General features: G+C 43.3%; 2 protein-coding genes across 4 annotated transcripts; both read left to right on the top strand.

Moving 5' to 3' along the window:
- The first annotated feature begins 1,681 nt into the window (after nucleotides 1–1,681).
- On the top strand, nucleotides 1,682–19,001 carry LOC139541952 (peptide Y-like). The gene is made up of 4 exons (XM_071346883.1): nucleotides 1,682–1,756; nucleotides 7,730–7,917; nucleotides 17,183–17,263; nucleotides 18,752–19,001. The coding sequence occupies exons 2-4, from the start codon at nucleotides 7,730–7,732 to the stop codon at nucleotides 18,774–18,776; spliced, it is 294 nt and encodes a 97-aa protein (XP_071202984.1). The 5' UTR covers nucleotides 1,682–1,756; the 3' UTR covers nucleotides 18,777–19,001.
- Nucleotides 19,002–19,563: 562 nt separating this feature from the next.
- LOC139541953 (MAGUK p55 subfamily member 2-like) lies at nucleotides 19,564–108,116 on the top strand. Of its 3 annotated transcripts, XM_071346886.1 has the most exons (13): nucleotides 19,564–19,679; nucleotides 41,178–41,259; nucleotides 73,824–73,924; nucleotides 79,477–79,653; nucleotides 80,008–80,163; nucleotides 80,395–80,622; nucleotides 88,214–88,345; nucleotides 88,478–88,580; nucleotides 91,956–92,024; nucleotides 92,246–92,407; nucleotides 92,660–92,862; nucleotides 93,277–93,405; nucleotides 101,483–108,116. In XM_071346886.1, exons 2-13 carry the CDS (start codon nucleotides 41,229–41,231, stop codon nucleotides 101,657–101,659), a joined length of 1,668 nt encoding a protein of 555 aa, XP_071202987.1. In that variant the 5' UTR covers nucleotides 19,564–19,679; nucleotides 41,178–41,228; the 3' UTR covers nucleotides 101,660–108,116. The 3 variants fall into 3 exon arrangements, with proteins under 3 accessions (XP_071202987.1, XP_071202985.1, XP_071202986.1); XM_071346884.1 differs by lacking the exons at nucleotides 19,564–19,679; nucleotides 41,178–41,259 and adding an exon at nucleotides 57,496–57,727; XM_071346885.1 differs by lacking the exons at nucleotides 19,564–19,679; nucleotides 41,178–41,259 and adding an exon at nucleotides 57,496–57,727 and having other exon boundaries at nucleotides 79,501–79,653.
- Nucleotides 108,117–144,179: the final 36,063 nt, after the last annotated feature.

Genomic DNA, 144,179 nt, shown 5'->3' on the forward strand with positions numbered 1-144,179 from the left:
AAGAACAGCCCTTAGCCGTGGTATATTGGCCATATACCACACCTCCTCGGGCCTTTTTGCTTAATTAGAACCCAGATCAAGAAGCCTTCTGAGCGTTGATCAATGCTTGGAACGCAATAATAAGTGCGTAAACAATAATTAACTACATAAAAACGTGAGTAAACGTTATTTCACAAATAAAAAGGTGCGTACGTGTGTTTACCCTCCACCACATCCCTGGTTGGGTATGGCAAAACCCATTCATAAACATCAATATCCTGCCAGGCAGGTTTGAATCTACATTTGCTTGGCATTTTAGCTATCGATGTGACGTTTGGCGGGGCCTAGTCAGTCAGTTCTCTACCTGCCTGACTGAGTGGCAGTGTGAGTAGATGTGCGAGCTCGCCTGGCAACCAGTGCGCGCAACCCATGAGGAAATAAAACTCGGGTAGTCTGCATGGAAATGAATTCGCAAGACCAGTACATTTTTCTAATACTTTTCATATTAACATATTTGCGCATTTTCTGTTCTCCTATGATTTTAATTCAAGTACTTTCCAAGTAGCAACTTGAGAAAATGTATGATTTTCAAGGTATACTAATAGTTGAATTTCAGCGTGCCGAATTCAAGTACTTTAAGCAACTCAAGCACCTTGTGCGAACCCTGCGCAAATTCAGCACCGTGGACAGCGATCGGTAGACTGTACTTTCTTTCATAATTGTATTTTTTTGTAGTCTGTTCTTTGAGTGGTTGTCTGGCGGACAGATTAGATGTTTATTTTATGGAGGGAGGGTTGAACGACCTTGGGGGAGTCCAGAGAAACTGCTTTAAACCAGTGGTTCTAAAGTTCTCAAACCAGAGGCCATGACTCACGACTCCCCTCGAGTTATAGGCCTATAATAATAGTTGCCTATAAGAAAAAAGGCCAGCAGCATAGAATTAAAAATGTGTCTTAATAACTGCTGTCAGACATATAGGCCTAATTTATATTGGTTTGTTACTCTTAGAGCTTTATAGCTACTTTGCAATTGGGGAATTAAGTCTTTTTATTTTCGTGCAGTTTTTAGTAATGGTATAAAGTGTGTTGCATTTCAGGAGTTGTGTTGCATTACAGGAGTTGTGTACAGAAGTGGAAAATATATCTACATATTTTGTGAAAGATTAAATATTATCTCACAAACGCAACGATTCACAAATATATGGAAAACACACTAGTATTCAGTACACAATGAGAATGAACGCGATGTGTGCGCTCCTCTCAAGAGACCAACTTGGCCTTAAATGGGTAGCATGAGTAGTGGTGACCCAATAGTATTATAATAAAGGGTCGAAATATATGGTGAAATAATCTTTGAGAACTGGCAGTTTGTCCCACATTTGCAGTTGTGGTCCAAGCAGAACAGACTACTTTTCCAACTGTCCTCTAAGTGATGAGACCCAGCACACACGATGTGTCATGCACTTAGACCGAAGTAGGCCTTTATGTACGATTGTATTACTTCTTTATTGGTTATTATATGCATGTATTTACCCTTATAGCGCGTTATTGATACAGTCAATTTGTCTTAAACATTTGTTACACAACACTGTGATCACCAGCTGGCCAATGATTATTGTTAAAAAGAATAGGGGTGTGGTTTTCATTGGATGCTCCTACTGTATCTCATGGCGCGCGCATCACATAGCATTGCCTATATAAACCTTCGGGATTTGGGAATAACAACAAGACGCACAACAAGAACCAAGTGAAAACCCTTGAAGCAAGCCTGCCGCGAGGTGAGTAAAAGTGACTTTTTGCTTTCTGAGACTATCAATGTAAGGTTGAGTTTGGGAGGTTTTGACTGTTGTGGTAGTTTTAGCAATTGGGTCGTTCTTGAATTGCGGTAGCATTTGGGCAAAGCATTTTAGAAGAAAAAAATCGTATATATTATTTTAATTATTCAAATGTAGGCTATGTAAGTATCTTCCCATTCTAAATCAATTAATATAGCAGCTTGATGATATTTTACCATTATGATAACATTGTGCCACCAGTAAAGTGAAGTCAGAATTAGTGAGACATCAGAGTGGTATACTACAAAGCAGGATCAATGAATTTGCCAGCTAATTTTGATAAACAACCAGAAATAACTTGATTTTCAGGTTCATTAAGGAAACTAAACTTAGAGTTTGGGGTTTTTGAGTCAGTTAGACCATGCCCATTTCAAGCTTACCTTTAAAAAAAATAAAAGTTATTTCAGAACAATTAGACAAGTTATCAACTCTTTGATCCTGCTTTGTAGTATATCCCACAGGCATAGTGGGGCATTCTGTTTGAATGTCCTGCACTATGATCATTTTGCAACCCAATCACAACACATGCTATTGGGTTTCTGCTAAATGTGTACTGTGCACAAAATATCTGTTACTCAATATAAAGGCAATTTCCTTCTTTAGATATTCAAAAATACATTAAATGTCCAATGCAGCCGTTTTTGTCTCAATGTCATATCATTTCTAACAATGAAGTACCTTACTGTGATTGTTTTCAATTCAAATTGTCAAAAATAAACTTAAAATAGCTTAGCAAAGGGCAATTTCTCAAGCAAGAATATTGCTAAGACCGTGTGGGAGTGGTCTAAGTGGGGAGGGGAAAAACTGAAAATGAGCTGTTATTGGCAGAAAGGTTTGGAACTCTCTTTCTGATATTTTGCTATCAATAAAACATCACAATAGCGTTTGATTCGGCTGCTGGGGGGCAAGGAGACCCCAGCTCCGCTAAAACTACAAATCCGTGCCGTTTTCAAGGGATGGCTAAATAAACATTATAACTACTTGGTTTTAATATCATCACCTCTTGAAGAGCATAGTCAGAACTAGGCATTTCCGATGATTCCACATGTAGCTCTGTCATCAGAGTTTTACAGCAATCAGCAAACATCATTTGATAATGTATTTTCAGTTAATTCAGGCTAGCCAGATCCATTTGGCATGTGGCTAGATAGCTAGCTAAAGCAAACAATGTGTCTCTTAGCTTGCTTCATCAGAGATTAGGCTTTTGGAAAGTGCTTGACATCGTCCTGGTAAAGGTGTCAGTCGGACTACTGTCATCACCACTGTAGATAATTAAACAAATAACATTTGGAGTAAGTTAAGGGGTATGAATACTTTCTGAAGTCATTGTAACAGTACCGTTACGTCGGCAAATGCGCCCTACTGCTGCTTGACAGGCAGACCCCACAAAGGATGGGAAATGAATCTAAACCACGCATACTGGTCAGGTATAGTTCACTTTTATATCACTCAAATATGCAATTAATAGTGGCCAATATTGACATATATGGTGAGGTTACCCTCACATATCTGAAATTACATGATCATGATTACATGATGTTTACTGATCATGAAAAACATGCAGTTACTTGCTGTAGGCCTATAACTCTGATGATAGAGCTAAATGTGTGCAATTGTTTTGCATGGAATAATCTACACGTTTTAGTTTTGACTGTGCTCTGCAAGAGGTGATGGTATTACAACCAAATAGTTATCACGTATTTAAAAATCCCTTGATAACGGCACGCAGTTGTCAATGGTTTTACCCGAGCTGCGAGTCTCCTTGCCCCCCTGCAGGCAAATCGAACGCTCTGCACCTTATTGTGACGTTTTATTGATGACGACCTATTAGTCTATTAACTAATTTATTGCATGGTGATGTCACCACGGAAGGCTAAAACTCCATCCCACTAAAACAGGCAGAAATTTCAGGCGGCCTTTTCATACAGCTCTAACACTAAAAGGGCGTCGTCTTAATTTTCACAACATTATTCCAACCCCATAGCGTGGAGATAGACACTGAGTATACCAAACATTAGGAACACCTTCCTAATATGGAGTTGCTCCTCCCCCTTTATCCCTCAGAACAGCCTCAATTCGTCGGGGCATGAACTCTACAAGCTGTCGAAAGCGTTCCACATGGATGTGGCCCATGTTGACTCAAATGCTTCCCACAGTTGTGTCAAGTTGTCTGGATGTCCATTGGGTGGTGGACCATTCTTGATACACACGGGAAATTGTTGAGCGTGAAAAACTCAGCAGCGTTACATTTCTTGACACAAACCGGTGCGCCTGGCACCTACTACCATACCCGTTCAAAGGCACTTACGTCTTGTGTCTTGCCCATTCACCCTCTGAATAGCATACATACACAATCTCAATTGTCTCAAGACTTAAAAATAACTCTTTAACCTGTCTCCTCCCCTTTATTAACACTGATTCAAGTGGATTGAACAAGTGACATCAATAAGTCATCATAGCTTTCAGCTGGATTCACCTGGTCAGTCTATGTCATGGAAAGAGCAAGTGTTCTTAATGTTTTGTACACTCACTGTACATAAAACACAGAAAAAACAGTTTTTCACTGCACTAGGCCGTTTATAACATCTCAAAATGTATTCTAGACACTATATAGCACATAAACAGCATACTATAACAATAATATAACATTGGAAAGAATGCGAGAAAAATAACAATGGTAGGGAAGAAAGGAAACAAAGGACAATGGCATGTAAGAAAGTAAGGATAGAAAAGAGGTTACATTTATGAAAGGGGACAACCTTTGGGGGATAATAGAGTTGTTTCAGGATCAAGTAAAAGCTGTGCGGACTCCAGAGTCCTTTAGTTAGATTTTCAAGAAGAGCTTGGAATGTCCCCAAATCAATTTTGCAAGGGCATGGAGAGTGTGTTCTCCTTCATCTACTAAAGTGGGGCCGCAGGTAGCCTAGTGGTTAGAGCGTTGGGCCAGTAATCTGAAAGGTTGCTTGATCGAATCCCCGAGCTGACAAGGTACAAATCTGTCATTCTGCCCCTGAACAAGGCAGTTAACCCACTGTTCCTAGGCTGTTATTGTAAATAAGAATTTGTTCTTAACTGACTTGCCTAGTTAAATAATAAATCTACTAAAGTGTCCGACTACAACTGAAAGACACACTTCAGCAAAAGTATGGGTCTGATGTTGTTTCAGGGATGGTAGCATCCACCAAATAATAAACGATCAACTTGTTTCATCATAAACATGTACAGTGGGGAGAACAAGTATTTGATACACTGCCGATTTTGCAGGTTTTCCTACTTACAAAGCATGTAGAGGTCTGTCATTTTTATCATAGGTACACTTCAACTGTGAGAGACGGAATCTAAAACAAAAATCCAGAAAATCACATTGTATGATTTTTAAGTAATTAATTTGCATTTTATTGCATGACATAAGTATTTGATCACCTACCAACCAGTAAGAATTCCGGCTCTCACAGACCTGTTAGTTTTTCTTTAAGAAGCCCTCCTGTTCTCCACTCATTACCTGTATTAACTGCACCTGTTTGAACTCGTTACCTGTATAAAAGACACCTGTCCACACACTCAATCAAACAGACTCCAACCTCTCCACAATGGCCAAGACCAGAGAGCTGTGTAAGGACATCAGGGATAAATTGTAGACCTGTACAAGGCTGGGATGGGCTACAGGACAATAGCCAAGCAGCTTGGTGAGAAGGCAACAACTGTTGGCACAATTATTAGAAAATGGAAGAAGTTCAAGATGACGGTCAATCACCCTCGGTCTGGGGCTCCATGCAAGATCTCACCTCGTGGGGCATCAATGATCATGAGGAATGTGAGGGATCAGCCCAGAACTACACGGCAGGACCTGGTCAATGACCTGAAGAGAGCTGGGACCACAGTCTCAAAGAAAACCATTAGTAACACACTACGCCGTCATGGATTAAAATCCTGCAGCGCACGCAAGGTCCCCCTGCTCAAGCCAGCGCATGTCCAGGCCCGTCTGAAGTTTGCCAATGACCATCTGGATGATCCAGAGGAGGAATGGGAGAAGGTCATGTGGTCTGATGAGACAAAAATAGAGCTTTTTGCTCTAAACTCCACTCGCCGTGTTTGGAGGAATAGAAGGATGAGTACAACCCCAAGAACACCATCCCAACCGTGAAGCATGGAGGTGGAAACATCATTCTTTGGGGATGCTTTTCTGCAAAGGGGACAGGACGACTGCACCGTATTGAAGGGAGGATGGATGGGGCCATGTATCGCGAGATCTTGACCAACAACCTCCTTCCCTCAGTAAGAGCATTGAAGATGGGTCGTGGCTGGGTCTTCCAGCATGACAACGACCCGAAACACACAGCCAGGGCAACTAAGGAGTGGCTCCGTAAGAAGCATCTCAAGGTCCTGGAGTGGCCTAGCCAGTCTCCAGACCTGAACCCAATAGAAAATCTTTGGAGGGAGCCGAAAGTCCGTATTGCCCAGCGACAGCCCCGAAACCTGAAGGATCTGGAGAAGGTCTGTATGGAGGAGTGGGCCAAAATCCCTGCTGCAGTGTGTGCAAACCTGGTCAAGAACTACAGGAAACGTATGATCTCTGTAATTGCAAACTAAGGTTTCTGTACCAAATATTCAGTTCTGCTTTTCTGATGTATCAAATACTTATGTCATGCAATAAAATGCAAATTAATTAATTAAAAATCATACAATGTGATTTTCTGGATTTTTGTTTTAGATTCCTTCTCTCACAGTTGAAGTGTACCTATGATAAAAATTACAGACCTCTACATGCTTTGTAAGTAGGAAAACCTGCACAATTGTCAGTGTATGAAATACTTGTTCTCCCCACTGTAGATACAACCTTCATTTAAATAAACATTAGTTGAGTAGGGTTGGCTGATTTTGATTGTATACATAGTGATTCACCAAAAAGTATCCCACTAATGCTGACTTCACCCTAGGAGTAGTAACACCAATGACGATAACACCTATGACACATTTTTGATAATTGAGGATTTTCTTAAATGGAGGCAACAAATGCCCAAATTTAAGGTAAATTAATTAACCCTTTAACCCTTAGTAACATTTAGACACACCACATGATCAAGGGAATCCTACAATTTATGACATACTAAAAGGGTGTGATTAGTTAATCATTTTCATTAATAAAGACCACTCCCCAAAAATGATTTGCCACTGGAGGGAATGCTCAAGGTCCTTGTATATCCTTTGTAATGAGTGATTTTCAAAGTGTTAACACCAATTACATAACACTTAGGTACACATTATATATATATATATATATATATATATATATAAAATAATAGCCTTTTTTATTGATTCATGCAATATATTAAAAATACTTGTATTTACATTCTAGCATTCAATATAATAGATAGATATCTTTAAATCCCCAAAACATAAAATTATACTGGGTCTCTATTGGGACAAGCTAATTTGCTTGCCCACAGTACTTTAAACAATGTATAAACATAACGTTTTGTGGCATTGTTTTATCATTGATAAACACTTCAATATAAACAAAAAACATGCATGTGTAACTGTTTGTCATTTGAAAGTGTTTTTCATGGTTGCAAAGGCAAGGGACGCAACTGCCACCGCAATTCAAGAACGACCGATTGGCGTAGCAAGTCCGAATGTTAGAGTAAAAAGCGATTCTTCATTATCATTACTTAACACTTCCAGAATGTTCCCTAGCACTGTAACATCAATAGGTTGAAGACCAATGTATTTATTTCGTAAACAACTTTGGCACACATTTCGGCACCATAGACAGAGCACCTGCTAACGCGTCTCTAATGAATCCTACATTCAAAAATACACAATCTTACTCATCTTACTCATCAAAAAGCTTCACCTAAAACAAAACTATGTCCAGCAGTTTTCAGGGAAATGTTTGACGACATTCTTTATTTACAGATGGCCAACATACTGAGACCCTGGTTGATCCTCGTAGCCCTCCTCGTGTGCGTGCTGGTTAGTCTGGGCACCTTCGCAGATGCCTATCCGCCCAAGCCTGTGAGCCCCGACAACAACGCGCCTCCGGAGGAATGGGCCAGATACAACACGGCGCTGCGGCACTACATAAACCTCATCACTAGACAGAGGTGAGTGAGTCAGCACTCTAACAAAGCAAACATTTCAGCCTATCGGGGTTTGAGGAAGCGTAAGCTCCTACTAACAACCAATAGATTGATTACATGTTCCTTCATTCAATTTGAATACGATTTTTTTTTTAAATGCCCCTCCCTAAATTCCAATCAAATGCTGCTGATAATCTTAAGAGGTCAAATGACCACTATAGGTCACAGGAGAAGTTATGGGGGATATGTTAACTAATAATGAACAGGAAGGCCCACACACTGTTGATGCTCCCAATTGGCCACTTTATTGACACCGTTTGGACTGAAATGGATCTTCCTCAGGTCCAACAGGCTGAGTGCTCACATCCCAAAATATATCATTCACTTTTGTGCATAGTCAATCATAATTAATCGCAGAGGTACATATGGTCAAAGGATTATATACAAATTGGTCCAATTTAAAACCTAGGCAACAGTCAAATAAAGATGACTTTGGAAACTGCTGGAATACACGCCCATGTGATCATTCGTAGAGCGCCGAGACATGATTGTGTCGAGGCACAGATCTGGGGAGAGGTACCAAAACAATTCTGCAGTATTGAAGGTCCCTAAGTCCCTAAGAACACATCATTCTTAAATGGAAGAAGTTTGGAACCACCAAGACTCTTCCTAGAGCTGGCCGCAAGGCCAAACTGAGCCTTGCGGCCAGGTGTGGTAGTGTCACTCTGACAGAGCTCCAGAGTTCCTCTGTGGAGATGGGAGAACCTTCCAGAAGGACAACCATCTCTCCAGCACTCCACTAATCAGGCCTTTATGGTAGAGTGGCCAGACGGAAGCCCCTCCTCAGTAAAAGGCACATGACAGCCCGCTTGGAGTTTGCCAAAAGTCACCTAAAGATTCTCAGACCATGAGAAACCAGATTTTGTGGTCTGATGAAACCAAGATTGAACTCTTTAGCCTGAATGCCGAGTGTCACTTCTGGAGGAAACCTGGCACCATCCCCATGGTGAAGCGTGGTGGTAGCAGCATCATGCTGTGGGGATGTTTTTCAGCAGCAGGGACTGGGAGACTAGTCAGGATCAAGACAAAGATGAACAAAGCGAAGTACAGAGAGATCCTTGGTGAAAACCTGCTCCAAAGTGCTCAAATCAAATCAAATCAAATTGTATTTGTCACATACACGTGTTTAGCAGATGTTATTGTGGGTGTATCAAAATGCTTGTGTTTCTAGCTCTAACAGTGCAGTAATATCTAACAAGTAATATCTAACAATTTCACAACAAAACACACAAATCTAAAGTAAAGGAATTGATTTAAGAATATATCAATATTTGGGAGAGCAATGTCAGAGTGGCATAGACTAAGATACAATAGAATAGGATAGAATACAGTACATACATATGAGATGCAAAATATATAAACATTATTAAAGTGACTAGTGTTCCATTTTTAAAGTGGCCAGTGATTTCAAGTCTCTAATGTGCTAGTGATGGCTATTTAACAGTCCGATGGCCTTTAGATAGAAGGTGTTTTTCAGTCTCTCGGTCTCAGCTTTGATGCACATGTACTGACCTTGCCTTCTGGATGGTAATGGGGTGAACAGGCAGTGGCTCGGGTGGTTGTTGTCCTTGATGATATTTTTGGCCTTCCTGTGACATCGTGTGCTGTAGGTGTCCTGGAGGACAGGTAGTTTGCACCCGGTGATGCGTTGGGCTCTGGAGTGACCTGCGGTTGCGGGCGGTGCAGTTGCCGTACCAGGCGGTGATACAGCCCGACAGGATGCTCTCAATTGGGCATCTGTAAAAGTTTGTGAGAGTTTTAGGTGCCAATCCAAAAGTCTTCAGCCTCCTGAGGTTGAAGAGGCACTGTTGCGCCTTCTTCACCACACTCTCTCTGTGGGTGGACCATTTCAGTTTGTCAGTGATGTGTACGCCGAGGAACTTGAAGCTTTCCACCTTCTCCACTGCGGTCCCGTCTATGTGCTTCCTCAGCTGTTTCCTGAAGTCCACGATCAGCTCCTTTGTTTTGTTTACGCTGGGTGAGAGGTTATTTTCCTGGCACCACACTCCCAGGGCCCTCACCTCCTCCCTGTAGGCTGTCTCGTCGGTAATCAGGCCTACTACTGTTTTGTCGTCTGCAAACTTGATGATTGAGTTGGAGGCGTGCATGGCCACGCAGTCAATCAATCAATCAATCAAGTTTATTTTATATAGCCCTTCGTACATCAGCTAATATCTCGAAGTGCTGTACAGAAACCCAGCCTAAAACCCCAAACAGCAAGCAATGCAGGTGTAGAAGCACGGTGGCTAGGAAAAACTCCCTAGAAAGGCCAAAACCTAGGAAGAAACCTAGAGAGGAACCAGGCTATGAGGGGTGGCCAGTCCTCTTCTGGCTGTGCCGGGTCGAGATTATAACAGAACATGTTCAAAATGTTAATAAATGACAATCATGGTCAAATAATAATCAGGAATAAATGTCAGTTGGCTTTTCATAGCCGATAATTAAGAGTTGAAAACAGCAGGTCTGGGACAGGTAGGGGTTCCATAACCGCAGGCAGAACAGTTGAAACTGGGACAGCAGCAAGGCCAGGTGGACTGGGGACAGCAAGGAGTCATCATGCCCGGTAGTCATGACGTATGGTCCTAGGGCTCAGGTCCTCCGAGAGAGAGAAAGAAAGAGAGAATTAGAGAGAGCATACTTAAATTCACACAGGACACTGGATAAGACAGGAGAGGTACTCCAGATATAACCAACTGGCCCTAGCCCCCCGACACAAACTACTGCAGCATAAATACTGGAGGCTGAGACAGGAGGGGTCAGGAGACACTGTGGCCCCATCCGATGATACCCCCGGACAGGGCCAAACAGGAAGGATATAACCCCACCCACTTTGCCAAAGCACAGCCCCCGCACCACAGTCATGGGTGAACAGGGAGTACAGGAGGGAGCTGAGCACGCATCCTTGTGGGGCCCCAGTGTTGAGGATCAACGAAGTGGAGGTGTTTTTTCCTACCTTCACCACCAGGGATGCGGCCCGCCAGGAAGTCCAGGACCCAGTTGCACAGGGCGGGGTTCAGACCCAGGGCCTCAAGCTTAATGATGCACTTGTAGGGTACTATGTGTTGAATGCTGAGCTATAGTCAATTAACAGCATTCTTACATAGGTATTCCTCTTGTCCAGATGGGATAGGGCAGTGTGCAGTGCGATGGTGAAAGCATCGTCTGTGGATCTATTGGGGCGGTAAGCAAATTGAAGTGGGTCCAGGGTGTTAGGTAAGGTAGAGGTGATATGATCCTTAACTAGTCTCTCAAGCACTTCATGATGACAGAAGTGAGTGCTACGGGGCGATAGTCATTTAGTTCAGTCCCCTTTGCTTGTTTGGGTACAGGAACAATTGTGGACATCTTGAAGCATGTGGGGACAGCAGATTGGGATAGGGAGAGATTGAATATGTCCGTAAACACTCCAACCACACTCCATCCAGCTCAGACTGGGGCGAAGGTTCACCTTCCAACAGGACAACGACCCTAAGCACACAGCCAAGACAACGCAGGAGTTGTCTTGATTGTCTCTGAAGTCTCTGAATGTCCTTGAGTGGCCCAGCCAGAGCCCAACGTTAAACCTGATCGAACATCTCTGGAGAAACCTGAAGGGAAAAAAAGCAACACTCCCCATCCAACCTGACAGAGCTTGAGAGGATCTGCAGAGAAGAATGGGAGAAACTCCCCAAATACAGGTGTGCCAAGCTTGTAGTGTCACACCCAAGAAGACTCAAGGCTGTAATTGCTGCCAAAGGTGCTTCAACAAAGTACTGTACTTATGTAAATGTAATATTTCTTTTATTTTTGTAATCTAACAAAATGTGAAAAAAAGTTAATGGGGTCTGAATACTTTCTGAAGGCACTTTATAATCCTTTATGAACAGAAAGGTGTAGTGGGTTCGCACTCAAAAAGATGTTGCATAAAGCTTACTTAAATTATTTTAATTGCATCAGGGATAGTTTACACAGACGTTTCGGCATTACAGCCTTCTTCAGTGTGTAGGTACAATTTTATTTAAATTCAAAACAGCATTTGTAGAGAACAACCGATGAGCAGTAGGTGCTTCTAATCAGGGTTGCCAGTCATCTGCCAATCAGGGATGTGGCTTGTCTGCTCTACCTGTATACAAATGAGTCACAAAGAAATACAAAATGATAGGGTATGGGAGCGGGCACGAAGGGCAAGTCACGAATCAACTGCCCTAGGTGTCCTCTCACCTGAATACATCATATCAGTTCATGAGACAGCCCACTACAAAGGACACCAGGCACAGCTGTTCATAAATATGTGGTGCCAACTCATAAACAATATGCATAATCTGATATGGAACTTTTTGTTAATCTGAATTTTTGTGTTTTACTCTTTTGATTATAATCGTTCATGACCATATGTACCTCTGTGATTCATTATGATTCTTTACAAATATGATTTATTAGCCCAGCACCTAAGTTTTTAAAGATGTGCGTATGATAACAACATTTTCCATAGAGGATATTTGAACCAAGCCTGAGGATAATGATGTTCTCTTGGCTCTCTGACCAGCCTGTTGTTCTGAACACTGTGATAACATAACTTAATTCCAGGTTTGGAAAGCCACATATGCAGCAGAGAGATTAGTATGTGGAGATCGCAGAGTGTAGTTATTAAAAATAATGACGGTATGGAAAGGAAAGGAGCCCTGGTTTTTCTCCATCACTGACCTACCTTGCGTAGAGGTATAGAGTTCAGCGATAGAGACCTATAATGGCTCCACTGAGACCTTGGTCTGTGTAATGGAGATGTGCTATTACCGGCAAATATACCTGACCTGACCTGACCTGTCTGGTCTGGTCTGGCTTCATTATACTGATCTATAATGAGTTGCTATCATTATTCCCTCAACCTGGGTTGTAAGGACAAGACTGCTGTAGGCAATGATGCGCTGCTTGCTGTACAGTGCATGTGTGATCTCCAATGACTGGTGTGCTGGATAGAAAAAAAGTAGGCATTAACTGAAGTGCATGTCCTGTCTCTGTGTCTTGGGGCAAGAGGAAAGCTCAACAGGAATTGCCCCTGTCTCTCAGTACAGCTGTAAAAACTATTGGTCACTAAATCCGGGAAAAATTACCGACCATGTAAAAACTGTTAGTCAATAAATCCATCTAGAAGTACCACGTAAAAACGATTGGCTGGTATGCCCTCACCCGTCTGAGTGGTCAATGTGAATGCCCTCACCCGCTATATACTTATAGCTGATTGGTGTGGTTCTGCCCAGTATAGTGCTGTACTCTTGATAGTCACCACCACACACACACAAACAGCTGTTTACATTTGAGGATATTTATATGATTTTAGTAATCCGAATGACTTGGAATCTTATTGTTGTGGTTCTATAAGACAAAGATATAACACAGAGTTATAACTATCGGCATCAATATAAACATAAACATTCACCTCTTGGAGAGAGAGAGAGAAACCAATTACGTGGATTGACAAAGGGTCAAGATTTATGGCAGCCTCTCTCTCCAGCCTTGTGTGAGAATCTGCCAGGCTGAGGCCTTATCAGAGCTGCCCTGGTACCACAGGGTTGTAATTTACTCTGCGCATGAGCAAGCTCCAAGAGCTGTCTGGGATGTCTCTAGAAGCTCGCCAATGGCAATAAAACACCTTAATAAAAGTCACTATGGAAAACGCTGTGGTAGCGTGTGCATGCAAAAGACTATGTTTAACAATACAACAAATAAACCACTTCTGCAACCAATGCAATAACACTTATGGCAGTAGGGAGTAATACTGCATACAATCAGTTGCGATTTTAGCATGTAAATCTTGGTGGGGCAAATACAAATTTCTTTTTTTGGGGGGGGGGGGGGGGGGGGGTGCATGCCAGCAAAGCTACAACACAACACAACACAACACTAAACAATACATTAATTGCACTATAATGGTGACAAACGGTGCCCACAAACTGTTAGGGCCTACATAAAGCTGTCCCAACAGCAGTCCCAACACCTTACCACTGCTACACCTGGCTATCAGCAGAGCCTTGTCTGGCAGCGAAACAGTTCATTCATCCTCATTTACTACCTTTAAAAAAACATAGCTGATATGGCTGACTTGCTTAAACTAATGTGGTTTCTACTGACAATTGAGATGTAGGAACTGTAGCATAAGGGGACGACTGTAACGCTCGTTGATGGAAGGATCGGACCAAGGTGCAGCGTGGTAGGCGTATATCTTTCTTTTATTGATGACACCGAAATAACAACAAATACAAAACGAAACGCACAGTTCTGTAGGGCTGGAAAGCAACAGTACAAAAACAAGATCCCACAAACTAAGGTGGAAAAAGGGCTGCCTAGGTATGATCCCCAATCAGAGACAACGATAGACAGCTGCCTCTGATTGGGAACCATACCAGGCCAACATAGAAAATATAACATAGATTGCTCACCCTAGTCACACCCTGACCTAACCAAATAGAGAATAAAAAGGCTCTCTAAGGTCAGGGCGTGACAACGACAAGCGGATAAGAGGCAATCCGTAATTTCAATTAAGACATTAATGAGCGAACTAGGATGGACATAGTCAATATAAATATTTGTTCAGCACTTTTCAAATGTACAGCGACAGAATTCAGAACATGGGCTGTTCTTACAGTGTTCTCAGAACCAAGTCAGAACCATAGGATAAATAAAGGGGGCATATAAGCAGACAATGAAAGCTCTTACAATATTTGATAATTACATTTCTCTAAAACAGACTATTTGCTACATGTGCTCCACCAAGTCAGAACAGTTGGGAAAATTAAGAGGGGAAAATAGACCAAATTATTAGGGTGAGGCACATGGGCTACTAACAGCTTACTACACAACATACACTTACTATTACTTTCTTAACTACAGTATACATATCTTCCTGGCATATTACATCATTTATGCAGCAGCATACATAACATTTTTGGACTCAACTTGTTGTTCTGTGCTCACTTGAACAGAAAGGTGGTCAGCGGTCCTTCCTGTGGGCAGATTTTGTCATCAAAGTCTGTCATTCTCTGGATTTATGGTGCTTTCAAGACAACTGGGAATTCTGAAAAAAACAAGATTGAATCATGATGATTTCAGTGATCTTCAGGTCGTAGCTCTAGAAGCAGGCCTAAGTTCCAGACGTACAATTCCGGGTTGGATGACCGTTCAAAACTTATTTTACCAGTCGGAGCTCGTTTTTACCTGAGTTCCCATTTGTCCTGAACTCACTGAAGTCAAATTTCCCAGTTCTGAGTTAACAGTTGTTTTGAGCGTGGCAGAAATCATACTGGATTGACAGCATGGCCAGTGTTGAATGTTCATCATTTTAAGCTTGGGAAAGAGAACCTTAAACCGAGAATTGGGACATCACACCCACTCCACTGAATAGCAGGCTAGTGATGGCTTTGCGATGCTTGCATTAAGCCACGGATTCCTTCCAAACCACTCATTGTTGAATTTGCGATTTCCAACTGGTTGTGTAATGTTTATGTACAATGAGCACCAATACGTTTTATCTATAATTTCTTATCATTATTGCTCTTCATATGACAAGGATTAAAAAGGATTTGCCAGTAGATTGTTGACTTGATTCATGATGATGACTGCTAGCTAAGATTTTGAAATTATAATGTTGACATGATTAGTCCAATCAAAGTTACAGTAGATATAACGTGATTTGACGTAATTTTATCTGTGGCCAATGACCTTGAGCCTTCTTGGATCGGCACTTCTAATGTAACCCAATGGCATCACCCAAGGGGCTTGAATTTTCCAGCTCTACCGTTAGATTTGGCAGTGACGTAGTGTCCCCACGAGTGACAGAACACTGAGCCAATCACGGCGCAACTAGAGATCATTACCAACCCCTAAGCTCTGTATTTTCCGCTTGCTGCCCCGACACCACAGAAAGCACTGAGCTAGGCTGAAACACCTGCATTTTGGAGCTGCCTTACTCAAGAAAGCAAAAAAGAGACCATGTTTGTATGGAGGCTTTCTTAACTCAATGATTTTTATTTTTATTTACATTGCAAACTGATATGTGACACGTACTAATGCAAAATAACATGCAAAACAGGTCACCACTGCATATGATAAACAATACGCAAAGCAGCATTGGCAACTGTTACATTCAAGAATACTGATAACATTAACAAAATACTTACAGTAGAACATATGGCTGAATCTTATCAAAGTAACAGTAAGTAATTAGGGGCAATTACCTATTATTACACAACATGTGAAAACCCCAGTAAAAACCCTCTGGAACTTACATTTCTATGCACACACAACATTGCCATTTTTGTCACTGTCGACAATAAAAAAGTCCTCAGAAGCATGCGTCTTCTTCCTTTGGACGACGATATCAACAGTGGTATATATGTGTGTGTGTGTGTGTGTGTGTGTGTACATGCATGCATGTTGAGTCTGCATCTGTGTGTGCATATGAGTGCCTGCTTGTGCATCTGCGCGTGTGTATCTGTGCAGGTACGTCTGTTGCTCAGAGAGAGATTTCATGTAGGCGTGTAGAGTTTTTAGGGAACCTGAACCAGTCTCCTATTAAACGTCTAAAAAGTGCAGAGTCTATCATTAAAAGGGCTGGAGCTGTCAATGCACTGCAAGGGCTGTGTGCCATGCAGTTCAGCCCCTCTGTTCTCACACAAAGGGAGAATCACTCCACAATGGCCAGGCATTGATTTCAGTAAAGATATTTTAAAAGCCTTGGCGCTGTCTGTGGAGCTGAGGATTGCTTGCCTTACTGAGCATGGGAAATCTCTCCTTGTTTGGAGCTATGAGAGATATGTGATCTTGCCTCTGGAAATAAAAAGGGCACTGGTAATTAGTGAGTACACCGAGTAGGGTATAAGCACTTAGAATGTCTAATTTCTTGACACTTTTACTCTTTCTCAATGAATCTTCCCTCGATTCCTAGCATCCTCTCTCCTTGCCTTCTTCTCAAAACGCATGTGAGAAGGAGGTCCGAAGGGAAGGACCTTGGATCTTCTCCTCCAATACGGTTGAGAAGAAGGTGAGGAGATAGGACACAAGGGATCTCGGAAAGATGAATTGAGGTACTAGTGTCTTGGAATTCATGGGGCTGTAGATTATGAGGTGGGCAGGCTACTCATGGCCACAAGGGGGACGTGGTATGATCATAGGACCCCTGTCAGCACACTCCAGCAAGCAATGTATATCTCTTGGTGACATACAGTAACAGTGATGGCCTCTCTGTGTACACTAGGTATGGGAAGAGGTCTTCCCCTGAGTCAGCTATGGCGTGGTTGCTGTTTGGAGACGAGTCAGAAGGCGACTTAACACCAAGGTGAGAGGATGAAGAGATTGGGAGGCATGGTGATTCAAAATAACTGCATCTCCTATGTGTTCCAATATACTCATACATTGAATATATCAACATGACCTCGAAATTCAACAATCTTCAAGTTATGGAATTGTAATCAAAGTGGAATTAGACTGTTTGGACTGTTTGAATTGGAGTTGAATTGGAATTGGAAAAACATTTAATCTTTGGAATTTAATTGGAAATCAGTATTTGTACATTTCCCTGGCAGTGGAATTAATGCACTTAGCATAAAACATTGACAGCAGGATTTGTTTTAAATCAGGGATCGGCAACTTTGATGGGGGTGGGGGCCACAAAAAATCTGAACTCATCATAAGGAGACACAGTGGTTCATGGGTCTGTCACGCCTGCTCCCGCTCTTCCCCCCTGGCGCTCCAGGGCGACAGGCTCCCCAGCATTACGCACTCCTGCCACCATCATTACGCACACCTGCCTTCCCCCGTCACGCGCATCAACGATTATTGGACTCACCTCGACTCAATCGCCTCTGTCATTACCTCCCTTATATCTGTCTGTTCCCCTGCTCTGTTCGCCGCTTCAGCATTGATTGTCGAACGTCGTTGTTTTGCTAACGCTGTTCCTGTCTTGTTTCATGTCTGTTCCTGATTAAATGTTGACTCCCCGTACCTGCTTGTCCTCTCCGGCGTCGGTCCTTACAGGGTCTGCATACCCACATCTTCACCCACACATGCAGTCAGAGCCGGCCCTAGCCTTTTAGGGCCCCTAAACTACATTTTGTTGGAACCCCCCCCTCCCCCCCCACCTTGCAAGGAAAACATTTTGACAGCGGAGAGAAAACATTTACGTTTTAGAGTTAAATTCATGCAATTCTACACATTTTGCCATTGGGCGGAGAGAAAAATTAGCAATTTTACAGCTCATTTGCTGCAATTCTACACATTTTGCAATAGGGTGGAGAGAATTTTTATGTATGACATCTGAGTGAGAGTGACTAACAAAATCAATCAATGGGGTTCCCCCAGTCGGTAATTCGACCATGATTACTACACGTTTAGATGGCTGGCCGCTTACCAATCTAGAAAAATGTTCGCTGACATGGGCTGATTGAGTGACTGATATAAGAGAAAAACTGTTTGATGCACAACCAAATGTCAAAATTGCACCTGGTACCTGTGTATTCTACTATTTTTACTCCCAAGAGTAAGTTGAGACCCCGCCAGTTGCCCATCCTTGTTTTAAATTATTTAAACTTATATTTCTAAATTTCCAGTATAGCTGTCTGAACAGTGACTAGCCTGAAAGCCTACGGGAATTGAATTTGAATTGGTGGAATTGGTGGGGATAATATTGAATTGGGAATTGACTTATTGGAATCTACCTAACATTGGAATTGATAGGAATTGAATTATCTCTGAATTCAATATCTAAGTTTGATCATTGGAGTTTAGTGAGTTTGAGGTACCGACTTTTTGTGTCTTTTTCTTTCAGTTCGGATGGCAGTGATCTATGGTAAATCTCGTACGTCTGGTGTACTGCTCTGCTGTTCCACTTAAATGGTGGGCCTAACAACAACCCAAACAGACTGCTCAACTGGAAGCCTTCACTGGACTGTACGGCCCACTACTTCTGTCCGACACGCATGCATCTCTCTCTCTCTCTCTCTCTCTCTCTCATTGCTCATCCTGTAAATAATGTGTTATTAAATAATGAATAATAAAGAAATGAATGTGTAATAATACATCTGGTCACAATTAGTTTTAGTTGACCTTTCGGTTTCAGATAAGCAAAACAATATTTTTTATTCACAAGCCATGATTGGAAATACATGATCCTAGACCACCCAGCACTTCAGGCCTATGGTTATAAGAGTACCGTCTTCTAACAGTATATGTTACATATTCATACCAATAGGTGACAGTATATTACAAGAGAATTCAGTTACTCTAAGAATTTTCTATCTCTGCCGTATTTGCCATTTGAGTTATGTGACAATGTATGCATTAGACAACATAGTCTACTGACCATGTTTAAAGACATACATAGCCTACATTGACCATAATTCCTCACAATATTATAAAAAAGAGTAGGGGTGTCTTGAAGTATAGGTATTTTAATACCATTTCCTAGGGTGAAGATGAAACTCATAATTCTGAAACTTTTGGACACAGTATTAGTTCAATCTTTCATTTTTTTATGGTAAGAAATACTGTCTTAACAGTGGTGAAATTCCCATCACAAGCAACCTACTCGACAATAGGCATTCACATCGCAGATCAGTGGGGTCCGCACGGTCACACAGCCCATTTCCCCCTTTATCTCCAGCAACCGTGCTCAGGGATTTTACATTTCAGCCGCTCTGTCTAGCTTTCGGCTCGAATTGGACATTGGAACTAACTGAAGCAAGGTAACCAAACAGGTATGAGCTCATAAACTAGTAATTTGTTGAATAGAATGAATGAGGTTGTTGATATAGGCTAGAATATTATACATTTTTGTCATCAGAATGTTCCTCTTCGTAGACCGGCTTTTTAAAATCGATTGTGATTCTGCGGTGATGTGCGCGTGGCACCAGGTGGCTTGTTTTATGCTGGAATCCAAATGACAAATGAATTGACTAGACAGTTAATTCATGATAGTGGTGGTATCCCAATCTCACGAAGGATGACAGTGCAAACCATTAGCCAGCACTCTACCTCTAGATTACGTCCACAATCGATGTCTATGGTTATTACGCAGGAGCCTATATACGTGCGTAGTGCATACAAAGCCCACAGTTCGTGAGGACTGGCCTGAGAGAAAAGCATTTAAGCAAAAACACAAACTATTTCAGATTTTCTTTTCTTATCCTACTTACGGGACTCAATAAGTGCCAAGTTGTGTGAGGGGATAGTAAACCGTGTGCAATCTTCCATATTTTGCGCTAGTGAATTATAACATTGCCTGACTTTACAAGTATGAACAATAATCTATGAGTTAATCATGAATGAGCAATCATACTATTTTAAATGTAATTGGCACTGGGAGAAAATGGCTGATTTACAATAGCAGAATTCCAGACCTTAAGTAGCTATAAGGACAGTGGGACATCATATGCATTGTAGCACCTGTTACCTGGTGCATGCCCAAGTCACCACCCAGTTTTATTCTGAATATATTGAGGCGGTTAGGGGTTTCCCGATCTTACAACTTTACTAGCGTTAGCTTAAATAACAAACGGACAAAGCGGGAAATACGGTTAATGTCAACAGACAATGTTAGACTACACGAGGTAAGGGGAGATAGCTGCACAAAACAACAAACCTAGTCTGAACTAACTAGCAGTACAGCGGGAGGTATCACAGATATTTCACGGGATGTATAAATGTGAAGCATCCGGTTTGCGTTTCCACTCATTACCAAATATGGTGGTGAGAGGAAGCACAGTGGCCGGCGGTGGGAGAAGATGGAGTGAAATGAATTTGGGCCAACATTCTGCTAATTCCCTCATCAACAAAAACATTTGATCTCAATACAGGCTGTGGTCTATCTTGGGTTAGTTATAAACATTGTTGGAGGTATCTCCCCAGAGAGAAAATGGGGCTCTCCCCAATAGTTATATCCCCACAAACCTATGTGCAGCCCCCCCTCTTCTATTACCATCACAACCCCATAAACAATGAGCATAACTGGTGCTGCCAGCCTGGGGTAGGGTCTGCCCACCCTAATGCTCCCCCTTCAAGTACTCGTCCCTGAGGATAAAGTCTTGGAAACGACCTGGGGTCTCCTTGAATGCTGTACCTGGACCTACCATTTGCTTTTGAAGTATTGAAACCCAACAATATGATTTGAATGATTAAAAAAATATATAAAAACATGAAAAGGTGAATGTATGAGGCACTCATCGTTTAAAATAGGCTACATGTCGCATTACCAGTGGCGACCCTGTAAGGACAGACGCTGCAGAAGAGATGCAGGTACGCGGAGTAGAACATTTAATAGGGAACAGACATCAAACAGGACAGAGACAGCATCAGAACCGGGTATGCAAAGACAAACAAACATTAATCCTGACAGGGAACAGAGCTTGGGAACAGACAGCTATAGGGGAGGTAATGACAGCAGGTGGCCCTGCTTCAAGAGGGCCACCATTGTTCCTGTTCCCAAGAAAGCTAAAGTAACGGAGCTAAACGACTACTGCCCCGTAGCACTCACTTCCGTCATCATGAAGTGCTTTGAGAGGCTAGTCAAGGACCATATCACCTCCACCCTACCTGACACCCTAGACCCACTCAAATTTGCTTACCGACCCAATAGGTCCACAGACGACCCAATCGCAACCACACTGCACACTGCCCTAACCCATCTGGACAAGAGGAATACCTATGTGAGAATGCTGTTCATCGACTACAGCTCAGCATTTAACACCATAGTACCCTCCAAACTCGTGATCAAGCTCGAGACCCTGGGTGCAATAATCGCTGATGCGCGTGACGGGGGAAGGCAGGTGTGCATACTGATGGTGGCAGGAGTGCGTAATGCTGGGGAGCCTGGCACCTTCGAGCCGGGGAGGGGAAGCAGGAGCAGGCATGACATACCTGTCATTCAGGGCAGGTGTGGCAGAGCCCCACCTGTTTGAGCCCAACCTGTTTTGCATGTTCTTTTGGCGTTAATACGTGTCATGTATCCGTTTGCAAACAATTTAATCAAAAATGTATTGAGTTAATAAAGCTGCATACAAACATGGTATCTTTTTCGCTGTCTTGAGTAAGGCAGCTCCAAAATGCAGGTGTTTCAGCCTAGCTCAGTGCTTTCTGTGGTGGAGGGGCAGCCAGTGGCAAATACAGAGCATAGGGGTTGGTAATCTTCTCTAGTTGCGCTTTGATTCGCTCAGTGTTCTGTCACTCATGGGGACACTACTTCACCGCAAAATCTACAGGGAGACCTAGATTTACCTACATAGATTTACATTAAAAGTGCCCGTCCAAGAAGGCTTTACATTAAAAGTACCCGTCCAAGAAGGCTCAAGGTCATTGGCCACAGATAAAAGTAAGTCAAATCACGTTATATCTACTGTAGCTTTGATTGGACTGATCATGTCAACATCATACGTTCAAAATCTTAGCTAGCAAGTTAGACAAGCAGTCATTATCATGAATCACATCGACAATCTACTGGTAAATCTTTTTCAATCCTTGTCATATGAAGAGAAATTATAGATAAAACGTATCGGTGCTCATCAGCCATTGGACATGAACATTACATAAAAAGTTGGAAATGGGAGATTCAACAATGAGTGGTTTGGAAGGAATCAGTGGCTAACTGTAAGCGTTGCAAAGTAATCACTATTTTGCTTGCCCTGCTATTTGGTGGAGAGGGTGTGTGGTCCAAGTCTAAGTTTAGGGGTCTCTTTCCAAGCTTAAAAGGATACAAATTCACATGCCACACCATGGGCAAGAAAATGTTGAATAAATTGGCCCCACTTTCAATGGAAACTCGGAACTGGGAAATCTCAGACTTAAGCGAGTTCAAGACTACTGAAAAAAATGAGCTGGGAAAGCACCATAAATCCAGAGAATGCCAGACTTTGATGACAAACTTTCATGACGAAATTAGCCCACAAGAAGGACCGCCGCGCCACCTTCCTGTTCAAGTGAGCACAGCACAACTGTGAGTCCGAAAATGTATTGTATGCTGTTGCATACATGTTGTAATATGCCAGGGAGATATGTATACTGTAGCTAAGAAAGTAATACTAAGTGTATTTTGTGTAGTAAGCTGTTAGTAGCCCATGTGCCTCTCTGATAAGCTACCAAGGAAAGGGCTGAAAATAGCCCAAATTATTATATGTAGCCTTAGAAATAAGGTTCATGAAATCAATAACTTGCTAACTTCAGATACGTTCATATATTAGCCATTTCTGAGACTCACTTAGATAATTCATTTGATGATACAACCGTAGCAGTGCAAGGATATAACATCTATAGAAGAGACAGAAATGCTTATCGGGGAGGTGTTGCTGTATATATTCAGAGCCATTTCCCTGTAATACTTAGAGAAGATCTTATGTCAAGTGTTATTGAAGTGTTGTGGTTGCAGGTTTACTTGGCACATCTAAATCCTTTTCTTTTGGGGTGTTGCTATAGGCCACCAAGTGCTGACAGTCAGTATCTAAATAATATGTGTGAAATGCTTGATAGTGTATGTCATGTAAACAGGGAGGTATACTTTCTTGGAGACCAGAATATTGACTGGTTTTCATCAAGCTGTCCGCTCAAGAGGAAGCTTCTCACTGTAACCAGTGCCTGTAATCTAGTTCAGGTTATTAATCAACCTACCAGGGTGTTTACAAACACTACAGGAACAAGATCATCCACATCCACATGAATCGATCACATTTTTACTAATGCTGTAGAACTTTGTTCTAACAGTGAGCAATTGTATTCATGCATAAAACAACAAATAATGAAAGAAAAGTATTGCAAGTTAGAATTTTGTAAAGTTAGTGTGAGAGAGGTGATTGAAAATTATTGTTATCGATCAATAATGACAAACCTCCTGGCATTGACAACTTAGATGGAAAGCTACTGAGGATGGTAGCTGACTCTGTAGACACTCCTGTCTGTCATATTTTTAATCTGAGCCTAGAGGAAAGTCTTTGTCCTCAGGCCTGGAGGGAAGCCAAAGTAATTCCGCTACCCAAGAGTGGTAAAGCGGCCTTTACTGGTTCTAACAGCAGAGTTATAAGCTTGCTGCCAGCTCTTAGCAAACTGTTGGGAAAAATTGTGTTTGACCAAATACAATGCTATTTCTCTGTAAACAAATTAACAACAGACTTTCAGCCATGCTTATAGAGAAGGGCACTCAACATGTACTGCACTGACACAAATTACTGATGATTGGGTGAAAGAAATTGATTGTAAGAAGATTGTGGGAGCTGTACTGTTAGATATCAGTGCTGCCTTTGATATTATTGACCATAACCTGTTGTTGAAAAAACGTATGTGTTATGGCTTTTCAACCTCTGCCATATCGTGGATTCAGAGCTATCAGAGCTAATAGAACGTAGAGGGTTTTCTTTAATGGAAGCTTCTCTAATATCAAACATGTAAAGTGTGGTGTACCGCAGGGCAGCTCTTTAGGCCCTCTACGCTTTTCTATTTTTACCAATGACCTGCCACTGGCATTAACCAAAGCATGTGTGTCCATGTATTCTGATGATTCAACCATATACGCATCAGCAACCACAGCTAATGAGGTCACTGAAACCCTTAACTAAGAGTTGAGGTCTGTTTTTTAATGGGAGGCCAGTAATAAACTGGTCCTGAACATCTCTAAAACTAAGAGCATTGTATTTGTTACAAAACATTCCTTAAAACCTGTTTGGGAAAGGCGTGCCGCTAGCGGGACACCTCGACAACATCCGGTAAAATGGCAGAGCGCCAAATTCAAATTAAATTACTATAAATATTAAACTTTCATGAAATCACAAGTGCAATACATCAAAAATAAAGCTTAACCTGTTGTTAATCCAGCCGCCATGTCAGATTTCAAAAAGGCTTTACGGCGAAAGCAAACCATGCGATTATCTGAGGACAGCGCCCAGCACACAAATGCATAACAAATCATTTTCAACCAGGGAGTTGCGACACGAAAGTCAGAAATAGCAATATAATATATGCCTTACCTTTGAAGATCTTCTTCTGTTGGCACTCCAAAAGGTCCCAGTTACATTACAAATGGTCCTTTTGTTCGATAATGTCCTTCTTTATATCCATACAAACTCAGTTTAGCTGGCAGTCAATCAGTCAATAATCCACTTAGTTTCCCTCCATCAAAATGCATACAAAATGAATCCCAAACGTTACTAATAAACCTTTCCAAACAAGTCAAACAACATTTATAATCAAACCTTAGGTATCCTAATACGTAAATAAACGATACAATTTAAGACGGAGAATAGTATGTTCATTACTGGAGATAAATAAGAAAGAACGCGCTTTCCTCCACGCGCTTGGAAACACTACAGCCAAAATGGGAGCCACCTAGAAAAACTACAATTTCTGGGTCATTTTTCCAAAAACCAGCCTGAAACTCTTCCTAGGAACTGCAATTTGGGAGGACGTGGGCTTATAATTATAGTACTAGCCATTGAAAACAGTGGTAAGGTGAATTCTTTTTGGGGGGTGGATGGTTTGTCCTCGGGGTTTCGCCTGCCATATCAGTTATACTCACAGACATAATTTTAACAGTTTTAGAAACTTTGTTTTCTATCTAAATCTACCAATTATATGCATATCCTAGCTTTTGGGCCTGAGTGACAGGCAGTTTACTTTGGGCACGCTTTTCATCCGGACGTGAAAATACTGCCCCCTATCCCAAAGAAGTTATTAAGTGCTATACCTCAGCTGAATCTGGTAATGAATGGTGTGGCTGTTGAACAAGTTGAGGAGACTAAATTACTTGGTGTTACCTTAGATTGTAAACTGTCGTGGTCAAAACATATAGATTCAATGGTTGTAAAGATGGGGAGAGGTCTGGCCGTAATAAGAGATGCTCTGCTTTTTTGAATCCACACTCCAAAAAGCAAGTTCTGCAGGCTCTAGTTTAGTCTAATCTTGATTATTGTCCAGTTGTGTGGTCCAGTGCTGCAAGGAAAGACCTAGTTAAGCTGCAGCTGGCCCAGAACAGAGCGGCACATTTAGCTCTTAATTGTAATCAAAGGGCTGATATAAATACGATGCATGCCAGTCTCTCTTGGCTAGGAGTTGAGGAGAGACTGACTGCATGACTTCTTCTTTTTATAAAAACATTCATATGTTGGAAATCCCAAATTGTTTACATAGTCAATTTACACACAGCTCTGACACACACACTTATCCCACCAGACATGCCACCAGGGGTCTTTTCACAGTACCCAAATCCAGGACAAATTCAAGAAAGCGTACAGTATTATATAGAGCCCTTATTGCATTGAACTTCCTTCCATCTCATATTGCTCAAATAAACTGTAAACCTGGTTTAAAAAACAGATAAAGCAACACTTCGTGGCACAATGCCTCTCCCCTATTGTACCTAGATAGTTTGTGTGTATACATTGATATGTAGGCTAAATCAAATCAAATCTTATCGGTCACATTCACATGTTTAGCAGATGTTAATGCGAGTGTAGCGAAATGCTTGTGCTTCTAGTTCCGACCGTGCATTAATATCTAACAAGTAATCTAACAATTTCACAACAACTACGTTATACACAGTATTATATGTGTGCCTTTAATTTTTTTGATGTAGTTCTGTCCTTGAGCTGTTCTTGTCTATTGATGCTCTGTATTATGTCGTTCTGTATTATGTTTCATGTTTTGTGTGGAGCCCAGGAACAGTAGCTGCTGCTTTTGCAACAGCTAATGGGGATCCTAATAAAATACCAAAAATACCAAATACCTCTTTCTCTAGTATTCTCTCTGTCATTGGCGCTGACATTTTTATGCTCTGGTGTGGACGGCGGAGTGACAAGGTAGGCTTATGCTCCATCCTCAGCCTGATTTTCTTGTCTAAAAACGTTTATTCTATCAAGATACAAGCAGCGAGCATTACAAGGACAGCTGGAGCACAAATTATTGGTAGGGCTAAGCATGAATAGTCATTGAAAATGGTGAAAAACATCTTCTACTACATTGCCATTAAAGTTAGATGAGAAAATGATGGTTAATATAGCTATTATGTGATCAATTTTAGTCCGCGTAATATTGTAGGGCTAAATATTGTGGTTGCGGAGAACATTAATATTGTAGGGCTAAATATTGTGGTTGCGGAGAACATTAATATTGTAGGGCTAAATATTGTGGTTGCGGAGAACATTAATATTGTAGGGCTAAATATTGTGGTTGGGAGAACATTAATATTGTAGGGCTAAATATTGTGGTTGCGGAGAACATTAATATTGTAGGGCAAAATATTGTGGTTGGGAGAACATTAATATTGTAGGGCTAAATATTGTGGTTGGGAGAACATTAATATTGTAGGGCTAAATATTGTGGTTGCGGAGAACATTAATATTGTAGTGCTAAATATTGTGGTTGGGAGAACATTAATATTGTAGGGCTAAATATTGTGGTTGGGAGAACATTAATATTGTAGTTAATTTTCATACATTTAGAACCTATAGCATTATTCAAATCGATACAAACATGAAATTATGTCTGATAGTACATTTGTTGAAAGGAACGAGCATTACAAACCAGAAACATGGAGAAAAGACAGATATTGTACACTTCTCGCCAGCTGTTACTACCGGCCCAAGGCTGTGTTACTTCCGGCCCAAGGCTGTGTTACTCCCGCCCCGCTGGCAGGTACAAAAATAATGTTGCGGTAGTTCTGTTTTCCTCTATTGAATTTAAACTAATTTACCCTAGAGTTGAAATTGCAGTTGCTAATGGTAGAGGACATATATATTATTTATCTTGAAATATGGTATCTCTAGCCATCGGACCGGACCGCACAGCCGGATGTGGGAGGGGGTCATGGTAGGTTGAAGCATGGGGACGTGCTTTTCCGTTTCGGAAGGGCAGTGTAGCGATCCTTGCTATCTGAGCCACGTTGCAATTCCCACCAAGTAGGTTAACCCAATCGGTGTGATGCGTAGGGTGCTTGGCTTTCATGCCAGCACCCTGGGTTTGCTTCTCTGCTCCACCGTTTGCTACGATATTAATGTTATCCTATGAAAACTAAAATGATATCATAACTGGGAATGATTCTGGGATAGTAGACAGACATAGAATGTGTCCTCATGCCAGGCTTCAGGTGTAGAATGGTGCACTATAGGGAGAATGGTGCACTTTAGGTGATGGACTGTACCTGTCCTTATGATACCTGGTGGACGGGACCATCAATGATGGGAACACTTGGTCATTCATTTGAGAACTGGCAGCTGCAACATGATTTTTGGCAGGTTTGACAGATGTGTAATGCTGCAGGATCAGTGGTGAGCTCTACACAGGTGGCTGGTGACACCTTAATTGGGGAGGGCAGGCTCATAGTAATGACAGCAACGGAATCAATGGATTGCTATCAAGTACATCAAACGCATGGTTTCCAATTTGGGGAGATTCTCAATTGGGAAAAAATGTCTGTCCTCTCCTCGACTCCTACGTCCTCCTCTCCTCCATGACCTGAAAACCGATAAATGGTCGCCATATGTAGGAGAGTGTCAATTTGCTAAAAGGTGACTCCAGTCACCCAAGTCATAGACTGTTCTCTCTGCTACCGCACGGCAAGCGGTACCGGAGCGCCAAGTCTATGACCAAAAGGCTCCTTAACAGCTTCTACCGCCAAGCCATAAGACTGCTGAACAATTAATCAAATGGCCACCTGGACATTTACATCAACACCCTCTTTGTTTTTACACTGCTGCTACTCGCTGTTTATTATCTACAGTTAAAGTCGGAAGTTTACATACACCTTAGCCAAATACATTTAAACTCAGTTTTTCACATTTCCTGACATTTAATCCTAGTAAAATTCCCTGTTTTAGGTCAGTTAGGATCACCACTTTATTTTAAGAAAGTGAAATGTTAGAATAATAGAATAATAGAATAATAATGATTTATTTCAGCTTTTATTTCTTTCATCACATTTCCAATGGGTCAGAAGTTTACATCCACTCAATTAGTATTTGGTAGCATTGCCTTTAAATTGTTTAACTTGGGTCAAACGTTTCGGGTAGCCTTCCACAAGCTTCCCACAATAAGTTGGGTGAATTTTGGCCCATTCCTCCTGACAGAGCTGGTGTAACTGAGTGAGATTTGTAGGCCTCCTTGCTCGCACACACTTTTTCAGTTCTGCCCACACATTTTCTATAGGATTGAGGTCAGGGCTTTGTGATGGCCACTCCAATACCTTGACTTTGTTGTCCTTAAGCCATTTTGCCACAACTTTGGAAGTATGCTTGGGGTCATTGTCCATTTGGAAGACCCATTTGTGACCAAGCTTTAACTTCCTGACTGATGTCTTAAGATGTATCCACATAATATATAGCTTCAATATATCCACATCATTTTCCCGCCTCATGATGCCATCTATTTTGTGAAGAGTACCAGTCCCTCCTGCAACCATGACATCATTTTCTGGAATTTTCCAAGCTGTTTAAAGGCACGGTCAACTTAGTGTATGTAAACTTCTGACCCACTGGAATTGTGATACAGTGAATTATAAGTGAAATAATCTGTCTGTAAACAATTGTTGGAAAAAATGACTTGGGTCATGCACAAAGTAGATGTCCTAACCGACTTGCCAAAACTATAGTTTGTTAACAAGAAATTTGTGGAGTGGTTGAAAAATGAGTTTTAATGACTCCAACCTAAGTGTATGTAAACTTCCGACTTCAACTGTATGCTTAGTCACTTTACAAATTACCTCAATTTAACCTGTACCCCCGCACATTGACTCAATACTGGTACCCCCTGTATATAGCCTTGTTGTTGTTATGCAATTTTCTTGTCATTTTTTTTCCTTAATATTTTTTTTTCACTTTAGTTTATTTTGTAAATAGATTCTTAACTCTATTTCTTGAACTACATTGTTGTTTAAGGGCTTGTAAGTAAGCATTTCACAGTAAGGTTGTATTTGGCGCATGTGACGAATAAAATTGTATTTTATTTGATGAAGGAAGGAAGGAAAGAGGAAGTAAGGAAACATCTCTAAGAGGAAGGAAGGACATATATCTGCCTAGGGCAGCCTCAAATCTCACAATTATAAGGTTATCATGGGGGTAGTGTAATCCGATCCTAGATATGGTTATTGGTAATCTCGGTTAACCTAGAACGAAAATCTCACATTATTTATACCATTTATGTTGGTCTGTCCATGAAAGATTAGGTTATCGGCAAGTTCTTCCTTAAATACCAAGCCTGATTGTACCTTTATAAATATTAACAATATTTTCTTCTTATGTGGCTCCGTAGCTCCATATTCTTAACTTTGATTTCTCCTCTGGCTAGGTAATTACTGTGGAATTGCAATCAGCTGTCAACAGAGAAAGCGCAGAGGTAGGGCCTCCATTGTTGGCACGATGAGTTGGCATGGAGATTAACCAGCGACGGCATACAGAGCCTCAGCATCTATTCTAGAGACACCCCTTCGCACTTCACCCTAATATATCATACTGTATCGTACTGTACTGTTCCATCTGTAACATTTGGTCAGAAACTCCCATTGCATCCTCAGTCAAGAGGGATGTCAATGACATTGAACAAAGGCCTGTCATTATTCAGTCTTATTCAATCAGTAATTCCTTCCCCTCTGAAATAAAAGTATGACAAGGGGAACAGGGACCATGACTGAATTACCGGCGGTGGAACCGCTTTAGAACATTCCCCCTGGGCGGTACAGTGCTAAGGCTGGTGTGTGTGTATGTGTGTGTGTGGATAAAATGTTATTTTCCAGTTGAGTTTGGGCTATCACTGTTGATCTCAGGGCAGTTTAGGTAGCTAACGATAGTAACAGCTGTTAATGTAAATATACATGAGGTGAGAATGAAAACAGTGTTCTATATGCACATCTCAGTCAACCATGTAGCAGGTACTAGCTTCAAATGACATTTCAATTAGTTTGTTTCTCCTCCCCACAAAAGTCATTTGGAGTTATTTTGGGCTCCCGTTGTGTGACACAGAAGGTAGAGTTATAATAATTCATTAATTTGAGTTTGTTTTGGAGACATCGAGGTCACCCTTGATTTCACAGCTATTTATTACAGTTAGTAAAACATTTAATATGTTATTTAAAAGCTCCTTATAAATGTTCTGCGATTCTCTACATTTAGTTCTTCTTGGAGAAATCAGGCCCCGTCTTAGAGTAGGAATGCTGAGCTAGGATCAGGTCCCTCCTGTCCATGTAGTCATATTCATTAGGTTCTAAAAGGCAAAACTGATCTTAGATCAGCACTCTTACTCCAAGACACTTAATGAATACAGCCCCAGCCCCAGACCAAATGCACCATACGCTTGCCACTCAAATATTGCACCAGTGGACCTGAATATAAACTATATAAACTCTAGACAATCAGACTCAAACCTCTGAAGTTCATTCAAGCGCTTTGGTCAATGGAGTGAGACATACATCGACCCAGGTTCTGAAATCAAGTTAATCAGTCTTTCGGGTGAGAGAGCACATTCACACAGACATTTCTCACCCATTGATTGAGAGCTTTCATCATAGACCTCTGAGTTGGCCTTTTAAACTGCCATTTAAGCCAAACCTTGTGATCCAGTTTGTGCATCTCACTGCGCTGTGATCGATTGCACTGTGATTCGTTTGAGGCAATACTCTGGATTTCAATGGCGCTGTTCACATTCTCACTATTGTTTTAATATGAAAACTCCAATACAGTAGCGGAGATACATTAAACTACACAATTTTATTTTTTAATTATTCCCAAGTTGAGTACAATTGCAATTCCCTTTCCCCTTATTAATTATTTAACAAATTTTTCCTTGTTGCCATGGCAAAGCGGTGGAAAAAAACAAAAGAGGTCTTCGGGGTTGTCTTGGATACCAGCATTTCCCCCTGTAAAGTAATGATAGGGGGAGAGGAACCTGTGGAAGAGCAGGCAGGGTTATTTTTTAGGTGTGATGCGAGTGTGTGTGTCTGTTTGTTTCTGTCAGAGTACGTGTGTCAGAGAGTCTGTGTGTGTGTAAGTCTTGGTATCACAGCTCTACGGTGGAAACTGCCGGGTGGGGGTATATAACAGCTGTGTGCCAGTGACAGACATTAAGAAAGTAGGGGCTGGCTCCTGGCCAAGATGTGTTGGTTGATGAAACTGCAATGGATCCAAGACACTTAAGCCAACCCAGGTTGGGTTGGCCTTGGTGGGGTAATTCAAATTGCATTTCCACCTGCTCCAGAAATGAGAAAGGATGTCATGTTGCTAGGTAGCCAATATGTGACTGCAGCTGGCTTTGCTAATGTTGATAACTAGCTAGCAAGATGTTGAATAATTTAATTAACCATCACCATGTTGTAACTAAAAGTACCACATACTCCTGCCAGTGCCAGCCAGACTCACGTTAGCTAGCTAGCTAAATGGTTAGCGTCATTGCTAGCATAACAGGTTAGCGTCATTGCTAGCATAACAGGTTAGCTAGCTTAATTCCTACCTTGCTTGCCATGGTATTGGCTATTAGCTAGCTAGCTAACCAAGCAAACCAGATGACAGGTTTGATATGATGTAGCTAGCTCGCTCGCTTTCAATACAACCTGGCCAGCTAAAATTGCGGCTAGCACACATTAGCTAACTAGCTAGCTAGCTTGTTTCAACTCTGATTTGCTAGCTAACATTGGGTAACTAGCATTCGTGGGCTGACTGTTCTCATAAAAGTTTATTGTGTAGTGCAAAAATAAAGGAAGGATCCAGCTATAGTGGTAATTTGTGTCATGACGGACTACTGCAGTACTGCTTGGCCATGTGCTAGCTAACAGTAGGAAGCCCAGACGAGCTAGCTAAATAATGTGTCAGCATCCAGCAGTGGTCAGCTTGGTGGTTGCATAGTAAAGGTGTCACCAGCCCAAATTTTAATTGAGCTGACACCAGTTGTGAAACTGGGCTGCGCTGGCCCGTGTTTCCCTTGACCCAGCTCGCATTTGGCCCTAATTTTAAGTGACAGTGGAAACTGGGCTTTAGCTTAAGTAACCCTATTAAAAATATATTTCAGAGACATGTAAAGAACTGTATAGCAATGTATAAATGCTATCCCAAGTGTTTCTCACTCCTCTTCTCTCTGAGATTGTGTTGACTAATCCTGTTGTCATCCGTCCCTCTGTTTGTGTGGCCCAGTGTCAGTGTTTCTTTCCACCACACCTCGGCTCTTGTCTTAGTTGGTTGGCTGGGTTGAGAGATGATGATTGTAGGCCTGTGCTGCGAGCGTGATGTCATAGCAGCTCTGGTATACACCGAGTGTACAAAACATTAGGAACATCTGCTCTTTCCATGACATAGACTGACCAAGTGAATCCAGGTGAAAGTTATGATCCGTTATTGATGTCACCTGTTAAATCCTCTTCAATCAGTGTACATGAAGGGGAGGAGACAGGTTAAAGAATCATTTTGAAGCCTTGAGACAATTGAGACATGGGTTGTGTATGTGTGCCATTCAGAGGGTGAATGGGCAAGACAAAAGATGTAAGTGCCTTTGAACAGGATATGGTATTTGGTGCTATGCACACTGGTTAGAGTGTGTCAAGAACTGTAACACTGCTGGGTTTTTCACGCTCAACAGTTTCCAATGTGTTTCAATAATGGTCTACCACCCAAAAGACATCCAGCCAACTTGACACAACTGTGAGAAGCATTGGAGTCAACATGGGCCAGCATCCCTGTGGAACGCTTTCAACACCTTGAAGAGTCCATGCCCTGACACATTTAGGCTGTTCTGAGGGAAAAAGTGGTCACAACTCAATATTAGAAAGGTGTTCCTAATGTTTTGTACCCTCAGTGTCGATGTGCACTCGGCTCAGTGGGACAGAGAACATATGTGTGTGTGTGTATGTGTGTGTGGGTGAGTGAGTGAATGAGGCAAGAGCACACCTAAAGACAAAGAAGTTTAAATAACAAATAACAAAGACCTAGCAGGAACATTGTGTTTTTATGTGAACGCTACAAACCCTGGTTGGTCTCTGTTGTAGAATCTAATGCTACTATTGTACGTTTATGAACCCACCCTTATTATTCAGTTTGAAAGTGTATTATAAATGCCTGATTGCACTTTCATCCAAACAATATCATTTGATTTTGCCCCTGCACAAGAAATGCTCTGAAAAAAAGAGGGAGTGTTACGTCCACCCCGCTCCCCCTCTCTTGCGCTCGAGGTCGCCAGGCTGCTCATCCTTACACACACCCGTCAACATCGTTACGTGCACCAGCGCTTCGTCAGACTCACCTGGACTCCATCACATCATTGATTGCCTCCCCTATGTTTGTCACTTCCTCAGTTTTATTCCCGTGTCTGCATTGATGTTGTTTGTTTTCTCTTTGTCCACACGCCGTTCTTGTTCAGTTTCATGTCTATTTATTATTAAATCCTCACCCTGTACTTGCTTCCCGTCTCCCAGCGTCTGTAGTTATGAAATCGTTTCAGGGAGAGTGCTGGAGAAGGAAAGCAGACAAATGCTGAGACCTCTCTCTCTCTCTCGCTCAAATCAAATCAAATGTTTTTTTGTCACATACACATGTTTAGCAGATGTTATTGTGGGTGTAGCGAAATGCTTGTGTTTCTAGCTCCAACAGTGCAGTAATATCTAACAATTCACCACAATACACACAACCTAAAAGTAAAATAATGGAATTAAGGAATATATAAATATTAGGATGAGCAATGTTTGCGTGGCATAGACTAAATACAGTAGAATAGAATACAGTGTGTACATGAGATGAGTAAAGTCAAAATATGTAAATACATTATTAAAGTAGCCAGTGATTTCAAGTCTATGTACTGTACAGTGAGCCCCATAATTCATTGGACAGTGACCATTTCTTTGTTATTTTGGTTCTGTACTCTAGCACTTTGAGTTTGAAAGGATGCAATGACAAGGAGGACCACTACAGTGGTCTTCCTCAGCCTACCGGGACTTTTGACATAATTGTGTTCACAGGTTGTTTTTTTCTTGTTAATGATTAACCAAACTGCTGACTTGGGCATGCCCAGGGTTTTTGCAATGTTCCTGATTGATTGATTTTCATTTCTGAGCCTTGTGACGGCCAGCTTCATTTGCATCGACACTGCTGTCTTCCTCGTGTTGTCACACCCCAACAACAACCTTCAAAGGCAATAGCAAAGTCTAGAATCAATGCTATTCATCAACAGCTCTCCTGCATTCACTAACGACACAAATGAATACACCTGCCTAACGACACACATCTGTGAAGCCAATTCAACAAATGACAATGGGGGACCATGTACAAAAGGTGCTGTCATTTCTAAACAGTTCATCTGATATGTATGAAAATACCTTCAAATTAAAGCTGACAGTCTGCACTTCACCCTCATTGTCATTGTATCCTTTCAAACTCAAAGTGCTAGAGTACAGAACCAAAATAACAAAAAATGGTCACTGTCCAATGAATTATGTTGCTCACTGTATTGTGGGCAGCAGCCTCTAAGGTGCAGGGTTACGTAACCGGATGGAAGCTGCCTAGTGATGGCTATTTAACATTCTGATGGCCTTGAGATAGAAGCTGTTTTTCAGTCTCTCGGTCCCAGCTTTGATGCACCTGTACTGACCTCGCCTTCTGGATGAAAGCTTTGTTGTTGTCCTTGATGATCTTCCTGTGACATCGGGTGCTGTAGGTGTCATGGAGGGCAGGTAGTTTGCCCCTGATGATGCGTTGTGCAGACCGCAACACCCTCTGGAGAGACCTGCGGTTGCGGTACCAGTCTGTGATACAGCCCGACAGGATGCTCTCCATTGTGCATCTGTAAAAGTTTGTGAGGGTTTTAGGTGCTAAGTCAGCATTTCTTCGGTCCTCCTGAGGTTGAAGAGGCACTGTTGCGCCTTCTTCACCACACTGTATGTGTGGGTGGACCATTTCAGATCATCAATGATGTGTACGCCAAGGAACTTGAGCTTTCCACTTACTCCACTACTGTCCCGTCGATGTGGATAGGGGCGTGCTCCCTCTGCTGTTTCCTGAAGTCCACGATCAGCTCCTTTGTTTTGTCGACATTGAGTGAGAGGTTATTTTCTTGGCACAACACTCCCAGGTCCCTCACCTTCTCTCTGTGGGCTGTCTCGTCATTGTTGGTAATCAGGCCCACTACTGTTGTGTTTCCTGCAAACTTGATGATTGTGTGGAGGCGTGCATGGCCATGCAGTCGTGGGTAAACAGGGAGTACAGGAGGGGGCTGAGCACACACCCTTATGGTTCCCCTGTGTTGAGGATCAGTGAAGTGGAGGTGTTGTTTCCAACCTTCACCACCTGGGGGCGACCCATCATGAAGTCCAGGACCCAATTGCACAGGGCGGTGTTCAGACCCAGGAACCCGAGCTTAATGATGAGCTTGGAGGGTACTATGGTGTTGAATGCTGAGCTATAGTCAATGAACAGCATTCTTACATATGTATTCCTCTTGTCCAGATGGGATAGGGCAGTGTGCAGTGCGATTGCATCGTTTGTAGATCTATTGGGGCGGTAAGCAAATTGAAGTGGGTCTAGGGTGACAGGTAAGGTGGAGGTGATACAGTGGGGCAACACAGTATTTAGTCAGCCACCAATTGTGCAAGTTCTCCCACTTAAAAAGATGAGAGAGGCCTGTAATTTTCATCATAGGTACACTTCAACTATGACAGACAAAATTAGAATTTTTTTTCCAGAAAATCACATTGTAGGATTTTTAATGAATTTATTTGCAAATTATGGTGGAAAATAAGTATTGTGCCCCTCCCTCCATCAACCTAGCTTATGCATGGCCAAGGCGCCCCGCAATCCGCTTGACTCCTTAGCTGCCACGCCCTGGAGCTCTGCTACCCGACCTGAGCCCAACGGGCCCCGACATTATACATTGGGTTAGTGCCGGGCAGTGCCTTTTTTTCCATCAATAACTAGGATATGGGCAGGGCTCGGGTATCACTAAATTGGCAACTAACATTTTGAAGCTGAGACATTGGCTCGTGATCTGCCGCTCAGTACAGTCATATAAGATCATAACACGGTGTCAGAAGTGCTTCAACCTCATCAAATATGACGGAAAATAATCATGCTCCTTGAATTTTGCCGTGGTTTAGAGTGACGATAAGTAGCAGCTAACTGCTCTCTCATGTCTCTTCATTAAGCAGAGCAGCCCAAGCGGAGCCGTTGCTATGGATACTCAAAGACTCAAGAGCTGCCATGGGCGGAGCTCATGCAGAGCAAGCTGTGCACAGGGAGCGAGTGACAGACAGAGAGGAGCAGCTAATGGATTTACTAACCGAGAAAGTTATTTCTGGTTTCGGGCAGACCTGGGCCGGGCCTGAGTAGGACGTAGGCTTCAAATTAATGCCTTGCAGGGCTCTACCACGCGCCTGCTCCCAGCATACTTTCAACAAGCTCTGTCATTTGTCTGTGTGTTTGTGTGTACAGTGCCTTCAGAAAGTACTCATACCATTTCACCTATTCCACATTTTGACGTGTTACAGCTTGAATTCAAAATGGATTAAAATGTTTTTTTTCTCTCACCCATCTACACACAGTATCACATAATGAAAAAGTCAAAACATGTTTTTATAAATGTCTGCAAATGTATAGAAAATTAAATATCAAATTTACATAAGTATTCATACCCCTGAGTTAATACATGTTATAATCACCTTTTGCAGTAATTACAGCTGTGAGTCTATTTAGGTAAGCTTTGCACACCTGGATGGTACAATACAAGCAGATTTAAGTCAAAACTGTAACTCGGCCACTCAGAAACATTCAATGTCTTCTCGGTAAGTAACGCGTGTGTAGATTTGGCCTTGTGTTTTACATCATTGTCCTGCTGAAAGGTGAATTCATCTTCCAGTGTCTGGCGGAAAGCAGACTGAACCAGATTTTCCTTTAGAATTGTACAAGTGCTTAGCTCCGTTACGTTTCTTTTTTATCCTGAAAAACTCCCCAGTCCATAACGACTACAAGTATAGCCATAACATGATGCAGCCAGCACTATATGCTTGAGAATATGGAGAGCTGTACTCAGTCATGTGTTGTATTGGATTTGCCACAAACATAACACTGTATTCAGGGCAAGAAGTGAATTGCTTTGACACATTTTTTGCAGTATTTCTTTAGTGCCTTGTTGCAAACAAGATGCATGTTTTGGAATATTTTATTTCTGTACAGGCTTCCTTCTTTTCACTCAGTCAACTAGGTTAGTATTGTGGAGTAACTACACTTTTGTTGGTCCATCCTCAGTTTTCTCCTATCACAGACATTAAACTCTGTAAATCAAATCAAATGTATTTATATAGCCCTTCTTACATCAGCTGATATCTCAAAGTGCTGTACAGAAACCCAGCCTAAAACCCCAAACAGCAAGCAATGCAGGTGTAGAAGCACGGTGGCTAGGAAAAACGCCCTAGAAAGGCCAAAACCTAGGAAGAAACCTAGAGAGGAACCAGGCTATGAGGGGTGGCCAGTCCTCTTCTGGCTGTGCCGGGTCGAGATTATAACAGAACATGGCCAAGATGTTCAAATGTTCATAAATGACCAGCATGGTCAAATAATAATAATCACAGTAGTTGTCGAGGGTGCAGCAAGTCAGCACCTCAGGAGTAAATGTCAGTTGGCTTTTCATAGCCGATCATTAAGAGTATCTCTACAGCTCCTGCTGTCTCTAGAGAGTTGAAAACAGCAGGTCTGGGACAGGTAGCACGTCCGGTGAACAGGTCAGGGTTCCATAGCCGCAGGCAGAACAGTTGAAACTGGAGCAGCAGCACAGCCAGGTGGACTGGGGACAGCAAGGAGTCATCATGCCAGGTAGTCCTGAGGCATGGTCCTAGGGCTCAGGTCCTCCGAGAGAGAGAAAGAAAGAGAGAAAGAGAGAATTAGAGAGAGCATGCTTAAATTCACACAGGACACCGGATAAGACAGGAGAAGTACTCCAGATATAACAAACTGACCCTAGCCCCCCGACACATAAACTACTGCAGCATAAATACTGGAGGCTGAGACAGGAGGGGTCAGGAGACACTGTGGCCCCATCCGATGATACCCCCGGACAGGGCCAAACAGGAAGGATATAACCCCACCCACTTTGCCAAAGCACAGCCCCCACACTACTAGAGGGATATCTTCAACCACCAACTTACCATCCTGAGACAAGGCCGAGTATAGCCCACAAGATCTCCGCCACGGCACAACCCAAGGGGGGGGGCGCCAACCCAGACAGGAAGATCACGTCAGTAACTCAACCCACTCAAGTGACGCACCCCTGTCCTAGGGACGGCATGAAAGAGCACCAGTAAGCCAGTGACTCAGCACCTGTAATAGGGTTAGAGGCAGAGAATCCCAGTGGAGAGAGGGGAACCGGCCAGGCAGAGACAGCAAGGGTGTTTCGTTGCTCCAGAGCCTTTCCGTTCACACTCCTGGGCCAGACTACACTCAATCATATGACCCACTGAAGAGATGAGTCTTCAGTAAAGACTTAAAGGTTGAGACCGAGTCTGCGTCTCTCACATGGGTAGGCAGAACATTCCATAAAAATGGAGCTCTATAGGAGAAAGCCCTGCCTCCAGCTGTTTGCTTAGAAATTCTAGGGACAATTAGGAGGCCTGCGTCTTGTGACCGTAGCGTACGTGTAGGTATGTACGGCAGGACCAAATCGGAAAGATAGGTAGGAGCAAGCCCATGTAATGCTTTGTAGGTTAGCAGTAAAACCTTGAAATCAGCCCTTGCCTTGACAGGAAACCAGTGTAGGGAGGCTAGCACTGGAGTAATATGATACAATTTTGGGGTTCTAGTCAGGATTCTAGCAGCCGTATTTAGCACTAACTGAAGTTTATTTAGTGCTTTATCGGGGTAGTCGGAAAGTAGAGCATTGCAGTAGTCTAATCTAGAAGTAACAAAAGCATGGATGAATTTTTTTGCATCATTTTTGGACAGAAAGTTTCTGATTTTTGCAATGTTACGTAGATGGAAAAAGCTGTCCTTGAAATAGTCTTGATATGTTCATCAAAAGAGAGATCAGGGTCCAGAGTAATGCCGAGGTCCTTCACAGTTTTATTTGAGACGACTTTACAACCATCAAGATTAATTGTCAGATTCAACAGAAGATCTCTTTGTTTCTTGGGACCTAGAACAAGCATCTCTGTTTTGTCCGAGTTTAAAAGTAGAAAGTTTGCAGCCATCCACTTCCTTATGTCTGAAACACAGGCTTCTAGCGAGGGCAATTTTGGGGCTTCACCATGTTTCATTGAAATGTACAGCTGTGTGTCATCCGCATAGCAGTGAAAGTTAACATTATGTTTTCGAATGACATCCCCAAGAGGTAAAATATATAGTGAAAACAATAGTGGTCCCAAAACGGAACCTTGAGGAACACCGAAATGTACAGTTGATTTGTCAGAGTACAAACCATTCACAGAGACAAACTGATATCTTTCCGACAGATAAGATCTAAACCAGGCCAGAACTTGTCCGTGTAGACCAATTTGGGTTTCCAATCTCTCCAAAAGAATGTGGTGATCGATGGTATCAAAGGCAGCACTAAAGTCTAGGAGCACGAGGACAGATGCAGAGCCTCGGTCTGACGCCATTAAAAGGTCATTTACCACCTTCACAAGTGCAGTCTCAGTGCTATGATTGGGTCTAAAACCAGACTGAAGCATTTCGTATATATTGTTTGTCTTCAGGAAGGCAGTGAGTTGCTGCGCAACATATTTTTCAATTTTTTTTGAGAGGAATGGAAGATTCGATATAGGCCGATAGTTTTAAAAGCACTGTTGGCCTCATGGTGAAATCCCTGAGCAGTTTCCTTCCTCTCTGGCAACTGAGTTAGGAAGGAGGCCTGTATCTTTGTAGTGACTGCGTGTAATGATACACCATTCAAAGTTGTAATTAATAACTTCACCATGCTCTAAGGGATATTCAATATCTGCTTTTTAGTAATTTAGCAGACACTTTTATCCACTTACAGGAAGGGGGGGGCGTAGGAGACTGGGCATGTGTGGGCATGGAAACTATATTTGGTCTGGGTGGGCACTGGGCACAAATAATATGAGTGAGAGAAACTGCCTCAGTCTCCCTCCCCCTTGTGAGCTCCCACCCTCACTTCCTTCCTTTTTTCTTTCCTCTCCTTCTCTCTTTCTTCCCTTCCCTATTTTCAGCTCTTGTTTGGTGTTTTAGGGCGATTGTATTGATAACAGGTCAATAATTCACGGCTGTTACGTTCACATGTACTTCTCCTTCTTTCCTCCCCTCACATTCTCTCTCCAGTTGACCTAACAAGATTCGGAGAAGAGGATTTGGGAGTACCAGATTTCCAAAATGCCTGTGGCATTAGCCAACTCAGAGTCTGGTAAGTGGCTTGGCCTCATCGTGACAGAGCGCTAGAGAGAGACAGAGAGAGCGAGAGAGAGAGGGGTGAGAAAGGTATGTGTACGTGTGTGGCTCCATGCTTAAGCGACACTTAGGGACTCATTTTTTTATGAACTTAGTCGGGGTCTCAGCTTACTGTTGAGAGTTAGAATAGTAGAATACACAAGTTGCAATGTGAAATTTGGTTGTGTATCATCAGTTTGTCTCTTGTTCTGACAGTCAATTAGCCATTACATTACAGCAAAACATGTTGATTGAAAAGTTAGTCCATTGATTTTCACTTTCACTCAGATATCATTAACATGTCATAAGTCTTGGCAAAATGTGTAGAATTGCTGGAAAACAACTTAAAAATGAACATTTTTCTCTCTGCCGTCAAGAGCTGGGCCACTAAAATATTTTTGCTGCGAGGTGGGGGGGCCATCCAACCAAATCTCGCTTAGGGCCCCCAAAAGGCTAGGACCGGCCCTGTGGGTGTGTGCGTGTGTGTGTTTGAGAGAGAGCGAGAAAGCGTGAGAGGTAGAGGTCCAAGGTGTTAATCATATTAAGATATTTATAGAATTCTCCATGTGGTCCATATTAAAGGGCACTTCATTTAATATAAAAGGCTTTTAAAATACAATATTGGTACACAATCTCTAGTTAAAATTCAAAAGGCGCATTCATTTTGTGGAACGACCCACCCACTAGAGAAGCCTTGCCTGAAGGGCACGCACCAAGGGCAGTGTGCCTCCATTGGAGGGCAATGAGGGCTGATAACAGACAGATCCTTCCAGCCAGATTGATAAGTCTGAGTTTGACTTTACTGCTCCATTAGACACATAATTACGTCACATTAGAGGAGTGATAAACTGTCCTGTGATAAACTGTCCTTCCCTGATCCTCGCTCTCTCGCTCTCTCCATCCCTCACTCTCCCATTTTAATGTTTTATCTCTCTTTATGCCTCTCTCCCTTTCTCTCCCTTTAGCCCTCCATCACTGTCTTCCATGCTTCCCTCCATCCCGCTCCCTTTCTCTTTAGCTGTGTTTCTCTCTGTTATGTGTAAATATGCCTCATTCATCAGAGGAGAAGGTTAAAACATCCCCCTTTCTCTCTCTCTCACTTTCTCTCATTCTCTCACCTCCCCCAAGTCTACGGTTCAAGACTTGCCAAAGTGCCAAATTTCAGCATTCAGCAAAATCCAATATTTCTTCAAGTTGTCACCATCATTGTAAAGCCATAGTTATTTTGTTGCTTTGAGAAAGTCCTTCCTGAAGATTATAATTCATTTCATGTGATTAGTGGTTCACATACATCTGCCCCTCATTTTAAGGTCAAACCTGTTATGTGAACTAAATAGTCAAATCAGATTGTAAAAGCTGGTTCTGCTCTTTCTGGACATTTTGTGGTGGAAAACTGAGTGGGTCGAGAATAACTCGTCAACCCTGTTACCCATACAGTGTATTCAGAAAGTATTCACATCCCTTGACTTTTTCCACATTTTGTTGTGTTACAGCCTGGATTTACAATTGAATACATTGAGATTTTGTGCCACTGATCTACACACAATACCCCATAATGTTAAAGTGGAATTATGTTTTTAGAAATATTTACAAATTAATAAAAAATGAAAAGCTAAAATGTCTTGAGTCAATAAGTATTCAACTCTTTTGTTATAGCATGACTAAATAAGTTCAGGAGCAAAAATGTGCTTAACAAGTCACATAATAGGTTGCATGGACTCACTCTGTGTGCAATAATAGTGTTTAACATGTTTTTTAAACGACTACCCCATCTCTGTACCGCACACATACAATTATCTATAAGGTCCCTACTGTAAGTTGAGCAGTGAATTTCAATAAGGTCCCTACTGTAAGTTGAGCAGTGAATTTCACACTCTTGAGTGTGTCAAGAACGGCAACACTGCTGGGTTTTTCACGCTCAACAGTTTCCTGTGTGTATCAACAATGGTCCACCACACGAAGGATAGTGCCTCCTCATGATAAGTCTACAGCTGTAAGGCACCAGCTTCGGACAGTCTACAGGGATGACATATGGACCTCTGGGAAGAAACTTGTGAGTACGGTAGCTGTAGAGTCAAAGGCCTCGGGGTAAATGTTCAACTTTACTAAGGTAAAGCTGGTATTTTGCTCGGACCCTTAAGTGATCCTAGCATAAATCCTCATGAAATGTTCCTTTGTACATGTGCGTTTAGGCTTACACAAGCGCACATGCCAAGGGAAAGAAGTAGGTTGCAACCTGTTCAGAATGAGTCTGACGTCATCAGATCATTTTCATGTCAATGCCTGGAGGTCAGTAAGAATTGATGCCGACCTCAAGACATTTGTTAAGTGGACCTGTAGTAGGTTTACTACTGTGTCTTACACCATTGTAGTGGCGATAGGTATGATGGAGTTTATTTCATAGCTATGTTATCCACGGAGGAGATAACCTCACGACGGAAGTACTCTATAAGCACCGAACTGGTCGTACACAGTGTGATCATGGTTCATGACTTTTAATAACTTTTCTCCTGAATGGAGGGCTCTATTTATTAGTGGCATGTGTGTTAACCATCAGAAGAGTGTTTTAGAGATTCCCTTCCACGTGTTGCAATCTGAGTGACTACTAACTCCTCTGTCGCTGTTATCAATATCAATTTGAATTGTGAGGTCTATAACCTTCTTACTGATTGTGGCTGGACTGACTGCTGGCATTGGTACTGGTACTCAAGAGGACCAGTTATCCTACTGATTTATTCTGAAATGTTATCCTACCCGGACACATGATTAGAGCATTTTACTATTTGCATTGTAGTTGATTATTGTTGCCATTTGTTTTGGAGGTGGAAAGTCCACTGGACTTCTTTTACGATCAGTGTGGTACACCTCAGTGATATCTCAGATGTGTTCTAAGGTTATCCCCGTCGAGGGCCCTGTCCGCTTCTCTCTGTTCTCATGGGGAAGTTTGGGGAACTAGATTTGGCCTCGTAGTCTCACCCCCCCCCCCCCTCCCCCCCACCGGCCCCGACGAGGCTCATCATGGGTCTGGGCTAGTATTCCCCCCCTTTGTGTCTCTTGTTCCCCCCTTTGTACGAGTTGTCAGCGGCCGCATTGTTATTAGATTGGCTGTAACATTTCAACCAAATCTCCTGGTGTTTGTCAGTGTCACGGCTTCAATAAGTGGTGAGTGCAGGAGTCAGGCGCAGAGAGCAGGGTAGTTCCAAAAGATGTGGATTTTTTATATTCCAAATACAACCAGAGAGACGGTCACGCCACACACACAAGGGCGCGTAAAGTCCCAGTCCAACAAACAGGACGAAACTGAGCAGGAACAGACACCACAAGAATAAACGAACACCACAAACAGAAAAACAAGCCCGCACAAAAGCCGGCGGGCCAACTGGGTTTAAATAGCCCACAACCAAACCTAAACACGAAACAGGTGCAACAAATCAGACACAACTAAATGAAACAGAAAAGGGGATCGGTGGCAGCTAGTAGGCCGGCGACGACGACCGCCGAGCGCCGCCCGAACAGGAAGAGGCACCATCTTCGGCGGGATTCGTGACAGTCAGTCACCACAGCGTCCGCATGTGGCAGCTGTTCCAGTACCTGCGAAGTGAGACGAGGACATATGTCTGTGATATCGTGTTTCACCAGTGGGGGTCATCAGGTCAGTTGCGGGACTGACGCTGTTAGTTACATTTTGAGAGGTTTCAGTCCTCTTCAAAGTGGAAAATATATCATCGGAAGTAGAGTACACTTTGCACGTCGATGCTTTTATTCCTAAGACGGCCGCAGTGCTTGCGGAAGTGTCCGAAGGACAAGAGAAATTCATCTCAGCTACAGTAATGCACGACTCCAAGGAGGAAGGAAGTTGCTCATTCACAGAGACTGCTGGCTCGAAACCATGGAAATAAGGGTCAACCAGGTTTGCTGATTGAATGTGACGAGATATCGTAATATCTCCTTGGGTCAGATTCCGCTTCAAGAGGTTTTGAAACGTCTTTTTCCCAAGGTGTGCTGTCGACAGATATCCTTCGTGGAGGGCTGTATTGCAGCTAGCGTTAGGAGCAGACAGTGTGGTCAGTGGAGATGGCACTGTGACCTGTGACCATACTTGGTTGGTTTTCCGATCCATCAAGTCTGCTCCGAGTAGAAGGGGTTCAGATTCGAGGCTGGTAACATACACAGGGTGAACAAGCGATATGTCCTGGAAGTGTAGTTTCAGCATGACTCTCAATGTGAGAGGCGAGGTAGTCTGAGTGAAACCTTGAAGTGTAGTGTCGCATCATTCCCTTTTTAGACAACATTTAGCTAGCTTCAAAGCCCTTTTGAGATCATTGAACAACGTTTGAGAGATGAGCGACATTGTCAAGCCCGAATCAATTAGTGCATCACAGGTTAAGCAGTCCTCCAGGACTATTTCCAGGTATGGCCTCTTTGAGTTGTGTTTAGTGAACATATTCCCCAAAACGTGGAGTGGTTGTTCGCTACGATGTGATGTGTCATTTCTGTTCATGGTGAAGACAGATTGACTAATCGGGTTTTGAGTGGACTTGGCTCTTGCAAAGCTTTTGACATTTTCTTTGCAACCTTTGTATCAGAGTCTATAGACAAAGCCGGTGGGCTTGTTCTTTGATCGCGCTGGCCCTGGATAGGGTCTCGAGTGAGAGAGAGAGAGAGTAATTTGATTGTTAATGTAACCCTAACCCTGTTGTCCAACAATTCCACGTTTAGTCATATTGACTTCACTTTTTCCCTTTTTCAAATCATACAATGTGATTTTCTGGAGTTTTGTTTTAGATTCCGTCTCTCACAGTTGAAGTGTACCTATGATAAAAATTACAGACCTCTACATGCTTTGTAAGTAGGAAAACTTGCAAAATCGGCAGTGTATCAAATACTTGTTCTCCCCACTGTATATGTCTGCTAATGTCGTTTAGCTTACCTGGAACGGTGTCAAAGGGGCAGAAGTTTTTGCCGAGTTTGTCAAGGTGTTCCGTGCCAAGTGGGCGGATATTGTTGGCTTCATCCCGTGGGGAAATTGTGGCCCGAAAGGCCAAGTGGAGAAGCCAAGCTTTGGCTTTGTTGGCGAGGAGGCCCCATATTACTCTGTGGCAAATGGCCAAGAAGAGAAGACTGAGGGACACCTGAGGGAGGCAAAGTCTGAAACCTTCTTTCATCTTCACTCCTTTGTGTACCGAGCTCCGGTCGCGAGCTAGGTTGCATGATTGGGTAGTCACGCTGTAGTGCGTGACAGTTCTGGAATTCCTCCAGAACATGTACCTAAGGGTGGTATTCTGCTGCATAGCAGAGTCCACCTGGGCGCTTAAAGTACTTATTTCAGACACATGAGTTTCTCACTTGCTCCGTTCGGCCTCATACTTATCTGTCATGGTGTGCAGGTAGAGGTCTTGAGTACAGATTGAGAGATTCTTTGGTGAGATTTCCTCCTCTTGCTTAGAAATCAATATTTCCATCTACAGCGACTTCAATGAGTTCCGCTGAGCTGCCATCCAACATCGTCATTGTGTTCATTAACTGAACGTCTTTGGTCTGCAGCATTTGGACTAGAACATTATTGCTTTGAGTAATGTTTTTCAAAACTGCATGCATGTTATCAAATTGCGAAGCTCCTGTTTATAGATAACTCGTCAGATTTATCTAGTTTGGCGTGAACTTCATCGTATTTAGTTTTGGCTAAATCGAGTTGTTCCTGTAGAAGACAATTTGTTGGAGAGTGTGTGCTCGTTCATCGTCATAAGTTTTTGCAATTACTTTTAATTGTTTAGTTTTCAAAAGTTCCTCGGCTAGCAGAACGTTTTCCCTTTCTGCTTTTGTCACTAGTTTCCCTGTTCTCTCCACCTGTCCCTTCATATCAGCCATTTCTTGCTCTTGCTTCAGCTGTGCACTGCGGTACTGGACCGATATATCATAAGTGTAACCCGTTGTAACAGTTGTGAGCATACGGTTGCTGTCACATGGAAATATATATATATATTTTAATTACTGCCGATTCTTCACCACCAGGGGTCACTGGTCGCAGAAAGCTGAAATCAAATAGGAGTCCAAAGGGCGGGACTTCCATTTCCCAAAACACAGCGTGTTGCCTTGGGAACAAAGAAGGAAAAAAATGTCTGCTCTCCCTGTGTTAGCTTAGCATCTAGTGCAAAGCTAGCCTTACTTGTGTAGGAATGATTCCTCCAAACACAACATGGTCCCTTTTAACAAGGGAATAGGTTTACTAATGACGTCTCACGTTCACCCTTTTAGGCGTTATTTTCGCGATATTTACCGGAACGTGCGGTAACATGAAGAAATACACCTTGTTCTACTCACGCTACTGAAACGCGAGAGATGGAGAGATAATTACTCGCTTCAGTCAAGCTAAAATATCTACTAAAATGTTTCTAATTGGCCGGCCCATATGTCCTGGCTCAATAAATTAATAATGACAGAGTCTACTCGCTCCTGAAACGCGAGAGACAGAAATAGTACTACGTTTTGGCCCAATGAGTCTATTTCTCAAAATACTTAAAATCGACCAGTCCATATGTCCTGGCTCGTAGCATTCTGTAATTTACTCTACAAGGTGACTTCGTCAGAGAAACAACATGTTTTCATCAAGAATCTCTCTGTACTTTGCTCTGTTAATCTTTGCCTCGATCCTGACTAGTCTTCCTGTCCCTGCCGCTAAAAAACATCCCCACAGCATGATTCTGCCACCACCAGGCTTCACTGTATGGATGGTGCCATGTTTCCTCCAGAAGTGACACTTGGCATTCAGGCCAAGAATCTTGTTTTTCATGGTTTGAGAGTCTTCAGGTGCCTTTTGGCAAACTTCAAGAGGGCTGTCAGTGGTCCCGTGTGGCTCAGTTGATAGAGCATGGCGCTTGCAACGCCAGGGTTGTGGGTTCATTCCCCACGGGGGGACCAGGATGAATATGTATGAACTTTCCAATTTGTAAGTCGCTCTGGATAAGAGCGTCTGCTAAATGACTTAAATGTAAATGTCATGTGCCTTTGACTGAGGCGTGGCTTATGCCACTCTACCATAAAGACCTGATAGGTGGAGTGCTGCAGAGATGGTTGTCCTTCTGGAAGGTTCTCCCATCTCCACAGAGGAACTCTAGAGCTCTGTCAGATTGACCATCGGGTTCTTGGTCACCTCCCCGACCAAGGCCCTTCTGTCCCGATTGCTCAGTTTGGCCGGGCGGCCAGCTCTAGGAAGAGTCTTGGTGGTTTCAGACTTCTTCCATTTAAGAATGATGGAGGCCATTGTGTTCTTGGGTGACTTCAATGCTGCAGAAAATGTTTGCTACCTTTCCCCAGATCTGTGCCTCAACACAATCTTGTCTCGGAGCTCTACGGACAATTCCTTTGACCTCATGACTTGGCTTTTGCTCTGACATACACTGTCAACTGTGGGACCTTATATAGACAGGTGTGTGCCTTTCCAAATCATGTCCAATCAATTGAATTTACCACAGGTGGGCTCCAATCAAGTTTTAGAAACAGCTAAAGGATGATCTATGGAAACAAGATGCACCTGAGCTCATTTTCAAATTTCTCATAGCAAAGGGTCTGAATACTTATGTAAATAAGTTATCTGTTTTTTATCTTTAATAAATGTGCAGAAATAAAAAAAAAAAACAGTTTTCACTTTGTCATTATGGGGATATTGTGTGTAGATTGCTGAGGATGTTTTTTAAAAATCTAAATCAATTTTAGAATAAGGCTGTAACGTGACAAAATTTGGCAAATGGAAGGGTTGTGAAAGCACTGTAACTTTTAGCATTTTGCTCACCATTCATTGCACATAAAAACGTTACAGGTTCATTGACTGAGTGCATGAACCACCTACTCGCTCCAAATCAAAATGTAATTGTATCTGGCATACCATTGCCAGAAATATCTACACTGATAAATGCTATCCTTTTTCATAAACGGGAGACATGAAATGGTTAGGAGGCACAATTTATTCTAGGTTACTGAAAATTCCAGTCGGGGAGACTTCCCCTTCGGCTAGTTTACAAAAATAGATTGATGTGCGGAACATTTTTTTAAACAAATGTAATGCTGTCACGCCCTGATCTGTTTCACCTGTCCTTGTACTTGTCTCCACCCCCCTCCAGGTGTCGCCCATCTTCCCAATTATCCCCTGTGTATTCATACCTGTGTTCGCCAGTTCGTCTTGTTCGTTCAAGCTTACCAGCGTTTTTCCTGTCAGCTTCTATCGTTTCCCAGCCTCTCTTTCCTCGTCCCCCTGGTTTTTGACCTTTGCCTGTCCTGACCCTGTACCTGCCGGCCTGACCTCTCTGCCTGACCCTGACCCTGCCTGCCGTCCTGTACCTTTGCTCCTCCTCTGGATTACTGAACTCTGCCTGTCCCTGACCTTGAGTCCGCCTGCCGTCCTGTACGTATGCCTTACCCTGGATTTTCGACCACTGCCTGCCTTGACCTGTCTTTGCCTGGCCCTGTTGCTACAATAAACATTGTTACTTCGACAGCCTGGGTCTTACCTTGATCCCTGATAAATGCACATTCAATATCTCAAGGGAGTTGAATGTCCATCAGTGTAAATTCATCTCCTCTCTCCGTCCTGCTCGAACTCACGATATACTTATGTTTTCCATCAGAGGCAATACAACTTTTGGTAATAGATTGATTCAGCCAGCCAAATAAGAAGAAAACAGCTCAGTTTTCCCTCTCCTCCATCTCTCTCTTCTCTCCTTCACTTCCCCTCCCAGTGGAGTGATAAATGAATATGATATTTATTGTCTCTGTCCTTGTCCTTGTCCTTGTGTCTGTCTGTGTCCCTATCCTTGTTTATGTCATTCTCCCTCACTGTCCTTGTCTCTGCCACTGTCCCTGAGCCCTGTCCCTGTCCAATAGCAAGTACAAATAGACAGAAATCAGGCCACAAAATGGGTACAAAGCATGGCAAAACCTTCAGGGAATTTAACCCTATCAGTCCCGAGACCCCAGCAAAAATAGGATTTTCATTTATCTAACTTTAATTTATCTGCATGTCCAGCCCTTATATTTAGCCTCACAATTAAGTGTTTAACTTTTTTATTTTCAGGACAACCAGGGCTATAAGTAGAACACTAAACTATTTGACATAAAAAGTTGCATTCATGAGTTTTATTGACAGATTTCAATAAAAAAATAAGGTCCGACAATGCAAAAACCTGATAGAAATGAATTAAAATGAATGCTGTTAGTACAAAAATAGTTTGCTCAGTGGAAAATTAATATCCTGACAACTGTGTGGAGTTTGGAGTTTTTGACAGGAACTATGCGAGCTTATTTCAGTATTATAGACACTGTCCTGAGATTTCCTATGATCTTCTATGTAGAAGAACCCCTTACCTTCTACGACTCTTGTGTAGCTTGTGAGCGTCATACAATCTCTGTTTTTCATAGATAGCTTTTAATGGTTTGTAGCTCAAACCATAAAAAAAACGAGAGGTCTTCTCTGGTCCAAACAGTTGGAACCAGACCCGAATGGACTCGAGTGACATTTTTTAAAATGTTTATCAGCCAAGTTGCTCTTCTGGTTAAAGGCTAAAGGCCCAGTGCAGTCAAAAATGTGATTTCCTGTGTTTTATATATATTTTCAAATTATGAGGTTGGAATATTACTGTGAATTGGGGGAGGGGAAGCTCTAATGCTACCTATGCCATCACTCAACACGCTGTCAGGCACGGGGGCGTTTGAGCCAACCCCCCTGACACACACACCGCCAAAGCAGTGCAGGGACGGGGATTCAGGTCCAATCACTCCAAGAGGCAGGCTTCTGACAGCAAGTCCATCAAGGGATGCATACAGTCACTACACATGCATGCAATGCATGCCACAACACCTTCCTTTCAGTCAATTATCTGTCTCGAAGGACCATGTAAAAACTGGGTCCCACTCTAAACGAAGTACAATTAAAAGCTTTATATAGCATACATAAACGTTTCATAATCACTACATAAATGCTTCACAAATCAAGCATATGTCATATTCTAAATGGTCTATAAAGGGTGACAAAACAATTCCCACTGAAGGGTTATTTGCCAGATCTGACATAACGCACTATGTTCATACCCCATTCATGTAGTACGATATACACTTATAGATGATTTGTGAAGCATTGATGTAGTGATTATGAAACCTGTATGTATGCTATATAAAGCCTTTATAATTGTATTAGGTTAAAGTGGGAACAAGACCTGTTTGTCGCTAATTCCGGCGAGAGCTAGGACCATCACCCGCTAGTGACTTAAGCTGACTTGTCCTTGGTCTGGCCCACTACAGGCGGTCCGTCAAGAACCAGGCAGATGTGTCCATAATCAGAGTTTTATTAGCTCTTAGTCACCACCACACAGTATTTCAAAGTATATCAATTGATGATAATGCTCTTTTAGTGTAAGACTTGTTTAAAAAGCCCACCTGAAATGGGATGGAGTGACATCAACCAAGTGGTACATTCGTTAATAGACCAATAAGAGAGAGAGTCCCCCTCCCCATTAAGACCGCTCCCAGACAGTCCGGGCAAAATTCTTGCTTGAGAAATTGCTCATTCCTAAGAATAATTGTAAAAATATAATTTTTGACAATTTTAATTAAAAACAATCATAGTAAAGTACTTAATTGTTACCCAGAAATGTGATATTATATTGAGATATAAATGGCTACATTGGACCTTTAACGAATATATCTTTGTATGTTGGCTAGGCATCTATAAGTCAATACATTCACCTATTTAGTGTAAAATAAATATCAAATCAAATTTGATTTGATTTGTCACATGCGCCGAATACAACAGTGAAATGCTTACTTACAAGCCCTTAACCAACAATGTAGTTTTAAGAAAATCCCCCAAAAAGTAAGAGATAAGAATAACAAATAATTAAAGAGCAACAGTAAATAACAATAGCGGGGCAATATACAGGGGGTACCGGTACAGAGTCAATGTGTCAACGTGCGGGGGGGCACCAGTGTCGAGGTAATTGAGGTAATTATGTACATGTAGGCAGAGTTAGGTAAAGTGACTATGCATAGACAATAACAGAGAGTAGTCTGGGTAGCCATTTTATTAGAAATTCAGGAGTCTTATGGCTTGGGTAGAAGCTGTTTAGAAGCCTCTTGGACCTAGACTTGGCGCTGCGGTACCGCTTGCCGTGCGGTAGCAGAGAGAACAGTCCATGAATAGGGGGGCTGGAGTCTTTGACAATTTTTAGGGCCTTCCTCTGACACCGCCTGGTATAGAGGTCCTGGATGGCAGGAAGCTTGGACCCGGTGATGTACTGGGAAGTACGCACTAACCTCTGTAGTGCCTTGTGGTCGGAGGTCGAGCAGTGCCATACCAGGCAGTGAAGCAACCCGTCAGGATGCTCTTGATGGTGCAAGCCCTGCCACATTCGATGAGCGTCGGAGCCAGTGTGGTACAATTCGATCTTAGTCCTGTATTGAAGCTTTGCATGTTTGATGGTTCGTCGGAGGGCATAGCGGGATTTCTTATAAGCTTTCGAGTTAGAGTCCCGCTCCTTGAAAGTGGCAGCTCTACTCTTTAGCTCAGTGCGAATGTTGCCTGTAATTAATGGCTTCTGGTTGGGGTATGCACGTACAGCCACTGTGGGGACGACATCCTCAATGCACTTATTCATAAAGCCAGTGACTGATGTGGTGTACTCTTCAATGCCATCGGAATAATCCCAGAACATATTCAAGTCTGTGTTAGCAAAACGGTCCTGTAGTTTAGCATCTGCTTCATCTGACCACTTCTTTATAGACCGAGTCACTGGTGCTTCCTGCTTTAATTTTAGCTTGTTAGCAGGAATCAGGAGGATAGAGTTATGGTCAGATTTGTCAAATGAAGGGCGAGAGAGAGCTTTGTACGCGTCTCTATAAATGCAACAGTTTCAGATTTAACTGAGTTACAGTTCATATAAGGAAATCAGTCAATTGAAAGAAATTCATTTGGCACTAATCTATGGATTTCACATGACTGGGAATACAGATATGCATTTGTGTACGTTGTCCGTAGCTTATGACTCCCCATATCATAACCCCACCGCCACCACGGGGCAGTGGTGATTTTAGCATGTCAATCTTGGTGGGGCAAACAACCCTTTTTTTAATGCATGCCAGCGAAGCCACTACACAACTCTATACAATAGATTAAATGCACTATAACGGTGACAAATGGTGCCCACAAACGTTTAGGGTCTACATAAAGCAGTCCCGACAATGGAGCTTACAGCTGACTTTCTTAAATAAATATTTGTTTCTACTGACTCCTTGTGTATTTGTGTAATTTGTGGATAAGAGCCGCGTTCTCCTTCAATAATAATGAATGTCGACATGAGTTTTGGCTTTTGAACCATGCGAACATTATTACATTTATGTTCAGTAAATTCAGAATGTAAGTATAAGCACAAGTATGTGCAAGTGCGAGCAAATGAGCTGCGAGCGGCCTATTTGATCAGCAATTTCGATAAAAGAAAAGCGATAGAAATTCAGGTAGATGTTAGTTCAGATGAATTCAGCAAGATGTCGAGGCCTTAACTTTACTCTCCTTTAAGTCACCACAGAGAGAGAAAGAGAGAGAGACCCAGTCTTTTATTAGGTCTATGTGGTCTAAAAAGGAAGGACAATACATTCACGAGGAACCACCTGTATAGACAATATACAGACGCACTGACAGCGCATTGCGCAAACAAAACAACCCTCGCAATATCAACTGGAATTACATGGGTCTATTACTGAACTTTTTGTTGAACAAAAATATTTGAATGGGAAGAGACTGTCACTGGCGAACATGGTTACGAGGAGGGGATACTATAATGTTGTTGGAGAAAAGCACCTGAGCTAATTAGAACACACAAAGTAAGCAAAACAATGATATGCATCATTCTAACATTCCCTAAAATTATGAATATGATACTAATGAGATAGACCTATATAAGCAATATAACAATGCAGATGTACGAACAATGACATATATGATGGTAAGCAGGTTAACCTCACTAGGGGTGTGTGGACGCTAGCGTCCCACCTGGCCATTCATCCAGTGAATGTGCAGAGCACCAAATTCAAAAACAGAAATACTCATTATGAAAATTAATGAAACATACAAGGGTTTAAAGATAAACTTCTTGTTAATCCAACCACAGTGTCAGATTTCAGAAAGGCTTTACGGCGAAAGCAAACCATGCGATTATCTGAGAACAGCGCCCAGCAGACAAATCATTACAAACAGTTAGCAGCCAAGAAGAGGAGTAACAAAAGTCAGAAATAGTGATAAAATGTATCACTTACCTTTGATGATCTTCTTATGGTTGCACTCCGAAGACTCCATGTTATACAATAAATGTTCATTTTGTTCGATAATGTCCTTCTTTATGTCCAAAAACCTCAGTTTTGTTGGTGCATTTTGTTCAGCAATCCATTGGAACAAAGCGCGGTCACAACAGACAGACGAAAAATCTAAAAAGTACAATAAAAGTTCGTAGAAACATGTCAAACGATGTTTAAAATCAATCCTCAGGTTGTTTTTGTCATAAATAATCAATAATATTTCAACCGGACAAAAGCTTCGTCAATAGAAAAGGAGAAACAAGAAAGGCGCGCTCCTGATCGCGCGCTGGACTCATGTCTGGAAATGTCCACTGTCCACTCATTGAAAGTGCTGTATCTCCCTCATTTTTCAGAGTAAAAGCCTGAAACAATGCCTAAATGTAGAAGAAGCCATAGAGATCGTGAACTGGGTCCTAAGTCTTTGTATGGTTGATAGGCTTTCAATGGAAAAACAGCCTTTCAAAATAATAGTACTTCCTGGATGGATTTTCCTCAGGTTTTCGCCTGCCATATCAGTTCTGTTATACTCACAGACATTATCTTAACAGTTCTGGAAACTTTAGAGTGTTTTCTATCCAAATCTACCAATTATATGCATATCCTAGCTTCTGGGCCTGAGTAGCAGGCAGTTTACTATGGGCACGCTTTTCATCCAAAATCCCGAATGCTGCCCCCTACCCTAGTGAAGTTTTAAGAGGCAAGCCGTAATTTCGATTAAGACATGAGCGAGTTGAGACGGATGTAGCCTATATGCCGCCTATTCGTTCAGCACTTTTGAAATGGACAGCGACATAATTCAGAACATGTGCCGTTCTTACAGTATTCTCCCTGTACACCAAGTCAGAACTGTAGGATGAATAGCAGGGGCACATAACCAGACAATGAAAGCTGTTACAATATTCGATGACATTTCTTTAAAACACGCTGTAGGCTACATGTGCACTACCAAGTCAGAACAGTATCCTATATGCCTATTTGTTCAGCTCTTTTGAAATGGACAGCGAAATAATTCAGAACCTGGGCCGTTCTTACAGTATTCTCCATGTACACCAAGTCCGAAGAGTAGGTTAAATTAACAGGGGCACATAAGCAGACAATGAAAGCTCTTACAATGCGGGCAAGTAAGCAGGCAATGAAAGCTGTTACAATATTCGATGATGACATTATCTCTAAAACGAATGGGGAACCACAAAAGTCAGAACTGTTGTACAAACAGGCTCCGCAGTGCTGTCTCACAATTGCCACACAATTTAATGCATGCTATAATTCTGGCAAGCGCGTACCTATTCTCCTCCGTTTATTGGTTGTGAAGGTCGATGGCTCGTCTATTTGTGGTGTCTAGCTGAGCCACAACTTTGATTTCCCCAGTCAATCCTAGTTTAGCAGCATTGTCTATATGTGTTGTCTATATGATTTAGGTCCTTAAACCCAGACTTGGACAACACAACCTCTCCACTGAATAGCAGGCAGGGGAAGCAAAATAGTGATTGCTTTGAGATGCTTGCAATTAGCCATTGAATCGTTCCAAACCACTCACTGTTGAATTTGCGATTTCCGACTTCTTGTGTAATGTTTATGGCCGATGAGCACCGAGAGGTTTTATCTCTAATTTCTCTTCACGTGACAAGGATTGAAAATGATTTGCCAGTAGATTGTCAATGTGATTCATGATGATGACTGCTTGTCTAGCTTGCTAGCTAAGATTTTGAACGTATGATGTTGACATGATCAGTCCAATCAAAGCTATGGTAGATAAAACGTGATTTGACGTCAATTTATCTGTGGCCAATGACCTTGAGCCTTCTTGGACGGGCACTTCTATTTTAAATCTATGGCACCACCCAAAGGGGCTTGAACTTTCTAGCTCTCCCTGTAGATTTTGCGGTGACGTTGTGTCCCCACGAGTGACAGAACACTGAGCCAATCACGGCGCAACTAGAGAACATTACCAACCCCTACGTTCTGTATTTTCCGCTGGCTGCCCCACCACCACAGAAAGCACTGAGCTAGGCTGAAACACCTGCATTTTGGAGCTGCCTTACTCAAGAAAGCATGTGGCTAATATAATATATATATATACACACGAAACTGCACATTTTAGAGTGGCCTTTTATTGTCCCCAGCACAAGGTGAACCTGTGTAATGATCATGCAGTTTAATCAGCTTCTTGATATGCCACACCTGTCAGATGAATGGATTATCTTGGCAAAGGAGAAATGCTCACTGGCAGGGATGTAAACAAATTTGTGCAATTTGTTTTTGAGAATAAGATTTTTTGTGCGTATGTAACATCTCTGGGACCTTTTTTTTCAGCTCATGAAACACTTTAAATGTTGCGTTTATATTTTGGTTCAGTGTATGTTATAGGCTAGGCAGAGCCGTGGTTGGGTCCATTCTGGGTATATTAGCTGTAGTTGCATAGACCCGAGAACAGATGACAAACAAACAGGACCCGACTCTGACATAAAGGAAAATATTTTTGGACCCGGATGACTGGAGTCCCAGGTAGGGTCTTGGGTGGACCCGTGAATACCTCTAATTAGGACACATCCAATGGGTGGTGAACTGTGGTGATGTCACTGAACAGGAAGGAAGTTCTAGGTATAAATTCCAATCAGAAGATCCCTCTCTCAGCCCCACCTGCTCTCCCTCCAAACACACACACACATACTGAGTAGTGGCCGGTAGTAGAAGATTATTGTGCCTCGTTTCCCCATTTCCAAGCATCACACCTCTCTCGTGTTGTCTCTCTAGAGAAGCGTCGCTCTACCCCCCCCCCCCACCCCCCCCCTCACTTTCTCTATCTCCCCCCTCCTTCTCTCCTCTGAGAGGCTTCCATTCAGAGGGAGAGGCTCAATCAGCCTTGGCAGCTCTCAGGAGCTGTAGGTATTGAGAGGAGGAGAGAGAGAGAGAGGGAGAGAGGGAGAGAGAGAGAAGAGAGATAGAGGCGCTCTGTGGAAGGGAAAGATAAAGAGGAGGAGAGGAGCTTCTCAGTTGTGAGTGTGTGGGTGGTCGGTGGGTGGTCTACATGGCTGGCAGTCTGTTTGGAAGACTCTCCCTGGAGGAGGACTTTGTCATGTCCCCGGAGGGCCTGGAACTCAGTGGGGAAGGTAAGGACAGAGGGCTGAGGTGATGCTAATGGTGATGGGGGTCATAATAAATGGATGAGGGTTTGGACTATATGGTGATAGGATAAGGGTTGTGACTCTGTGGTTCATCGATGGTGAAGGGATGAGGGTTTGGACTATATGGTGATAGGATAAGGGTTGTGACTCTGTGGTTCATCGATGGTGAAGGGATGAGGGTTTGGACTATATGGTGATAGGATAAGGGTTGTGACTCTGTGGTTCATCGATGGTGAAGGGATGAGGGTTTGGATTCTATGGCTCATCTGTGGATGTGTTCCACTTACTTATTGGATGTTGTTTTATGTATTGGTCTTGAAGTGAAGCGTGAGTGAGAATGATTACCTATCTATTTGATTACCTACCTATAGATACAGTAGGTACAGACAGATGAGAGCCCAATAGGGTGTGGATGTGTCAGACTCATTGCTGTGAGGTGGGAAACTGTATTCACCTGATGTCAGAAATAACAAACAGCAGAATCTCAAGCATATGGTAGTACTTATATTTTTGTATGGTATTACTGTCCTTGATTTGACCATTGATAAAGTGTAATTATTACCTACTAGCTAAACGATGTATTGATCCAATGTCCATTATGACTAGGGGAAAATGAGAGTCCATAGAGAGAAAACATATAGTACTTTAAACACAGCCCTCAAATGGCCATAGAAATAGAATCACTTTATTAGATTGTATTTCTATGATAAAAAACATTGTACTCTTTATGACAAATATGGCTGCTCTTAACAGTAAATCACTGTGCCTGACAAAGCTGAATGAGTGTGTGGGGGAAGTGCTCTTCTATATTATATCCATAATTGATGGCGTTATATATTTATGTATTGCATTAGTGATGGGGGGAAAAATGATAGTTACATATCGGGATATTCTTTGTGACGATATATTGTATCGTTTTGACAATATCGCAGTGTTATATTTGCACCAGTTGGCTGTACCTGCATAGCTTGTTCGCCATACTCTTTTTAAATAGGGAGCTAATTGCTTTTAAGAACTTTTATTTCCCATGACTGTTAAAAACTTGTTTTCTCATGGCTTTCTTGTGTCTCTGCAGCAGACATATGGGAATAAAATCACAGTATCAAATCGCAATACATATAGAATTGTGAGAATGGCAAAACATGTCGTATTGTCACCTAAGTATTGTGATAAAATTGTACCGTGAGGTCCCTGGCAATTCCCAGCCCTAATATTGCATACTCTACTGCATGCGTGTTCATGCTGTTTGCATTGATTGTTGTTGGTCATAGAAATCGAATAAAAGTTTATTGGCAGCATACACAGATTTTCAGATGTAATCGCCGGTGCAGCGAAATGCTTGTGTTTCTAGCTCCAACAGTGCATTATTATATAGCAATAAAAAATAAAACAATACACACATAATCCAGAAAAATAACAAACTAAAGAAATTAAGAAATATGTTCAGTCACTGAACTCACAGCCACTAAGGAAATGTATCACTGTACAAATGGATAGGGGTCAAAATGGAACATGAAGCTTTCACAGGTCGTACTAGAATCAGGTGCCTTTGTTAGACATTATGTTGCATTGACTATCATAATACACTGATCAGAAATATTAACTCAACATGTAAAGTGTTGGTCCCATGTTTCATGAACCGAAATAAAAGATCCCAGAAATGTTCCATACGCACAAAAAGCTTGTTTCTCTAAAATGTTATGCACACATTTGCTTACATCCCTTTTAGTAAGCATTTCTCCTCGACTATAAGCTTCCAACAACTTCTTTTTTTGAGAATTTGGCTGTATGTCCAACCGGCCTCACAACCGCAGACCACCTATAAACACGCCAGCCCAGGACCTCCACATCCGGCTTCTTCACCTGCAGGATTGTCCATTGTCATGCCACTCATCCGCTGCCATCCCCTCATGTTTCAGCATGTTAATGCAAAGCCCCATGTCGCAAGGATCTTTACACAATTCCTGGAAGCCCAGTCCTACCATGGCCTGCATACTCACCAGACATGTCACCCACTGAGCATGTTTGGGATCCTCTGGATCTACGTGTATGACAACGTGTTCCAGTTCCCGCCAATATCCAGCAACTTTGCATAGCCATAGAAGAGGAGTGGGACAACATTCCACAGGTCACAAATCAACAGCCTGATCATCTCTATGCAAAGATGTGTCGCACTGGATGAGGCAAATGGTGGTCACACCAGATACTGACTAGCTTTCTGGTCAACGGACCTACCTTTTCTCCACAATTAGTACATTACATTACATTACATTTAAGTCATTTAGCAGACGCTCTTATCCAGAGCGACTTACAAGTACTTACAATCCTTTCTCATCGCAGCAACTCCCCAACGGGCTCGGGAGAGGCGGAGGTTGAGTCATGCGTCCCCCGAAACATGATCCGCCTAGCCGAGCTGCTTTTTAACACACTGCTCGATTAACCCGGCTACCAGCCGCACCAATGTGTCGGAGGAAGCACTGTTCAACTAACGATCAAAGTCAGCTTACAGGCGCCCGGCCCGCCACAAGGAGTCGCTAGAGCGCGATGAGCCAAGGAGACCCCCCCCCCCACCGGCCAAACCCTCCCCTAACCCGGACGACGCTGGGGCTACGGGGCTCTCGGTCACAGGCCGGCTGTGACAGCCTGGGATCGAACCATAGTCTGTAGTGGCGCCTTAGCACTGCGATGCAGTGCCTTAGACCGCTGCACCACTCGGGAGGCCTTCCCTACTTTTTTTTAAGGTATCTGTGACCAACAGATGCATATCTGTATTCCCAGTCATGTGAAATTCATAAATTACGGCCTAATGAATTGATTTCAATTGACTGATTTCCTTATATGAACTGTAAATCAGTAGACTCTTTGAAATTGTTGCGTGTTGCGTTTATATTTTTGTTCAGTGTGTGTTATTATATACATTATATGAACAGCAAGAGAGAGGTGAATGAGGAGTGCTTAAGATAATGCACGTGGTGCATACTGCTGTATAGCACAGTGAGTTCGAGATGTACAGTATCTTCCAATACAAGTTGACGTGACAGACAACACAGTCCTATGAACTACGCAGTCTGTCAGCACATTCACATTAGTCCTTCACTGAGGACCTCCCTCCTACCCAGTGCATTGTGTATTCTACGGGAGCTGCTATGCGGTAATTCATATGCAACTGTGCGCTTCTCAGAGCGGTCACGTCTGGGAGTTTCAGAGACAGAGACACAACCTTCAAATAACATCCCTCTCTCTCTGCCCTCTCTGGACCAGGACCTGTCACATTGAATACTCAATGATATGCACATTAGGTAATGGCCCAGGAAAGACATCATTGTGAACGTCCCAAATGGCACCCTATTCCCTATATGGTGCCCTAATAACCATATGGCTCTGGTCATACGTTGTGTACTATAAAGGGATTAGGGTGCTATTTGGGACGCAGTCTTCAGCACCATTGATGATGAGTAAGGGGAGTTTTCATGTATGATTAGGCTGTCAGTAAGAAAAGTGTGGTGCCATAGAAGGGTGACTGCTGAGAAAGAATACTCTTTCTTAGTGAATTGGACTGACAGTGACAGTCTTACATCCTGATGTGATTATGTGGTTTGGTAACGATGGTAATAATACCTGGGTTTTATATTGCCATTTTCAACGACCCAATGATGGTTTGGTGACAATGGTGACGTCGTCATCTCTGGCATGTCACGTAATGCCATGTCATATTGCTATTTACGCGTTATTATATATTATAATTGTCATTATAGAAATGAATAAAGTGTGTCTACACCACACATTTGTCATTGTTTCGTCCCTGACAGCCATCATATAATAAGCCTGTCGTTCAATCCTGTTGTTATATCCTGGACGTACTGGAGTTAAATATAACGGGAGCTAAATATCACTGGTCGTTGTCTGGACTGGTGACCTTCATCTTGATAACGAGGTCTGAGTCCTTCTGAGGCACGTAGACTGGGACAACGACCATCGCCATGGAGATGTTGTGCTTTCAACGGCTGCTATACTGTAGGCCCTTCAGAGGGCTTGTTGTGTTCTCGAGGGAAGGGGGGGTTGGAAATATCTTAACTGTCAGAATATGCAACACACATACCGTATATTGTACGCATGCATGCACACAAATGCATGCACACAGATACACACAGATACACACACACTGCATGCACATGTACTGCACACAAACATCGGCCCAAATCAATTGTCTTAACAGTGAAGTTACTGTGTCACTAGGTGAAGAGTCTTGAGACTGTTCACAAACTAGAAGTCCATTTGCACACTTGACTGGCTCAATTGATAATACAATAACTGTTGTGCTGGATGGCGTTTTGAATTATATTTGATGTAGTCTAGATGTTGGTTGAAAGTGGGAATTTAAGGCTTTTCTTCAAGGGTTCCAAGTTCAGAAACACGGCACATACAATAATGAAAGCTAGTGATTCAAAGTGCATGTTCCATCAAAAATTGCTAATCAGTGACATACCACTCAGGAATAAGCTCCAATCCAAAAGATTTACTGAATATTGTCCACTGACAGTCATCATCTTTACTGGAGGCCTTAGTTTAATTACACAACTCCGTAGCAAAGCAGGGAATATTATTATGTTATGTCTACTGCCTCGAACTGTTTCATCATTTCTCGGTCAACTCTAATGTTGTAAAAGTCTTTCTGCCGATAGATCATTTAGGCAATTTAGGGTGTCAGTAATTGTTCATATGAAATGTATTTGATTTATAAATCGCTCCACGGCAGTGCACTTACTTCTTAAAAGCCATTTAACAGCAATTCCTTACAGTCGTATCAAACAGCTCATGAGGGAGCAAAGTCGAAGAAGGAACGAAGGAAAGAAGGAAACTACCCAAATAGCCTACAGAAACACTACCTGTTAAGACTCTCAAGACATGCCAGTGTGAATTACTCTGTAGTTCTTCAGCAAACTCAAATGTTTAAGCCATAGCTTCGTCTATAGACATTATTAGTCTGTATTTCCTACATCCTTCAATCCTCTAAAAAAACAACATCCACAGTACATCCTGTTGTTATTGTCAGACGCTCCATATTGAGATCTGCACGCACTTTAGGCAACTCGTCTGACATATGTCTGGCAACAACAGACAGATCTCAGAACAGTCACTACACAACATAAAACACCCACTGCCCCTGTCTCACTCACTTGAGCCACAGAGCTCCATAGCAACCGGTTGCCTCTGCTAATACTACGAGGTTAATGTTCCCCACTGTGTTCCCATACCAGAACCACAAGCAATAACACCTCTGAATGGTTCGGTGACACAGAACATTGGAGCTTTAATTGCAGCTTCTTGTTGTTGTTGAGGTGACCAGTATGATAATGCATGAATGCTGGGTGACTCAAGGTAGTCCCCTCTCTCTATTATATTTTCAGGTATTTTCTAGTTTAAAGATGTCTACCTGTTTCTCTTAAGCAAACAGAGGTTATTACAACCCAGTAAACCCACTGTGTGGTTTTCGTTATGCCATTGATGTACATATTGGGACCGTAGCAGCTTCCCCGTGAGATCAACTGAAGCTTTTAACAGTCACAGGCTGGTCACCTGTGGCCTCATGCGGTTGTTTTGGGCAGAAACGGACAAGGAGGGAGCATTATTTGACAATAGTTTTACCTTTTGTGATTGGCTAGCGGCCAAGTCTCCGTCTGTCGGCCATTTTAGGATGTTAATGAAGCGGGTGGAATGTGGTAATCCCACTGACTGCTGTAGTAGACTCAATGTTCACTCTGTTTCCCTGTTAAACTGGGATTAAGTCAAGCGTGAGGCTAGTTTTTTTTGACAACTTCCTGCTTTTATTGGTAGAGTGACTTGATTTACCTGACCTATTCCTTTTAGCTACTAGTAGAGCCTGTTCTTGGTAGAGTAATACACTGAGTGTATAAAACATTAGGAACACCTTCTTAATATTGAGCTGCGCCCCTTTTGCCCTCAGAAGAGCCTCAATTAATTGAGGCATGCTCTACAAGGTGTCGAAAGCGTTCCACAGGGATTCTGGCCTATGTTGACTCCAATGCTTCCCACAGTTCCACACTTTCAAAAGATATAAGTGGTTTGAGTGTGTCAAGAACTGCAATGCTGCATGGATTATTCACGCTCAACAGTTTACTGTGTGCATCAAGAATGGTCCACCACCCAAAGGACATCCGGCCAACTTGACACAACTGTGGGAAGCATTGGAGTCAACATGGGCCAACATCTCTTTGGAACGCTTTCAACACCTTGTAGAGTCCATGCCCCAACGAATTTAGGCTGTTCTGAGGGCAAAAGGTGGTGCAACTCAATATTAGGAAGGTGTTCCTAATGTTTTGTACACCCATTGTATATGTGTCTGTGTATGCCTGTGTGGGTGTGTGCATGAGTGAGTGCATGTGTGCTAAGGTGTGGAGAATCAGAACAGGTGGTCAGTTCAGTTCAAGTGTTCAGCAGTCTGATGTCTTGTAGATAGAAACTGTCTCTGAGTCTCTTGGTATCAGACCTCATGCTCCAATACCGTCTGCCCAACGGTAAGGGGGGAGAACAGCTCGTGGCTGCGGTGTGTGGGGTCCTTGATGATGCTGCATGACTTCCTCAGGCAGTGTTTCGAGTAGATGTCCTGGATGGGTGGGAGCACTGTCCCAGTGATGTACTGGGCCATCTTCACCACGCACTGGAGGGCCTTGCCGTCATGGAAGCAGCAATTCCCGTACCAGGCCGTGATGCAACCGGTCAGGACGCTCTCGATGGTGCAGCAGTAGTATTTGGAGAGGACCGGGGGTGGCATGACGAATTTCTTCAGCCGCCTTAGAAAGTAGAGAGGCTGTTGCTCCCTCTTGACAAGAGTTGTTTTTGTTGTTGGTCCATGACAAGTCCTCAGTGATGTAGATGCTGAGGAACTTAAAACTGCATACTCTCTCTACTGCAGTCCCGTTCTTAGGTCAACAATCAACTCCTTTGTTTTGCTGACGTTGAGAAGGAGGTTGTTGTCATGACACCACTTGCTTCCTCCCGATAGGCTGACTCGCTCTTTGACTATAGCTCAGCATTCAGCCCTCCAAGCTCATCACTAAGCTCAGGACCCAGGGACTGAACAGCTCCCTCTGCAACTGGATCCTTGACTTCTGATGGGTCGTCCCCAGGGGGTGAGGGTAGGCAACGAAACATCCACCACACTGACTCTCAACAAGGGGGCTCATCAGGGGTGCATGCTTAGTCCCCTCCTGTACTCCCTGCTCACCTACGACTGCGTGGCCACACACTTTTCCAACACCATCATTAAGGTTGCTGACAACACGACGGTGGTTGGCCTGATCACCGACAACGATGAGACAGCCTATAGGGAGGAGGTCAGTGACCTGGCAGTGTGGTGCCAGGACAACAGTCGTGGACTGCAGGAAATGGAGTGGCCGAGCACACCACCATCCACATCGAGGGGGCTGTATTGGAGTGGGCCAAGTTCCTCAGTGTCCACATCACTAAGGAATTATCATGGTCCACACACACCAACACAGTCGTAAAGAAAGGCAGGACAACGCCTCTTCCTCCTCAGGAGGCTGAAAAGATTCAGCATGGGCCCTCAGATCCTCAAAAAGTTATAAAGCTGCACCATTGAGAGCATCTTGACTGGCTGCCTCACCGCTTGGTATGGCAACTGCTCGGCCTCCGACCGCAAGGCACTGCAGAGGGTAGTGTGTACTGCCCAGTACGTCACTGGGGCCGAGCTCCCTGCTGTCCAAGACCTCTATACTAGGCGGTGTCAGTCGAAGGCCCTAAAAATTGTCGAAGACTCCAGCCACCCAAGTCATAGACTGGTCTCTCTGCTACCGCATGACAAGCGGTACCGATGTCTGGAACCATAGCAAGCGGTACTAGCCTGGAACCGACAGGACCCTGAACAGCGTCTACCCCCAAGCCACCCCCAGGTTGTGAGGATCGGCAACGAAACATCCACCATGCTAAGACAAATAGTTAGTCCAGTTGCTATTGGTTAACTATTTAACTATCTGCATTGACCCCTTTTGCACTAAATCGTTTGACTCATCACATACGCTGCTGCTACTGTTTATTATCTATCCTGTTGCCTTGCCACTTTATCCCTACCTATATGTATGTCGCCAAGCTATAGTTACTCATTGTTCATTTATTCCTTGTGTTATTCTTTTTCTATTATGTCTCTTTTTTTATACGGGCAGACTGTACCCGAGCGTGAGGTCTGATACCGACAGGCTCAGGGACAGTTTCTATCTACAAGCCATCAGAACTGGACTGACCGCCCGCACACACGCGCACACACACACACACACACCACGCACACACACACACACACGTTCATGCTACAAACGCATCACAACTGCTGCTGCCAGACTCTTATTACAGCATGATTGCTAAATACTGCACAATTGAAACGCTTGCCTCTCAATCCCCCCCTTCCCCAAAACAGGGTAAATATTGGACTATAAATTGTGCCTTCCTGTATTATACTTATGCTCAAATGTTTATTCTATTCTACTGAACGATTTACTTTATGTTCATATTCTTATATTTTATTGTTGTCGCATTGTCGAGAAAGAACCTGCAAGTAAGCGACTAATAACTTGAAACTACTACACTTTTTGTTGTAGTGTGTCAGGAAAAGTGAGCGAGGCAACCCAATCTGGCAACTGACATGCAGCGAGACACAAGAAGTAGGCCAAGTTGGATTTTTAATAATCTTTCTGAATAATACAATAGGTCCCTTATTCTCTTATCGCGTCACATTTCGCTCGTAATTTGCCTAGACATCAAACCTATTCCAAAACAGCAGAAAACCTCATCGAAAAGCATGGCTAGGCTACATATTTCCCCTGTCTGTGAGCTAGCTCTCCTTATTATCTTATTCAATCCATTGAAAGAGCCGACTATGTAGCGTTACATGATGTTGTCAGAATTGTAGGAACTGACGGGAATAGGAACAGGAGGGAATGTGAGGAGAGAGAGAGGGAGAGATAGCGAGACTGAAAAGGCGAGAGGGAGAGAGCGCGGTAATATGAGAGAAGCAAGGAAGGGCCCAGTAAACTAAAGTGTAAACAAACCCTGTGTGAAGCCGAAGCAAAGTAGTAGAACCAACATTTATTGTAAAAGTGTAGAGTGGGCACACTGTGGTGAGTGTTGGTTATTAAAGAGAATTATACAGGGCCTGTAAAAGCTGGGTCGGCAGTTTGATCTGTTCTCCAATCTGGCAACCTCCGCTCCAGATCTCCAGATGACAGTAGGGGTTTAGGGGGAAGAGGGGAGGGATAACGAGCCTTCACCACTGCACACATAATTCTTTGTTTAGGGAAGCAGATGGAGACTGGGTTTTTTAATTATGGCCTTACTTCCTCTCTTTCTGTCTTCCTTCCTGTCTTGTGAAAGCCAAATGAAGACAAGGGCTGCATCTTTAATCCTCATGTTTTGCTGCTGACAGCTGGGGGTGGAAGTGTTGAAGCTGCAGAACCTGTCAAGGGTCAGTATTACTACAGTAGGGCCTCCCGAGTGGCGCAGTGGTCTAAGGCACTGCATCGCAGTGCTAGCTGTGCCACTAGAGATTCTGGGTTTGAGTCCAGGTTCTGTCGCAGCCAGCCGCAACCGGGAGACCCATGGCGTGATGCACAATTGGCCCAGCGTCGTCCGGGTTAGGGGAGGGTTTGGACGGCAGGGATGTCCTTGTCCCATCGCGCACTAGCGACACCTGTGGCGGGCCGGGCACAGTGCATGCTGACACGGTAGCCAGGTGTACGGTATTTCCTCTGAGACATTAGTGTATTACTACACTAATGTCTCTATTATTGAGGAGAGGTCTGTAATGATAGGACAGGTGTTAAAAGATGATAGGTTACGCAACAGACAGTTGCTTGTATTCGCTTGAAGATGAACAGTATCGTTCTGATTATGTGGTAACAGATCCGTCGTCCGTCAATTGGGGCGGCAGGTAGCCTAGTGGTTAGAGCGTTGGACTAGTAACTGGAAGGTTGCAAGATTGAATCCCCAAACTGACAAGGTACAAATCTGTTGTTCTGCCCCTGAACAAGGCAGTTAACTCACTCTTCCTAGGCTAGTTAAATAAAGGTAAAAAAAAAAGAAAAATAATCATTTGTGTGTGTGATTCATAGTGTGTTCCTCTTAAAAAGTGGCATGCTTGAGGATTTAGAGAAGACTATAGTGTACGTATGTGACTTCCATTCATCTTAACAAGTCAAGGCTGTGTCTGATGTACAATGAATGGCTGACCTTGACAGAGCTCCTTACAGCCTTGCTGTGAAGTGTCTCTATAGTGATGTGAGTACAGAACTACTTGTCACTTTTGACCTTGTGTCACACTGATCCTCACGTAATGGAAAAGATACACAACTTCTCTCCTCTCTATATTTGATGTCTTCTAGTCCCCTCTTTGCCTTCAGAGCTAGTGTTATGGAGTGAGGTGGAATTAGTAGAAGTTACTCGTAACCACTGATATGGGGTCAGATGTTTTTCATAACCCCAATGATTATCAAATCAAATCAAATGTTATTAGTCACATGTGCCGAATACAACAGGTGTAGACCTTACAGTGAAATGCTTATTTATGAGCCCCTAATCAACAATGCAGTTAAAAAAATTACGGATAAGAATAAGAAATAAAAGTAACAAGTAATTAAAGAACAGCAGCACAATAACAATAGCGAGACTATATACAGGGGTTAGTTGAGGTAATATGTACATGTAGGTAGAATTATTAAAGTGACTATGCATAGATGATAACAGAGAGTAGCAGCGGTTTAAGAGAGGGGGGGCAATGCAAATAGTCTGGGTAGCCATTTGATTAGATGTTCAGTCTTATGGCTTGGGGATAGAAGCTGTTTAGAAGCCTCTTGGACCTAGACTTGGCGCTCCGGAACCGCTTGCCGTGCGGTAGCAGAGAGAACAGTCTATGACTAGGGTGGCTGGAGTCTTTGACAATTTTTAGGGCCTTCCTCTGACACCGCCTGGTATAGAGGTCCTGGAAGCTTGGCCACAGTGACGTCCTGGGCCGTTCTCACTACCCTCTGTAGTGCCTTGCGGTCGGAGGCCGAGCAGTTGCCATACCAGGCAGTGATGATGCAACTCAATGGTGCAGCTGTAGAACCTTTTGAGGATCTGAAGACCCATGCCAAATCTTTTCAGTCTCCTGAGGGGGAATAGATTTTGTCGTCCCCTTTTCACAACTGTCTTGGTGTGCTTGGACCATGTTAGTTTGTTGGTGATGTGGACACCAAGGAACTTGAAGCTCTCAAACTGCTCCACTGCAGCCCCGTCGATGAAAATGGGGGCGTGCTCGGTCCTCTTTTTCCTGTAGTCCACAATCATCTCCTTTGTCTTAATCACATTGAGGGAGAGGTTGTTGTCCTGGAACCACACGGCCAGATCTCTGACCTCCTCCCTATAGGCTGTCTCGTCGTTGTCGGTGATCAGGCCTACCACTGTTGTGTCGTCTGCAAACTTAATAATGGTTTTGGAGTCGTACCTGGCCATGCAGTCATGAGTGAACAGGGAGTACAGGAGGAGACTGATCATTACCCCTGAGGGGCCCTTGTGTTGAGGATCAGTGTGACGGATGTGTTGTTAAGGTTAGGATCTTGTTAAGGTTAGCATCTTGTTAGGATTGAGGAGAGGGTAATCTGATCCTAGATCTGTGGTTAGGCGCAAACAATATTATAGTGGGAGGCATGATCCAGGGTCTGTGTGTCTCCAAACTGCAGCACAGGCACTCCTAAGGGAGCTAATTAAACTGCTTAGCTGTGCTACAATTGGACAGATCCTCTCTGAGTGACATATCACACCCTCGTTAGAGAGGGATGCCTTTTTAGGAAGTGATGACATGGGCAAAATAACTTTCGTGGATTCCCACTGTGACTTCTCTAACAATTGACATGTCTGTTGCATTGCTATTTGTTGGTGATGGGACAAGACAGTGAAGATGAACAAAAAGCTATCCAACAAAATGAGGGATGAATAAAGTTCTGAGAACAAAAGCCACTGACTCCATCGTTCAGTCAGCCAGGTTGTTATTGTAAAAGAGAATGTGTTCTCAATGACATACCTGGTTAAATAAAAATCAGTCAGTCAGTGATAGTTAGTCACAGGAGCGGTACATGGGTAAAATCAAAAAGCCATATTGCAACCTATGTGTTGTGATGATTGCGTTGTTTGCTCTATAATTAGTTAATATGCCTTGATGCCGTTAGGCTATGTATACAGTGGTTCTTCCTTTAAAAGTTTTGAGCTTATGCCACAACCATTTGTGGTAGATGGTGGCAGATTGTGGCAGATTGTGGTAAATTGCGTCATTCTGGCAACAATGGATGATGCTTAAATAACGTGCCATAGAAATCTGTGGCAAGAAGAACCACTCTAGGCCTAACGGCGAGACAATAAAAAGACACAGTGGCAGAAAAAAATTCAACCACTGTCACGCCCTGACCTGAGAGAGCCGTTTTATTTCTCTATTTAGTTAGGTCAGGGTGTGATGTGGGGTGGACATTCTATGTTTTGTATTTCTTTGTTTGGCCGAGTGTGGTTCCCAATCAGACGCAGCTGTCTATCATTGTCTCTGATTGGGAATCATACTTAGGTAGCCTTTTTTCCCACCTATGTTGTGGGATCTTGTTCTTGTATTGTTGCTGTTGAGCCCTACAAGGCTGGACGTTTCGTTGGTTTTCTCTTTCTTGGTTTTGCTGGTTATCATTAAAGAATATGATTAACCTACCCCACGCTGCATCTTGGTCCACCTCTTCAGACGAGCGTCACAACCACACATTTGTTTCATTACAAAACCGGAGAGCAACACCCAGTGAAGTCCACAAAACATATTGCGTGTAACAAGCAGTTACATGACCTACAGCAGGGTCAAGCAAGGTCATGTTTCTGACATTTTCGGATGACTAAACAACTATTGATTTAGAACCACAGAGAGTTACCGCAAGTTGCAAAGAAAACAGGAGCTGCCTCCTCCATTCCAGCACCATTTCAACTTCAACATCTAATCATGTATGCTTAGTCTAATACAGTGACAACTAAAAGATACCAAAAACAGTTTAGTCCAATCAACGTTAGCTAAATATGACGTGGCTGTCCATGGTACTGATTTATGTGTGTGGTGTGTGTGCGTACGTGCGTGCAAGTAGAAAGAACATGTCGACTCACCCAACTTGTAGAGAAACGCCAATGCCATCCTCCTCTCTTTCATATTGATGAAACGGTCTATCACTCTGTCATACAGTACATGCTTTTATTTTTTGTTGTCCTATGCTACCTGGCTAAAATACTTTCTTTCTAGCCTAACTTCCTTTCATGGGCAATGATACGCCAGGCTAGCTAGTTAACATTAGCATATTACATCTAGCTACATGTTGAACTTCCATCCTCTCAGGCCAGGGACACAATGTATGAATTTATGTTTGGATCAGAATCGCCGTTATAATCATTGGCCAGTATGGAGAATAAAATAAATCCACAAGTCCAAATCCCTATCTCCGTCCATGACTAATTTAGGAAAGGAACAATTTTAGATCCTGGGACTAAAAACACCTCCTCTGCAACTGGATCCTGGACTTCCTGACGGGCCGCCCCCAGGTGGTGAGGGTAGGTAGCAACACATCTGCCACGCTGATCCTCAACACTGGAGCTCCCCAGGGGTGCGTGCTCAGTCCCCTCCTGTACTCCCTGTTCACCCACGACTGCATGGCCAGGTACGACATCAACACCATCAAGTTTGCAGACGACACAACAGTGGTAGGCCTGATCACCGACAACGACGAGACAGCCTATAGGGAGGAGGTCAGAGACCTGCCCGGGTGGTACCAGAATAACAACCTATCCCTCAACGTAACCAAGACTAAGGAGATGATTGTGGACTACAGGAAAAGGAGGACCGAGCACGCCCCCATTCTCACCGACGGGGCTGTAGTGGAGCAGGTTGAGAGCTTCAAGTTCTTTGGTGTCCACATCAACAACAAACTAGAATGGTCCAAACAGCTTCAAGTTCTTTGGTGTCCACATCAACAACAAACTATAATGGTACAAACACACCAAGGCAGCCGTGAAGAGGGCACGACAAAGCCTATTCCCCCTCAGGAAACTAAAAAGATTTGGCATGGGTCCTGAGATCCTCAAAAGGTTCTACAGCTGCAACATCGAGAGCATCCTGACTGGTTGCATTACTGCCTGGTACGGCAATTGCTCGGCCTCTGACTGCAAGGCACTATAGAGGGTAGTGCGTACAGCCCAGTACATCACTGGGGCTAAGCTGTCTGCCATCCAGGACCTCTACACCAGGCGGTGTCAGAGGAAGGCCCTACTCCTGAACAGGTAATCAAATGGCTTCCAGGACTATTTGCATTGTGTGTCCCCCCCACCCCTCTTTTTAAACTGCTGCTACTCTCTGTTTATCATATATGCATAGTCACTTTAGCTATACATTCATGTACATACTACCTCAATTGGGCCGACCAACCAGTGCTCCCGCACATTGGCTAACTGGGCTCTCTGCATTGTGTCCCACCCAACACCCGCCAACCCCTCTTTTACGCTACTGCTACTCTCTGTTCATCATATATGCATAGTCACTTTAACCATATCTACATGTACATACTACCTCAATCAGCCTGACTAACCGGTGTCTGTATGTAGCCTCGCTACTTTTATAGCCTCGCTACTGTATATAGCCTGTCTTTTTACTGTTGTTTTATTTCTTTACCTACCTATTGTTCACCTAATATCTTTTTTTGCACTATTGTAAGTAAACATTTTACTGTAAGGTCTAGTTGTATTCGGCGCACGTGACAAATAAACTTTGATTTGATTTGAGATAGCTTGCTAGCCACCGGAGGACAACAAAACAACAACAACAGCAACAATTCAAGTTTCTTTCTGTCAATAATGACGTTTTGCTTGTAATGTGATTGGTCTGAAGCCAAATCCAAACTGGCTTCCCTTGATACTTTTTTTGGTGCCCCAGGACCATTTACAGCTGAGCTCATGCAGTTTAGCTCAGCGCTGATTGGCTATTATTTTTTGTTTTTTTTTATCAAGGGAGACCAAATGCTTGCTGGCTTTTGCGGCGGCAACAATGTCATACTCTTTCTGACCAGACAGCATCAGATAGATATGCTGCACATACTGAGACAGAGGGGTGCTGTTTCGTTCGCTCTGATGCTTTCTCCAGTGAAACATTCAGCCTCTTGCGAATTGAAGGACATTTATGAAACACAGAGAGACGAGAGATAAAAAATAAAAATAAATCTAGTTACATTTTTCGGGGAAGCCTGGCTTCCCTTGGCATCCATGAATACACGCCACTAGTCAGTCAACTTTACTTTAATGCGTCCCTTTTGTTATGTAAAACCAGTGGACCAACTGCACTGCCAACCTTTCTAGTAATACAAGTAGAGTTGTCGACGTGACTTTGTCAGATTGTACAGTTCCCGCTGCCCCCCGTCTCTCCCTACTGTGACTACATCGGAGAGATAAAAGAGAGAGAGACTGAGGAAGAAGGGAAGTAAGATGCTGTTAACACTGACAGAAAGAGACTTCAAAGGGAAGGGAATGACAGTGGTGAAATTGCTCTGTCTGTCTCTCTCTCTGTGTGTGTGTGTGTGTGTGTGTGTGTGTGTGTGTGTGTGTGTGTGTGTGTGTGTGTGTGCGTGTGCGTGTGTGTGTGTGCGTGTGCGTGTGTATATGTGTGTGTGAGACTAATCATAAGAAAACCATGGGACTCTCCCAAAGGGTTAGTAGGTGCGTAAAACCAGCAAGTACATACACTACCGGTCAAAAGTTTTAGAACACCTACTCATTAAAGGGATTTTCTTTATTTTTACTATTTTCTTCATTGTAGAATAATAGTGAAGACATCAACACTATGAAATAACACATATGGAATCATGTAGTAACCAAAAAAATGTCAAACAAAAAATATATTTTATATTTGAGATTCTTCAAAGTTGCCACCCTTTGCCTTGATGACAGCTTTGCACACATTGGAAAAGTGGAACGGTGAGTAACCTGTAGTCCTAACTGTCCTCTCTGTGTTTGTCTTCAGCCATGCAGCAGGTTATGGACACTCTGAGTAACAGCACCAGCTCCACCATGGCCAATGACCTGGACCTCATCTTCCTCAAAGGCATCATGGAGAGCCCCGTGGTGAGAATATATGTACCTACAGTATACCTACTTGTCTATGGTGTTTTTTGATGCAAGAAACCACTTTACAAAATAAAATGCATCATTATTCCCATACCATTATTACAGAGAATCGTAATAATGGTATGGGAATAATGATGCATTTTATTGCCTATTGGCTACTTAGCTTATTCAAGCCTGCCTCAAAATACAGCACTGCCCCTTTAAGACAAAAAAAGCTCTTTACCTGACTCGCTTTTCAAAGATGTCTAGAAAAATGCACACATTTTGTGCTCTTGTAAGAAGCAATCACTCTCCCCATTGCTGACTACAAATGATCTATAACTGAGCTAATAACTAATTAGCTAGCAAAGGATATGAACAAATGTACAAATGTGCACACGTGGCTACATGTAGCTCTCGCTTTGATCTCAAAACAAGCACATCTACTCACAACCGCTCGTTCTGTTAAAACAGTCCAGTTCAAAGTCAATGGCACAGAGCCATATATGGCAATGGTCTATTTGCAAATAGGCCTACTGCAGCTCTGATTGGTTATGGCACACCAGTCTGTGTAGAGGATGTTCCTGAGTCTTGCCTGTCAATGCAATAGAATCCTACTCAGATGTGCTCTGCCTACAACAAAATCTCTTTCATAGTTAGTTTTGCATGCTAAGTCTTGCATGGTATGTTTTCATCAGGTATGTTGCATTGAAAGTGGCTAATATTGCATTGATTCGATCACAATTCCCCCAGTAAAGGGAAAAGTTGATAGTGTTAACAGGGGGAAAACTCTAGAAACGGGGAAAACTCTTGAAAGTTGAGTGTAGTTCAATCTCGCGCTTCTCTGCGCGGGCTGATATTTCTTCTGTGCGTCAATCCAGGGGGGATCTGTGTTTAGAGGAACATTAGTTGCACCTACCGTAAATTTTCCAAGAATATTCTTATCATGTTACTAAATGTATCCAGAGTATTTTCAGATTTTGTTATCAACAAATGTACAGTAAATGTAAAATGCACATACAATCAACAGTGTAATTCTTCCATTCAGTCTTGTGTCAGGTGAACTGTTGTGTACTCTTTAGTCTAACAATTTTCCCATAATCTTCAAACTGTTCCCTTAGAATTGTTACCATGGTTATGCAAATGTTTTTCTTCTGTAAAAAAACATTTCAATTTATCCCTATTCCAAATATGGCCTTATTCCTATTTAGGCAAATTCCCACGAGTGAAGGGAAAGGCAAAGGGGGATACCTAGTCAGTACAACTGAATGCATTCAACTGAAATGTGTCTTCAGCATTTAACCCAACCCCTCTGAATCAGAGAGGTGCGGGGGGCTGCCGTAATCGACATCCACGTCTTCGGCGCCCGGGGAACAGTGGGTTAACGTGTAAGGTATAAAATGATTTTACTTTTACAAGAGCTACTAGAATGAAAAGTCAACCATCAAAATTATTCAATGCAATTTTTTTTCGTTTTCATTATGAAATGAACAAATCAACCTTGACATTAACATTGTAATTATAAACATTACAACATAGTCGTAATTGTTGCGTCATCCAATCAAATGCAGTTGAGGCCTAGGAACTGAGAGAAGCTCTGAGCTTTCACAATACCATGTCCTGGGGGATACTGTGTTCTTTTCCTTGCGCTTAGAGAAAGAACAGACTCGCAGGCCCAATAGTGCTGTGTGGTCTTTCTTGCTCTCCTATAGAGAGCATGCAGACAGAGTTTTCTGGGAGAGATACGAAGATGAGAGCTCTTCGGGGAGCACTGCATCAAATGCCTCCAGTTGAAGAAAAGAACAGGGCCCCTCGCTCTCTCACTTTCGCTCTCAATTTCAATGTAAGAGTTTATTGGCATGCGAAATAAACATTTACAAAGCAAGTGAAATAGATAATAAACAAAAGTGAAATAATCAATAAAAAAGAGAGAGAGAGAGAGAGAGAGAGAGAGAGAGAGAGAGAGAGAGAGAGAGAGAGAGAGAGAGAGAGAGAGAGAGAGAGAGAGAGAGAGAGAGAGAGAGAGAGATGTATTATCTGTGTGTGTGCCCATTGTGTCTATCTATCGATGGGGAACCTCATCAATGATTAATCCTCAGATGCAAGAACACTGGTCTATGTTCAAGGACTTGAGACAGTAGCAGGTCTATTGTATAATATTCACGGTAAAGAATAAATTGAATATATTACGTGGCCTCATCTGAAAGGGCACCCTATTCCTTACAGTGCACTACTTTTGAACAGGGCACTATGTGTATTCAGCAATATTCTGTACTATTAAATCAAATGTCATACATACACACATTTAGCAGATGTTATGGCGGGTGTAGCGAAACGATGGGGTGAGATATATACAGTGGGGAGAACAAGTATTTGATACACTGCCGATTTTGCAGGTTTTCCTACTTACAAAGCATGTAGAGGTCTGTAATTTTTATCATAGGTACACTTCAACTATGAGAGACGGAATCTAAAACAAAAATCCAGAAAATCACATTGTATGATTTTTAAGTAATTAATTTGCATTTTATTGCATGACATAAGTATTTGATACATCAGAAAAGCAGAACTTAATATTTGGTACAGAAACCTTTGTTTGCAATTACAGAGATCATACGTTTCCTGTAGTTCTTGACTAGGTTTGCACACACTGCAGCAGGGATTTTGGCCCACTCCTCCCTACAGATCTTCTCCAGATCCTTCAGGTTTCGGGGCTGTCGCTGGGCAATACGGACTTTCAGCTCCCTCCAAAGATTTTCTATTGGGTTCAGGTCTGGAGACTGGCTAGGCCACTCCAGGACCTTGAGATGCTTCTTACGGAGCCACTCCTTAGTTGCCATGGCTGTGTGCTTCGTGTCGTTGTCATGCTGGAAGACCCAGCCACGACCCATCTTCAATGCTCTTACTGAGGGAAGGAGGTTGTTGGCCAAGATCTCGCGATACATGGCCCCATCCATCCTCCCCTCAATACGGTGCAGTCGTCCTGTCCCCTTTGCAGAAAAGCATCCCCAAAGAATGATGTTTCCACCTCCATGCTTCACGGTTGGGATGGTGTTCTTGGGGTTGTACTCATACTTCTTCTTCCTCCAAACACGGCGAGTGGAGTTAGACCAAAAAGCTCTATTTTTGTCTCATCAGACCACATGACCTTCTCCCATTCCTCCTCTGGATCATCCAGATGGTCATTGGCAAACTTCAGACGGGCCTGGACATGCACTGGCTTAAGCAGGGGGACCTTGCGTGCGCTGCAGGATTTTAATCCATGACGGCGTAGTGTGTTACTAATGGTTTTCTTTGAGACTGTGGTCCCAGCTCTCTTCAGGTCATTGACCAGGTCCTGCCGTGTAGTTCTGGGCTGATCCCTCACCTTCCTCATGATCATTGATGCCCCACGAGGTGAAATCTTGCATGGAGCCCCAGACCGAGGGTGATTGACCGTCATCTTGAACTTCTTCCATTTTCTAATAATTGCGCCAACAGTTGTTTCCTTCTCACCAAGCTGCTTGCCTATTGTCCTGTAGCCCATCCCAGCCTTGTGCAGGTCTACAATTTTATCCCTGATGTCCTTACACAGCTCTCTGGTCTTGGCCATTGTGGAGAGGTTGGAATCTGTTTGATTGAGTGTGTGGACAGGTGTCTTTTATACAGGTAACGAGTTCAAACAGGTGCAGTTAATACAGGTAATGAGTGGAGAACAGGAGGGCTTCTTAAAGAAAAACTAACAGGTCTGTGAGAGCCGGAATTCTTACTGGTTGGTAGGTGATCAAATACTTATGTCATGCAATAAAATGCAAATTAATTATTTAAAAATCATACAATGTGATTTTCTGGATTTTTGTTTTAGATTCCGTCTCTCACAGTTGAAGTGTACCTATGATAAAAATGACAGACCTCTACATGCTTTGTAAGTAGGAAAACCTGCAAAATCGGCAGTGTATCAAATACTTGTTCTCCCCACTGTATATGCTGCGAATGGATATTGGCAGAAGCAGCTATGCCAAAAGCCATTCACAAAACCACAGTACATTACGATCAGTCATTTCCTTGGCAGCTATTGCTTGGCTCCTTACCTTGGAGTCGTCAGAACTATTGAAGTTGTAGATCATGAGATGACAAATGCGCACTTTGCTCTTGCTCTCACGCACGTATTTAGGTGGCCTACACTCTTAAAATAAAAGGCTATCTACAACCTAGAAGGATTCTTCGGCGGTCCCCGTAGGAGAACCATTCGAAGAACCCTATTTTTCCCCAGGTAGAACCCTTTTGGATTCCATTGTAGAACCCTTTCTGCAGAGAGTTCTACCTGGAACCCAAAAGGTTTCTCCAATGGGGACAGCTGAAGAACCCTTTTTGAACCCTTTTTTCTAAGAGTGGATACTATATCTAAATAAATGACAACAGACTTGCAGGTCTTTTGCTCTATTTGGGATTCTTCAGCCTCCCATCTTTTCAATTTGCCTGTGAAGTAGCTTACAAAGCCAGACAACAACAGCAGAGGGCAAAGATAGCTAGTCAATGGGGGCATAACCTGCCTTTGGCTGTGTTGTTCTGCTGTCCAAGGGCCACTCTCTGAAGCTTGCTCCACCAGCCTTGCCACCCTTACCAATACACATTGTATATGTGTGTGGGTCTCTCTCTCTCTCTCTGTCTCTCTGTCTCTCTGTGTCTCTCTGTGTCTCTGTCTCTCAACAGCACCCCGCTCTCCTTTCCCTCACGTAAACAAACAGCCCATGGCTGCCAGATCAGAGATTAGACAACAGGCCCATGGGAGTATGACTGTCTCTGTGAATCTACCCACAAGACAACACGGCTATTTGAATCTGTTTGGGAGTAACGTAGCAGGACGATAGGTCATTTATTATTTACTATCCTGTCTTTTTATTCTATGCAGCAGCAGACTGTGACGGCTATGCGCAGAGATCCTTATTTGAGTAGTCTTCTGAGTGTCCTCATTCATTTATCTGGTGCGCGCTACGCGGCGTTTCAAACGTCTAAATGAAAGGGTTTGCTGTTAATGGGAGCCAAAAATAAACATTTGGAGATTGATGGACAGTAACACATTATCATTCAGTTCACTAGTTCCACATGGGCGGTGGGCCAGAGGCCAGTCATGGTAAAAGGTGAAGGCCCAGTGCCCTCGGTATGAGAGACAAAGTAAAATATTCATTTAAAAAAAAAAATATTGATGCTCCACAGCACAGGGAGAAAACACACAGCGTATTTGACTGTTTTAGGGCAGATGCTTATCTTCTGAGACGCTTGTTGTTTGTTTCTGAATGGGAGTTGTACTGTGTGTTTATTGAGTGAATGGTGAATACTCTGTGACTATTTGCACTAATTTGTATGGCCTAAGTACGTTGTGAGATTTGGCACTAGTTGGCTCTGATTTGGTACTAAGTGTGCTGTGTGGCACAGTTGGTAAAACAATGGCGCTAGCAACGCCAGGGTCATGGGTTTGAATACAAAAATGTTTGCACACACGCTTTTGATAAAAGTGTCTGCTAAATAGTGTCGGCTAAAATTACCACCGAAGATGGCGAGTTATTAACAAGACCGTTTTTTACCTTCAGTTCCCGTCTCCCTGCTATCCTCAGGCCCATGAGAACCTGGAGGAGTCCAAGCTGGAGGCGGTGAGTGACAACAACATGGAGCTGGTGCAGGACATCCTGAAGGAGCTCACTCCCCTCACACACAGGAACAAGGCTGCAGACGAACTGGCACGCATACTGAAGGAGCCACACTTCCAGGTCTAAACACTCAATGTTTTAGCTTTTATCAGGGCTGATCTAGGACAAGTTCCCTCCTGTCCACGTAATCTTATTCATTATGATCTGAATGGCCAAACTGATCTTAGATCAGCACTCCTACTGTGAGACTTCTACACTGAGCTTTTTTGACCCATTCTCCAAGAACTTTACCTTATTGAGGGAAAACTGACCAAACTGATGTAGCTACCATGGATGGCATGTTACTGTGTTTAATGTATCGAATGCAGTCTTCTTAAGATCAGTTGTAAATCTTACTAGATCAATTCCATCCTACAGTATTTGTCATGCAATCATCAACATCATTATCCTCTGCCCCTATTGGTCCACACACAGTCTCTCCTGGAAACCCATGATTCGGTGGCATCCAAGACCTTTGAGACCCCTCCTCCCAGCCCCTGTTCCTTCATGGACGCTGCCTTCAACACCCAGCCTGTTGCCCCAGACGCAGTCAGGATGGTGGGCATCCGCAAGGTGTCTGGAGAGCACCTGGTAAGACTCAGTGAGGGGCAAGAAATGCTGGACACCCTGGCAGGCATTTTGAAATGGCTTACTCTACAGTGGCTTACAGTGCAACTGTTTGTTGAGTTTGTGAGTATGATTCTTAATGAAATGAAAAACAAAATGGCGGTCCTTGTTATGCCTTTGTTAGTCCTTCTACTCAGTGTCATGGATGTTAAAAATGGCAATGTAAAATACAGTGCTATATCTTTGCCTTTGTAGGGTGTGACGTTTCGGGTAGAGAGCGGAGAGCTGGTGATCGCCCGCATCCTCCACGGCGGGATGATCGACCAGCAGGGCCTCCTCCACGTGGGTGACATTATCAAGGAGGTGAACGCGAAAGAGGTGGGCAACGACCCCAAGGTGCTCCAGCAGATGCTGAAAGAGGCCAGCGGCAGTGTGGTGCTCAAGATCCTCCCCAGCTACCAGGAGCCTCACACCCCACGCCAGGTGAGTTGACCCATGATTCCTCTGTGACCCCATACAGTGAACCATATGACCTGCCATCCAGGACCTCTGTACCGGTCAGTGTCAGATGAAGGCCCTAAACATTTTCAAAAGACTCCAACCACCCAAGTCATAGACTGTTCTCTCTGCTACTGCACGTCAAGCTGTACCACTGCTCCAAGTCTGGAGCCAACAGGATCCTGAACAGCTTCCAACTCCAAACCATACAACTGCTAAATAGTTAGTTAAATAGTTGACAAAATAGCTACCCGAAATAAAGAATTCAGACCCCTTTCCCCTTTTCCACATGTTGTTACATTACAGCCTTTTTCTAAAATGGATTAAATAAATAAAAATCCTCATCAATCTACACACAATACCCCTTGACAAAGCAAAAACAGGTTTTTAGAAATGTTTGCAAATGTATTAAAAATAAAAAAACAGAAATACCTTATTTACATAAGTATTCAGACCCTTTGCTATGAGACTCGAAAATGAGCTCAGGTGAGCATCCTGCTTCTATTGATCATCCTTGAGATGTTTCTACAACTTGATTGGAGTCGACCTGTGGTAAATTCAATTGACGGGGCATGATTTGGAAAGGCACACACCTGTCTACATAAGGTCTTACAGTTGACAGTGCATGTCAGAGCAAAAACCAAGCCATGAGGTCGAAGGAATTGTCTGTAGAATATCGAGACATGATTGTGTCGAGGCTCAGATCTGGGGAAGGGTAGCAAAACTTTTCTGCAGCATTGAAGGTCCCCTAGGAACACAGTGGCCTCCATCATTCTCAAATGTAAGAAGTTTGGAACTACCAAGTCTCTTCATAGAGCTGGCCGCCCAGCCAAACTGAGCAATCAGGGGAGAAGGACCTTGGTCAGGGAGGTGACCAAGAACCAGATTGTCACTGACAGAACTCCAGAATTCCTCTGTGGAGATGGGAGAACCTTCCAGTAGGACAACCGTCTCTGCAGCACTTCACCAATCAGGCCTTTATGGTATAGTGGCCAGACGGAAGCCACTCCTCGTTAAAAGGCACATGACAGCCCGCTTGGAGTTTGCCAAAAGGCACCTAATGGACTCTCAGACCATGAGAAACAAGATTCTCTGGTCTGATGACACCAATATTAAACTCTTTGGCCTGAATGCCAAGTGTCACGTCTGGAGGAAACCTTTTCACCATCCCTACGGTGAAGCATGGTGGTGGCAGCATCATGCTGTGGGATGTTTTTCAGCGGCAGGGACTGGGAGACTAGTCAGTATCGAGGGAAAGATGAACGGAGAAAAGTACAGAGAGATCCTTGATGAAAACCTGCTCCAGAGCGCTCAGGAGCTCAGACGGGGGCGAAGGTTCACCTTCCAACAGGACAACGACCCTAAGCACACAGCCAAGACAACGCAGGAGTGGCTTCAGGACAAGTCTCTGAATGTCCTTGAGAATAGCTGTGCAGCTCCCCATCCAACGAGCTTGAGAGGATCTGCAGAGAAGAATGGGAGAAACTCCCCAAATATATGTGTGCCAAGCTTGTAGCATCATACCCAAGAAGATGACAAAGTACTGAGTAAAGGGTCTGAATACTTATGTAAATTTAATATTTAATTTAAAAGATATATATATTTTGCAAACATTTCTATAAAGCTGTTTTTGCTTTGTCATTAAGGGTCACGCCCTGACCATAGTTATCTATGTTTTCTTTATTATTTTGGTTAGGTCAGGGTGTGACGAGGGTGGGTATGCTTGTTTTGTATGTGTCTAGGGGTTTTGGTAAGTCTAGGTATATGTATGTCTATGGTGGCCTGAATTGGTTCCCAATCAGAGGCAGCTGTTTATTGTTGTCTCTGATTGGGGATCATATTTAGGTTGCCATTTTCCCTTTTGGTTTTGTGGGTTCTTGTCTATGTGTAGTTGCCTGTTTCAGCACTCATTTGTATAACTTCACGGTTCGTTTTCGTTATTTTGTTAGTTTTGTTCAGTGTTCATTCTTATATTAGAATAAAGAAGAATGTACGCATACCACGCTGCGCATTGGTCTCCTCCTTTTGACGGCCGTGACATTAAGGGGTATTGTGTGTAGATTGATGAGGGGGAAAAAATTACTTAAGCATCCTCATAGATATTTTCGTATCATGGGACTGCCCATATTTCTCTCTGGCTAACGCCAATTGGCGGCAAAGGGTTTGCCTTAGAACGCAAAGGTCCGTCATGATTCAGGGAGATGGTCTGATGGTCTTAGTGACAACAGACCTAGATATGGGGGGAGGTTTTAGTGGGTGGAATATTAGGACAATTGGAGGTTTACAAAGTTGCAGCTACAGAATGCTTAACAGTGCAAATTATTATGGTACAGCTATATGGACACTTAATCATCATGGTGCTTTTTAATAGTAAGTTTACAAACATTGGTTGTGGTAAGTATAATTGAAACTTGGGTATCATTGTGGTAAGTGGGGAAATAAGTATAGCCAGTTATAATTGTAATGGCATAGCAGATAATTGAAAAAGAAGATACATTTTTACATGGCTAAACGAGAAAGAATATAATATCTATTGTTTACAGGAAACTCATTCTACAAATATAGATGAGGCTGGGTGGGAAAAGGACTGGGAGGGAGAAGTATATTTTTGTCATGGGCAAAGAAACTCTAAAGGGGTGATGATACTGTACTAATTAATACAAATGTTGATCCTATTGTGCAAAGTGTGCAAACAGATCCACAAGGAAGATGGATTATTTTAAATATGCTATCGGACCAAAAACAGATCTAGCTAATTGATCTATATGGGCCAAATAATGATGATCCACACTTCTTTGAAATGATATATAATAATCTATTGAGCTCACATGCAACAAACAAATATATTATTATGGTTGCAGATTATAATACGGTTTTACCGTAGTACCTCAATGGATCGTAAAGGAAATCACTCTACAAGCTCTCACCCTCAAGCACTTAAGGAGATCACGAAGATCATGAAGACATTAGGACAAGTGGATATATGGAGGTTGAAAAACCCTGACCCAGTGAGATATACATGGAGGAGGCCTAATCAAGCCGTCTTGATTACTTCCTAGTCTCATTCTGGCTGGCATCAAAAGTAAAACAAGTATTAATAGGAGACCGGATGCGACCGGACCACAATCTAATTGACCTCCACTTGGTCATCAAATTTGATCTGATCTTCATCTAAGTCACAGCAATAGACAAACATGGTGCTTAAAGTAATAACACACAAATGATTGTATTTATCTTGTCGATATTGAATACATCATTTAGCATTAGGTTGGAAAATGTATGTGAACCCCTAGGCTAATGACTTCTCCAAAAGCTAATTGGAGTCAGGGGTCAGCTAACCTGGAGTCCAATCAATGAGACGAGATTGGAGATGTTGGTTAAATCAAATCACATTTTATTTGTCACATGCGCCGAATACAACAGGTGTGAACCTTACAGTGAAATGCTTACTTACCACCCCCCCAAAAAAAACTAAGAGATAAGAATAACAAATAATTAAGGAGCAGCAGTAAATAACAATAGCGGGGCAATATACAGGGGGTACCGGTACAGAGTCAATGTCAATGTGCGGAGGCACCGGTGTCTAGGTAATTGAGGTAATATGTATATGTAGCTAGAGTTATTAAAGTGACTATGCATAGATAATAACAGAGAGTAGCAGCAGCGTTTCAAAGAGGGGCAATGCAAATAGTCTTATGGCTCAGGGGTAGAAGCTATGTAGGAGCCTCTTGGCCCTAGACTTGGCGCTCTGGTACTACTTGCCATGCGGTAGCAGAGACTACAGTCTATGACTAGGGTGGCTGGAGTCTTTGACCATTTTTAGGGCCTTCCTCTTACACCGCCTGGTATAGAGGTCCTGGATGGCAGGAAGCTTGGCCCGGTGATGTACTGGGCCGTACGCACTACCCTCTGTAGTGCCTTGCGGTTGGAGGCCGAGCAGTTGCTATACCGGTCAGGATGCTCTCGGTGGTGCAGCTGTAGAACCTTTTGAGGATCTGAGGACCCATGCCAAATCATTTCAGTCTCCTGAGGGGGAATAGGTTTTGCCGTACCCTCTTCATGACTGTCTTGGTGTGCTTGGACCATGTTAGTTTGTTGGTGATGTGGACGTCAAGGAACTTGAAGCTCTCAACCTGCTCCACTACAGCCACGTCGATGAGAATGGGGGAGTGCTCGGTTCTCCTTTTCCTGAGGTCCACAATCATCTCCTTTGTCTTGATCACGTGGTGGGAGAGGTTTGTTGTCCTTGCACCACACGGCCAGGTCTCTGACCTCCTCCCTATAGGCTGTCTCATCATTGTCAGTGATCAGGCCTACCACTGTTGTGTCATCAGCAAACTTAATGATGGTGTTGGAGTCGTGCCTGGCGTGCAGTCATGAGTGAACAGGGAGTACCAGAGGGGGCTGAGCACAAACCCCTGAGGAGCCCCCGTGTTGAGGATCAGGGTGGATGTGTTGTTACCTACCCTTACCACCTGGGGGCGACCCGTCAGGAAGTCCAGGATCCAGTTGCAGAGGGAGATGTATAGTCCCAGGGTCCTTAGTTTAGTGATGAGCATTGAGGGCACTATGGTGTTGAATGCTGAGCTGTAGTCAATGAATAGCACTCTCACGTAGGTGTTCTGTCCAGGTGTGAAAGGGCAGTGTGGAGTGCAATAGAGATTGCATCATCTGTGGATCTATTGGTGCGATTTGCAAATTGGAATGGGTCTATGGTTTCTGGGATAATGGTGTTGATGTGAGCAATGACCAGCCTTTCAAAGCATTTCATGGCTACGGATGTGAGTGCTACGGGTCGGTAGTCATTTAGGCAGGTTACCTTAGTGTTCTTGGGCACAGGGACTATGGTGGTCTGCTTGAAACATGTTTTTCAGAAAATACTGTACAGCCAATGTCTCCCTCCTGCAGTCTTTAACCTTGTGTCTCCTGCCAAGAATATGAATCCAATGCAACGTCCTCAAGTGATTGCTATGGTGGCATTTATTGTCATGAGTCTTGCCTTGGAGGCAAGAGTGGTCACTAGCCTCAAAGTCATAAAATCAGATTTAAAAGCTAACCTTAACCCTAACCTTAACCACACTGCTAATGCTAATGTCAAACCCTAACCTTAGATTAAGGTTATATATATATATATATATATATATATATATATATATATATCCAATTTTGACTTTGTAGCTGGCCCATCTAGTGTAAATCACTCAGTTCTGCCTGCAGGCCAAGATTCATGACAATAAACGTCAACCTGCCAATTGCGCCGGCAATTTTACTTTTCCAGTTTTGTGAGTGAGAAAAATATTTGGAAAGTGTAATCCTACTAATGGCTTTTCTCTCATGAATAAAGAATGAGCTACTGGAGTCACCGTGAGAATGAGAGAGCAAACCAAAAAGGGCCAGAAAAACACCAAAAAAGATCTGTACCAACTTGAAAGAAAATGTTTCAATCTGTCATTTCAACCCACAGACTCAGCATTCAGTTGACAAAAATAGTTATTCAAAATAGTGTATGCACCCTAAATTAATACACCTAAAACACATTACTGGTTACTATTAGTCCCCTTGAACTTCTTCCGCCCAGCCTTTGAATTCCTTGTTAGTATAGTGTCCTTAGCTCTTTGAGCATTTGCCCCTGGAGTCTAGCTAATGGACCCAGAGTCTCTGAGCAGTCAACCCACTGGGCACAGATGTCAATTCAATGTCTATTCCACGTTGGTTCAATGTCATTTCATGAAATGATGTTGAAACACGGTGGTTTCAACCAGTGTGTGCCGAGTGGGAAAGAGTGTGCGAGATTGATTGTACTCAGCGACATCATGACCCAAATGAAATAAATAACAATAAAATGTTTTGTCACATACACCGGATATGTACAGTGAAAGGTTTTCTTTTGCAGGGTCAGCCATAGTAATACAGTACCCCTGGTGCAAATGAGGGTTAAGTGCCTAGCTCAAGGGCACATCGACAGATTTTTCACCTTGTCGGCTGGAGTATTTTAACCAGCGAACCTTGGGTAACTGGCCCAGAGATCAAGGAAAAGCTCACAGGACTGGACACCTCTCTCAAATAGCAGTAATTCATGGCATGCTAATAGCCCACAGCTCTGTACTGTCCATCCATGTAACGCCTGTCGTCGGAATGAGACCAAGGTGCAGCGTGGTAGGCGTACATTCTTCTTTAATTTAAATGTACACCAAAAAAACAATCAACAATACAATGACCGACCAACTTCATCGTGCAAACTACATGCACTCAAAACAAAGACAAGATCCCACACTGAAGGAGGGAAAAAGGACTGCCTAAGTATGATTCCCAATCAGAGACAACGATAGACAGCTGCCTCTGATTGGGAACCACACTCGGCCAAAAACAAAGAAGTAGAAAACATAGAAATAAAGAAACTAGAATGCCCACCCTAGTCACACCCTGGCCTAACCAATATAGAGAATAAAAACCTCTCTATGGCCAGGGCGTGACAATCCATTCCACTGACATTTTGAAATCAGTCCCTGGGCTATTCTTTTGGAAATTATATTTGGCGCATTTCAAAAGGTTCGGACAAAAGACTTAGAGGTTACGGCATTGAAATGCTCCCTGGCGACCGGCGAGGGTCCATTTTGAAGTATTTTGATCTCCGGAGGCGACTTCAAGCTATCCAAACCGAGAGTTGCTGCAAAATGGTTTCTCTGAAAGGGAGAGAGATGACAGATAAGATGCTATTGTCTGTTCCCTTGCATCTCAAAACTGCTCCATCATCACAACACATTTTCAACAATCAGATAAACAGTTTGTCAAAACACTGTAACATTACATATAAGGAGCTTTGTGCAGGTGGGTGCTACACTACATTGATAGTGGATGATACATTCCTCTTAAGTGCTCAATTAATCCAGTCCATTAAAGAGATGTTCAGCCCGGTATATTACAGTATCAACATTAACGACCATCTCTCTGTACTGTGCTGGTGTATGCTGAGGTGACCGAGCTAAGTAGAAAACTCCTTTTACCCAGTGTCCTGTCTGTGACTCCAAGTGACAACATTTCCCTCCACATTGCTAAAGTCACTGGGGGGTAGAAGGGGTGATGGGAGGGCTAGAGTAGCTCAGGGGCCGAGGGGAGCATTTCATTCACACTTCAACTTGCTGCCATGAGTAATCACCGTTGAGCATAGGGAATGGTTGCCATGGCTACCTGTTTTGGCTCTAACTCCTTCCGACTCTTCCATTTTAGGAGATGGGATACAGGGGTTGGGCTCGAGGGGTGGTGCTCTAGCTTTGTATTGTCTGGGAAAGTAAAGAGACAGATGAATGAGTTTCAAGTGAGCAAAGCTGTCTGATTGAGATGGCCTTGACCAGATACTGTAGCGATTCACCAGGAACCATTGAGACCACACACTGGTGGCCGGTATTGTGTTAATAGTAGTATGGCATGTGAAAAAATACTGTAATAAAGTGTTTTAACGTAGCATTTTGAAGTAGGCAGTGTATTGAGCACTAGATATTATGTATTATGTTTAGATGGTGTTTACCTCTACTCAAGCTCTGACCTGTTCACCGAGCTCCCTCTCCGTCTCCCTCAGGCGTATGTGAAGTGTCACTTTGACTACGCCCCGTCCCATGACAACTTAATCCCCTGTAAGGAGGCAGGCCTGGGCTTCAGCAGTGGAGACATCCTGCAGCTCTTCAACCAGGAGGACCTCAACTGGTGGCAGGTCAGTCACTTCTAATGGACAATCACTATTTAGTCTTTCACTTTATCATGTTTATCCTAAATAGTTTTTCTTTTTAAATGTTGTTGTTGCAATGCAGTGATAGAACCACTTTATGAATTCTTGCCATCACAGGCATGTCACCTAGTGGGGGGCAGTGCAGGCCTCATTCCTAGCCAGCTACTGGAGGAGAAGAGGAAGGCTTTTGTCAAGAGAGATCTGGAGCTGGTTACTACAGGTACTGTATATTATATTCTGCATTATAACCCACACAAGTACTGGAGGATACAAAGGAGCTTGGCATCTTCTACACACTAAAGACAGCACTCAATTGACTCAAGTTGAACACATTTACTAGGCAAGTCAGTTAAGAACAAATTATTTACAATGACGGCCTACCCCAGCCAAACCCTAACCCGGATGACGCTGGGCCAATTGTGCGCCACTCTATGGGACTCCCAATCACAGCCGGTTGTGATACAGTCTGGAATCGAACCAGGGTCTGTAGTGATGCATCTAGCACTGAGATGCAGTGCCTTAGACCGCTGGTACGAATGTCTCATCCTATATTCAGGAAGGGCCTTTTCCCCTTTATTCAGATTACACCTGCTCACTTTCGGTTGTTTGAAAAGGAAATAATCTCCAAAATATCTTTATTTTTTAAACAAGCCTTAGAAAGTTGGTTGCAATTTCAGTTTAATCCACCTGAAAGGACGGAACAAATAGTACAACAAATATTGTGGTTAAATTCAAATATACTAATTGATGAAAAAACTGTATTTATCGAAGAAATGTTTAAAAAAGGTATAATTTTAGTGAATGATATCATAAATAGGACTGGTGGAGTTATGTCACACATGCAGCTAACACAGACATATGGAAATGTCTGCTCTACCCAAAATTACAACCAATTAATTGCAGCATTACCACAAAAATGGAAGAGGCAAGTAGAAGGGGAAAAAGTAAGGAACTTGTATGTCGGCCCTGTATTAAAGAACATAAATGGTTAAAGAAAAGTGTGATAAATAAAAACATATACCAATTTCATTTAAGGACCAAAAAACTGACAGCTGTGCCATATAAATTGCAAAATAGTTGGGAAGAGATTTATCGATGTACCCATTCCATGGCACATGGTTTATGAATTGATACGCAAAACAACGCCGGATTCAAAACTTCTAATTTTTCAATTTAAATTACTATACAAAATTCTTCCAACTAATAGAATGTTATATATATATGGGGGATACAATCTTCCCAGCTCTGCAGATTCTGCTGTGAGGGGGCAGAGTCATTAGATCATTTATTTTGGTATTGTCCATATGTAGCTCATTTTTGGTCACAGGTCCAGGAATGGCTGAAGAATTGCAACATTTGCCTAAAACTAACGCTACAGATAGCAATACTGGGTGATTTGAAAAGCCATAGTCAATCAATCAATAATATAATAATTATTTTAGCAGAAATGTTTATTTTTAATTTACAATCTGTAGAAGCTATGAGAATAGGAAGGTTCAATTATTTTGTGAAGCATCACAGCACAGTTGAAAAATATATGGCAAATAGAAATCCGAAATGGATGATGTTGAGAGATAGATGGGAGGGGTTGAATGGAGCTGAAGGGTGGGACTAATAACAAGGTAACAATTGAAGGTAAAAGCAGAAGTGTTTATTAGTTTACTCCAATTGGGGGATCGGCAGTAGGGTTTGCGGGGAATAATAATAAAGGTATATTCTTTAAAAAAGTATGTATGTCTATATAGGTATGTGTATGTATATATGTGTATATGTATGCATGCGTGTATGGATATATATATTTACCCAAAAAATATGGGGGATTGGAAATGATGCAGACAATTACATTGGAAGCAACATTCTTTCCGCAATATTAAGCTGATCCACCCCTTAATAAAAAAAAAATATATATATATTTTTTTTTAAAGCAGCAGACTTACAAAGACATGACTCAGAAAGGCAGGTTGTTCCTCATTAAGCTCATTCTAGACAGGAGGTGCCAGGTCACATTCATACTGTAGTGTTCTCTTTCTGTCTGTAGCACACTAGCACAGGTGGTAGGTGATGAGTCCCCCACTCCGCCTGCAGCCCTGCCTGCAGCCACATGCTCTTCACTTCAGTAGAGGGAGGTGGCAGTCAGGCAGTCCACTAAGGCACTAAGACTGTCCTTAGACCTGTAGCAGACAAATATGGGACACTTGTGGGGGATATTCGGCCAAAACTATTGGCACTTTTGCACTTTTTTCAAATATGCACAATTTCTTCCAGATTATAATTTTTTTTTTTTGTCAATGTCATTTATGTTTATTTTCTGATTTAAATGGATATATTAAGTTCTGAATAAAAACAAAGGTTATGTAATATTAACAGTGAAATAAAGAATTGTGGAGACCAAATACTTTGTTAAATTTCAACTTATTTTTAGGGAAAATTGTGAGTTACTTGAAAAAAGTAACAAGGGTGCAATTTTTTGGGGGGCCACGACTGTATATAAAATGCCTATCCCAAGCTACTTATAGTCAACACATGTATTGATTGTATCAAGTCAATGTAAGAATAAAACACACAATAGTCAAGTTGCAAGCACCATGGTCCTACTGACTGAGCCATTGGAACCAGAATTCAGTATATGATTTTAATGTGATCGAGCCATATTTAAAAAGCAGAAGTGGTCCATTCTCAAAGGTCCGGCCCTTTAATGCATTCCATCAACAAATATATAAACTGCGTCAATATCACAGTCATAATTGTATCCATGAACAAAGAGACATATCAAAAGGTTATGTCATGCCCATTGTTGTCACTGCTTCAAACAAACGTCCTTAAAGCCCACCTGCCAGCCACACTGAAGAGACGACTGGGCAGTGACAGAGATTCCCAGGTGTACTGTTGTAATCAAATTGAACTGACATCCTTTCTGTAATGCAAGGGTATTCAACCGGGAGTCTTAATTTTTTTAAATTATAGATATATATACAAAAAAACGGTTTTATTTTTTTATTCACGTTTTTATGAATATCACTAGAAACAGCAGAATAAACAAATTTTAAATGACTTATATACAGTATAAAAGAGGAGAATAAAACTACTAGTCAGCTTTCTTGGCTTGAACATACATTTTTGCCAACACATAGCTAAACTGGAGTTACCTTTATAGCTAATAGGCTATGTTAGAGTTACACTTCCTCTAACAAATCCAGTGTGGGGAGGTCAAAATAATGAAAAACAATCTACTAAATCCATTCATTATAAAATGTTGATTAGTCCTCCTTGCCATTATCTGTCACCTAATGATAAGACAAGACGTGGGAATTTTTGTATGTTTTGCTAATATATGAAGGGGGTCCCTGGGTCGCTGTTTGCCTGGGAGGGGGTTTCTGGGTAAGATTGAAGGCCCCTGCTGTAATGCATTGGCATACTCCCCTCTGGTGGTACAGGCTACATATTGCAGACTTGATTTACGATACAGAACAGCAACATTGTAAAAGGCAACCGACCCTGACTGGCAGGTACTTGTCCATTAAATTGATAAAGACTCATTTTAAGTGGGTTGAGAAGTACTGAATGAAGACCAAATTTTGTGTGTTGCCTTTCTCAGGTCCTCTTTGTTCTGGAATGGGTGCGAAGAAGAAAAAAAAGATGATGTATCTGACAACCAAAAATGCAGGTACGTTTTTTTTGTGCCAAAATGACAATTTGTAAACGTAACAATGTTTGAAACGGCTGCCATTGTATTCTTTACTTGTAAACTTTATTAGAAAAAAGTGTAAACGGTTGTCAATGTGGTATGCTATATTGTGTGTGTGCAGCATGAATTACATGAGGTAAAGTAATACTGATAGTAATACTGATTATGTGGATATCGGATATGAATATGTTCCTGTTCAGAGTTTGATCGGCACGAGCTGAGGATCTACGAGGAGGTGGCCAAGGTTTCCCCGTTTCGCCGGAAGACGTTGGTTCTGATTGGAGCACAGGGAGTGGGCCGCCGTAGTCTAAAAAACAAACTGTTGGTGTCAGACCCCCTGCGCTACGGGACCACCATCCCCTGTGAGTAGCACTACAGTAGCATTTAACACTGACAAGCCATTGACATTGACCCTCTTTGATTTATGCCATATTAAAGAAATATTTAAAAAACAATTTAGAAATACAAATACTGTATTCACATTTGTATGAGATACAAGGACTACATTTTTTTTATTCTGTGTGCGTTGCTCAGCACTGTGTTTGTCATTTGCTATACCTTTATGTACAAAACCCAACAACAACCATCAATCTCTCTTTATTACCTGTTTCCAGTTACTTCGAGGAAGCCCAAGGTGGATGAGAAGGATGGACAGATGTATTCGTTCATGACTCGCACTGAGATGGATATGGACATTAAGAATGGACGCTTCCTGGAGCATGGCGAGTACGACGGGAACCTCTACGGCACGAAGATCAACTCCATCCATGAGGTGGTGGATGCTGGAAAGATCTGCATTCTGGATGTCAACCCACAGGTAGACTATAGCATCTGGGCATCTTTAATTCATTCATCGGTATAATTCTCCAGACACATTTTCTCTGCATCAATGTCCAGAGAAGAGGTTGATCTTAACCTTTTTCTTTATTTTTGAAAGGACAACAGAATTCTGTCCCTCCTTCGTATTTTATTGTTTTATTGAGATTGTTGGCTACATTACCGCCAAACTTTGGCACATAGAACAGTGAAGTAAAAGGATTATTATAGAACGTTCTTATTTTTTAACCAAAGCCAAGGTTTGCATTACGGAGATGAAATGGAAGGAATGGAATACTTTAATGAGACTCAATATTCCCAAGTGGTTCATAGCTAATTTGCTCGTTACCGCATTAGCATCTATTAATAATCTATTATTAAAACTGCTTTTGAACTATTTCATTTCTTTCTGCAGGCACTTAAGGTTCTGCGGACATCAGAGTTCCTTCCCTACGTGGTGTTTATTGAGGCTCCAGATTACGAGGTCCTCAAAGCCATGAATAAGTCTGCCAAAGAAGCCGGAGTGATGACTAAGCAGTTAACGGTGAGTCCCAGACAGACTGGACAGTTGTATCATAGCTACATCATTGTTCCAGTTAGCAGAATATGTTGTTTGAAACGCGTTGAAATGTATGACTGGTATGTTGAAAATGCATTAACCCTAGCAATTCATCATATTTAATAAGGCCATTTACACCAATTCATTTCTGACTGTGTACCACTAATCTCAGTGTTACATCACCCCTTGTTACCGTCTCGGTCATGTCATAGTATCAGTTTGACCTGATGTACAGTCCTACATCAGCACTCCTACTCTGAGATGCTTTTTGAATGGGCACAATAGGCAATAGTAGCAAAGTAATTACAATTTAAAAAATTAACACTGGAGTGATAGATGTGCAGATAATGATGTGCAAGTAGAAATACTGGTGTGCAAAAGAGCAAAAAAGTTAATAAAAACAATATGGGGATGAGGTAGGTAGATTGGATGGGCCATTTACAGATGGACTGTGTACAGCTGCAGCGATCGGCAAGCTGCTCAGATAGCTGATGCTTAAAGTTAGTGAGGGAGATATGTCTCCAACTTCAGCGATTTTTGAAATTCGTTCCAGTCATTGGCAGCAGATAACTGGAAGGAAAGGCGGCCAAATGAGGTGTTGGCTTTGGTAATGACCAGTGAGATATACCTGCTGGAGCGCGTGCTACGGGTGGGTGTTGTTATAGTGACCAGTGAGCTGAGATTTTTTTAATTTTTTTATTTTATTTCACCTTTATTTAACCAGGTAGGCTAGTTGAGAACAAGTTCTCATTTTCAACTGCGACCTGGCCAAGATAAAGCATAGCAGTGTGAACAGACAACACAGAGTTACACATGGAGTAAACAATAAACAAGTCAATAACATGGTAGAAAAAAAAAAGAGAATCTATATACAATGTGTGCAAAAGGCATGAGGTAGGCAGTAAATCGAATAATTACAATTTAGCAGATTAACACTGGAGTGATAAATCATCAGATGATCATGTGCAAGAAGAGATACTGGTGTGCAAAAGAGCAGAAAAGTAAATAAATAAAAGCAGTATGGGGGGTGAGGTAGGTAAATTGGGTGGGTAGTTTACAGATGGACTATGTACAGCTGCAGCGATCGGTTAGCTGCTCGGATAGCAGATTTTTAAAGTTGTTGAGGGAGATAAAAGTCTCCAACTTCAGAGATTTTTGCAATTCGTTCCAGTCGCAGGCAGCAGAGAACTGGAAGGAAAGGCGTCCAAATGAGGTTTTGGCTTTAGGGATGATCAGTGAGATACACCTGCTGGAGCGCGTGCTGCGGGTGGGTGTAGCCATCGTGACCAGTGAACTGAGATAAGGCGGCACTTTACCTAGCATAGCCTTGTAGATGACCTGGAGCCAGTGGGTCTGACGACGAACATGTAGCGAGGGCCAGCCGACTAGGGCATACAGGTCGCAGTGGTGGGTCGTATAAGGTGCTTTAGTAACAAAACGAATGGCACTGTGATAAACTGCATCCAGTTTGCTGAGTAGAGTATTGGAAGCTATTTTGTAGATGACATCGCCGAAGTCGAGGATCGGTAGGATAGTCAGTTTTACTAGGGTAAGTTTGGCGGCGTGAGTGAAGGAGGCTTTGTTGCGGAATAGAAAGCCGATTCTTGATTTGATTTTGGATTGGAGATGTTTGATATGAGTCTGGAAGGAGAGTTTGCAGTCTAGCCAGACACCTAGGTACTTATAGATGTCCACATATTCTAGGTCGGAACCGTCCAGGGTGGTGATGCTAGTCGGGCGTGCGGGTGCAGGCAGCGAACGGTTGAAAAGCATGTATTTGGTTTTACTAGCGTTTAAGAGCAGTTGGAGGCCACGGAAGGAGTGTTGTATGGCATTGAAGCTCGTTTGGAGGTTAGATAGCACAGTGTCCAAGGAAGGGCCGGAAGTATATAGAATGGTGTCGTCTGCGTAGAGGTGGATCAGGGAATCGCCCGCAGCAAGAGCAACATCATTGATGTATACAGAGAAAAGAGTCGGCCCGAGAATTGAACCCTGTGGTACCCCCATAGAGACTGCCAGAGGACCGGACAACATGCCCTCCGATTTGACACACTGAACTCTGTCTGCAAAGTAGTTGGTGAACCAGGCAAGGCAGTCATTAGAAAAACCGAGGCTACTGAGTCTGCCGATAAGAATATGGTGATTGACAGAGTCGAAAGCCTTGGCCAGGTCGATGAAGACGGCTGCACAGTAATGTCTTTTATCGATGGCGGTTATGATATCGTTTAGTACCTTGAGCGTGGCTGAGGTGCACCCGTGACCGGCTCGGAAACCGGATTGCACAGCGGAGAAGGTACGGTGGGATTCGAGATGGTCAGTGATCTGTTTGTTGACTTGGCTTTCGAAGACCTTAGATAGGCAGGGCAGGATGGATATAGGTCTGTAACAGTTTGGGTCCAGGGTGTCTCCCCCTTTGAAGAGGGGGATGACCGCGGCAGCTTTCCAATCCTTGGGGATCTCAGATGATACGAAGGAGAGTTGAACAGGCTGGTAATAGGGGGTGCGACAATGGCGGCGGACAGTTTCAGAAATAGGGGGTCCAGATTGTCAAGCCCAGCAGATTTGTATGGGTCCAGGTTTTCCAGCTCTTTCAGAACATCTGCTATCTGGATTTGGGTAAAGGAGAAGCTGGGGAGGCTTGGGCGAGTAGCAGCGGGGGGGGCGGGGCTGTTGGCCAAGGTTGGAGTCGCCAGGAGGAAGGCATGGCCAGCCATTGAGAAATGCTTGTTGAAGTCTTCGATTATCACGGATTTATCGGTGGTGACCGTGTTACCTAGCCTCAGTGCAGTGGGCAGCTGGGAGGAGGTGCTCTTGTTCTCCATGGACTTTACAGTATCCCAGAACTTTTTGGAGTTAGAGCTACAGGATGCAAATTTCTGCTTGAAAAAGCTGGCCTTTGCTTTCCTGACTGACTGCGTGTATTGGTTCCTGACTTCCCTGAACAGTTGCATATCGCGGGGGCTCTTCGATGCTATTGCAGTTCGCCACAGGATGTTTTTGTGCTGGTCGAGGGCAGTCAGGTCTGGAGTGAACCAAGGGCTATATCTGTTCTTGGTTCTGCATTTTTTGAACGGAGCATGCTTGTCTAATATGGTGAGGAAGTAACTTTTAAAGAATGACCAGGCATCCTCAACTGACGGGATGAGGTCAATATCCTTCCAGGGTACCCGGGCCAGGTCGATTAGAAAGGCCTGCTCGCAGAAGTGTTTTAGGGAGCGTTTGACAGTGATGAGGGGTGGTCGTTTGACCGCGGACCCGTGGCGGATACAGGCAATGAGGCAGTGATCGCTGAGATCTTGATTGAAGACAGCAGAGGTGTATTTGGAGGGCAGGTTGGTCAGGATAATGTCTATTAGGGTGCCCATGTTTACGGATTTAGGGTTGTACCTGGTGGGTTCCTTGATGATTTGTGTGAGATTGAGGGCATCAAGCTTGGATTGTAGGACTGCCGGGGTGTTAAGCATATCCCAGTTTAGGTCACCTAACAGAACAAACTCTGAAGCTAGATGGGGAGCGATCAATTCACAGATGGTGTCCAGGGCACAGCTGGGAGCTGAGGGGGGTCGGTAGCAGGCGGCAACAGTGAGAGACTTATTTTTGGAGAGATTAATTTTTAAAATTAGAAGTTCGAACTGTTTGGGCATAGACCTGGAAAGTATGACAGAACTTTGCAGGCTATCTCTGCAGTAGATTGCAACTCCTCCCCCTTTGGCAGTTCTATCTTGACGGAAAGTGTTATAGTTGGGTATGGAAATCCCAGAATTTTTGGTGGCCTTCCTAAGCCAGGATTCGGACACGGCAAGGACATCAGGGTTGGCAGAGTGTGCTAAAGCGGTGAGTAAGGCAAACTTAGGGAGGAGGCTTCTGATGTTGACATGCATGAGGCCAAGGCTTTTTCGATCACAGAAGTCAACAAATGAGGGTGACTGGGGACATGCAGGGCCTGGGTTTACCTCCACATCACCCGAGGAACAGAGGAGTAGTAGGATGAGGGTGCGGCTAAAGGCTATCAAAACTGGTCGCCTAGAGCGTTGGGGACAAAGAATAAAAGGAGCAGATTTATGGGCGTGGTAGAATAGATTCTGGGCATAATGTGCAGACAGGGGTATGGTGGGGCGCGGGTACAGCGGAGGCAAGCCCAGGCACTGGGTGATGATAAGAGAGGTTGTATCTCTGGACATGCTGGTCTCAATGGGTGAGGTCACCGCATGTGTGGGGGGTGGGACAAAGGAGGTATCAGAGGTACGGAGAGTGGAACTACAGGGTCCATTGCAAACCAAAACAATGATAATGATAACTAGCCTGAACAACAGTATGCAAGGCATATTGATATTTGAGAGAGACATACAATAAGGCATAAAGTGATTGCAGGTCTTGATTGGGAGAGCTAGCTAAAACAACAGGTAAGATAACAGCAGCAATAACAGGGTGCTAGTCTAACACAGCAACAACAGGTAAAAATGGCGACGACTAGGCAGAGAGGGTCGGATTAACTACACACAGATCCTGAGTTAAAGCACAGAGCCGACAGATAAAACACAAATAAACAGAATGGAGTACCGTGAATTAATGGACAGTCAAGCATGCATCAGCTATGTAGCCAAGTGATCATAGTGTCCAGCGGGCAGCCGTAGATGGAGCAGGGAGGCCTCCACTAAGCTAGCACGCGGCGTTTAAAGTTAGTAGCCCGGGGGGTGGTCTGCTCAGACGGAGGGGGTCTGCTCAGACGTGGTCGTGTCGACAGAGAATCCAAGCCGGATGGCGAAAGAGAGGTTGTGAATTGTAGAATTGTGTTTGCTAACTGGTGCTAGCTTTGTGGCAGTGGCGCTAGCTGCGCTAGCTGCAAGCTAGCTGTGAGGATCAGAAGTAGTGGCTCAGGGATTACGGCAGGAATCCGGCGTTGTTGTCGAGAGACAGTCCGATGCTGGTAAATTGGTGAGTAATATCCAGGCTAATAACAGGGCTGGTGTCTGTGCAGAAGGTAAAAGCTACTAGCAGCGGCAAAAAAATGGCTAAATTAGCTTGTAGCTGACCAGTTGTGATGGATTGGCAGGGCTCTGTGTTGGCAAAAAAGGTCCAGTCCAATTGGCAAAAGAGGTATTGTAGCCCAAGAATTCGCTGGTAGACCTCTTCGGCTAGCCGGCAGATGGGCCTAGCTCGAGGCTAGCTCAAGGCTAACTGGTGCTTGCTTCGGGACAGAGGTGTTAGCCAGTAGTAGCCACTCGGTTGCAGCTAGCTAGCTGTGATGATACGGTGTAATAGTCCAGAGCTTGCGTCAGGAATCCGGTGATGTGGTAGAGAAAAAGCAGTCCTATATGCTCTGGGTTGATATCGCGCTTGCAGACTGGCAGGTATTGGCCCGAGCTGAAGTTGGCTGTGTCCGAGTTAAGGGTGAAGACCGCAGCAGTGGCTAACTGACTACTAGCTAGTAGCTAGTTATCTGGCTAGCTTCTGATTGGGGTTACGGTTCTAAAGTATAAAAAATAGCAGGTCCGTACCACATTGGGTGAGGCGGAATGTAGGAATGTATATTCAGTTCCTAGATGGAAAGTGAAATTAAAATATATACGAAATGTATACGAAAAATACGAGGACTATTTACACGGGACAAGACAAGACAAACACACGTCCGACTGCTACGCCATCTTGGATCACATTCACATTCAGATAAGGCGAAGCTTTACCTAGCAAAGACTTATAGATGACCTGGAGCCAGTCGGTCTGGCGACGAATATGTAGCGAGGGCCAGCTGACGAGAGCATACAGGTCGCAGTGGTGGGTGGTATATGGGGCTTTGGTAACAAAACGGATGGCACTGTGATAGACTGCACCCAGTTTGCTGAGTAGAGTGTTGGAGGCTATTTTGTAAATGACATCGCCGAAGTCGAGGATCGGTAGGATAGTCAGTTTTACGAGGGTATGTTTGGCAGCGTGAGTGAAGGAGACTTTGTTGTGAAATAGGAAGCCGATTCTAGATTTAATTTTGGATTGGAGATGTTTAATATGACTCTGGAAGGAGAGTTTACAGTCTAGCCAGACACCTCGATATTTGTAGTTGTCCACATATTCTAGGTCAGAACCGTCCAGAGTAGTGATGCTATTCGGGAAGGCGGGTGCAGGCAGCGATCGGTTGAAAAGCATGCATTTAGGTTTACTAGCGTTTAAGAGCAGTTGGAGGCCACGGAATGAGTGTTGTATGGCATTGAAGCTTGTTTGGAGGTTAGTTAACACAGTGTCCAAAGAAGGGCCAGATGTATACAGAATAGTGTCGTCTGCGTAGAGGTGGATCAGGGAATCACCCGCAGCAAGAGCGACATTGTTGATATATACAGAGAAAAGAGTTGGCCCGAGAATTGAACCCTGTGGCACCCCCATAGAGACTGCCAGAGGTCCGGATAACAGGCCCTCCGATTTGACACACTGAACTCTATCTGAGAAATAGTTGGTGAACCAGGCGAGGCAGTCATTTGAGAAACCAAGGCTATTGAGTCTGCCGATAAGAATACGGTGATTGACAGAGTCGAAAGCCTTGGCCAGGTCGATGAAGGCGGCTGCACAGTACTGTCTTTTATCGATGGTGGTTATGATATCGTTTAATTCCTTGGGTGCCCCTCAGCCACGCTCGTGACCAGCTCGGAAACCGGATTGCACAGCGGAGAAGGTGCGGTGGTATTCGAAATGGTCAGTGATCTGTTTGTTAACTTGGCTTTCAAAGACTTTAGAAAGCAGGGCAGGATGGATATAGGTCTATAACAGTTTGGGTCTAGAGTGTCACCCCCTTTGAAGAGGGGGATGATCGCGGCAGCTTTCCAATCTTTAGGGATCTCGGACGATACGAAAGAGAGGTTGAACAGACTGGTAATAGGTGTTGCAACAATGGCGGCGGATAATTTTAGAAAGAGAGGGTCCAGATTGTCTAGCCCAGCTAATTTGTACGGGTCCAGGTTTTGCAGCTCTTTCAGAACATCTGCTAACTGGATTTGGGTGAAGGAGAAGCTGGGAAGGCTTGGGCAAGTAGCTGCGGGGGGTGCGGAGCTGTTGGCCGGGGTTGGGGTAGCCAGGAGGAAAGCATGGCCAGCCGTAGAGAAATGCTTATTGAAATTCTCGATTATCGTGGATTTATCGGTGGTGACAGTGTTTCCTAGCCTCAGTGCAGTGGGCAGCTGGGAGGAGGTGCTCTTATTCTCCATGGACTTTACAGTGTCCCAAAATATTTTGGAGTTAGAGCTACAGGATGCAAATTTCTGTGTGAAAAAGCTAGCCTTTGCTTTCCTAACTGACTGCGTGTATTGGTTGCTGACTTCCCTGAAGAGTTGCGTATCGCGGGGACTATTCAATGCTAGTGCAGTCTGCCACAGGATGTTTTTGTGCTGGTCGAGGGCAGTCAGGTCTGGAGTGAACCATGGGCTATATCTGTTCTTAGTTCTACATTTTTTGAATGGGGCATGCTTATTTAAGATGGCGAGGAAATTACTTTTAAAGAACGACCAGGCATCCTCTACTGACGGGATGAGGTCAATATCTTTCCAGGATACCCGGGCCAGGTCGATTAGAAAGGCCTCCTCGCAGAAGTGTTTTAGGGAGCGTTTGACAGTGATGAGGGGTGGTTGTTTGACCGCGGACTCATAGCGGATGCAGGCAATGAGGCAGTGATCGCTGAGATTATGATTGAAAACAGCAGAGGTGTATTTGGTGGTCAGGATAATATCTATGAGGGTGCCCATGTTTACGGATTTGGGGTTGTACCTGGTGGGTTCCTTGATCATTTGTGTGAGATTGAGGGCATCTAGCTTAGATTGTAGGACTGCCAGGGTGTTAAGCATATCCCAGTTTTGGTCACCTAACAGAACTAACTCTGAAGCTAGATGGGGGGCAATCAATTTACATATGGTGTCCAGGGCACAGCTGGGAGCTAAGGGGGGTCTATGACAGGCGGCAACAGTGAGAGACTTATTTCTGGAGAGAAACATTTTTAAAAATAGAAGCTCGAACTGTTTGGGCATAGACCTCTATCATAGACCTCTATGACCACTATCATCACCATGTTGTTCCTCCCATGCAGGACTCTGAGCTGAAGAGGACATTGGATGAGAGCGAGAAGATCCAGCGTGCCTACGGACATTACTTTGACCTGAACATCATCAACGACAGCCTGGAGGGGGCCTTCTGCGGCCTGAAGACGGCACTGGAGAGACTGAGCTCAGAACAGCAGTGGGTTCCTGTCAGCTGGGTCTTCTAAAGGCCAATCAATCAGAGGTCAGAGCTAGAGGTCAGGAGGTCAGAATAGGGGTCATAGGTCTGAGGAGTTGGCAGGTAGAGTGGGACCAATTAGGAGAGAGTAAATTTTAAAGGAGTGGAGTTTCCCTCAGCAGCGTGTGACGCTATACGATGTGCAAGTTATGTCAATTTTAGTTCCGTTTCCCTTGTTTTGTAGGCAAAAAATTTGCCTAAAATTTGCATCGTCAAAGTCACGAAAACGTGGTCATTTAAGATATATATTAAATTGTATACTCTACCATATGCTGGTTTTCAATGTATTTGATGGCCAAGAAGCATGAAGCTAATATACAACACATCAAACAGCCTGTAAGTAACGGGTTCTTACTGTGAGAGTTAGCTCCTGCGTGATCTACAATGGCAGCCCACAGCCGGAACATGGAAGACCCTGGATAAAAATGTATTTTAAACGCTTATTTGATAGCGAGGGACACATTCAACCCGACATATCATAAGTTTTGTTCCTTGACATTATGGATCTGCATTTGTTGATGGGAAATGTTTTTTTGTTGGTGAAACCGCATAGTTTATGTTTGTTTGATGAAGGGATCCAGGCTACAGTTCTTTCCACAACTTGGCATCAATAAACAGTAAAAGTATTTTTTTTAAATATAAATCGAAATATAAATGCCAATTTGCAGGACGAAACGAGTAAGTTCTCGGCTAGAGCATGCATGTTCCGGCATGCTGTCAAAGCAGCAGGATGTAGTTCAAATGAGACTTTTCTACCTTTCTGTGTCTTACTTCTTGAGCGTCAAATATTTTTAGAAAGGGCATTGTAATGACTAAATCCCGAATATGAATATGATGTTATATCATATATATCTTAAATGACCTTGTTTTCCTGAATTTGATGATATAGTCTTCATTACCATTCAAAAGACCTGGGCCCGGTTTCCCAATAGTGATGTAACTTAGGCTTACGAGTGTTTTAAACATTTTTATCGTTCCTACAACGGCCGAAGATGTAACATGCGTTTCCCAAAACACCACGCAGAGAGAATGTTTGCTAAATGCGTCGTTGGAGCATGTGTCGATACTGATAGGGTCGAAAGAAAGGCAGTGCTGCTCTCGGATCAGTTTAGATATTTCCAAATATGGCAGCAAATATTGAGGCTGCTTATTCTAACGCTTATCCGATAATAATGCACAAAATATGGCACATCATTGCACATGTTGCTACACATAATGACAAATAGTGAGGCCAAAATGAGCTTAGCCTAACATGAGCAAAATATAACTGATTGAACATAAAATGTATTTCAATATGATTGAAATACTGCATATAGGCCTATGTAGCCTATATTATTTCTATTTGAATGCAGTCATCGTAGTTTTCATTTGAAGCGTTGTTTGTCATTTGCTTGTTTGTAACAATTGCAAAGACATTGCCAACTTTGTATTTGTAGTCAACTTCGTTCTGAAGTTATCGGTGGTCACAGAGAGACAGATAAACGTCTTAATTCTATGTTTAGCGGAGATCTCTGTACGTGTGTGTGGTTAAGATAGCACCGACCGAGGGCGCCTCGCCTCGAGCTCTGATAAAACATTGCAGGTTTCTACTTTTTTTGTGTGTGTTTTCTACTGTTTTTCTCAAATTTTCATAATCATTTTACTTCATGCATTACTACATACACCCGGGTAGAACTATTAGAATATGAATCACTCTGTACTCACCGTCCACCCGACCTCCCTACCTGAGAGTAGGAAGCGAAGATGCCAACGGAGAGGCAGACGTGGCGGGATCTTAGTGAGATTAAGACGCTGTGCATCCCGTCCTCCATTACCGAGCATATTACTCGCCAATGTTGGGCTCTCTCTGGCAAGAGCAAAGGTGTTGGGCTCTGCTCTATGACCAACAGCACATGGTGCGATGGAGGAAACGTACATGAACTTGCGAGCTTCTGTTCCCCCTACTTGGAATACTTGGCCATCAAATGTCGGCCTTTTTAGCTACCGAGAGAGTTCTCAGGGATTTTCGCCATGTCTGTGTACATCCCATCCCAAGCCGACACCAAAAAGGATCTCAAAGATCTTCATTGGACCCTGAACAAACTGGAGACAACGTTCATTGTTGCGGTGGACTTTAACCTCTCTAGGGTAGGTGGGACGTTAGCGTCTCACCTCATCAACAGCCAGTGATACTGCAGTGCGCCATATTCAAAACAACAGAAATCCCATAATTTAAATTCCTCAAACATACAAGTATTTTACACCATGTTAAAGCTACACTTGTTATAAATCCAGCCAAAGTGTCCGATTTCAAAAAGGGTTTTACGACGAAAGCACACCAAACGATTATGTAAGGTATGAGCCAAGTCACAGAAAAAGACAGCCATGTTTCCAGCTAAAGAGAGCATTAACAAAAAGCAGAAATAGAGATAAAATGCATCACTAACCTTTGATAATCTTCATCAGATGACACTCATAGGACTTCATGTTACACAATACATGTATTTTATGTTCGGTAAAGTTCATATTTATATCCAAAAATCTGAGTTTAGGCAAGAAGCTACTGTATCACTTGGCAAAAAGCCTGAGAAAATGCATAGCGCCACATTAAAATGAATGACTATGAAAATTACTATAAAATCAAACTTTCATTAAATCACACATGAAAGATATCAAATTAAAGCTACACTGGTTGTGAATCCAGCCAACATGTCAGAATTCAAATAGGCTTTTCAGCGAAAGCATACGATGCTATTATCTGAGCATAACACCATTGTAAACAAAAGAGAGAAAACATTTCAACCCTGCAGGAGCGACACAAAACGCAGAATAAAAATATAATTCATGCCTTACCTTTGACGAGCTTCTGTTGTTGGCACTCCAATATGTCCCATAAACATCACAAATGGTCCTTTTGTTCGATTAATTCCGTCGATATATGTCCAAAATGTCCATTTATTTGGCGCGTTTGATCCAGAAAAACACCGGTTCCAACTTGCTCAAACATGACGACAAAATATATCAAAGGTTACCTTTAAACTTTGCCAAAAAATGTCAAACTACTTATGTAATACAACTTTAGGTATTTTTTAACGTTAATAATCGATAAAATTGAAGATGGGATGCTCCAAGACTGTGTTGATCACATGGACTGGAATATGTTCAAAATCAATGAATACACCGACTCAGTCACCGGATTCATAAGAAAATGCATAGATGACGTGATACCAATAGTGTCTTTCAAAACGTTCCTGAATCAAAAACCGCGGTTTGATAGCAGCCTTGTAGGAAAACTGAAAGAGAGCGATGCTGCTTATAAACAGGGCAAGGTTACCAGGGACAATAGTTTGGTTGAACAGTACAAATAAGACCTACTCAGATCGATCAAGATGGCAAAACACAAGTATAGGGACAAAGTGGAGGAGCAATTCAGCGGGTCAGACACAAGGCATGTGTGGCAGGTCACCAATGCCACCCTACCGGAGGTGCTAAACACCTTTTTCTCACGTTTTGAGCACAATGACCCTGAGCTGCCCAGGAGAGCCCACGATGACAACGTGGGCTACACACTCACAGTCTCCACTGAGGATGTATGGCAGATGGCATCCCTAGCCGAGCCCTCAGAGCATGTGCAGACCAGCTGGCTGTTGTGTTCTCTGACATTGTCAATCTCTCCCTAGCTCAGGCCGCTATACCCACCTGCTTCAAGATGTCCACTATCATCCCTGTGCCCAAGAAAGGGAAAGTAACTGAACTGAATGACTACCGACCAGCAGCAGTCACTTCCGTCATCATGAAGTGCTTCGAGAGGCTAGTCATAGACCATATCACCTCCCTACCCAACACACTCGACCCTCTCCAGTTCGCCTACCGCCCTGACAGATTCACAGACAACGCAATCGCCATTGTCCTGCACACTTCCCTTATCCACCTGGACAAAAGCAATGCACATGTGAGGATGCTGTTCATCGACTACAGCTCGGTCTTCAATACCATAGTGCCCTATAAGCTCATTACAAAGCTCACGGCCATGGGTCTGAACTCCTCCGTATGTAACTGGGTCCTGGACATCCTGACGAGCCTTCCATCTCCCCCTGCCACTCCCCATGGACATTTCCCCCCCGCTACACCCCCTATGGACATTTCCCCCCCACACCCCCTCAACGGTTATTTACCTTACATGCTTCTCCCTGTATGGACATTTTCCCCCCATCCCCCCAACTGACTTTTACTCTCCCCCACATTCATCACTGTTGCAGTTGTTAATATGTATATTATTGATTTTAAAAAGTTGTTTTATTTATTTTCTTTAACTTGGTCCTCACACAACCTATGGTCATTGCCCCACACCACAAAATGGATTATAACATTGTGTCATTCTGAACTTTATCCGCAATGTCGTCTGTAAAGATTCTAAAGACCTGCATCACGATACTAAGAGCTTTGCCGTTTGTAAAAATATGTGTTTTGGTGTTCTTTGGATGTCCTGGAACTCAGAAAGCCAATCGCTGCTAGTGTAAGTTTCTCAAAACCAAGTGAAAATGCAAAAAAAGTGTCTGGACCCTTCTATAGCATGCCATTTACAGTACATCACAAATTTACAGATTAGGTTCCTAAATAATGAAATTCTCCTTCAAGATGCTTTTGGAAAACCGGGCCCAGGGACATGGATACGGACGTATGACATAGGAACGCATCACTTTCATGGGGTATTGGTTGGAGGCCTGTTGTAAAGGGCCAATTCAGATGCTCCAGTGCAAGGGGTTTGCCTCATGGTAGACTGCTGCACAAATTATAGTTCCTCCACAGACATGATGTCGAACTGTAATTTCTGTAAAAAATTATAAGCCTAATTTATATAAAAAATATGTTAACAAAATATATATTGGTATTTGTTGTGGAGGCGTTAGAGGTGTTTTGAGGTACGGTGCGTAGCGTGTGAGTGATACGAGTGACAGTATATTATATAGGTTGAAGTAGGCTTATATATTTAGCAAATACTGTGCTGGAGGTCTTGGAGTATAATGAACATTGTTAGTCTTACCAAATATTTTTTATTTATAAAAAAAATTGGGGCCTTACCAAATCTTACAAAAACTATGTACTGCAATGTTTACATTCAGTGTTTCATGTTATGGCAGATTTAAAGAATACGAAAAGGTACCAACTGTCACTATTCTTTATATGACATTCTGTATATTTGGTCATATGATCATACAATTGTAAATAATTGACAACTGTTGATCTTACTGTACTTATTATTATTAATGTTCTTTGTTGAAAAAATAAGATGGCATAGCAATAGCAATACATGATCTGAGATAAATATACACGAATGCATGCATGAATGCATAGGCACACACGCAAAGACATTCACACAGCAATCAACAATGCATCCTTCTGTTGAATTTACCTGGTTGCAGCACAGCTCTATTTTCTTACTCCGAGAATGGAGTATTTTACTGTCAGCTTTCATTTCTTTGTTCTTTGTTGCCATGTTTATATCAAATATGTAAAAAAAAAAATCAAAAAATGGTTTATTGTGTGAGATGTTGGAAATATTCAGTTCGTGATCTTTGTAGCATAGGCCACAATCAGAAAGTATTAATTTAGTCCCCTAAGAAATGTTTTGTATAATGTGTACTTGTTTGATTACTGTTCACACTTTGTTTTCAAAAGTTCTTAAATGTGAACTATCACTTATAGTTTCTGACTGTTTCGTGGGAAGAACATTTGTTTTGATTAACTTATTTATTTAGTTTATTATCAATGTTGGTTATACAGAGGCCAAGGGTGGACAACTTGTGTTTAATTTAATGTATTTAGCCCCTTTTTCATGGTATCCAATTGGTAGTTACAGTCTTGTCTCATCGCTCCAACTCCCGTACAGACTCAGGAGAGGCGAAGGTCGCGAGCCGTGCGTCCTCCGAAACACAACCCATCCAAGCCGCACTGCTTCTTGACACAATGCCCACTTAACCCGGAAGCCAGCCGCACCAACGTGTCGGAGGAAACACCGTACACCTGGCAACCGTGTCAGCGTGCACTCCGACCGGCCCGCCACAGGAGTCGCTAGTGCGCGATGGGACAAGGACATCCCTGCCGGCCAAACCCTCCACTAACCCGGACGACGCTGGGCCAATTGTGCACCACCCCATGGGTCTCCCGTTTGCGGCCAGCTGCGACAGAGCCTGACTCGAACCCAGAATCTCTAGTGGCACAGCTAGAACTGCAATGCAGTGCCTTAGACCACTGCGCCACTCGGGAGGCCCCCAGATGACGGCTTTTAACAAGAAATATTTTTTCATACACTTTTTCCCGGTTGGCCGATCTACTATATTGTTATATAATTATTTTAAGAGATCTCTCTGTTGCCAGGTGAAGTTGGGCAGGTCAAAACGGTTAATGTGCTCTTTTGACTGAGATCGTGTAACTCAGTGCTTTAGTGACGCTACATTTGTTCTTTTTTGGGGGTAAAAAAATAGAGTTTTTTCTAATTACAGAAACTATTTTAGTCTTGTGTGAGGTCTGTTGAAATGCTTTGGTAGAAAATCATGCAGATATAACAACAACAAAAAGAAATGGGGCAGACTAACTTAAAGGGGGAATTTGCAGATCTAACAACACCAACACGAACACCCCGGCACTGTTTTGGTCAACAGCTGAATGGGGCTGGAGAAATGTAACCACTCTCAAATTCATAGACATAGCTATGGATGCAAGGACTGACCATCCGTGAGATCAAAATAATAGTTTTAACCTAGCCCTATAAATAGTACACCAAATTCATCATATTTTATACTTTTACATTAGGATATTGTCTTTAAAATATTTATAACCTCATGTTATTGCTCACATACTGATGTGGTGTGTAGTATCCAGTACATCCACATCTGAGTATTAAGTTAAATGAATTAAGTGTGTACCCTTTGATAGTGGTGCAGATCACAAACAGAATGAAACAGAAAAATAAAGACTTACTTTATTGAACCAAGTAACCAACTGTCAGTGTCCATCATAGTCTGTTGTTGTGATTGGTCTCTCTCTCTATGTGGAGAATACAGAAAATAGCATTCTGAGGCAGGGGCGGACTGGGACAAAAATTCAGCCTTGGCATTTTAGCCACTAGTCCACATTCTCCTTGTTCTCTTCTGTTCCAAGATGGCGTAGCAGTCGGACGTGTGTTTGTCTTGTCCCGTGTAAATAGTCCTCGTTTTTTTTTCCGTATGCATTTCGTATATATTTTAATTTCACTTAGTTCCATTTAGGAACTGAATATACATTCCGCCTCACCCAATGTGGTACAGATCTGCTATTTCTTTTATACTTTAGAACCGTAACCCCAATCAGAAGCTAGCCAGATAACTAGCTACAAGCTAGTAGTCAGTTAGCCACTGCTGCGGTCTTCACCCTTAACTCGGACACCAGCCAGCTTCAGCTCGGGCCAATACCTGCCAGTCTGCAAGCGCGATATCAACCCAGAGCATATAGGACTGCTTTTTCACTACCACATCACCGGATTTTTTTTCTTCTACTTCATCACCGGATTTCAGCCGCAGGCTCTGGACATTTGCACCTTGATTTCGCAGCTAGCTAGCTGCAAACCGTGTGTCTATTGGCTTACGTCGATCCCGGAGCAAACGTAATTTATTCCGGAGCTAGCTGAGGAGCTCCATCAGCCATTCCTGGGCTACAGTCACCTATCCGGACCCGTTTTTTAGTTTTTTTTTGTTGTTGCTGCAGATACGGAGCCCCACCGGGCCTTCACGACTGACTGCCGACGTTATCTGCCCGAGGGAGTTATCCAACTGGCACCCCCGTCCCGACGTTACCTGAACGCTCATCTGGGGCCCGCTAATCGTTAGCTGTCTTATCGGCTGCTATCTGAATAAGTATATCGGACAATTATTATTATTATTATTATTATTTATTTTATTTTTTTCTTGGGCCACTATATCTATTTTGCCAATTTGGATTGATCCCCTCTACCACACGGAACCCCACTAACCTACCGACGGAAACGCACGAGGTATCTACAATTAGACCTCCATCCTATGCTATCTTGCTACCGATAGCCTCTACCCGGCCTACTGTCTGGATCGCCGTGACCCCAACCAACCTCTACTCACTGGACCCTTATTGATCACTCGATTAAGCATGCCTCTCCTTAATGTAAATATGCCTTGTCCATTGTTGTTCTGGTTAGTGTTTATTGGCTTATTTCACTGTAGAGACTCTAGCCCTGCTCACTATACCATATCCAACCTCTCAGTTCCACCACCCACATATGCGATGACATCACCTGGTTTCAATGATGTTTCTAGAGACAATATCTCTCTCATCATCACTCATTACCTAGGTTTACCTCCACTGTATTCACATCCTACCATACCTTTGTCTGTACATTATTCCTTTAAGCTATTTTATCGCCCCCAGAAACTTCCTTTTACTCTCTGCTCTAGTAGCTCTAGACGACCAATTCTCATAGCTTTTAGCCGTACCCTTATCCTACTCCTCCTCTGTTCCTCTGGTGATGTAGAGGTGAATCCAGGCCCTGCAGTACCTAGCTCCACTCCTATTCCCCAGGGGCTCTCTTTTGATGACTTCTGTAACCGTAATAGCCTTGGCTTCATGCATGTCAACATTAGAAGCCTCCTCCCTAAGTTTGTTTTGTTCACTGCTTTAGCACACTCTGCCAACCCGGATGTTTTAGCCGTGTCTGAATCCTGGCTTAGAAAGACCACCAAAAATTCAGACATTTTCATCCCCAATTACAAGATTTTCAGACAAGATAGAACGGCCAAAGGGGGCGGTGTTGCAATCTACTGCAAAGATTGCCTGCAGAGTTCTGTTTTACTATCCAGGTCTGTTCCCAAACAATTTGAACTTCTACTTTTAAAAATCCACCTCTCTAAAAACAAGTCTCTCACCGTTGCCGCCTGCTATAGACCACCCTCTGCCCCCAGCTGTGCTCTGGACACTATATGTGAACTGATTGCCCCCCATCTATCTTCAGAGCTCGTGCTGCTAGGCGACCTAAATTTGAACATGCTCAACACCCCAGCCACCCTACAATCTAAGCTTGATGCCCTCAATCTCACACAAATTATCAATGAACCTACCAGGTACCACCCCAATTCCGTAAACACGGGTACCCTCATAGATATCATCCTAACAAACTTGCCCTCCAAATACACCTCTGCTGTTTTCAACCAAGATCTCAGCGATCACTGCCTCATTGCCTGCATCCGTAATGGGTCAGCGGTCAAACGACCTCCACTCATCACTGTCAAACGCTCCCTGAAACACTTCAGCGAGCAGGCCTTTCTAATCGACCTGGCCGGGGTATCCTGGAAGGATATTGATCTCATCCCGTCAGTAGAGGATGCCTGGACATTTTTTTAAAATGCCTTCCTCACCATCTTGAATAAGCATGCCCCATTCAAGAAATTTAGAACCAGGAACAGATATAGCCCTTGGTTCTCTCCTGACCTGACTGCCCTTAACCAACAGAAAAACATCCTATGGCGTTCTGCATTAGCATCGAACAGCCCCCGTGATATGCAACTTTTCAGGGAAGCCAGAAACCAATATACACAGGCAGTTAGAACAGCCAAGGCTAGCTTTTTCAAGCAGAAATTTGCTTCCTGCAACACAAATTCAAAAAAGTTCTGGGACACCGTAAAGTCCATGGAGAATAAGAACACCTCCTCCCAGCTTCCAACCGCTCTGAAGATAGGAAACACTGTCACCACCGACAAATCCACTATAATTGAGAATTTCAATAAGCATTTTTCTACGGCTGGCCATGCTTTCCACCTGGCTACCCCTACCCCGGACAACAGCACTGCCCTCCCCTCTGCTACTCGCCCAAGCCTTCCCCATTTCTCTTTCTCCCAAATACAGTCAGCTGATGTTCTAAAAGAGCTGCAAAATCTGGACCCTTACAAATCAGCCGGGCTAGATAATCTGGACCCTTTCTTTCTAAAACTATCTGCTGAAATTGTGGCCACCCCTATTACTAGCCTCTTCAACCTCTCTTTCGTGTCGTCTGAGATTCCCAAAGATTGGAAAGCAGCTGCGGTTATCCCCCTCTTCAAAGGGGGGGACACTCTTGACCCTAACAGCTACAGACCTATATCTATCCTACCCTGCCTTTCTAAGGTCTTCGAAAGCCAAGTCAACAAACAGATTACCGACCATTTCGAATCCCACCATACCTTCTCCGCTATGCAATCTGGTTTCAGAGCTGGTCATGGGTGCACCTCAGCCACGCTCAAGGTCATAAACGATATCTTAACCGCCATCGATAGGAAACAATACTGTGCAGCCGTATTCATTGACCTGGCCAAGGCTTTTGACTCTGTCAATCACCACATCCTCATCGGCAGACTCGACAGCCTTGGTTTCTCTAATGATTGCCTCGCCTGGTTCACCAACTACTTCTCTGATCGAGTTCAGTGTGTCAAATCGGAGGGTCTGTTGTCCGGGCCTCTGGCAGTCTCTATGGGGGTGCCACAGGGTTCAATTCTTGGACCGACTCTCTTCTCTGTATACATCAATGATGTCGCTCTTGCTGCTGGTGATTCTCTGATCCACCTCTACGCAGACGACACTATTCTGTATACTTCTGGCCCTTCTTTTGACACTGTGTTAACAACCCTCCAGGCGAGCTTCAATGCCATACTACAACTCTCCTTCCGTGGCCTCCAATTGCTCTTAAATACAAGTAAAACTAAATGCATGCTCTTCAACCGATCGCTGCCTGCACCTGCCCGCCTGTCCAACATCACTACTCTGGACGGCTCTGACTTAGAATATGTGGACAACTACAAATACCTAGGTGTCTGGTTAGACTGTAAACTCTCCTTCCAGACTCACATCAAACATCTCCAATCCAAAGTCAAATCTAGAATTGGCTTCCTATTCCGCAACAAAGCATCCTTTACTCATGCTGCCAAACATACCCTTGTAAAACTGACCATCCTACCAATCCTCGACTTCGGTGATGTCATTTACAAAATAGCCTCCAAAACCCTACTCAATAAATTGGATGCAGTCTATCACAGTGCCATCCGTTTTGTCACCAAAGCCCCATATACTACCCACCACTGCGACCTGTACACTCTCGTTGGCTGGCCCTCGCTTCATACTCGTCGCCAAACCCACTGGTTCAAGGTCATCTACAAGACCCTGCTAGGTAAAGTCCCCCCTTATCTCAGCTCGCTGGTCACCATAGCAGCACCTACCTGTAGCACGCGCTCCAGCAGGTATATCTCTCTAGTCACCCCCAAAACCAATTCTTCCTTTGGACGCCTCTCCTTCCAGTTCTCTGCTGCCAATGACTGGAACGAACTACAAAAATCTCTGAAACTGGAAACACTTATCTCCCTCACTAGCTTTAAGCACCAGCTGTCAGAGCAGCTCATAGATTACTGCACCTGTACATAGCCCATCTATAATTTAGCCCAAACAACTACCTCTTGACCTACTGTATTTATTTATTTATTTATTTTGCTCCTTTGCACCCCATTATTTCTGTCTCTACTTTGCGCTTTCTTCCACTGCAAACCAACCATTCCAGTGTTTTTAGTTTTTATTTTACTTGCTGTGTTGTATTCACTTCGCCTCCATGGCCTTTTTATATTTTTATTTATTTATACATATATTTGTTTGCCTTCACCTCCCTTATCTCACCTCACTTGCTCACATTGTATATAGACTTATTTTTTTCACTGTATTATTGACTATATGTTTGTTTTACTCCATGTGTAACTATGTGTTGTTGTATGTGTCGAACTGCTTTGCTTTATCTTGGCCAGGTCGCAATTGTAAATGAGAACGTGTTCTCAATTTGCCTACCTGGTTAAATAAAGGTTAAATAAAAAAATAATAAAAAAAAATAGCTTATAACAGCTTAAATACATGTTCAAATAAGTGCATGTCATGTGTTCCCCCCTGCCCATGTAGCTAAGTGTTCAAATCTTACACTACATATAATTATATAGAAGAAAATAGAGAGAGAGAGAGAAAGAGCGCAAGAGACTGCCAGTCCCTTAATGTTTTGGCCGTATAATACAGCCAATGGCTACATTAAGGAGCTGACAGTCTCTCTCTCTCTGCCTATCTCTGTTTTTTTCCTATTGAATTCAATATACAACCTTCTGTGTTTGTCATAGAACGATGCAGGGACTAGTTTATGTGGACGCGCATAGATTTCTACTGCTGTGGTTCGTTTGACAGTGACATGCGCGTACATGTATCTTTCTGATAAGAAGTGATGGGCCTTTTAGCGAATGAAGTGAGCTGGAGATAGGGGGGACTTTCCAGCCTTCAGTGGTGGTGGCATGTAATGTAATCCGACACCAGAGTTTCTCGTTACTACAGGTCATAAACCCACTTGCTGGGCTGAAGAGACTGATTCAGAAGCGAATAAACATTGATAAAATTATTCAAATACACAGACAGTCCCCGAATTGACCTTTATTGTAATACATGATGACTTGTGTTTAATAAAAAGCACTGTTTAAATGTTTAGTGGATGGCTATTGCCTTACCTATGTGTTATAAAAGACAATCTAACGACTTGTTAGGCTATAATGTAAGTAGCCTAGCGTCTAAATGTTCCCCCGAATCCTCCCTTCCGTAATGAGTCCACTATAGTAGGTATGAAATGTATTTCATACAATATACAGCCAAAGTATTAGGCCTAACTGGCAGCAGTGTGTCAGTGTGCGTGAGTGTGTCTTTCTCTGTTTTCTCTCACAGACACAGACACAGCACTCGGACAAGCAGTACCAGAACTATTAGCAAAAAAGTCAGTTAATTTCACAAACTTTGCAGCTTCGGCCTCAAGAGCCCTTTTTTTGGTCTCAATTTTTTTCGCCACTACCTTTCTGCTTTTCTGTTCTGACTGAGTGACTTGACAGAGTCAGAGTTGGTCTCACTCCATTTGATGGTGTGCGTTTGATGGTGTGCGTTTAACTTTGTGTGTGAATTCGCGTCACTTAGAAATGTCCTTGATTTTGAAAGAAAAGCATATTTTTTTGTCCATTAAAATAACATAAAATTGATCAGAAATGTAGTGTAGACATTGTTAATGTTGTAAATGACTATTGTAGCTGGAAACGGCAGATTTTTAATGGAATATCTACATAGGCATACAGAGACCCATTATCAGCAACCATCACTCCTGTGTTCCAATGGCACGTTGTGTTAGCTAATCTCTGCCTAGAAGGCCAGCATCCCAGCATCTCTTCACTGTTGATGTTGAGACTGGTGTATGGCGGGTACTATTTAATGAAGCTGCCAGTTGAGAACTTGTGAGGTGTCTGTTTCTCAAATTAGACACTAATGTACTTGTCCTCTTGCTCAGTTGTGCACCGGGGCCTCCCACTCCTCTTTCTATTCTGGTTAGAGTTTGTACTGTTCTGTGAAGGGAGTAGTACACAGCGTTTTACGAGATCTTCAATTTCTTGGCAATTCTCGCATGGAATAGCCTTAATTTCTCAGAACAAGAATAGACTGACGAGTTTCAGAAGAAAGTTCTTTGTTTCTGGCCATTTTCAGCCTGTAATCGAACCCACAAATGCGGATGCTCCAGATACTCAACTAGTCTAAAGGAGGCCAGTTTTATTGCTTCTTAAATCAAAACAACAGTTTTCATCTGTGCTAACATAATTGCAAAAGGGTATTCTAATGATCAAATCGCCCTTTAAAATGATAAACTTGGATTAGCTAACACAACGTGCCATTGGAACACAGGAGTGATGGTTGCTGATAATTCAATTGATATTTTATAGATAAATTGTGATGATTTTTTTCAGAATCCCTAATTTAAATGTACAGTATGTCCCATCTTGAGACAATGTAGACTAATGTCCATCTGTTACTGGTAATACGGGCATTATGATTCGTTTAACTACAGTACAATAACTGGTCATACCCCATCACTACTCCAACTAGTGCTGTGCTTACCTGTAGAGAACATTATTGATGCTGGCAGAGGAGGGTTCCGCAGGCTGGGTAGCAGGAGCAACAGGACACTCCACCGGGCCACAGCTCCATGTACTCTGCACGCTCTCTGTTCTCTTCCGAGGCTGCAGCTCATTGAGCAGGGGGAAGACAATAAATTAGGAAAACATCACAACCATATTATTGCTCTAAAGTCAGCGTCTAGATAGATAGCTGACACAAGAAGATGGCCGAATAACATTGCTATGGCGGCATTGAATTACAGACAAAGTAAGTAAGTGCTAATAAGCGCTAGTGCTAATAATACCAGAGACTTGTCAATGATGTAGACTGCTATAAATTATTCATAGAGAGAGTGTCTTGTTTATGTGCTGCTGGCATTGTCAAATCAATAACATATTACTTTAACAAACCTCAATGCTAAGTCTAATGGAATACATTTCTCCACAAGGGAAAATGTATTGTCTGGTGTAGCGGCCCCCGGGCTCCCGGCCAGCTTTGGGAGGGCTCATTAATTTGGTGCAAGCCAACTTTGTTACTGTGGTGAAGTCTCTCTCCGAGCTACTTTCTCCTGATGGATCTACAGCCTGGGAAACAGCACAGGTATTACAACACTTAGTTTGGGTCCCAAATTGCACCCTATTACCTACAGTGAGACTAGGGTGCAATTTGGGACGCACATTAGTGTATTCCCAACCAAAGATACTGTACTTCTATTGAACAAAAGTCCCATGCTGTACAGTAGTCTCATGAAGTAACTTGTGAAACAGTACAGTATGGTATCTTCACTCGTTTTTTTTTCTCATACAAACAATGCCCTCCTGCTTTAACATGAAGGCAAATCATAAAATTGTTATACTGTGCACACTGAGCACAGAGCAGTATACTGTACCACTCTGACAATTGCTCTCTTCCAGAATGGTACAGAGTAGTACAATATAATGTATGTCCATAGTGATAGTATATGTGTCACACCCTGATTTGTTTCACCCATCTTGTGCTTGTCTCCACCCCCCACCAGGTGTCTCCCGTTTGTCCCCATTATCTCCTGTGTATTTATACCTGCGTTTTCTGTTGCCAGTTTGTACTATCATGACTCAGGCTAAGACCCAGATGCAGACACAGGAGGTGGATAGTACGAGTCTCAGAGTTTCTTATAGTACAAAGGGCAGGCAAAAGAGTAGTTGGGGCAAGAAAAGGGTCGTAATCCAAATCAGAGTAAGGCAGGTACTTTTTCTTGCCACTGTATGTGTATTAAAGTAATCAAAAGAGTAGTATTTGGTCCAACATTCCTAGCACGCAATGCTTGTGACTCTACAAACTTGTTGGATGCATTTGCTGTTTGTTTTGCTTGCGTTTCAGATTATTTTGTGCCCAATAGAAATTCATTGTAAATAATGTAATTTTGGAGTCATTTTTATTAACAGTTCTATATTAATGTGGATGCTACCATAATTACGGATAGTCCTGAATGATTCGTGAATAATGAGTGAGAAAGTTAGACGCACATATACTGTATCATACCCCCAAACCATGCTAACCTCTCACCATTACAGTAACAGGGTAGGTTAGCATTTGTGGGGGGGTATGGGTATTGTGCTGACAGTCTGCACTTTAACGTCATAGTCATTGTATAATTTAAAATCCAAAGTTCTGGAGTACAGAGCCAAAACAACAAAAAATGTGTCACCGTGCCAATACTTTTAGATCTCACTGTAAATACATGGATGACGCGATACCCTACTGAACCTCCACTAGAGGTCAGCCTTATATAATGCATTTTCTAAAGGCATCAACGGTTCATATAGGTCCATTCTCATGGGCTTGTGCGTGTCTGTCTGTCTGTCTGTCTGTCTGTCTGTCTGTCTGTCTGTCTGTCTGTCTGTGCTATATGGATAACGCTCTCTACACTCTTAGAACAATAGGTGCTATCTAGAGCCTTAAAGGGTTATTCGGTTGTCCCCATATGATAACCCTTTGAAGAACCGTTTTGGTTCCAGTTAGAACCCTTTCTACTGACGGTTCGATCTGGAACCCAAAAGGGTTCGACCTGGAACCCAAAAGGTTCCTCCTATGGGGACAACTGAGGAGTGTATACTGTATCTAAGTCCATACCCTATCTCCATAATGGCATGAAATGATGATGTAAAATTCATGTTTTTACATTTTAAAGAACATGTGCATCCATAAAGTGGGCTTCCTCCTGTCTATTTGCTGCGTTGTACCTTCCTTGCCATGATCCATAGATAGGCTCCCACACAGTACAATGACTGTGCAGATAACATTACTCTGTCTACAACAAGCTAAATGTATTCTGGCAACAGAGTTCTTTTTCAGAGTTGTATTTGCTCAATTCAGTGTTGATATTTAACTCTGAGTCATTGCGTTTCACCCTGCACAACATTACTTTTATTAACTCTCTGCAGTGTTGTCCCACTATTCTAGAGTTCATTGTTTAGAGTAATTTTTTGTTCTACCAGTGTCATTACATATTTTCTCTGACTCATAATACTAAATAAATTGACTCTGATCAGGGTTAAATTGATTCGGATCAGGGTAAACACAGAAAAATACTATTGTAATACAGTGACCTGAAACTCCTGGTTTGCAGGCCACATTAGGCCTGCAAGTCACATTATTCTGGCTTGATGTTTAATTCCTATTGGAATCCAGCCAGAGTGGGGATATCCAACAATTGGAATATCTTTTCACCCACAACCTGCATTCAGAATGACTGCCAGGGTTAGAAAGATAAAGAAATGAGACTACCTAAACCATCTAAAATAGAACAATCATTTCAGTAACGGGTGCAATAAATCCATTTAACAGATTGGATTAGTTTGGATTAGTTTAGAAAAATGTATGTTATTTATCTTTGTGTTGCATGCGATTAATTTATCAATCAATGCACATGCAAGAACACAGATATTGAAACAAACAATTCAAAATAAATCGAACTGCAATAGAGCATGCTGGAGAATATGATAACGAATGGCGTGGTTTTGAGTGTTTTACTCTACACAGAGTGAAAAATGTCAGAATCATGCTCAACTCTGGTAATTAACAACAACACTGGGGTTCTTTTACACAACCGAGTTTTAAGTTCACTCTGCAGAGTTCATTTTAGAGTAGAATAATATTAACTCTGCTGTAATGATTCTCCATTATTTCCTGTGTAACAAACAAGCCAGCAGCGGAGATTGTAAAGACTATACGGCCTTTGAGCCACATTAAGTAAGGTCAGTCAATAAGTGCTGCTGGGTATCAATGCCCATGATAATGTTCTGACACTGCTATGATTACTTATCAATAAGCCAATAAATAATACCTGATAATGAACTGAAAGCCATTTTGAACGTTTATGGACAATCGTGCAGTAAGGTGTCTTGTCCCTTTCAAATATGTAAAGTCATAGCTGTTTCCTCTGAGATATGACGATGCATACATGAGATTGGAACAAAGCTTTTGTTGGACCAAATTCTTCAACTTGAATTACCTTGAAATTGATAGTTTGATTGTAAAATAAAAAATTGTCAACGTCTCAATCGCCACAAGATTTTTTTATTTCTCTATCCGATCCTTTTGGCTGCAATCGGAATTAGGCTACCTGTGTAAAAGCAGCCCTATTATCTCTATAGAGTGGCCTGCCTTTAACACCTAACTCAAAGTCCTCCTGACTTCAGAGTCTGGAAAGGCTATTTAGATGTTGTCGGCACAATGCATCGATAATGAAGGGGATGTCCTTTTTTACTGATTGGTTCTCCTCTGGGTCTTTCTCACTCAAACAACCCACACGGACCACCACACACAGCTCCCAACTGTTGGATTTTCAAATTGAAACAAGGTGAGGTCTCAAGCCCCAAGAAAAACAAAACGTTTGAGAGAACCAATCAAAGCTCAGCACATTCAGGAGCACATTTCTGTGCGAATACTGCATTTGCAATGGCCTCCTGTCCAGACCAGTGTGTCACAGCTCTCCCTCGCTGTGAGTTGCTTCAGTCAGGCTATCTATAGAGTACTTTCGCTGTCAGATATTGTATAGAGGTAGCTACAGTATCAAAAAGTATACAGTGGGGAGAACAAGTATTTGATACACTGCCGATTTTGCAGGTTTTCCTACTTACAAAGCATGTAGAGGTCTGTAATTTTTATCATAGGTACACTTCAACTATGAGAGACGGAATCTAAAACAAAAATCCAGAAAATCACATTGTATGATTTTTAAATAATTAATTTGCATTTTATTGCATGACATAAGTATTTGATACATCAGAAAAGCAGAACTTAATATTTGGTACAGAAACCTTTGTTTGCAATTACAGAGATCATACGTTTCCTGTAGTTCTTGACTAGGTTTGCACACACTGCAGCAGGGATTTTGGCCCACTCCTCCCTACAGATCTTCTCCAGATCCTTCAGGTTTCGGGGCTGTCGCTGGGCAATACGGACTTTCAGCTCCCTCCAAAGATTTTCTATTGGGTTCAGGTCTGGAGACTGGCTAGGCCACTCCAGGACCTTGAGATGCTTCTTACGGAGCCACTCCTTAGTTGCCATGGCTGTGTGCTTCGTGTCGTTGTCATGCTGGAAGACCCAGCCACGACCCATCTTCAATGCTCTTACTGAGGGAAGGAGGTTGTTGGCTAAGATCTCGCGATACATGGCCCCATCCATCCTCCCCTCAATACGGTGCAGTCGTCCTGTCCCCTTTGCAGAAAAGCATCCCCAAAGAATGATGTTTCCACCTCCATGCTTCACGGTTGGGATGGTGTTCTTGGGGTTGTACTCATCCTTCTTCTTCCTCCAAACACGGCGAGTGGAGTTTAGACCAAAAAGCTCTATTTTTGAATCATCAGACCACATGACCTTCTCCCATTCCTCCTCTGGATCATCCAGATGGTCATTGGCAAACTTCAGACGGGCCTGGACATGCGCCTGCTTGAGCAGGGGGACCTTGTGTGCGCTGCAGGATTTTAATCCATGACGGCGTAGTGTGTTACTAATGGTTTTCTTTGAGACTGTGGTCCCAGCTCTCTTCAGGTCATTGACCAGGTCCTGCCGTGTAGTTCTGGGCTGATCCCTCACCTTCCTCATGATCATTGATGCCCCACGAGGTGAGATCTTGCATGGAGCCCCAGACCGAGGGTGATTGACCATCATCTTGAACTTCTTCTATTTTCTTCTATTTTCTAATAATTGCGCCAACAGTTGTTGCCTTCTCACCAAGCTGCTTGCCTATTGTCCTGTAGCCCATCCCAGCCTTGTGCAGGTCTACAATTTTATCCCTGATGTCCTTACACAGCTCTCTGGTCTTGGCCATTGTGGAGAGGTTGGAGTCTGTTTGATTGAGTGTGTGGACAGGTGTCTTTTATACAGGTAACGAGTTCAAACAGGTGCAGTTAATACAGGTAATGAGTGGAGAACAGGAGGGCTTCTTAAAGAAAAACTAACAGGTCTGTGAGAGCCGGAATTCTTACTGGTTGGTAGGTGATCAAATACTTATGTCATGCAATAAAATGCAAATTAATTACTTAAAAATCATACAATGTGATTTTCTGGATTTTTGTTTTAGATTCCGTCTCTCATAGTTGAAGTGTACCTATGATAAAAATTACAGACCTCTACATGCTTTGTAAGTAGGAAAACCTGCAAAATCGGCAGTGTATCAAATACTTGTTCTCCCCACTGTATATATATATATATATATACACACTACCATTCAAAAGTTTGGGGTCACTTAGAAATGTCCTTGTTTTTTTGTCCATTAAAATAACATAAAATTGTTAGACATTGTGTAGACATTGTTAATGTTGTAAATGACTATTGTAGCTGGAAAAGGCAGATTTTTTGTGGAATATCTACTTAGGCATACAGAGACCCATTATCAGCAACCATCATCCCTGTGTTCCAATGGCACGTTTTGTTAGCTAATCCAAGTTTATAATTTTAAAAGGCTAATTGATCATTAGAAAACCCTTTTGCAATTATGTTAGTACAGCTAAAAACTGTTGTTCTGTTTGAAGAAGCAATAAAACTGGCCTTTAGACTATTTGGAGCGTTAGCATTTGTGGGTTCGGCTAAAAATGGCCAGAAACAAATTATTTTATTCTGAAACTCGTCAGTCTATTCTTGTTCGGAGAAATGAAGGCTATTCCATTCAAGAAATTGCCAAGAAATTGAAGATCTCGTACAACGCTGTGTACTACTCCCTTCACAGAACAGTACAAACTCTAACCAGAATAGAAAGAGGAGTGGGAGGCCCCGGTGCACAACTGAGCAAGAGGACAAGTACATTAGTGTCTAGTTTGAGAAACAGACACCTCACAGGTTCTCAACTGGCAGCTACATTAAATAGTACCCGCCATACACCAGTCTCAACATCAACAGTGAAGAGGCGGCTCTGGGATGCTGGCCATTCTGCTAACCTGCTAGGCCTACTAGCTACCTAGAGATACTTGGAACCCTACTAACTCCACGACTGGTCTATCGACGTCACCGCACGAAGAGGCAAAAACAGACTTACCCCCATCGCGACGTCCCCCAAAAGGCTAACTTGCTAGCCCCGGTCTACTAACTGTTAGCTTGCCTGCCCCGGTCTGTTAACTGCTAGCCCCTGCTAACTGCTTGCTTGCTAACCCGGTCTGCTAACTGCTAGCTTGTTTAGCCCCGGCCTACTAACTGTTAGCGTGTTAGCATCGGCCTGCTAACTGTCTGTAAATTACTACAACTACAATACCTCTTTCGCCATCTGGCTTGGATCCTTAGTTGACACGAATGCCCGACGAATACTCCATCCGCTGTGCCTTCAACCGGACTCCATCGGACGTTGGAGCAGACGCTTCTACTAGCCCCGGGCTACTAACTTTAAACGGCGCGTCGCCCGCGTAGTAGTGTAGTAACGACTACTCCGCGGCTTCCCTGTTCCTTCTATTGCTGCCCCCTGGACCCTATGATCACTTGGCTACATAGCTGATGCTCGCTGTACTGTCCATTAATCACGGTACTCCATTCTGTTTATTGTTTTATTTTATTTTATTTTTTATCTGCCGGCCCCAGTCGCAAACTCAGGCTCTGTGTGTAGTTAACCGACCCATTCATCGCCATTTTACCTGTTGTTGTTTTAGCTGATTAGCTGTTGTTGTCTCACCCGTTGTTGTCTTAGCTAGCTCTCCAAATCAACACCTGTGATTACTTTATGCCTCGCTGTATGTCTCTCTCATATGTCAACATGCCTTGTATACTGTTGTTTAGGTTAGTTATCATTGTTTTAGTTTACAATGGAGCCCCTAGTTCCACTCATTTTACCTCTGATACCTCCTTTGTCCCACCTCCCACTCATGCGGTGACCTCACCCATTATAACCAGCTTATCCAGAGATACAACCTCTTTTATCATCACTCAGTGCCTGGGCTTACCTCCGCTGTACCCGCACCCCACCATACCCCTGTCTGCACATTATGCCCTGAATCTATTCTACCACGCCCAGAAATCTGCTCCTTTTATTCTTTGTCCCCAACGCTCTAGGCGACCAGTTTTGATAGCCTTTAGCCGTACCCTCATCCTACTCCTCCTCTGTTCCTCAGGTGATATGGAGATAAACCCAGGCCCTGCGTGTCCCCAGGCACTCTCATTTGTTGACTTCTGTGATAGAAAAAACCTTGTTTTCATGCATGTCAACATCAGAAGCCTCCTCCCTAAGTTTGCTTTACTCACTGCTTTAGCACACTCCGCCAACCCTGATGTCCTTGCCGTGTCTGAATCCTGGCTTAGGAAGGCCACCAACAATTCTGAGATTTCCATACCCAGCTACAACATTTTCCGTCAAGATAGAACTGCCAAAGGGGGAGGAGTTGCAATCTACTGCAGGGATAGCCTGCAAAGTTCTGTCATACTTTCCAGGTCTATACCCAAATAGTTTGAACTTCTCATTTTAAAAATTAACCTCTCCAGAAATAAGTCTCTCACTGTTGCCGCCTGCTATCGACCCCCCTCCGCTCCCAGCTGTGCCCTGGACACCATTTGTGAATTGATCGCCCCCCATCTAGCTTCAGAGTTCGTTCTGTTAGGTGACCTAAACTGGGATATGCTTAACACCCCGGCAGTCCTACAATCTAAGCTAGATGCCCTCAATCTCACAAAAATCATTAAGGAACCCACCAGGTACAACCCTAAATCTGTAAACATGGGCACCCTCATAGACATTATCCTGACCAACTTGCCTTCCAAATACACCTCCGCTGTTTTCAATCAAGATCTCAGCGATCACTGCCTCATTTACTGTATCCGCTATGGGTCCGCGGTCAAACGACCACCCCTCATCACTGTCAAACGCTCCCTAAAACACTTCTGCGAGCAGGCCTTTCTAATCGACCTGGCCCGGGTATCCTGGAAGGATATCGACCTCATCCCGTCAGTCGAGGATGCCTGGTCATTCTTTAAAAGTAACTTCCTCACCATCTTAGATAAGCATGCCCCGTTCAAAAAATGCAGAACTAAGAATAGATATAGCCCTTGGTTCACTCCAGACCTGACTGCTCTTGACCAGCAAAAAAACATCCTGTGGCGGACTGCAATAGCATCGAATATTCCCCACGATATGCAACTGTTCAGGGAAGTCAGGTCCTAATCCAGGTCCTAATCTGTTCAGGTCCTAATCCAGGCACTTGTCATCTCCCGTCTGGATTACTGCAACTCGCTGTTGGCTGGGCTCCCTGCCTGTGCCATTAAACCCCTACAACTCATCCAGAACGCCGCAGCCCGTCTGGTGTTCAACTTTCCCAAGTTCTCTCACGTCACCCCGCTCCTCCGCTCTCTCCACTGGCTTCCAGTTGAAGCTCGCATCCGCTACAAGACCATGGTGCTTGCCTACGGAGCTGTGAGGGGAACGGCACCTCCGTACCTTCAGGCTCTGATCAGGCCCTACACCCAAACAAGGGCACTGCGTTCATCCACCTCTGGCCTGCTCGCCTCCCTACCTCTGAGGAAGTACAGTTCCCGCTCAGCCCAGTCAAAACTGTTCGCTGCTCTGGCACCCCAATGGTGGAACAAACTCCCTCACGACGCCAGGTCAGCGGAGTCAATCACCACCTTCCGGAGACACCTGAAACCCCACCTCTTTAAGGAATACCTAGGATAGGATAAAGTAATCCTTCTAACCCCCCCCCCTTAAAAGAGTTAGATGCACTATTGTAAAGTGGTTGTTCCACTGGATATCATAAGGTGAATGCACCAATTTGTAAGTCGCTCTGGATAAGAGCGTCTGCTAAATGACTTAAATGTAATGTAAATGTAAGTCAGGAACCAATACACGCAGTCAGTCAGGAAAGCAAAGGCTAGCTTTTTCAAGCAGAAATTCGCATCCTGAAGCTCTAACTCCAAAAAGTTTTGGGACACTGTAAAGTCCATGGAGAACAAGAGCACCTCCTCCCAGCTGCCCACTGGACTGAGGCTAGGTAACGGTCACCACTGATAAATCCATGATAATCAAAAATGTCAATAAACATTTCTCAACGGCTGGCCATGCCTTCCTCCTGGCTACTCCAAACCCGGCCAACAGCTCCGCCTCCCCCGCAGCTACTCGCCCAAGCCTCCCCAGCTTCTCCTTCACCCAAATCCAGACAGCAGATGTTCTGAAAGAGCTGCAAAACCTGGACCTGTACAAATCAGCTGGGCTAGACAATCTGGACCCTCTCTTTCTAAAACTATTCGCCGCCATTGTTGCAACCCCTATTACCAGCCTGTTCAACCTCTCTTTCGTATCGTCTGAGATCCCTAAAGATTGGAAAGCTGCCGCAGTCATCCCCCTCTTCAAATGGGGTGACACCCTAGACCCAAACTGTTACAGACCTATATCCATCCTGCCCTGGCTATCTAAAGTCTTCGAAAGCCAAGTTAATAAACAGATCATTGACCATTTCGAATCCCACCGTACCTTCTCCGCTATGCAAACCGGCTTCCGAGCCGGTCACGGGTGCACCTCAGCCACGCTCAAGGTACTAAACGATATCATAACCGCCATCGATAAAAGACAATACTGTGCAGCCGTCTTCATCGACCTGGCCAAGGCTTTCGACTCTGTCAATCACCGTATTCTTATCGGTAGACTCAATAGCCTTCGTTTTTCTAATGACTGCCTCGCCTGGTTCACCAACTACTTTGCAGACAGAGTTCAGTGTGTCAAATTGGAGGGCATGTTGTCCGGACCTCTGGCAGTCTCTATGGGGGTACCACAGGGTTCAGTTCTCGGGCCGACTCTTTTCTCTGTATATATCAATGATGTCGCTCTTGCTGCGGGCGATTCCCTGAACCACCTCTACGCAGACGACACCATTCTGTATATTTCTGGCCCTTCATTGGACACTGTGCTAACTAACCTCCAAACGAGCTTCAATGCAATACAACACTCCTTCCGTGGCCTCCAACTGCTCTTAAACGCTAGTAAAACCAAATACATGGTTTTCAACTGTTCGCTGCCCGCACCCGCCCGCCCGACTAGCATCACCACCCTGGACGGTTCCGACCTAAAATATGTGGACAACTATAAATACCTAGGTGTCTGGCTAGACTGTAAACTCTCCTTCCAGACTCATATTAAACATCTCCAATCCAAAATCAAATCTAGAATTGGCTTTCTATTTCGCAACAAAGCCTCCTTCACTCACACCGCCAAACTTACCCTAGTAAAACTGACTATCCTACCGATCCTCGACTTCGGCGATGTTATCTACAAAATAGCTTCCAACACTCAACTCAGCAAACTGGATGCAGTCTATCACAGTGCCATCCGTTTTGTTACCAAATCACCTTATACCACCCACCACTGTGACCTGTATGCTCTAGTCGGCTGGCCCTCGCTACATACTCGTCACCAGACCCACTGGCTCCAGGTCATCTATAAGTCTATAAGTCCCGAACCAACTTTAAACATCAACTATCTGAACAGCTAACCGATCGCTGCAGCTGTACATAGTCCATCTGTAAATAGCCCACCCAATCTACCTACCTCATCCCCATACTGTTTTTATTTTATTTACTTTTCTGCTCTTTTGCAGAAAAAGATCTCTACTTGCACATCATCATCTGCTCATTTATCACTCCAGTGTTAATCTGCTAAATTGTAATTATTCGCTCCTATGGCCTATTTATTGCCTACCTCCTCATGCCTTTTGCGCACACTGTATATAGACTTTCTTTTTTCTACTGTGTCATTGACTTGTTTATTGTGTTATTGGCTTGTTTATTGTTTCCTCCATGTGTAACTCTGTGTTGTTGTCTGTGTCACACTGCTTTGCTTTATCTTGGCTAGGTCGCAGTTGCAAATGAGAACTTGTTCTCAACTAGCCTACCTGGTTAAGTAAAGGTGAAATAAAAAAATAAAAAAAATAAAAACAACTTTACACATGCTTGACATTCGCAAAAATGAGATCCGACTGGGAAAATACGTTTTGTACGGTCATCGAACTCGGAATTCCAAGTCGGGGACTCTGGCCTCTTCCTAGAGCTCTGATCTGAAGATCACTGACATCATGATTCGACCATGTTTTCTTTTTGGGGGGGAGGGGGGAGTTCCCAGTTGTCTTGAAAGTACCATCAATCCAGAGAATGCCAGACTTTGATGACAAAATTTGCCCACAAGAAGGACCACTCCGCCACCTTCCTGTTCAAGTAAGCACAGAACAAAAAGGTGAGTCCAAAATGTATTGCGTGCTGCTGCATAATGATGTAATATGCCAGGGAGATATGTATACTGTAGCTAAGAAAACAATACAAAGTGTATGTTGTGTAGTAAGCTATTAGTACCCCATGTGCCACACCCTAATAATTTGGTCCCTTTCCCTCTCATAACTTAGGCTACGGTTCTGACTTGGTGTACAGGGAAAATACTGTAAGAGTGGCCCATGTTCTGAATTCTGTCGCTGTAAATTTCCAGAGTGCTGAACAAATAGTTCTATTGACTAATGTACGTCCGTCCTAGCTCGCTCATTAATGTCTTAATCGAAATTACGGATTGCCTCTTATCGCTTGTCGTCCCCTTGTGCCATAGTTTGTACATCTAAAGTGTCATTAGAAACCACATTTGTTTAAGCAAGTCAGCCATATCAGCTATGTTTTTTTAAAGGCAGTAAGTGAGGCTGAATGAACTATTTTGCTGCCAGACAAGGCTCTGTTGATAACCAGGTGTAGCGGTGGTAAGGATTCACTCAATGGTACTGAAAAGAAAGCTCTGCTATTGGGACAGATATATGTAGGCCCTAACAGTTATTCAACTTAACTCTGGGCACCGTTTGTCACCGTTATAGTGCAATTAATGTATTGTTTAGTGTTGTGTAGTGGCTTTTCTGGCATGCATCTAAAATAGTTTTTGGATTTTGCCCCACCAAGATTTACATGCTAAAATCGCCACTGATCCATACTTAACTCTAAGTCGTCCTCCAGTTGTCCTCCAACACCCCTCCCACAAAAACAATTCAACAAAATACAATTACCCCAAAAAAGTCCCTAATCCCTATCCCAACCTGTCTCCCTAGAGGAGCTTGGACCCCTAGAGTTGCTCAGAGCGTGAGTCCATGTAGCACTTGGCAACGCCTACACAAAAAACGAATACAATAAATAAATGATAACACTCTCATAATACAGTTATAAGTCTCGGACAACAAGATACCTTTTGTCTAATAATTGACGTATGAAATGAAAAAGTGTCAGTTTAACTGGCCAAAAGACTGTCATAGATCTAACCATGCTATGTGGGGCACACTCTTTGACTCAGCAGGGGGACAGCGCAGGAGGAGACACAAACAGCATTATATACATTATCCAAAGGGAAAGGGGGTAGCTATCCCCATATAACATAAATAAATAATAATAATATTAATCTCACTCCAAGGCCTTTCATATTAGAAAAATGTATTTTGTAGCCTCAAAACTAAATCGCAACACTCATACAATTACAAGTCTTGGCCAAAAAAGTATGATTGTACATGGGGGTCGTTACCCACAACCTAACATAATGCACATTCTCCTATACTTAGGGGAAGGGAGTATCTGTCCCTTGAAGTTATTAGCCTCAATTTAAAAAGCAAAGAGAAAATAACATAAACCTCCTAGGCCTTACGAAAATACAACTTCTTAGTGCCCTTGTGTTATATAGTTAGTTTAGTTCAATATGAAGATAAAATTACCGTCTGTCTTTTGTGCCTGGGTCAATTTTATATTCCATCAAAATAAATGTTCATATATAAAACAGTCAAACAAGCTTCAGTCAGGCTATCTAGAGTTCTTTCACTGTCAGATATTGTATAGGGGTAGCTACAGTATCTTACATGACCTTTGAAGGTAACCTCGTGTCTCATTGACTTACCCACGGTTGATCTACCTTTTGTTTTATGACTGAAAATTACTATGGGATTGTGTAATTCTGTCTTCAGCCATGGTTAATCATATTTTATGGCTCATATTACCGAGTAAACATGATCTTTGTGTCCTGTTAACCTCTGATAAGCACTACTGCTATGCAATTTTTATGTCTTTATGTGCGTTCTTGTGCTGCTTATACTGCCTTTTTCCACACAGGCTATTCAGGCCATTCAGAATCCAGAGCAGTTAGAGGTCAAAGGTCACCTGAAATGGTTTTTCTTTTTGGAATAGAGCATTTGATTATTATTTATTTATTTCTGACTATCACGCCGTCACAAACATTATTGATTTAAGTGTCTTTTCTGCCAAACAGATGGTGCTTGAATGTGTATTCCATCATGTACAGTACATCTAGGGGCAATGGAATGGACTATAGATTCAATTGGAATTGTTTAGCTCATTGAAACCTATTGTAGCTGAGAAAATCTGCGCACAATAATAATGAAGTCTCCTACATTTGTTCAAAGATCATTACAATTGGGTCGCGTACGACCTTTCATATGCTTTAGTTCCTCTCTGACAATCTATTGAGAGGTAGATAGAAAGATTAACATAAGTGTAAGGGTCCTTTCCTTATTCAACATTAAGCAGGAAAAGTATACTTTGCTGCATACTGTGGAGTATCTCCCTGAGGATTCATTCATTTGAAGAAGAAAACTCCTCTGTTTTCTTCCTAATAAAGTGTTCTTGTGCAGCACTAACCGTTCCCTCTAGTCTGACATGTATTCACGTCCCTTATTTCATCGCTAGTGTGTGTTGTTCTGCTCAATTTAATACGCCTGGTAATGAATACCTACAGAGAGAGTAGCTTTTTACAACACAATAACACTAGTTACATCTATAATAACTCATGCACTGAAATGATACATTTATAAGAATTCATGTTGTGATGAATGATTCATCATTTTAATACCAAGCCCTTGTTGTTATGCCGAGGACAGTCCACACTCATCATGCCCTGTGGAGACTGCACTCGTATACTATAGGAGAGACCACACTGATGTAGCGTAGAGAATGCAGAGACCTCGAGGTTGCCCTCTTCAGTGCCGCTCACTGTTTTCCTATTGACCTCAAGTCATTACATCAGTAGCTCTCTGAGCTTGTTGAGTGCAGATTGGGCTTTTTGTAACCATTAATGACCTGTTTTTATGATTATGATTATTTTGCCATGAAGCACTCTCTAGCTGTTATGTTTACGAAAGATTGCATACAGTAGTTCCGTGTGTTATGGAAAGTAACTTTTTTTGGCTTGTGAATAAGGTGCGGTTTCACATTTGATTTGGGAAAAAATCACGAGGCTTATATCAAGGCCAGTTAGTTAAGTGGAATAATACCCAGACGTTGCTATGTTGAGTAACGCCATAACCGATAAAACGTAACCAATGATTTTTCTCCCGAATCCGTTTCATAAAAGTATCCCCGTGCATGTGCTTCTTCTGTAGCCAAGAGGCTAGGGTAAAATACTACACACTGTCTATACTCATTATAGGCTTAACCTTAAATGCAAACAATGTGCGTCACAGAATATTCTCAAGAGATTAAACTTTCTCACGATAGAAAGCATATTATTTACTCATTTTGCCCCCCCCCATGGAGAAACCAAACCCTTCAAAATATCCACCTCAGCACTAACAGTATGGTGCACTGCTGTAAGTGCTGTTTTATGGGCTTGTTGTTGTAACAGAGGCACAGTGTGGAACTCACATGTTCATCTAGCCATTTGATACAAATGACCTCATTTGATGGGAAACACAACTGTTTATATATCAGTTTTGTTATTCTTATGAGGGCAGGGGAGCCTGAAACGTTTGGTAAGGAATTTATCACAGTATCAGTATTGAAGTTATACTACTATACTATAACATTTCGAAAGACACTGATGGTACTGTATTTGGATGTTTTCTCAGATGTTGTATGTCAACCCTGGTCCTCGAGTACCCCCAACAGTACGCTGTTTCGTTGTAGCCCTTGACATACACACCTCTTTCAACTCATTGAAGGCTTGATGATTAGCTGACAAGTTGAATCAGGTGTCCTTGTCCAGGGTTACAATACAAATGTGTACTGTTGGGGGTACTGGAGGACCAGGGTTGGGAAACACTGTTGCAAGTGCGTCATGTCATTGTGTGATATGGTTCGTATTTGCCAACCACACACACACACACACACACACACACACACACACACACACACACACACACACACACACACACACACACACACACACACACACACACACACACACACACACACACACACACACACACACCCTATAGTATATGCCTCTTTTATCTGTGGTGATTGGATGCTCAGGGATATCTTGGGTTCGCCACACTTCACAGAGTTCCATTGCAGCTTCTCAATTTAATTATAGTACTAGAATCTGGAGGAAGGGTTGACTGGGGTTGCCTTGCATAGACAGTAATAGACAGATACTAAATCAAATTTATTGGTCACATACACATGGTTAGCAGATGTTATTGCTAGTGTAGCAAAATGTTTATGCTTCTAGATCCGACAGTGCAACAGTATCTAACAGGTCATATTTAACAATTCCACAACAAAACCTAATATCTAAAAAATTCCCCAACAAAACCTAATACACACAATCTAGTAAAGGAATGGGATGAGAATATATAAGTATAAAATATATGGATGAGCAGTGACAGAGTGGCTAAGATGCATTAGATAGTAAAGAATAGATAGTGAAGGATACAGTATACAGTATATACATATGAGATGAGTAATGTGAGATATGTAAACATTCTTAAAGTGGCATTATTAAAGTGACTAGTGTTCCATTTATTAAAGTGGCCAAATGATATCAAGTCTGTAGGTAGGCAGCCACCTCTCTGTGCTAGTGGTGGCTGTTTAACAATCTGATGGCCTTGAGATAGAAGCTGTTTTTCAATCTCTGTCCTAGCTTTGATGCACCTGTACTGACCTCGCCTTCTGGATGGAAGCGGGGTGAACAGGTAGTTATTGTGCTTGATTATCTTTTTTGGCCTTCCTGTGACATAGGTTGCCGTAGGTATCCTGGAAGGCAGGTAGTTTGCCCCCGGTGATGTGTTGTGCAGACCGCACCACCCTCTGGTGAGCCCTGCGGTTGTGGGCGGTGCTGTTGCCGTACCAGGCGGTGATACAGCCCGACAGGTTGCTCTCAATTGTGCACCTGAAGAAGGGCGGGGGTGTATGTTCCATGATTAACGACTCATGGTGAGCTCGCTGACTGACGCTATAGTCCCAGGAAACTTTTTTGTTCCCAGGTAACATTGACCTGAGATCCATGTCTGATGGTTTATCAGCCTCACATTTACAGCACTGATCGCTCAAGACCTCAAGGCTTCCTTTTCCCACCGTTTAGTCAAATGGAACTTGTTATTGTTGATCAGCTTGGGATGTGGAGGTTTTCCACTTAGGGTAGGTTGGAGAGAGAAGGAATGTCTTACATTCTTAAAGCTCAATACCATCTGACACAAATATTGCTTGAGACATGCTTCCACTGTATTTTACATGTGACATTGAGCTGAGAGTATTAATGTGTTGTACTGTATGAACAGGTTACCACAAAGTTCAGCCCTTGTTTTCTGAATGATGCACATGCTCACCGGACTACTCCATCACGCGGCATGCTCCAATTATATCACACCTTGTGTCTCATCCGTATGTAGAAGGAGACCATCAAGACCAAAGCCCAGTGAGTAGTGAGGTCAACTAAGATCCTCCCTCAGTGAGTAACCTAGTCATCTTCTGCTATTCCCCAAAATGCATCAAGAGCCCAAACACTTCAGAAGCAGTATGGAGACCGTGTGCGTGTGTACGTGAGTGCGCACACCTGGAGTTGAACGTAAGAGCAGATGAGATATCTGTGATGATGTGTATCCTTGCTGAGATCCTCCGGCTACTCTGACCAGACAGAAAGAGCATCTTCAGACCAATGTCGTCATGTGACATTGACCTATAGTAACCCTGATTGAGGTTGTTTAGTCAAAACCTGCTTGAGGTTGAACTAGAAACCTAATATTTGATCCTGCCCTAGATCTAAGTTTACGTAACGTGATTGAAACAAGCAAATCAATTGATCTAAACAAATGTGTCTGCTTTTGTCTTACTTTATCTTTTCGCATCAATCACATCTGTACTTTATGGTCACAAATGAACCAAAATGTGTTACAAAAGTTAATTTGCAATAAAAAAGTATGGAGCAAAGGCCTGTAAAAGATAGGGTAACCTCTGGTTATGGCAATGAGCAAGTACAATCAGACAGTCATCAACATACCTTGTTATCAGGATGGAGAGGGGAGGCAAAAGTTAAGTGGTGAATAGGACAAGGTTTGTATTCAAAGACCTTGGCCGAATGATAAGAATCAATTCGCCAGGTGTAGAGTAGTCCGAGGTGCTTACGTTATCAGGCTTTTCACAGACTTTGAACAACGCCATCACCTTGAACTGTAAATCGTCATATACATTTGTAAGAGAACACTGGGATATTGAGACAGCAGATTTACGGATAAAAGTCTTCCCTAACTACTGACACAGGGTCAGATAATTTGTCCACCTAATGGTTAAGGTGAAGTTTGAGGGTAGTTTAATCTGATCCTAGATCTGTGGTTGGGAGTTGTACCTCAAGCTAGATATACAGTAGGTATCTCACAGCAGTGGAAAGGGAAGTAACTACCCACCGGGCACAGACGTCATTTCAATGTCTATGCCACGTTGGTTTAACTTAATTTTCTTGAAATGACGTGGAAACATTGAACCAACCAGTGTGTGCCTAGTGGGTACATTCTTACATGTAAATGGCATGCCACGGCTTAGGTGTAAACTTGGCCCACTCAAGGACACATGATCTCAATCTGAAACTGCATTAGTAATCATTCATTGTTCGAGGCGCAACATAGGAACAATCGTTTCAATGCTATCGTTCCCTATTGACCTCATTCACTCGACTAATATGAGCAGATTTGAGTTACATTTACATTACATTTAAGTCATTTAGCAGACGCTCTTATCCAGAGCGACTTACAAATTGGTGCATTCACCTTATGATATCCAGTGGAACAACCACTTTACAATAGTGCATCTAACTCTTTTAAGGGGGGGGGGTTAGAAGGATTACTTTATCCTATCCTAGGTATTCCTTAAAGAGGTGGGGTTTCAGGTGTCTCCGGAAGGTGGTGATTGACTCCGCTGACCTGGCGTCGTGAGGGAGTTTGTTCCACCATTGGGGTGCCAGAGCAGCGAACAGTTTTGACTGGGCTGAGCGGGAACTGTACTTCCTCAGAGGTAGGGAGGCGAGCAGGCCAGAGGTGGATGAACGCAGTGCCCTTGTTTGGGTGTAGGGCCTGATCAGAGCCTGAAGGTACGGAGGTGCCGTTCCCCTCACAGCTCCGTAGGCAAGCACCATGGTCTTGTAACGGATGCGAGCTTCAACTGGAAGCCAGTGGAGAGAGCGGAGGAGCGGGGTGACGTGAGAGAACTTGGGAAAGTTGAACACCAGACGGGCTGCGGCGTTCTGGATGAGTTGTAGGGGTTTAATGGCACAGGCAGGGAGCCCAGCCAACAGCGAGTTGCAGTAATCCAGACGGGAGATGACAAGTGCCTGGATTAGGACCTGCGCCGCTTCCTGCGTGAGGCAGGGTCGTACTCTGCGAATGTTGTAGAGCATGAACCTACAGGAACGGGTCACCGCCTTGATGTTAGTTGAGAACGACAGGGTGTTGTCCAGGATCACGCCAAGGTTCTTAGCACTCTGGGAGGAGGACACAATGGAGTTGTCAACCGTGATGGCGAGATCATGGAACGGGCAGTCCTTCCCCGGGAGGAAGAGCAGCTCCGTTTTGCCGAGGTTCAGCTTGAGGTGGTGATCCGTCATCCACACTGATATGTCTGCCAGACATGCAGAGATGCGATTCACCACCTGGTTATCAGAGGGGGGAAAGGAGAAGATTAATTGTGTGTCGTCTGCATAGCAATGATAGGAGAGACCATGTGAGGATATGACAGAGCCAAGTGACTTGGTGTATAGCGAGAATAGGAGAGGGCCTAGAACAGAGCCCTGGGGGACACCAGTGGTGAGAGCACGTGGTGCGGAGACAGATTCTCGCCACGCCACCTGGTAGGAGCGACCTGTCAGGTAGGACGCAATCCAAGCGTGGGCCGCGCCGGAGATGCCCAGCTCGGAGAGGGTGGAGAGGAGGATCTGATGGTTCACAGTATCAAAGGCAGCCGATAGGTCTAGAAGGATGAGAGCAGAGGAGAGAGAGTTAGCTTTAGCAGTGCGGAGCGCCTCCGTGACACAGAGAAGAGCAGTCTCAGTTGAATGACTAGTCTTGAAACCTGACTGATTTGGATCAAGAAGGTCATTCTGAGAGAGATAGCAGGAGAGCTGGCCAAGGATGGCACGTTCAAGAGTTTTGGAGAGAAAAGAAAGAAGGGATACTGGTCTGTAGTTGTTGACATCGGAGGGATCGAGTGTAGGTTTTTTCAGAAGGGGTGCAACTCTCGCTCTCTTGAAGACGGAAGGGACGTAGCCAGCGGTCAAGGATGAGTTGATGAGCGAGGTGAGGTAAGGGAGAAGGTCTCCGGAAATGGTCTGGAGAAGAGAGGAGGGGATAGGGTCAAGCGGGCAGGTTGTTGGGCGGCCGGCCGTCACAAGACGCGAGATTTCATCTGGAGAGAGAGGGGAGAAAGAGGTCAAAGCACAGGGTAGGGCAGTGTGAGCAGAACCAGCGGTGTCGTTTGACTTAGCAAACGAGGATCGGATGTCGTCGACCTTCTTTTCAAAATGGTTGACGAAGTCATCAGCAGAGAGGGAGGAGGGGGGAGGAGGGGGAGGAGGATTCAGGAGGGAGGAGAAGGTGGCAAAGAGCTTCCTAGGGTTAGAGGCAGATGCTTGGAATTTAGAGTGGTAGAAATTGGCTTTAGCAGCAGAGACAGAAGAGGAGAATGTAGAGAGGAGGGAGTGAAAGGATGCCAGGTCCGCAGGGAGGCGAGTTTTCCTCCATTTCCGCTCGGCTGCCCGGAGCCCTGTTCTGTGAGCTCGCAATGAGTCGTCGAGCCACGGAGCAGGAGGGGAGGACCGAGCCGGCCTGGAGGATAGGGGACATAGAGAGTCAAAGGATGCAGAAAGGGAGGAGAGGAGGGTTGAGGAGGCAGAATCAGGAGATAGGTTGGAGAAGGTTTGAGCAGAGGGAAGAGATGATAGGATGGAAGAGGAGATAGTAGCGGGGGAGAGAGAGCGAAGGTTGGGACGGCGCGATACCATCCGAGTAGGGGCAGTGTGGGAAGTGTTGGATGAGAGCGAGAGGTAAAAGGATACAAGGTAGTGGTCGGAGACTTGGAGGGGAGTTGCAATGAGATTAGTGGAAGAACAGCATCTAGTAAAGATGAGGTCAAGCGTATTGCCTGCCTTGTGAGTAGGGGGGGAAGGTGAGAGGGTGAGGTCAAAAGAGGAGAGGAGTGGAAAGAAGGAGGCAGAGAGGAATGAGTCAAAGGTAGACGTGGGGAGGTTAAAGTCACCCAGAACTGTGAGAGGTGAGCCATCCTCAGGAAAGGAACTTATCAGGGCGTCAAGCTCATTGATGAACTCTCCAAGGGAACCTGGAGGGCGATAAATGATAAGGATGTTAAGCTTGAAAGGGCTGGTAACTGTGACAGCATGGAATTCAAAGGAGGCGATAGACAGATGGGTCAGGGGAGAAAGAGAGAATGTCCACTTGGGAGAGATGAGGATCCCAGTGCCACCACCCCGCTGACCAGAAGCTCTCGGGGTGTGCGAGAACACGTGGGCAGACGAGGAGAGAGCAGTAGGAGTAGCAGTGTTATCAGTGGTAATCCATGTTTCCGTCAGTGCCAAGAAGTCGAGGGACTGGAGGGAAGCATAGGCTGAGATGAACTCTGCCTTGTTGGCCGCAGATCGGCAGTTCCAGAGGCTGCCTGAGACCTGGAACTCCACGTGGGTCGTGCGCGCTGGGACCACCAGGTTAGAGTAGCAGCGGCCACGCGGTGTGAAGCGTTTGTATGGTCTGTGCAGAGAGGAGAGAACAGGGATAGACAGACACATAGTTGACAGGCTACAGAAGAGGCTACGCTAATGCAAAGGAGATTGGAATGACAAGTGGACTACACGTCTCGAATGTTCAGAAAGTTAAGCTTACGTTGCAAAAACTCTTATTGACTAAAATGATATAGTACTGCTGGCTGGTGAAATAGGCTAGCTAGCAGTGGCTGCGTTGTTGACTTTGTTTGAAAGTGTAGCTGGCTAGGTAACCTCTAACTGGCTAGGTAACCTCGACAATTACTCTAGACTACACAATTATCTTGGATACAAAGACGGCTATGTAGCCAGCTAAGATCAAACTAATCAAACTGTTGTACTGTAATGAAATGAAATGTAATACTACCTGTAATACTACCTGTGGAGCAAAGCGGAATGCAACTACTCGCTCCAAACCAAACCGGAAGTGCGTATCGTAGAGGGAGAGGCAATAGAAGTGTTGTTTCTTGTATTATTGTCTTTTGTGTCTTTAGAGGACTGCTTCACCTTAATGTCCCCTTTCCCTTTTCTTCTGTCCTTATTTTGTCCCACTTTGTCCCTTCTTTGTCCCTTCTTCTCTTCTGCCAACTAGACACTCCTTGTTAGCTAGCTAGCTTCTTTCAGGAATGTCCCTAGCAACTGCCTAGCAACAGGTAAACAACTTAGCTAGCTAAGAAAACGGTATAATTTTATGAAAAATTGTTACTTTTTCAAAAGCCTTTCTTCTTTGTTTGCTGCTTGTTTGGTCTCCTATTCAGTTTGCAGTTTTCTTTTGATTTTTTTTCGATGTACTTTACTCTAAAAAAACATTTAAATTTCAATATTTGTAGGAGCTCATCTTTTCAGCTGCTGCTGCTTAATTTGGAACTCCGGAACACAAGTTACCACAAGTGAAAGAAAGTGATTCTGTTCTTGATTAGTGAAGTCATTTAGGTTGTTGAAATCTTCCTTTTGTCAAGTCTTTTATGGGAAAATATGAAAACGTAGGTTCTCTCCAAGTTTCGAAATGATGTTTCCTAGCAGTATTATCCAATTGTTATGTTATTTTTTATGTTTGTGAAAATGAAACATCTCAAAATAAAATTACTTTCTCAAAGCATGTAGTGTATATTGTATTCTGTCAAGCTAATCTTTGTGCTTTCATACACACTTGAATTGTGTGAAAAAAGCAATGTTTTTGAAGCTTTATTAGGAACAGGAAGTGACAGACAGTTATTGACAACAGTTGTCTATAGTTGCCAGGTGAATGAGTTAATTAAAGCTTCTCATTTGGAATCCCTCTCCATCCAGTCTGTGTACTGTGGTGACTCATCCAATCACCTGAGGAATCTCCCACACTTCTGTACCATTACTTGTTCAAACATTCACTATCTCCAGGGGTTGCATGTTCTGCAACCTCAGTGGAGTGGAGGTTCGAGACGGTTTGTCAAGGTAACTAAAACACAATTAGAACCTGTCATAGTTTAATAGTTTCTATAGTTTATTTAAATCTGCAATACGTAACATTTTGGGCGACCCGATCTATTTCACATAGAAATCTGAGTTATAGATCAGTCATTCTCATTAATCGCAAGTCTAAGAAGTGGTAGATCTGTTCTATGTGCGCTATTTCAATACTTTCCGTTATTAAGTTTCGTTTTGCACCTTTTACTTTCGGTTTTGGACACCAGCTTCAAACAGCTGAAAATACAATATTTTGGGGGGTCATGGAAAATATATTTCACAGTGGTTTAGATGATACAATGATTCTCTACACAATCACTGCTTGTTTTGTCACAAACTGAAATTAGGCAAACTATTAGAATTTTTGCAACCAGGAAATGGCAGAGTGATTTCTGCATATTGCACATTTAAGTAAATTAATTGTTTGACAATGACAAGTTACTAACAGTCACAGTCAGCCAGACAGCCAACAGTTATTCCAGGATATTCAGATTTATTACGTGAAATATATAGTGTTTGTAAATAAACTCAACAAAACTGTCACGCCCTGGCCATAGAGAGATTTTAATTCTCTATTTTGGGTAGGTCAGGGTGTGACTAGGGTGGGCATTCTAGTTTCCTTATTTCTATGTTAGTGTGGTTCCCAATCAGAGGCAGCTAGCTGTCATATATAAGTTGTAATTTTCCGTTTGGGTTTTGTGGCATGTTGTTTTCTGTTTAGTGGTTTTTCCTGACAGAACTGTGCGCTTTCGTTTTCACCTTTTGTCATTTTGTTTGAGTGTTTTTTGAACGTTAAATCATGAACACTTTCCACGCTGCGCTTTAGTCTCATTCCGACGACAGCTGTTACAAAAACATACTGAGGCATGGATTTAATCCGTAGCACTGAAGATCCGCATTATACTGTCAGGCAAATGACAATTCAAATTCAAAATCAGAAAAATGGTCCTTGGTAATAAAACATTTCATCTGACAAAAAATGTACGTTTTAGTCTCAAAACCTTCTAGTTCAGCGGTAACATCTATACCTATACCTATATATATATATACTGCTCAAAAAAATAAAGGGAACACTAAAATAACACATCCTAGATCTGAATGAATTAAATATTCTTATTAAATACTTTTTTCTTTACATAGTTGAATGTGCTGAAAATGTGCTGAATGTGCTGAACAAAATCACACAAAAATGATCAATGGAAATCAAATTTATCAACCCATGAAGGTCTGGATTTGGAGTCACACTCAAAATTAAAGTGGAAAACCACACTACAGGCTGATCCAACTTTGATGTAATGTCCTTAAAACAAGTCAAAATGAGGCTCAGTAGTGTGTGTGGCCTCCACGTGCCTGTATGACCTCCCTACAACGCCTGGGCATGCTCCTGATGAGGTGGCGTATGGTCTCCTGAGGGATCTCCTTCCAGACCTGGACTAAAGCATCCGCCAACTCCTGGACAGTCTGTGGTGCAACGTGGCATTGGTGGATGTAGCGAGACATGATGTCCCAGATGTGCTCATTTGGATTCAGGTCTGGGGAACGGGCGGGCCAATCCATAGCATCAATGCCTTCCTCTTGCAGGAACTGCTGACAAACTCCAGCCACATGAGGTCTAGCATTGTCTTGCATTAGGAGGAACCCAGGGCCAACCGCACCAGCATATGGTCACACAAGGGGTCTGAGGATCTCATCTCGGTACCTAATGGCAGTCAGGCTACCTCTGGCGAGCACATGGAGGGCTGTGCGGCCCCCCAAAGAAATACCACCCCACACCATGACTGACCCACCGCCAAACCGGTCATGCTGGAGGATGTTGCAGGCAGCAGAACGTTCTGCACGGCGTCTCCAGACTCTGTCATGTCTGTCACATGTGCTCAGTGTGAACCTGCTTTCATCTGTGAAGAGTACAGGGCGCCAGTGGCGAATTTGCCAATCTTGGTGTTCTCTGGCAAATGCCAAACGTCCTGCACGGTGTTGGGCTGTAAGCACAACCCCCACCTGTGGACGTCGGGCCCTCATACCACCCTCATGGAGTCTGTTTCTTACCGTTTGAGCAGACACATGCACATTTGTGGCCTGCTGGAGGTCATTTTGCAGGGCTCTGGCAGTGCTCCTCCTGCTCCTCCTTGCACAAAGGCGGAGGTAGCGGTCCTGCTGCTGGGTTGTTGCCCTCCTACGGCCTCCTCCACGTCTCCTGATGTACTGTCCTGTCTCCTGGTAGCGCCTCCATGCTCTGGACACTACGCTGACAGACACAGCACACCTTCTTGCCACAGCTCGCATTGGTGTGCCATCCTGGATGAGCTGCACTACCTGAGCCACTTGTGTGGGTTGTAGACTCCGTCTCATGCTACCACTAGAGTGAAAGCACCACCAGCATTCAAAAGTGACCAAAACATCAGCCAGGAAGCATAGGAACTGAGAAGTGGTCTGTGGTCACCACCTGCAGAACCACTCCTTTATTGGGGGTGTCTTGCTAATTGCCTATAATTTCCACCTGTTGTCTATTCCATTTGCACAACAGCATGTGAAATTTATTGTCAATCAGTGTTGCTTCCTAAGTGGACAGTTTGATTTCACAGAAGTGTGATTGACTTGGAGTTACATTGTGTTGTTTAAGTGTTCCCTTTATTTTTTTGAGCAGTGTATATACCTATATATACCTATATATGTGTCAAGTAGGTTCCCTTTCAGCTTGTCAACTAGGTACAACACAGCTATGGGGAGTTCACACGCTAGAGCCCCCGACTGAAGAACATTAAAATCACTCCTGACAATGCCAATTCTTCCGCTCTTCACCTCGAGCTGAGCAGAACAATTTAAGTTTTTCTTAAAAAACAAACACTGGCATGCAAAATGTTTCAGGCTTTATCCCAACTTAACTGTCTCATCCTTCTAGACGTTGTGTGTTACATTTTGTGAACTAGTTTGGTGAAGTTCCTTACCAATTTGTTAGTTATTCTTCTGTCTGTTTAGCCTCACTAAATGGATGTAAGTGAGAGGACAAGGACAAACAAGTCCATGGAGGCTGGGTTCGAGTTCACAACCTTGCCCACGGTCATGCGCTCTCACTATGTCTCGGAATGATACTCATGAGTGTTGTCTTAGCTGGCTGTATGCTCAAGCTGCCCTGGATCGAACCAGCTCGTGCAACGTGTAGCCCTCCTTAGAAGGCTTGATAGTACTGAAGTTGACTTTCTTCCTCTGGATGCCTGTACCTCGGCGGAGTCTGAGTTGTAGGATACAGGGGTGGATCTGGGCTTGTGGTCGGATCCCATGTAGCTATCGTCCCAGCACGGCAAATATAGAAATGGCTGATATCTCGGTCTCCTTCAGTGTTACACAGGAGTCAGTTCTGATGACAACGTGGTGTTGGTTCCAGGGACTTTTCTGAGAGAGAGAGGGTTTGGCTTCTCAGCAGCCACACATCACTCCTTCGTATGTAGTAAGGGATTCCCTCGCTTCTAGTGCGCCACTCATTGATCTATGTCGCCGAGCGGATGCACGCTTGTCAGTGGAGTGTCCACCCACCCCACGGCGGAGGGTGTCTAGAATTGGTGGGAAATACCTGCCACAGGTGCTAGCAGCAGTCAAACACCACTTGTCTTTTTTCCCCAGACTTGGACCCAGCCGCATTCAGCCAAGCTGATGTTGCATGGGTATTCCCACTTCTTGGATTTTGAGGGGATTGAGGGGGCAGGGCTTATCCACGTGCCTCCTGTAGATGGGAAGCTAGCTGATGACCTAGCCATGTTGGCTAACAAAGGGATGTCTAACTCCAACCCGTCGCTCCCAAATAAGCAAAAAAAAAATCTGGGGCGTAGCTTGACAAGGCGTATACGGTCACAGTTCTGCAGGGTTACCAGAATGAGCTGTTGGTGGACCTGGGCACGGTTCTGGCTGCTGGGGAGCCCCATGCAGCACTCATAGATGATTCGTGCTACGGCCGATTTCGTCTTGCGCATGTTGCACCGTGTCGGCGCACGAGAAAAGCATGGAAGCTACGTTGGTGGTGCAGCAGAACCTTTGGTTGACTTTGTCACAGGTGACAGAGAGACAGGCAGTTGTACTTGGATGAGCCGATTTCTCCTACGGGGTTGTTTGGCTAGGCCCTGGAATCTATGCAGTTTCGTTTTGAGAAGAAAAAGAAGCAGGAGGTGGTGTTGCTCGTATTCCTTCCTCGGAGGACCTTTGCTGCTGCGGCGGCATCGTCCTCTAGAGGAGCTGCAGACAGTGGCCAGTTCTGCTCCTGCTTGTCTTGTTCCACAAGAGCAGCGCCAGTCTGCTTGGCACAAGTGCGGTTATACTCCCAAGGGTGAAGTGAAAGCTGGTCCCTCTGCAGCTCATCTAGAACAAAGAGAGGGGAGGTGGCACGGTCCCTTCCATAGATGTTCTTCGTTACAACAGTACCACCAAGAGGCAAAGCCAATCGGGCTACGACACTAGTAGCCAAATCCCCCACACCCAGAATGGACCGACTTCAGGCAAACGTTGGCACTTAAACACCTTGTTTCTAACACAAGTTAAACAGTGTTCACAGGCGTCAAGAGTGTTGTGTCCTACATGTGAGCTGAATAAAATTCATCCCTTCCCCACAGTCAGACACTTGATTGTCGAGAGTGGTGGAAATGAAAAAAGGCATAAAACAAAGTTCTCCCAGTCCGCTCATTCAGATGGCACTTTAGGGGAGACTCGCTGTATGCGTCAACCAATGGCGTGCATGAGCAGTGTCACCCTGGACTATGCGAACAGTGACGTTGGGGTATGTTGCATCCCGTGTTAAAGGAAGCGGGTTCTTTTTAGTTCTTGCAAAGAGAAACTCGACAGTATAAAGCATTAACATCGCGAAGATGGTTTATTTCCAACATAACAGCGGATACAACATAGCGTGTTCCAAGCTAAGTCCATCTGCACCTGCTCAAATGTAGCACACTTGAATACCCTGGCCAGCAACCAATGAGGGCCTCCAATTATTAAGGTACACGTGTATACCATTTAAACCAGAAGTGCATAATAGCACGCTGCTTATCTTTCAAACACTACAGCTCCTCCCTTTGTAACTTCAACTAGTTTTGAGAACCTTACTCTCTTATTTGACCTTAAACAATGTTTTTTGTTTCTGTAAAAAAAAAAAAAAACAGTACAGTACAGTACATAACCCATTTACGGCATTTTAACATTGCCTTTTACAGGTAAGAGGATTCTTCAAAACAAGTTGTTACAAATTACTTTGTTTACATTTTTTTTTTTCAAACAGTCTTTTTCCAGTAGTCCTTTTACAAGTCCAGACTCTGTGGTGGGCGTTTGTTACGGACAGGACGGGGTCTCAGAACAACATTCTGAGGCTGTGGTGGAGGCACCTCAACTGCTTCAGCAGCTGTGCTCTGAGGCACATTGATCGCATTGTCCATATCAATGTCATCAGCATCCTAGATCCTCCTACATAAACGAGAACCATCGTGATGTTCATTATCTGATTCACATGTCTTTTCACACAGGTACCCTCAACATTAACCATGTATGTGACAGGACCCAGAACCATTTTTCTCCTCCCCTGTAATTCTTTACCAAGACCTCTTGATCAACAGAGGAGGATCTGACCTACTGTAGTTTGTCACTGTTGATTTGTGACCCCCTCAACCTATACACTCGGCAAGAACTGTGA

Source organism: Salvelinus alpinus, chromosome 17, assembly GCF_045679555.1.
Source record: "Salvelinus alpinus chromosome 17, SLU_Salpinus.1, whole genome shotgun sequence".
In the NCBI taxonomy this organism is placed as follows: Eukaryota; Metazoa; Chordata; class Actinopteri; order Salmoniformes; family Salmonidae; genus Salvelinus; species Salvelinus alpinus.

What these genes read in the sequence shown, in the direction of transcription:
- LOC139541952 (XM_071346883.1), top strand. Translation starts at nt 7,730, where the DNA reads ATGGCCAACATACTGAGACCCTGGTTGATCCTCGTAGCCCTCCTCGTG. An exon ending in AACCTCATCACTAGACAGAG is followed by an intron (nt 7,918 to 17,182) that starts GTGAGTGAGTCA and finishes TGTGTACACTAG; the next exon opens with GTATGGGAAGAGGTCTTCCC. An exon ending in GAAGGCGACTTAACACCAAG is followed by an intron (nt 17,264 to 18,751) that starts GTGAGAGGATGA and finishes TTTTTCTTTCAG; the next exon opens with TTCGGATGGCAGTGATCTAT.
- LOC139541953 (XM_071346884.1), top strand. Translation starts at nt 57,646, where the DNA reads ATGGCTGGCAGTCTGTTTGGAAGACTCTCCCTGGAGGAGGACTTTGTC. An exon ending in GCATCATGGAGAGCCCCGTG is followed by an intron (nt 73,925 to 79,476) that starts GTGAGAATATAT and finishes TTTTACCTTCAG; the next exon opens with TTCCCGTCTCCCTGCTATCC. An exon ending in AGGTGTCTGGAGAGCACCTG is followed by an intron (nt 80,164 to 80,394) that starts GTAAGACTCAGT and finishes TTGCCTTTGTAG; the next exon opens with GGTGTGACGTTTCGGGTAGA.